Source organism: Phocoena sinus, chromosome 15 (assembly GCF_008692025.1).
Source record: "Phocoena sinus isolate mPhoSin1 chromosome 15, mPhoSin1.pri, whole genome shotgun sequence".
NCBI classification, from domain to species: Eukaryota; Metazoa; Chordata; class Mammalia; order Artiodactyla; family Phocoenidae; genus Phocoena; species Phocoena sinus.
This window is the reverse complement of record NC_045777.1, coordinates 72,624,284-72,759,111: the sequence shown is the minus strand read 5'-3', so window position 1 is coordinate 72,759,111 and position 134,828 is coordinate 72,624,284. Positions and strand designations below refer to the sequence as shown.

At 51.9% G+C, this 134,828-nt stretch overlaps 10 protein-coding genes across 30 annotated transcripts; 5 read left to right on the top strand and 5 right to left on the bottom strand.

The window, feature by feature from the left end:
• Positions 1-4,730: 4,730 nt before the first annotated feature.
• TRIM72 (tripartite motif containing 72) lies at positions 4,731-13,301 on the bottom strand. Its single transcript, XM_032605506.1, has 7 exons — positions 12,399-13,301; positions 11,541-11,937; positions 8,744-8,839; positions 8,425-8,655; positions 7,591-7,613; positions 6,573-6,691; positions 4,731-5,659 (listed from the first exon to the last, which is right to left on the bottom strand). Exons 1-7 carry the CDS (start codon positions 12,620-12,622, stop codon positions 5,082-5,084), a joined length of 1,668 nt encoding a protein of 555 aa, XP_032461397.1. The 5' UTR covers positions 12,623-13,301; the 3' UTR covers positions 4,731-5,081.
• Positions 13,302-19,425: 6,124 nt separating this feature from the next.
• PYCARD (PYD and CARD domain containing) lies at positions 19,426-24,194 on the top strand. 2 transcript variants are annotated; one of them, XM_032605500.1, is made up of 3 exons: positions 19,426-20,198; positions 20,420-20,476; positions 21,046-24,194. In XM_032605500.1, exons 1-3 carry the CDS (start codon positions 19,559-19,561, stop codon positions 21,279-21,281), a joined length of 933 nt encoding a protein of 310 aa, XP_032461391.1. In that variant the 5' UTR covers positions 19,426-19,558; the 3' UTR covers positions 21,282-24,194. The 2 variants fall into 2 exon arrangements, with proteins under 2 accessions (XP_032461391.1, XP_032461390.1); XM_032605499.1 differs by having other exon boundaries at positions 20,840-21,200.
• Positions 24,195-27,434: 3,240 nt separating this feature from the next.
• Positions 27,435-37,629, bottom strand: FUS (FUS RNA binding protein). 2 transcript variants are annotated; one of them, XM_032605491.1, is made up of 15 exons: positions 37,526-37,629; positions 35,945-35,969; positions 35,699-35,853; positions 34,806-34,950; positions 34,455-34,636; positions 34,032-34,239; positions 32,398-32,432; positions 30,864-30,896; positions 29,942-30,045; positions 29,454-29,583; positions 29,064-29,165; positions 28,805-28,928; positions 28,370-28,470; positions 28,107-28,254; positions 27,435-27,797 (listed from the first exon to the last, which is right to left on the bottom strand). In XM_032605491.1, exons 1-15 carry the CDS (start codon positions 37,536-37,538, stop codon positions 27,758-27,760), a joined length of 1,545 nt encoding a protein of 514 aa, XP_032461382.1. In that variant the 5' UTR covers positions 37,539-37,629; the 3' UTR covers positions 27,435-27,757. The 2 variants fall into 2 exon arrangements, with proteins under 2 accessions (XP_032461382.1, XP_032461383.1); XM_032605492.1 differs by having other exon boundaries at positions 34,806-34,947.
• Positions 37,630-66,775: 29,146 nt separating this feature from the next.
• PRSS36 (serine protease 36) lies at positions 66,776-81,996 on the top strand. The gene is made up of 21 exons (XM_032606132.1): positions 66,776-66,812; positions 67,113-67,148; positions 67,336-67,371; positions 67,596-67,758; positions 68,201-68,481; positions 68,776-68,942; positions 70,602-70,851; positions 70,962-71,091; positions 71,437-71,693; positions 71,780-71,946; positions 72,346-72,583; positions 72,696-72,837; positions 73,112-73,377; positions 73,455-73,576; positions 73,841-74,114; positions 77,916-78,083; positions 78,357-78,374; positions 79,951-80,113; positions 80,394-80,665; positions 80,756-80,922; positions 81,054-81,996. Exons 1-21 carry the CDS (start codon positions 66,776-66,778, stop codon positions 81,375-81,377), a joined length of 3,678 nt encoding a protein of 1,225 aa, XP_032462023.1. The 3' UTR covers positions 81,378-81,996.
• Positions 81,997-82,037: 41 nt separating this feature from the next.
• On the bottom strand, positions 82,038-92,511 carry KAT8 (lysine acetyltransferase 8). Of its 2 annotated transcripts, none has more exons than XM_032605493.1 (11): positions 91,802-92,507; positions 90,426-90,500; positions 90,178-90,353; positions 86,247-86,300; positions 85,981-86,145; positions 85,143-85,232; positions 83,313-83,453; positions 83,122-83,215; positions 82,877-83,027; positions 82,572-82,726; positions 82,038-82,247 (listed from the first exon to the last, which is right to left on the bottom strand). In XM_032605493.1, exons 1-11 carry the CDS (start codon positions 92,010-92,012, stop codon positions 82,183-82,185), a joined length of 1,377 nt encoding a protein of 458 aa, XP_032461384.1. In that variant the 5' UTR covers positions 92,013-92,507; the 3' UTR covers positions 82,038-82,182. The 2 variants fall into 2 exon arrangements, with proteins under 2 accessions (XP_032461384.1, XP_032461385.1); XM_032605494.1 differs by lacking the exon at positions 82,038-82,247 and adding an exon at positions 82,392-82,474 and having other exon boundaries at positions 82,514-82,726; positions 91,802-92,511.
• Positions 92,512-94,301: 1,790 nt separating this feature from the next.
• BCKDK (branched chain keto acid dehydrogenase kinase) lies at positions 94,302-99,344 on the bottom strand. 4 transcript variants are annotated; one of them, XM_032605495.1, is made up of 12 exons: positions 98,944-99,344; positions 97,989-98,355; positions 97,795-97,863; positions 97,590-97,700; positions 97,245-97,292; positions 97,045-97,164; positions 96,454-96,552; positions 96,176-96,249; positions 95,707-95,835; positions 95,528-95,617; positions 94,889-95,047; positions 94,302-94,793 (listed from the first exon to the last, which is right to left on the bottom strand). In XM_032605495.1, exons 2-12 carry the CDS (start codon positions 98,181-98,183, stop codon positions 94,649-94,651), a joined length of 1,239 nt encoding a protein of 412 aa, XP_032461386.1. In that variant the 5' UTR covers positions 98,184-98,355; positions 98,944-99,344; the 3' UTR covers positions 94,302-94,648. The 4 variants fall into 4 exon arrangements, with proteins under 4 accessions (XP_032461386.1, XP_032461389.1, XP_032461387.1 ...); XM_032605498.1 differs by having other exon boundaries at positions 97,989-98,357; positions 98,952-99,038; XM_032605496.1 differs by having other exon boundaries at positions 98,695-98,988.
• Positions 99,345-106,151: 6,807 nt separating this feature from the next.
• Positions 106,152-108,409, top strand: VKORC1 (vitamin K epoxide reductase complex subunit 1). Of its 2 annotated transcripts, XM_032605502.1 has the most exons (3): positions 106,172-106,547; positions 107,353-107,462; positions 107,941-108,409. In XM_032605502.1, exons 1-3 carry the CDS (start codon positions 106,375-106,377, stop codon positions 108,147-108,149), a joined length of 492 nt encoding a protein of 163 aa, XP_032461393.1. In that variant the 5' UTR covers positions 106,172-106,374; the 3' UTR covers positions 108,150-108,409. The 2 variants fall into 2 exon arrangements, with proteins under 2 accessions (XP_032461394.1, XP_032461393.1); XM_032605503.1 differs by lacking the exon at positions 107,353-107,462 and having other exon boundaries at positions 106,152-106,547; positions 107,941-108,407.
• A 1,357-nt stretch (positions 108,410-109,766) lies between these two features.
• On the top strand, positions 109,767-115,740 carry PRSS53 (serine protease 53). Of its 4 annotated transcripts, none has more exons than XM_032605490.1 (10): positions 109,767-110,699; positions 111,655-111,675; positions 111,782-111,944; positions 112,272-112,534; positions 112,678-112,832; positions 112,977-113,196; positions 113,990-114,143; positions 114,228-114,472; positions 114,559-114,704; positions 114,935-115,740. In XM_032605490.1, exons 1-10 carry the CDS (start codon positions 110,642-110,644, stop codon positions 115,250-115,252), a joined length of 1,743 nt encoding a protein of 580 aa, XP_032461381.1. In that variant the 5' UTR covers positions 109,767-110,641; the 3' UTR covers positions 115,253-115,740. The 4 variants fall into 4 exon arrangements, with proteins under 4 accessions (XP_032461381.1, XP_032461380.1, XP_032461379.1 ...); XM_032605489.1 differs by having other exon boundaries at positions 112,675-112,832; XM_032605488.1 differs by having other exon boundaries at positions 109,767-111,944.
• A 111-nt stretch (positions 115,741-115,851) lies between these two features.
• On the bottom strand, positions 115,852-124,536 carry ZNF646 (zinc finger protein 646). 2 transcript variants are annotated; one of them, XM_032605470.1, is made up of 3 exons: positions 124,265-124,536; positions 117,690-123,109; positions 115,852-116,372 (listed from the first exon to the last, which is right to left on the bottom strand). In XM_032605470.1, the coding sequence occupies exons 2-3, from the start codon at positions 123,025-123,027 to the stop codon at positions 116,251-116,253; spliced, it is 5,460 nt and encodes a 1,819-aa protein (XP_032461361.1). In that variant the 5' UTR covers positions 123,028-123,109; positions 124,265-124,536; the 3' UTR covers positions 115,852-116,250. The 2 variants fall into 2 exon arrangements, with proteins under 2 accessions (XP_032461361.1, XP_032461362.1); XM_032605471.1 differs by having other exon boundaries at positions 124,354-124,536.
• Positions 124,537-125,203: 667 nt separating this feature from the next.
• On the top strand, positions 125,204-134,625 carry ZNF668 (zinc finger protein 668). Of its 10 annotated transcripts, none has more exons than XM_032605477.1 (6): positions 125,204-125,331; positions 128,768-128,924; positions 129,164-129,229; positions 131,059-131,442; positions 131,557-132,225; positions 132,656-134,625. In XM_032605477.1, exons 4-6 carry the CDS (start codon positions 131,414-131,416, stop codon positions 133,866-133,868), a joined length of 1,911 nt encoding a protein of 636 aa, XP_032461368.1. In that variant the 5' UTR covers positions 125,204-125,331; positions 128,768-128,924; positions 129,164-129,229; positions 131,059-131,413; the 3' UTR covers positions 133,869-134,625. The 10 variants fall into 10 exon arrangements, with proteins under 10 accessions (XP_032461368.1, XP_032461375.1, XP_032461376.1 ...); XM_032605481.1 differs by lacking the exon at positions 128,768-128,924 and having other exon boundaries at positions 125,234-125,331; positions 131,059-131,225; positions 131,336-131,442; XM_032605479.1 differs by lacking the exon at positions 128,768-128,924 and having other exon boundaries at positions 125,234-125,331; positions 131,059-131,266; positions 131,336-131,442.
• The last annotated feature ends 203 nt before the right edge of the window (positions 134,626-134,828 follow it).

Sequence of the window (134,828 nt, the reverse complement as noted above, 5' to 3'; positions counted from 1 at the left end):
GTGAGAAGCCCTAGGCCAAGTGAATGCAGACAAAAGTAACTGGGCTCAAGGTGTGATAGGTCCCTGCCTGGGGCAGCCGCCCACCTGCCTTGGCAAAGGGACCCAGGAGTAGTGTAACCACTGCAGGTGTGTGGCGCGGGGGACGCAGGGCAGGAGCTGAGGGGTTGTCACAGGAGGGCCCGAGATTGTCTGCCTACATCACCTCTGAAGAACCCAACAATGCCTCCCATGAAAGCAGCAGTATTTGGGTGCCCGTCATGACAGGGGTCCCAGATTAGAGCCACTACCAATCATATGTCACTCTGCCTCTTTTTCCTCTAAGTAACCTGAACCTTGAAGGAGCCAGCAGAGCAGGGGTGGGGAGGGTTTGGGGGAAGGAAGGGGATTGAGAGGAGAGTGAAAAACTCGATCCCCACCCCCTTTTCCACTGAAGTGGAAAGTGGAGGCTTTAAATTGACAGCGATGTTGAAATTTTGAATTATGCTGGACTGGACATTCTCATACCCGAAAATGACATCAGAATGACTGTTCTGATAGCTGAGAATGACCCAAAAGCTATACAGTCCTCCAGAGCATGGCTGAACCCAATGATAAAAGATAGTTTCCTGATGTAATCCTTCAAGTCCAACAGCTTTGAAGTTTTAACCACTTCATGTCCGTGTAATCCTTCCACTCCACCACTTTTCCTTCAAGTCCACAATTTTATGGTGACACCATTAAAATTTTTAAGATGCTCATGCTGGGACTCAGAAACTCTACCACTCAGTACCTACCCTAGAGAAGAAACCCTTGCACATGTGCACACAGAGGCACATCCACAGATGTTAACTGCAGCATTGTTTGTAATAACAAAGGTGAGAAGCAAATACCAATCAATCAGGGAATGATAAAGTAAGCTATGACACATTCACACAGTGGAGTACTACACCACAATCAAAAAGGAGAAGGTACGTTCTATATAGTAACATGGACAGATCTCCTGTCTGTATGACTGAATTGAAAAAAGGGTGTTGCAGAATATGTAGAATAGTATGTCATACTCATATAGAGTATGACATCACTTATACAGAAAGAAAAACACTATATTATATATCAATATTATCTGTGGGACACATATATGTACAGAAAATCCTGGAAAACTACTCACCAAACTGACAACGGGAATCATTTCTGATGAGGAAGGAAGAGAAGAAATTAGGATTTGAAAGCATGGGCAGAGAACTTTCCCCTTGTAAAATATTATTAAGTATATTCGTGCATTATTTATATATTTTTTAATTTTTAAAATAATTTTAAGAACTCATATCCTTGAGGGTCTGAAAGTCTAGATCCAAACAACCAGCACCAGGGCAAAACTTTGTGGACATCTCTTGTTTAATCTCAAAAATCTGTGCAAATTCTGTACTCCATAATGTTTCTTTTGATACGAACATGATGTTTTCAGTGTTTACGTATTGGTTGAATAACACAACTTTCCCACCACCGCCGCCGTTATCAAGAAAAAGAAGAAGGATCTTGGCGTAAAGGTGAGGCTCCAGGACATACCATGCACCTGTGGTACATCCTTCAGGGTCAGACCATCATGTTCCCAGGGATGCTCGAACCCCGGGAAAGAGGCAACCGAACCTGGCAGCCTAGTGAGATGCTAGTGGTCGTGAGGCCTAGGGTTATGAGGATAAATGAAATATTGAATACAAAGTTATTGACACAAAACAAGCTCTCAATAAATGCTTCTGCCTGCAGTTTAGCATGACCGTTTGTTCTTGGACACACAGAAGTCAGGAGGCATAGCAAACCTCTCTGCAGCCAGTTGCAATGGGTTCCCAGAGTGTCCACAAAGGGGGAAATATTAATACTAAAAGAGGAGATTCTGATCCTTTGCTGGAGGGATCCACGTCTCTGTTCCCATTTCCCCTTCCTCCAGCCCCAGGGAGATTCTGACTGAAATAGGTGACCTCTATCCAACAAGGATCACACAGAGTTTCCCACACACTCGTCCCATCACGACTGCCTTTGGCTCAGGGACTCCATCTCTCACTCAGTCAGCCATGGGGAAGGTCACCGGGTCATTTCGCTCAATGCACACAGCCAAGCAGGCTAACTTTACACACAAAGAACCTGTGAAGGCTGTGAAAAGGAAGTTTCCCACTGTAATTCCAACAAAAGAAAATTGCCCGCTGTAACTCCAACTCGTGGAGCAAGTGTCTGAGGGCAGCCGCTGAAGAGCCATGAGACCTATCCCCGCAGTCTGCTCCCTCAAGCAAGGCAGGGACACCCATGGCCCCTCACGGGGGCAGCTCTCTGGAGGAGTCCCCACAACAGTCAAGGACACATCCACCCAACCTTCCCTCTCTCCTTCACTAGGGGTCAGACGGGCATCACAATCTGACGGCCCCATTTTCTCTCTCACAGGCGCCTTCCCTCAGAAAAAAATCCTTGCACATTTAATCCTGTCTTGGCATCTGTGTCTCAGAGTACCCATTTCCTAGAAAAGGGCTGGAGGCTCTTGGGCCCAAGAGCCTCCAGCCCTCCCCAGGCACCCATGATGGGGATTCAGTGCAGTGGTTGCACATTGTAAAGAGGTGCTGGGATCAAGAGAAGCTAAGAAATGTGTTTCTGGAGAAACTTGTAGGATGAGTGGGGGAAGGAAAAGCCATTCCTAGTGGAGACTTGCATAATATGGGGTGTACAGGGACCCCAAGAGTTCAGTAGGGCCAGAGTGTAGGCGTATGTGTACACGAGGCACAAGATGAGGCTGGAGGGGGGATTCCCTGTCCAGAGGTTAGGACTCCACTTTCACTGCCAAGGGCTTGGGTTCAATCCCTGGTCAGGGATCTAAGATCGCACAAGCCGAGCGGCGCGCGCGGGCAGCCAAGCCGAAAACTGGGGGCTTCTTCCTGCAGGAAACTAGGAGTCCTTGAAAGTTTTGAGCAACTGAATCACATGACCACAGTTGTGTTTTTAAAAAGATTTGGTGAGTCAAGACTGAAGGCTGGGCTGGCCATGAGAGGATACTGCCTAGCAACAGGTCATTCATCTCTTCACACAGATTCAATGAGGAAGGAGTCGGAATATAATCGCGTTTATTCATGCTGCTGGATTCGACAACCAAAGAATCCCTTTACTTTATGGTTTTACCTTCTAGCATAAAAGAGCTTCTCAAATGAATCCTCTCTTCTGTGTCCCAGAGCCAGGGCCCAAGAGGCCCTCCTCTGTGAGACGCAGCCAGGAGTGCACCCCCAGCCAGGTCTTGAGGCCTTTCTTACCCTGCCCACCTTCCTCTCCCCCCACCCCCAGAAAATCCCCACAGTTGCCAGGGGGCCCCAGGCCTTTTCACACAGCAGCAGCAGGCCCACTGGTGACAATGCATGGCTGCAGGCCTTCACCCTCCCTTAGGATGAGAGAGGCAGCAGCCACCTGTCCCACCTGCCTGAGTCCCCAAAAACCTCTCCCTCCAGGGAAGAGGGACTCCCACTTTTGGCTTCAGTGGTTACTCCAAAACCCAAGAAACAGGGCTTTGAGTTAAAAAAAAAAAAAAAAAAGTTGGCTTTTGAGGAGGCAACTGGGGGGTGGGGGATGTGATGAGGTGGGAGCTTCTATCCTCCACAAGCAGCAGGGCCCAGGGCAGGGCTAGCTTCAGGCTCTCTCTCTTCGTTGGCAACTTGGGGGATTTCCTCCATGTCCTAGACACTCAGTACACATATTCCAGAGACAAAGGGCAAAAAATTGGGGGTCAGTTTATTCACCCAACATAGGCTCTGGCAGTTTTTATTTTTATTTTTTTTAATTTATTTATTTATTTGTTTGTTTTTTACTTTTGGCTGCTTTGGGTCTTCGTTGCTGAGCGCGGGCTTTCTCTAGTTGCAGCGAGCAGGGGCTACTCTACGTTGCGGTGCGTGGGCTTCTCATTGCGGTGGCTTCTCTTGTGGCAGAGCACAGGCTCTAGGCGCGCGGGCTCAGTAGTTCTGGCTCACAGGCTCTAGAGCACAGGCTCAGTAGTTGTGGCGCACAGGCTTAGTTGCTGCACGGCATGTGGGATCTTCCCGGACCAGGGCTCGAACCCGTGTCCCCTGCATTGGCAGGTGGATTCTTAACCACTGTTAAGGGCTTCCACAGGGAAGCCCTCTTGCAGTTTTTAAACAGCTGTTGCATGGAGGAATATGTTTTGGGTCTTCCATGCCTCATAGCTGATAGCTATGTGATAACTGACTCTCTATAACAGAGAGCTGACTGAACAGAAGGAGGGCTACCTAAGTCAGCAACGCTTCTGGTGTGATCCTGCTTGTGACCTGTAGCATCAGCACCCCCTGCAGACTTGTTAGAAAGGCACATTTTTGACCTGCCCTGGTGTACTGAACCAGAACTGTTAGGTGCTTTGAAAAGGTGATATTGATGCATGCTCTAGTTGGGGAATCACTAAGTGGAAGGACAGTGAGTGATTGCTACAGTGAGTCTGGACCCTGGCAGTGGAGGCCCCCAAGGGGGAGCGGAGTGTGAGCCTGCAGGGGCTCCTTACTCTACATCAGGGCTCCCCAACCCCCAGGGCCACAGACCAGTGGCAGTCTGTGGCCCGTTAGGAACCGGGGCCGCACAGCAGGAGGTGGGCTGCACGCAAGCCAGCCGCAGCTTCATCTGCGCTCCCCATCGCTGGCATTACCGCCTGAACCATCCCCCACACCCCCGCCCCCAACCCCCATCCGTGGAAAAATTGTCTTCCACGAAACCGGTCCCTGGTGCCAAAAAGGTTGCGGACCGCTGCTCTACAGAGTTCTCCAGCTCCTCCCCGCAATTCTCCCCAAGCCCCCTGACCCTTCCCCAATCTGTTTCTTCCCGGAACCCTTGGGCTTTCCTGGTTCCCCAAGTGGAGTTCCCCCACTGACCTGACTTCAGATCTCCCTTTCCCACCACCACCCCAACCCCTGGCTGGCAGTCCCCTGTTCATGTCAACCCCAAAGTTCTCAGAACGCTTGGAGTCCCCTGTCCCCAACCCCCTCCGCCCTGCCTTCAAGCCCAGCAACCCGACCCGTCTCTCCTTCCAGGCCGGCAGGGCCCCGCACCCCTCCCCAAACCCGGCGGGTGGCTCAGGCCTCGCCACCGCCGTCGGGCCCCACGAGCAGCAGCGGCTGAGTGTTCTTGCCCTTGTCGTGCCAGCACACGTCAAAGAAGGGGTACACAGGCCCGGGCAGGCGCTCATGGAAGGCGAAGAGCAGCTCGAGTGCGTCGGGGTCACTGGCGTCGTAGAAGGAGAGGACGCCATCGCAGAAGCTCAGGTAGATCCCGATGCGCGTCGGCCGCCTCTCGGGGGTGCGCAGGGCACGGGGCTCCTTAGCCTCCACGTGAGCCTCCAGGATCTTGCCTTCGCGCAGCCCGAGCAGCCAGAGCCCCTGCGAGGGCACCGCTTGCAGCCGGCCGCGGCGACTGGCCTGGGCCGAGATCACGCCCAGCGCCCAGCGCGGCTTGTCGCCCACCTCCACCTCCCAGTAGTGCTCGCCCTCGGAGAGCAGCTGGTGCGCCACGACCGCCACGGCCTTGTCGAACTGGCGCGGGTCCTCTCCGGCCGGCGGCGCCTTCTGCTCCGAGCACTCCACACGGCGGCCCGAGGCACACAGCACCAGGCTTGGGTGGGCCGTGCTCGGGTCAAAGGTCAGCTCCTGCAGCGCTGCCACCGGAGGGAAGAGGGTCAGGCCCTGCGGGTGTGGCTCCCGCGAGCCTTCTGCCCACCCACCTGTGGGCCAGCTTGGTCTCCTCTAATCCTCCCGGCATCTCTGGGAAGTGAGCCCCTCTCTGCTTACTGGTGGGGGCCAAAGACCACACCTCTCAGGGCTTCAGACAGTTCAGCTGTAAAACGAGGCCGTAATTGCCTCCTTCCAGGGTTGTGGGCAGGAGTAAGTTGATACAAGGCATGTCACTTGCCGTCTAAGGCCCCAGAGCAGGAGATGGTCAGGAAGCCCGGTCCTAGGCAAGTCCCTACCTCGCCCCACTGTGTGACCTCAGCCTTGATCCAGTCTCTGGGCCTTAGTCTTCTCTTGGATAAAATGGAGGTCCCTCCATTCCCACAAGTGAGGGCTGCACCAGCCTTGTGTACGTGTCCTGGAGCCTGTAACCTGCAGCACCCCAATGTGCTTTAGCTATTGGGGAGAGGAGGCTGAGCCCTTGGGCCTCCCCAGCCACAGGCCAGAGTCAGTGTCTGACCGCAGGATTCCATTGCTGCAGGTCCTCAGCCCCCAGTTAGCAGGGATCATCATCTCCACTGGCCAACAGGGGCAGGGACGGGCCAAGGATCACGCAGGGCTCAAACCCGGGCCCCAGCCTCCCCTGCTGCCGGCAGCAACATCCTTTCAGTAAGCAGTGTCCTCACCATGTCAGTCACCCACCTGAAAACCCCATGCCCTCTCAGATCCCTCTCTGAGCACAGGTTATGAAGGTGCAGGGAAACCCCAAGGGAAAGGGGCAGTGGGCCCTTCTTGGATGACCTCCCCAGCTGGGATTGGGAGGCCTCTCTGCATGTGGCCGGAGCCTCCCATCAACCACACAGTTACAAACGCAAACCCAGAGCGAGACCCTCCCAGTACCTGGCATCAGAGCTCGGAACATCTTCCTCCACACCTGGAATTTGAAGTCATCTGAGATGACGGGCAGCTGGATATCCAGACGGGCAGGTGGTGGTGACTCTGCCAGGATCTTCTGCAGCCTGGTGGGGGAGGGGGGGGAGGTGTGTGCAAAGGGACTTCCTGGAGGAGGCGCGGGGTTGGGGGAGGGCAAGCGGGAGTACCCAGAAAAGAGGAGGATGCGTGCTGCGGTGGAGTTCCAGGGTCCCCCCCACACCAGCCCCACCACATCACATCCTGGCTTAAAACTCCTCTGTTGGTGTTTCAGTTGGGAAAGATGAAAAAGTTGTGGAGATGGATGGCGGTGATGGTTACACAACAACATGAATGTACTTAATGCCACTGAACTTAAAATGTACACTAAAAAAAGATGGTTAAAATGGGGAATTCCCTGGTGATCCAGTAGTTAGGATTCTGTGCTTTCACTGCCGATCCCTGGTCAGGAAACTAAGATCTCACAAGCCGCGCCAAAAACAAAAAAAAAAAGGTTAAAATGGTAAATTTTATGTTATGAATATTTTACTAGAATTTTTTTAAAGCCTTCTGTTAGGATAAGGTCCAGCTCCTCCGCCCTTCACAGTTGGGCCCCTCCTGCCTCACCAGCTTCATCTTCTCTCCCTCTTAGCGGTTTGCACCGCTGTTCCCCCTGCCTGCAATGCTCTTCCACCAACTCTTTAACCTAGCCAACTCCTGTTCACTCCTTCAGCATCCAACTCTACAATGCACACCTCCGGAAAACCTGCCCTGGCCACCCCCTCCCCTCCACAGCAGCACTGAGTGATTCCTGTGTGCTGTGTCCCTGTCTGTCTCCAGGACCAGTCTGGGGGGTCCCTGAGGAGAAGGACGGGTTGGGTTCTTTTCTACATCCACACAAAGTGCAGGGGAATCGCAGTGGACTGAATGCGAGTAGAGGGTGAGCCAGCCAGTGTCCCTGGCAGGAAAGGGCAAAGTGGGAAAGGGGGCAGGGCCAGGCTGATCTCACCTGCTGGTCACCAGGCAGTATTTCTGGAAAGAGAGAAAAAGAGAATGGAGCTGAGCAGGCAGTGGGGACACTGGGGACTTCTGAGGGTGGGATGGACCACAGAAATGCTAAGTGTGGGACCAGGAAGAGAAGACAAAAGAAACCCAGAATTCAAGGTCGCCCTTAGCCTTTTACCTCTGTGTGAATTAGAAAAAAGTACCCTCCTGGGACTTCCCTGATGTCCCAGTGGTTAAGAATCTGCCTGCCAATGCAGGGGACACGGGTTCAAGCCCTGGTCCGGGAAGATCCCACATGCCGCGGAGCACCTAAGCCCGTGTGCCACAACCACTAAGCCTGAGCTCTAGAGCCTGCGAGCCACAACTACTGAGCCCACATGCCTAGAGCAACAAGAGAAGCCACTGCAATGAGAAGGCCGCCCACCATAACGAGCAGTAGCCCCCGCTCGCCACAAGTAGAGAAAGCTGCGTGCAGCAACGAAGACCCAATCCAGCCAAACATAAAATAAATACAAATAATTTTTTTAATTTAAAAAATGAATAAAGTACCCCCTTCCTCAAGAAACTAATTCCACCTGGTAAAAACATTGTCCTAATAAACACGCAGACCTACAATATCTATGATATGAATGGTGCCCACTTAGATATAGTGTCCTTGTGCAGTGCCCAACGTAAACAACCATAATGGCCATCTTGGGGTGCACCCCTCCTCAGTGTGTGACACTGGCTCTCCCCTGCCCCTCTCTGGACCTCAGGGGTCCCTGCCTGACAATGGAATGAGGTCTCTGAGACCTGAACCCTGGCTGAGGGGCAGAGAGGAAAGCCACCCAGCGCTCACCATGAGGAACTCAGTCTGTGGCTTGTCTGCCACCTCCTCCAGCACCTTCTCCATCTGCCGCAGCTGCTCCAGGTAAGAGTTCAGGCTCCCCAGCTCCCGCCGCAAGGCCACCCCTGCCTCACTCCGTACACGTTCAGCTTCGCGGTCCAAGGAGCCCTCCAGTGCAGCCAGGAACAGCCGCATCTTGCCCAGCTGCTCTCCCACGGCCCCCCGGAACTGACGCACTGTCTCCTGTGGGGACAGACAGACAGAAACGTTTAGCCGGGAACCCCCAGCCTAGACCCCCAGTCCCCGGGCTCTGCTGCGCGGAGCCCCTCACCTCCACCTCCACCAGCTGATGCTCCAGCACAGCTATGCTCTTCTCCTTCCGCATACATGCCTCCTGCAGCTGCAGCTTCTGCTGTGGGAGCTGCGTCTGGGGGGTGAGACATAAAGAAGTGATGCTGCTGCCCACCTCCCCCACTTAACCTGCTCCCTCTGGCTCAGCCTCAGCGCCAGCTTCTCTTCCAGCCAGGCTGGCATCTTACCATACACGCTCGCTGGTCTCAAGCCCTTGCCGGTACTGGTTCTGAGGTCTAGAATGCTTCACCCTCCTGTGGTCTGGCTAGGTAAGTCCTCCCTAGCCTTGCCTTCCTTCCCTGATTCCATCCCCTCAGCAGACAGCCCCCCAGCACAGGTCTCTGTGAGGATGATAATCACAAATGTGGTTTGGTCTCCTCCACTGGAGGGGCAGGGGCTTTGCACACAGCAGGTTTCAGTGGTGAGCAGAGGATGTGAAAAGAAGAAATGCAGCCTCCTCCTATTCCTGGCCTTCACCCTATCCTTAAAAGCAGAACCTTAGCAAAACGCCCTAATCAGCCTCCCCACACACCGGTGGGCTCTTGGGGTAGACATTTTAATAAAAATGTCTTCTGCATGAATGAACCAAACATATCTGTGGGTCAGCTCCTACCCTAGGTCTGTCAGTTTGTGATTCCTGAAATGCAGGTGTAGGGGAGTTCCTATACCTCCAGCCAAAGCCACTGTTTGCTGGGAGGTGCACGGCCCTGGAATCAGACCCATGGCCCTGGAATCAGCCATGCCTCCATGGCTTCCAACCTCAGTTTGGTCTTCTGCAGAATGGGAACAGTCATCCCCACCTCACCTCTGGTTGTGACAAATTGGCAGCCTCCTTCCCACCTCCCCCTAAAGGAAGCTGGGAGACCCTCTAAGCACTGTTTGCTGATGAATCCCCACTGGAATTGTACCATGGGCTCCCGTGGCCAGCCGCCAGGTCCGTCTCCTGCCCCAGACGTCCTGCAGGGCCACAGCCCTGCCTGCTGCAGGACAGGGTGGGCCTGGTGGCTCTCAGCCATCCGAGGTTCATGGGCAGAAGGGCTGAGCCATGGGGACCAAGCACAATGCCACCCTAGAAGCTGGGGGCTGCACAGAGACTTTCGGAACATCCCGCAGTGAGGAGGTGTGGGGAGCAGTGCTCCACGACGTGGCGTGTGGTGGATCTTACCGACAGGCTTGTCTCCTACTCCGAGGCGTGCAGGAGGAGGCAGCACGGCTTCAGGGGGGTGTGAGTGTCCCCCTCACCCGGCAGATCCCATTCAACCATACTTGGGTCTGGCACATGGTCTCTGGACCCAGCCCCTCTTCCTCCCCAAGGACCCAGGTGTTCAGTCCCACCCCAGGCTTCCTGCCCCGCTTCTCCTTCAGGCTCCTTCCAGGGATCCCCATTTCAGACCTCCAGCCAGCCCCTCTCTGCGGCTTAGGGTTGGGCTGGTACAGGCCCTGGCAGACTGTATCCCACCCCACCTGCCCCCTGGAGGCTCCTGGGCTGCCTGCTGCCCTGTCCCATTTCACAGACTCTGTTCTCTCTTCACAGATAAAGATGGATAAGGATGGGAGTTCTGTGGTTATCAGCAGAGGTGAGCCTGGGTAGGGAGGGCTCCTGGGTGGAGGAGGCTCCTGCACTGGGTTAGGGACCACCAGCCAGCACCGAGCTGGACTGTGCTAGGCTGAAGCCGGAGGTTCGGTGAACTTGGGCCCCTGGGAGAGAATGGGGCCCTCGAATACCAGCCTCAGGGCGGGGTCTACCCCCTCTAGGAGTCTGGAGCCAAGGAGAAGTGCATTGCAACGCTGATGTTTGTGGGCAAAGATTACCCACCCCCCCCACCCCCCCAAACAGCAGCGCGAGAAGACGCTAGCAGTTCCTGCACCGCGGAGACGGCGACGGAGCACCGCTCCACGCCTCCAGACCCCGCCTCCTCCCGCCCCTGCACCTGTCGTTTATTCTTCCAACGACCCTATAAATGCTTCATGACAGACCTCCTCGGGCCTGTGTATACCTAAACCCTCCCGTAGCTGCATGCGTGTGATTTGCCATACGTATGACAGCTGAGCCAGCGTGTGCCTGTGTCCCCATTTGCCAATGTCTGGGTGTCTTTGCTGGGCTTCCATGGAGATCGCCAACCTCGGGGCGCACAACTGTGTGTGGGCTCTGGAAGCGTTCGGAACTTCCAGCTCCAATCACAATAACAGCCTGGACTTGGGTCTCGGTGCCAACCTGGGCCTGTGCACAGAGGTGCGTCCCCAGGCGTGCCTTGGCCTCCCGGGTCCCCTTGGATTAGGCCACATCTGATGACGGTCAGGCCCGCACAAGCTCTGCTGCTCCAGGGGCGCAGGGGGGGCCACCGCCCAGCAGCTGTGTGCCCGCCCCGCCCAGCACCACGCCCCCCCCGGCCAGCCCCGCCCCTCTTACCCGGGCCTGTGCCCAGCAGCAGAGCCTGCGCGCCTGGGCCGCGGGCACCGACTCAGTCCTCGCTCAGCCTCCGGCTCCGCAGAGTCCGCCCTATGGCTGAGTCCCCCGCATCTCCGGCGCGCTCCAGCTGGCGCGCCTATCTCGCCGAGGCCAGTCTCCGAGCGCCTCTTCAAGGCTCGGGTCTCCGCCAAGCTCCGCCTTGAGCTCATCAGCAACCCCATTCCCTAGCCGCCCCGCCCTGCCCGCGTACCTGGCAACTCCAGGCGCCCCGGGCCCTGAAGCTCAAGAGGCCCGATCGGCCCGGCCCCGACCCGTCCAACAACCCCATCCGCCCCCGCCCCCCACCGGAGGCCGCCCGGCCCCGCACCTTGAGGCGCGCATGGGCTTCGGCGGCGGGCAGCAGGCGGTGGCCGCGATGCGAACCGAGCGAGGCGCACACGCCGCACACGAGCACGCGGTCCTGCTCGCAGTAGATGCTCAGCGGGTCTAGGTGCTCTTCGCAGTGGCCCTGCGGCACCTGCGCCAGCCCCTCCACCAGGCGCGCCAGCTGCAGGTTGGTGCTGAGCGCCTGCGGCCGCGTGGGTGCCTGGCAGCTCGGGCAGAGCACCGTGCCGTCCGCGGCCGGCTCCCCTGCCACGCGGCCCAGGCAGGCGCGGCAGAAGCTGTGGCCGCACTCGGCTGTCACGGGCGCGTCGAACAGCTGCAGGCACAGCGGGCAGGACAGCTCCTGGTGCAGGAGGCCGGGTGCAGCCGACATTGCGGGCCTGGGTAAGGAGGTGTCGGTCAGGGAGGCTCAGCGGAGCCACAATCCCGGGCCAGCCCCAGCCCCAGGCCGGGTTGGCAGCCCCGCGCCGTGTTGGCAGCCCCGCAGGGAGGAGCCCCAGCCTATAGAAGCCTCTCATCTCAAACAGGAAGGGACTCTGGTTCCGGCCAAGGGAGGGAAGGGGACTCCCTCTCAGTCCCAAAGGCAGCCTCAACTGCGGTTCTCAGCCCCGGCCCCCCAAATAGCCCCTATCAGGGACCCGGTCTCAATCCCAGTTCCTAAACACGAGGCTGGGTTGCAAACACGGTCTTACCCACTGTCCTTCCCCCGACTTAGCCCCAGGCCTCAGCCCCAACCCCAGATTCTCCAGCGCCCCTCCCCCATCCCCTCTTCTCACCTCTCCAGGGCCCGCAGCCCTCCCCTCCTCCATATCCCCAGGCCGGCAGGACCCGCAGGACTCACAGGTCTGGTTGGAGATCTTGGACAGAAAGAGACTTGCGAGAGGCCCAGTCAAGGTCAGGCCTAACTGTAGGTGGGTCAGATCTGTGTCTGAAGACAGGTGAGAAGGAAGCACCGAGCTCAGACCGAGGACAACGGACACCACGGGTGATGGGCCCGCATTGAATAGCAGACAGACCCTCCCAGACAGCTCTGGCCCCAGGACTATATTTAGCTGCCCTGCCCATCCCCTTCCATCACTTCTGGAAACCGTTCTAAAAGTGAGGACTGAGCTGTCAGCGGACAAGCATCACATGTCAAGGCCACCTGTCCTGGCCCATCCCACTGTCCTCTCCCCTGCCGAGCCTGGAGCCAGAGCTCAGAGCCAGCAGAGACAGGGCCTCTCATACCACGGAAAAGACAGAAACATGATGGAAGGGAGTCTCCTCTTTCTCCCTCACCCCAGCCTCCGCACTCTCCAGCCTCCCCCGTTCCCTGCCTGTGGCCCCCTCCCCAGCTTGTCACCCACTTATTCCCCAGGGTTAAGGCTCTCCAAAGTCACACTGGCAGTATTATTTCCACATTCGGGAGAATAGAACCTCCCCCAACCCTGAAAGTTTTTATTCCTGCAGGGCTGAGGGGAGAGCCTTTTCCCTGTTGGTGTCTCCAGTGCTCAGCACAAGCTGTGGGGCAAAGTGGACCTCCCTAAGTGCTTCGAAGATGAGTGATAGAGGGACAGCTGAATAAATGAATGAACTAGATCCAGAGCCTGCAGCCGAGAGCCTCAAGGCTTATCCTTCGAATCTCAATTTAAAAACCAAAGTCCTAGGGGCTTCCCTGGTGGCGCAGTGGTTGAGAGTCCGCCTGCTGATGCAGGGGACACGGGTTCGTGCCCCGGTCCGGGAAGATCCCACATACCACAGAGCGGCTGGGCCTGTAAGCCATGGCCGCTGAGCCTGCGCGTCCGGAGTCTGTGCTCCGCAGCGGGAGAGGCCACAACAGTGAGAGGCCCAGGTACCAAAAAAAAAAAAAAAAAAAAAAACCAAAGTCCTCACACCCTAGTCATCACTCACCTCTCCCTCTGCTCACTCCCGCCTCGACCTTTGCATTTCTCTCCCCTCCGCCTGGAACACTCTTTCAAACCCCAGTTATTTCGTGGCTGCCTCCCCTTCCTCCCTCAGATCTTTACCCCATGTCACTTTTTCAGAGGGGCTTTTCCTACCTCCCTGATTTTAAATCTCACATCTCCCTTCCCCTTTTTATTTTTCTCCATAACATTTATCACGATCTGACACATGATATATTTTACTTGTTGGTTTCTTGTCTGTCTCCTCCTACCAGAATATAAATTTTGTTCACTGCTCATCTCCAACTTTGAACAAAGTCTGTGGCACACAGCAGGTGCTCAGTAAATACTTAGTGAATGAATAAACACAGAGACTCACTCTGTCCTCTTCTGGCCTCTCAGCCTTTTCCTGGATTTGTTCATTTCTCCCTCAACCACTCTCCATCTCTGTTAGTCTGAGCTTCGACAAGAGCCAGGTCAATTGTCCCATGAGAGTAGCCAGACACCCCGTAGGTGAGAATCAAGGAAGAATTATTTTCCCTGCTTATAAAGGAGAAGGAAGCAGCTGTCCCCCTTCCCTCCTTAAAAGTCTTCTTTTTTTTGGCCACGCCTTGCAACATGAGGAATCTTAGCTCCTGACCAGGAATCGAACCCATGGCCCCTGCAATGGAAGTGTGGAGTCTTAACCACTGGACCACCAGGGAAGCCCCCCTTAAAGATCTTCTTACTCCAACTTTTTGGCAAGTAAACAAATCTCCCCAGAAGTCAGATACCTCCTAGCACACCTCTGCTTTTATGACTTGTCTCTGAGTTCTGGGGCTCATTCCTTCTTGAACCGTTGAAGTTCTTGCATGTTTCATGCTGGCCCGCTGAGGGAGCTGCTCCAGGCTCCCTGGCACCTGGGGGTCTTAACCTAGGAACTTTGTTCAGGCTGTAATGATTTGGGCCTCTCGGGAAGAGATAAGTGAGGTTTTATCATTCTTTAGGATTAGAGCAATTAATCCTGGTTATATGAAGGATTCTGGTTATATGAAGAGTCTCAGGAAGATAGGGCTTTTTACCAGAACCCTGAGAAATCCAGAGAAGTTCCACTTCCCCAAACAGGAGGCAGGTGGAGATGAGAACACATCTGGAGCTGGTCTCTGAAACCACTAGCCACTTCATTTCAGTTCAAAAAGTCAACATCCTGAATATAGATCTCACCTGGAGTTTCCACCCCTACCAGTCTAGGGCTGAAGGTTTTGGTCACTAGGAGTGGGTGCCCAGGAAAGGGAGGTGACACTCAACTCAATCCTTTTCTGTAGATGGGCCAGATCTGACCTCTGACCCATGAAAGGGACATAGATCATCTACAGCAGGGTGGGGGACAAGAAGGGGCCCAAAACCATGTCCAGGGGAGGAGGAGGTGAGGACTAGTATTGCTGAGGCCCAGAACTCAGAGGGGGCAGATTTCAGCTTGTCCTAAGGGAGAGCTTCCCAACGGCTGGAGTGATAAGTGCCATGGGAGGTGAGAACTCCTTGTATTAGATAAATGCAAAGAGAAGCCGGAAATCCCCCGATCGGGGCCCCTGCAGATGCAGGATCTGAATGCTGGTGTCACAAACTCATGCTGGGTGTCCCCAGAAAGATCACCTACCCTTTTGGGCTGCAGCATCTTCAGCTACAATATAAGGATAAGTAGGCTAATCATACCGTCCCTGTAGGGTTGTTATGAGGATGAAACTAGATAATATACTAAATAAACAGCAAGGACCGCATGCTGGCACCCAAGGACTTCGGAAGCAGTGACTGCCACCACGAGGCTCAGATCTTGACTGCTCTATCCTCATCGTGTGACCTTGATCAACCTGATTTTCTCATCTGGAAAATGGGGATCATGTCAGGATTATTATCGAGACTATTGGATCGTTAGGAAGATTCAACAAGCTAATTCATAGAAAGCTTTTAGAACAATGCCAGGCCCGTAGAAAATGTTCAATAAATGTTGAGATTGATATTATTACAATTATTACTACTAATTGTTCCAACGAACCTTCCCTACAGCCCCATAAGGTCAATAACATCATCCCCACTTCACAGATTCGGAAACTGAAGAATGTTAAGAAACTTTAACAATGACCAAAGCACCTACTCTGTGCCAGGCCTGTTCCAAGCACTTCACAATTCTCAATCCATTTATAGCCTCATAACCTCATTTATAACCTCATAACAACCCCATCATTTTCCCTATCTTAACAGGAAGTCATGAGGCATAAAGAGATTAAATGACTTGCCCAATGTCCTGGCAGTCTATGGTCTTCTGACCCCAGGAGGTGCAATCTGGCTCCAGCAATCAGTTACTCTCGTTGGGGGGGTAGAGGTGTCGGATCACACCCAGGAAGCATCTTACCACCACCAACTGGTCTGGCCTAGTCCAGGGGGCAAGAAGGTGGGCCTGAGGGGAGACCCGGAGGTTTTTTCCTGCCAGGAGTCAAAGCTCAGAACTCGGAGTACTTCCCCCAGAAAAGGGGGGCCCAGGGAGAAGGGATTACCACAGCTTCCCAGAGAGTTGCCCAGGGCTCCTATTCCCCACCTCTGCAGGGGGAAACCTCCCTGCAGTCTCCAAGAACGAGCTGGCTCTGAGTCTACCTCCCTAGGGTACCCTAGAGAAGCCACTGTCCTTCTCATAGCATTCATTTCCTATGCGCTGGCGAGTGCAGACCCCGGAAGAGGGCTGTGACCACCCTGAGTCACACAGCTAAGAGGTAGAGGGTCAGGGAATCAAACCTGAGTGGGTCTGATACCCCTCATCTCCTGTTTTTCCCACTATTCCAGTCTTCTGAATGTGCTTTGTAAGTTTCTTGAGCATTCTGCAAAGAGGAGGAAGTTAACGTTATCATTCCTAGTATTGCAACATCTGCCCTCCTAAGGGAGTATTCGGACAGTCTGGAGGAGGCATACATTTCCATGTACATTATCTCTCCAAGCAATTTGTCAATTTCTGAAGCCAGAGAGTGGGACTTTGAGGACATAGGTTGGAATTTGGGCCCAGGAGTCAGGTGGCTCCATCTGTATTTCCTCATGTACTACCAGTGCAGTCTTCCAGAGGAATTTTTGAAAACTTCAGTTTCCTCCTCTGTGAGGTAGGATAGACACACTTACCTCATGGGGTTGTTGGGAGAATTAAGTGAGATTATGCATGTTAAGTGCTTAACACAGTGCCTGGAACAGTAAATTTGAAAAAGGGAAGCTGTCGTTACTATTATTAGTCTCCCACATCACTTATCACGAGGTTGGGCATCTAGTAGGTTCTTAGGACATCTTTTTTCTAATTTGTAAATTTTTATTTTTTATTGAAGTGTAGTTGATTTACAATGTTTCAGGTGTACAGCAAGGCGATTCAGTTATACGTGTGTGTGTGTATGTATATTCTTTTTCCAATTCTTTTCCATTATAGGTATTACAAGATATTGAATATAGTTCCCTGTGCTATACAGTAGGTCCTTGTTGTTTATCTATTTTATATATAGTTAGTACATCTTTTTAGAATCAAACAGATTCTCCTTCTGAGTTGAGAGTCTACAGTGGGTTCAATAGAGCATGTCCACCTGACAAGGTGTCACTTGTGCTCTCTGACCTCCAGCCTGAAATCACTGCAGGAGTGAGGCTTCCACTGCAAGTAGAGGATGCTCCTGCACTTCCAGCCCCTTGTCCCTTGGCTCCCTGTGACATCACACCAAAGTGCTAGCGTGTGCTCTGAGGCATGTCAGGCGAAAAATCACAGCCGGATCTTCTGTGTCTCAGTATGAATGTGTGTGAGCAGGAATGAGACTGAGTCAGGTGCCAGGGGCCAAGCTGGGCCCAAGACGAAGGGCCCTGGGTGGTGATAAGCAGGAACAAGGGAAGGGGCCCTGTGGAAGCCAGGTGTGAGGAGGAGACCTCCTAGTCATGACACACACTCCCCAGTGTGCAATTTCCTGCAGCCCCAAAAGTTCCATTGAGATGTGTTACGTTGGTTTTACGTAAAGCCAAGGCCACCCCATCCAAACAAGAATTCAAGAGATGCAGTCAAATGGCCATATGTACGGCCAAGGGGATCCCTGCTCTTTTGGGGAGGTGCGGTTTGAATCAGGCAATCGCTTTTTAAATTCCATGGATCAAACACCCACAGCTTCTAAGATTCCAACAAATGTGAAAAGAGCAGGTTTCTATGATTCTAGATTCTAGGATTCTTTTGTCATTTCATGAAAGCTTATCAAGGCTGGATCTGTGCCAAGCCCTGTGCTGGGTGCTGTGGACCTGAAAGGGTCCTCAGTCTGGTGAGGAAAGCAGAGTGACCAGACACATTGTGTGGTAAACACTGTGAGAAAGGCATCATAGGGGCATCCAGCCGACACGGCCAAGGAATAATTCATTTTGCACAGAGGACAGTAAAGCCAACTGGGAAGAGTAGACAGCGGCCAGACTCAGAAGCTAACCAGACAACCTGCATGATCCCTCAGCTATATGACCCTGGGCAAGTCCTTCAACCTCTCTGAGCCTCAATCTTCTCACTTGTACAACAGGGCTACTATTCCCTATCCCAAAGGGACTGTTGTAAGGGTTAGAAATAAGGCATGTGAAGGATCACAGCCTACACATAGGGGCTCAGTTTTTCTATTTCTTAGAAAAAGTGACTCCTGATGCATGTTGGAGGACAGGCAGGAACTCATCAAGCAGACCAGGAGGGAAGAGAGGCCAAGTAGAGAGCAGGTGCTGCACGTGCCGAGGTCCAGAGGCCCACAGGGTAGAAGGTGCTGCCGAGGAAGCTGGCAAGGGACTTAAAAGGCCAAGCCAAGGAGCTTAGACTTGATTCTGGGGGCACTGAGGGGTCACAGGAGGTTTTCAAGCAGGGGAGGGACAGCATCAATGTGTGGGCTAGGAAGATGTAGCCTTCTGGCCACAGTGCACAAAATGACATGGAGAATCTGCAAGGACGAAGACCAGTGAAGAGGCACAATAATAAACAGCCATGAGCCAGGGAATAGTAGCCGCTGGGCCACAAGTGCCACCCATGGTAAGGATGTTGGCACATAGTACTACCCAGCCTGTGTGGGGCAACACGCACATGGATGGGGAGCAGGGCCCTGCTACTCTGCTGGAAGCTTTTGGAACACATGTTGCAGGTAACACAGCCTCAGTCATTCCTTCGTTCAGCAAACCTTCACTGAGTACCTACTATGTCCCAGGCACTCTTGATGCTGGAGATTCAGCAATGAACCAGACAAGGTCCCTGCCCTCATAGAGCTCATGTTTTAGTGGGGAGGTGGGTGCCTAAACATACTCACAGTTACAATTTAGTCACAATTGCTGTAAGAGCTACAAATCAGTAGCAAGTGTTTTGAACTGGAGGGATTCTAAACCTGGTCTCCCAGAGGAAGGAGCATTTAACTTAAGACCTAAAGTCTTGAGAGTTTGTCAGGCAAAGAGTGAGGGAAGAGAGCTCCAGGCTGAGGGAACAGCATGTGCAAAGGCTTGGAGAAGCAAAGGAGCCTGGCACATTTGAAGAACTGAGAGAGGCCAGTGTGGTTGGAACTCAGAGATGGAGTGTGGTCAGGGTGTGGTGCAAGACAAGGCTGGCGAGGTGCACAGGGGCAGACCAGCAGGGCCTTCCCAGCCATGTTAAGGGCAAATTAAGGATTCTGGGCACAGCTTAGCCTCCAACGCCAACCCACGCCATCCCACTCCAACCTACACCAACCCAAACCACCTTTCATCTGCTCTTCTGGGTCAAGCCCCCTGACCCCAGAATAGCTCTCTTCCCATGACCTTCCCTCCAGTCAAGAATTTTCTCAACCATTCCAAGTGTCTCTTGTCATCACTTCCCAAGAAATTCAGTCCCTGGGGGACCAAATCCTGGCTCTCCCAGTAAGCATTTGGCAAGGTTTCAGGCACCATCAGGTAGCCCATGTTATGCTGGAATATTTACTAAGTGAATGAGTGTTATTATCCCCATTTCATGGATAAGGAAACTGAGGCTTGGAGAGAGAATGCACACACAGTAATCTCTACCCGTGGAATTTGGGGAGTTACGTGGCTGTTAGGATTCTATGATTCTGACCCTATGCCAGGGAGAGAGGATGCTAAGGTTTAAGGAAACATGGAGATTTCAGGGTTCCAAAATTCCACGAATCTAAGCCTTAGCGCTCCGATAAACCAGGTTCCTGATCTGTGCTACCTAGTCCAAGCCTGGAGAGGCAGGCACCACCCACGAGCCCTTTTCCACCGGGTCTCCTGGGTCCCACCTCTTAGACCAGCCAAAGGATGCAATCTGGGCGCCCCCCGGTGGCCAGGAGAGAAAGGGAAGAAACGCGGTAGTCAGGAGCCTAACACCCAAGGGCAAAGCTCTGAGGCAGGGACAGGAGTGAAGGCGGGGAGTTCCAGGCCCCGCCCCAGAGCAGCTTCCTGCTTGGCAGACTGCCTGAGCGAGCTGAAGCGGCGGCTGCGGCAGGGGACCCCAGGAGCCATGGGGTGCATGCGTGATGCCATCCTGGATGCACTAGAAAACCTGACCGCTGACGAGTTCAAGAAGTTCAAGATGAAGCTGCTTTCAGTGCCGCTGCGCGAAGGCTACGGACGCATCCCACGAGGGACGCTGCTGCCCATGGATGCTGTGGACCTCACCGACAAGCTCGTCAGCTACTATCTGGAGGTGTACAGTGCCGAGCTCACGGTACTCGTGCTGTGCAACATCGGCATGCAGGAGGTGGCGGAGCAGCTGCAGGAGACCTTGCGCAAGGGTGAGTGCGCCCCCTCCACACAGGTCCAGACCAGTATCCCCTCTACACCCTCCTCCCAACCCAAAAGTTCGCCTCGGAGCTTCCGCTTCCCGTTTCTCCTACCCTTTAATAAAATCCTCCGGCTGGGGAGGCTTCCCGCGCTTGGTACTGACCTTGGCTTCCGGACCAAGAGACCCCCGAACCCAGAAACACTTGGGAGACACCACAACATTTTCTTACAGGCCCCGGAACCACGCCAGCCGGGATCAAGGCCCCTCCCCAGACAGCAGCCAAGCCAGGTAAAGCCTTCAACGCCCAACCTCACCTACCAGGGCACCTCACCAGCCCCGCCCCACCGTACCCCTGGCACAGCCTATCTCTTGTCCCAAGGCCAGGAGCACCTGAAGAGCACAAAGCTAGGCCAACCCTTCCCACCCACCTACTCACACACCTCCAGGGCCCGAGCCTGGTTGGGAGGAAAAAGGGAGACAAAGTTAAACTCATCCCACTATAGGTAGAGTCCTGGTGGCATGCCCACCTTGAACCCCACCACTCAGGGTTGCATTCAGGGCAATTTCTAAAGAAAGCCTAGTGTTCAAGAGGGACAGGCTCCAGCACCCACCCTGGTCCCAGCTCATCCCCTCCCCTCCCTCCCGCCCCAGCACTGCACTTTGTGGAGCAGCATCGGGCGGCCCTCATTGCGCGGGTCACAGACGTGGATGGGGTGCTGGACGCCCTGTACGGGAAGGTCCTGACAGAGGACCAGTACCAGGCAGTGCGGGCGGAGCGCACCAATCCTAACAAGATGAGGAAGCTCTTCAGCTTTGCTCCAGCCTGGAACCTGACCTGCAAGGATCTGCTCCTCCAGGCCCTGAGGGACACCCAGCCCTACCTGGTGGTCGACCTGGAGCAGAGCTGAGGCATCTTCCCCAGCAGCGGTCCCACAGACAACCCCTGGCAGTTCCAGCCATCTTACCTGGAGTCTCTGATTTTTTTAATATACATGTGAAAATCCAGCTTGTACTTGGTGTGTCTTCCTACTTCCAGCCTGGAAGCTCATGCGGAGCTGAGCTACATATCCAAGTGCCGCAGTGGCTCAGATGAAGCTCTAGCCTCCGCCTGTTCCTGGGGCAGCAGACTCCCCAAACACTTCATCCTTCCTGCCTCAGTCACCAAGGAATGGTCCCTCACTCACCATTTGGTGGCTCCCTTAATGCCACCCCACAGGGTCTGCCCTTGAGACCTGTGAACACAAGTTAGTCTTGTGGCCAAGGTCTAAAAATTAAAATAGAAATATGTACAAAGGGCCTGGAACTGTGGGGGGCCAGACTTGACATGCATTTAGAAACAGACTCGTCTGCCAAGCTTCTCTTTCGCTTTTTCATAGGAAAAAAAATTGCAAAATGAGAGCAATTTTCAGGGGAAGTGACAAGAGTACTGTCTAAGCAGGGAAGAGCACAAGCCACCGAGTGTCCCTAGGGCTCCTTCTGGCACGACACCAGCAGGCGTCACTCCCTCTGCTCCCTCCCACCCGCTCCAAGAGGTTACAGGTTACACCCTGCCCAGAAAACATGCCAACCACAAAAGCAACTTCAGGAAATGAGTTCTACTAGCTGTTCCCTCTCTTGATGAAATTGTGCCCACAAAAGAAAACAGGAGTATTTATTTCCACAAAACAGCACTTAGAGAGCCTTTCCAGGGGCTGTTAGGGAACCAGTTCTAGGACCACATCCTGAGTACACTTTGCACCCAAATTCTTTCTGGCCTGCAGGGGGTAGATGCAAAGCAACAGGCAGGCCCCAAGGAGGCCAGATATCCTATCCTTAGGAGTCAGATCATCAGACTCGGCGATCCAGATACGAGGGTACCAAGTGTGCCGTTCACAATGATAGACCAGCACAGAATGGAAAAGCTGTATGAAGGCTTCACTTGGAACACCCTCCCTAGACAAAAGAATTAACAGATGCAGTGTTTATCCGCCTCCCCCCACCCCACACAGTCTAACACTTCCCTGTTCTGATGACCAGATCACCAGAGCAACAGGAGAAAACAAGTTGTTCACTGCAGGAGGAAGCTACCAAAAAGCTAAGCTAATGACCACTGTCAAGGCTACAGTGACATGGGACTGCTCCTAATGCCATTTAGGACTCCAGGAGGAAAACTGAGCCTCCCCAAAAGTGGGAATCAGCCCAAATACTCAGGATCCCGTGGGCTTATCTTCTTTGGCCAAATACCCCATAAAATAAGTGATGCTCCCCATTCTACCCTCAGCCCTTTTCTACCAAGTCTTCTTAAATCTTATAAACCAAGACTCATTCAATCCCCGAGATGTGTTTACTCACTTATGTTCTGAAAGACCTTGCCATTTCCCAAACTGAAGTTGTCTTCCTTTTACTATCCCTGTATCTCGACATATGGCAACAGCAGCAGCCTAACCAGAAATCAAGAAACACCAGCATGTTCCATAAAGTTTAGTCAGTCTTCCAACTTACATCCAAACACCTTCCTTTTCAACTTCACTGCCCCCATCTGGCATTATGCCTTCATGTCTTACCACAACAGGCCTCCTGATCTCCCTGCTTCTCGTCAACCACCTTAAAGGGCCTGAGTACTGAAAACTGATGATGGAAATGGACTCCCTTCTAACACTAGCACACCTAAGCCCCGCTTCCAACCTGATCCTGAATAACCCCATCCAAACTCTCCTACCTTCCTCTTCACATACCACCAGATCTCAACACTACTTATACACCCAGCCCTACCGCACGCTGATCCCAACTCTGGATACCTTGAAACCCACCTGTCCTAGCATGCCCGGAGAGGGCCTTCCTCTGGGCTCCAGTGGCATTTTCACCTAGGTTCCCTGTGGTAGAGCAAACCATATTGTCACATCTACTTCCACACAGGACTCTCCCATTAGACCCCCACAAAAAGACATCTTTTCAACCTCTGTACAGTGCCTTGCATGTGAAAAATAACAACATCAGTTACTGTGTATGTCTACTGCCTTAACAGAGGATTTTTTTTTTACACTTCATAGGAACCTAATGCTTCAATGATATGGAGCCATAACACTTCCTTGCACAGCAGATGCTCAAACAGAGCAGCTACAAAAACTAGTGCAAGCCTGAGGCAAAAGACACAGTTCTAAGAAACAGCTCCCCGAAGTCGAAAGACTTCTTGGGGGCTTTCTTTTTCCTTTTTATTTGGTGGGGGAGGCGGGGAGAAGGGTGAGGCTCAGAGTTCTACCAGCCACAGCATACTGGTTAAGGACACACTTCTGCAGCCAAAGGACAGATTCAAATCCCTGCTCTACCTCACTCACCAGTTATGAGACTTAAGGCCAGTTTGTACCTCAGCATCCCATCTATAAAGTAGGGATAACAGGACACAGCTCATCACCTAAAATCAACTGGCTCACAGTGAGCACACATTGGTGTCAACAGTGATCTCCAGGATGTTTCTGTTCCTAGCTGCTCAATGGCTTAGGCTCCTCAGTCTGAAACAACATTTTCTGCTCAAACCTCTAAGCGTCACAAGACTGAAAAAAAAAAAAACAAGCTGATCAACAGGTAATGTCCGCTGGGCCTGTGCTAATAAGAACAAAAACCCACATCCAGGACCCAGCCTTCCACGAGTGACCTTTTTCTTAGCTCCTGGCTTAAACTGTCTACATGAACAGTTTTGTACAAAACTGAGTTCCCCTTTCCAGACATGACGGGGGGAATTAGCAGAAAAGGAGTCTCTGCAGAACTTCAGAGCATCGCCAGAGGTGGCAGCACCCCACCAGGACCTATACACACTGAGTTAGAACCGACGTGCTAACCACATTGCCAAGCAATTCAGGTACGTATTCAACTTACACGCTGCTATAGAGAGAATGTGGCTCTGCCACCTCAGTCAGCCTGTGACAGGTTTGCAGAAGCCTTCTCACAGAGGGATCTGCCGTTTCACTCAGGCAAAGAGTATACAGGATGGGCCCGCTTCCCCTCAAATTCTGGTTTAAGAGGGGAGGGAAAAAAAAAAAAAAAACAGCCATCAAGCTAAATCTGACAGGTTCTTACCTCAAGCAGGCTGCAGTGAGGCCCTAAGGATCCTGCACGGAACAGCTACAAGGAATCAGTGCAATTGTGCAACACTGCCACCCTGAGGTGCACATGCAGAATGCTACCTGGAAAGCCTGGTTCCTGCTTCCCTTCAGTTTCTTCTTCCCATACCCACCCCACCCTCCTTGGCATTCTCTACCGGGAATGGCCTAAAGGTCAGTTCCCCACTACACACAAGGAATCCCCTATCTTCGACCACGTAGTCCAAGCTCCCTTCCTGTTTCCAATCCCCACACTGGAGGCTCTCAATTATCCTTCATGTTAAAGGAGCCCTTCATGCTAGCACTACAACCCCAAGACAATCCAAAGAGCTGAGAGAGCACAATCCATCCACAGAGCACTATTTCCAGACCCAAACTCCTCTGACATACTTCTGTTCCTCCCTCAAAAATATTTAGGAATTTTAGGGCTTCCCTGGTGGCGCAGTAGTTGTGAGTCCGCCTGCCGATGCAGGGGACATGGGTTCCTGCCCCGGTCTGGGAGGATCCCACATGCTGCAGAGCGGCTGAGCCCGTGAGCCATGGCCGCTGAGCCTGCGCGTCCAGAGCCTGTGCTCCGCAATGGGACAGGCCACAACACTGAGAGGCCCGCATACCACACAAAAAAAAAAAAAAAAATTTAGGAATTTTAAATTCAATGGTCTCTTAAAGCTCTAACTGCTAACATCATAGGATTGAGGGCCAAACAATTTCTACAAGCCCAAAAGTCAAACCTGCTGGCAAGATCCACTTGACACTACTTCCTCGTTTCTTAATACCCCCAGCACCAGGAAGATTACCGTCTGCATGGGAAGCTGAACAAGATAATTTTTGTGGAAACCTAACTCTGAATTATTTCAAAATAAAAGTTAAAGATGAAAGGAAAGAGACTAAGTATTGAGGGCCCAAAGGCAGAAAAGGGAGTCTGAGTTCTGAAAAGACGAGAGGAATGGCTGCAGATGGGACCTCACACTGAGCTGAGCCTCTCACAGACTAGTAGAGGGAGTGAGACCTGGTTACAAAACCCCTGGCGGAAGACTGACAGGACACTGGAAGTGGGAAGCAACATGCCTAAATAAAGATGTTAATGTGCTGAGTCTCACAGGAGCTGGACCCAGCAACGACTTAACCTCAGCCCTATATCCAAGTTACTGAAATCCAACATGTGATGGGGAAAAGGTGCAAAGCCTGAGAACTAAATCAGTGGAAGCAAACAGACCCGCAGCACACTTCTCCCCACCACAACCTACCCTCCTCACTTCTCCCTAGTCAGCCTGTCCCAATTCAAAAAGCCAGGCGCCTAAGTGCTTCCAGACTGCAGGCCATTTTCCATAATTCAGTAATAATGTATTCTTTAGATCTCTAAGGACTAGCCTAAGATCCTCATCAGAGAAATATGACTGGCTATTACTGGCCTAGTGCTTACAAGGGAATGCAGCCAAGAGCAGAGGGCCCAAAGTCCAACCCCCTTGAGGTCTCACTCCTATTTTCTCGCCAATGGATAAGCTGGCACCAGAACCAACAACATTCCCTCTGTTGCTAGTTCTGTCGTCATCCATTCTTTTCTCCTGGAAAAGGACTCCAAACTGGATCTACCCACTAGACACTTGAGACTCTATTTTCTTTTACTTAAGAGCAAAGCCCATCATTGAAGCCCTTTAAAGGACAAGAACTAAATACTAACAGTCCCAGTCAGTAACTGGGTCTCACCCAGAGCTTCAACCTCCTTCACCGCTAGCAGTAGGGATGAAGGAACCACAACGAAACCCTAACACCAGAACCCTACCCGGTGAAGCACACACAATAAACTTCTCAGAGACATGGGCAGTGCCACTCAAACCAAGCATCAGCTGAACACACCAGGGAGAGAAACGATGCCATATCCTCGGCTCTAATTCTGAGGGTTTCTCAAGCGTACCAAGTTCAGTAAGCCAAAGGAAAGCACTGCCTGGGGCAGCTCAGCCATTCTCCACCTACTCTTGGTAGAGCACCTCCACACAGTAGGGAGGATAAAGCAGCTATTCCTTTTGACAAAGCCACAGCTTCCGTCTCAAGTTACCAGAGATTGGAAGACGAAACAACTCCTAAGAAGAGGACACTTACAGCATACTTGACAATTTTAAACCAAGAGAAAAAGCACTTCCCACAGGGGTCCCAGGCACTCTACGAGCTGTGCTTCTGACAGCAAAGAAGCCTGTTGCTGTTGGCTATAATTTTCAGTTCTGTATAACTAAAATTCAACTGCTTGGCAGGGATGGGCAAGTTTTCTAAACTCAGTTTGAGCTGGAAAAAAGGCAGGGGGGGAGATTTTTGGGGTCAGGAAAGGAATGTTAAGGTTGACAGGCACTAGAGTCTGAGGTTTCAACTCATCGGCCCCAACCTTTGCCTTTCTTAAAATTATCAATGACCTCAGCCCTCTGGGTATAGGCAGGATGTAAACATGACCCAGCTAGACCACTGTCTCCCTAAAGACACCTACCAAAGCCCCACCTTCAGGAAAACTAATGCGGGGGAGCCACCCTGAAAGATAAAGAACTGCCTCTACCTTACTTTCCCAGCTAACCTTCCCCCCTTTACCATCTCCTCTCCTTCCCAAGTCTCTTTCCCTAAAATTTAGCATCCTCTTAAGGCCTAGGCAAACAACGTTTGGGATAGGAGTCTGTCCCCTTCAGAACAATGATTTCAGAACGAAATGCCAAGAAATGAAAATGAAGTGATCAGACAGGGACTCCATCCTGGGGTCGACCATTTCCTGAGAAACGAGAGCCACATCACCCATGCACTGGTCATGAAGTGAGCAAAGCCACGGAACACCTGCCATTAAGTAGGTGCTCAGTTACTCTCCTTCCTTCAAAACACCCAACTGGCTAATAACTATGTGCTCCAATCATGATCAAGCTTGAATACCACCCCCAAAGCAACCTAATTTGTTTGAGCCCCACTCAGAAAAGTGCCAGAAGAGCCAAGAGGCCTTAAAAAAAGAATAGAACTACTATAATAAACTCACTAAAACCAGCATGTGAATAAACATGGTAAAAGAAAAACTTCCAAATGGTTGGACAATTCTGGGCCAACACACCACGTTTCTCATTTACCACTTTCATTCATCTAGTTTTTACCATAACAGAAAAGTTTAATCTCTACTTTCAAGGATACACTTGACCTTTTCTCCCTGAAACAAGTATCAAACACTTTATTCCAGTTCCTGCTAAGCGGGAACAAACAAATTATTCCAGTTCCCATAAGGCAGGTTGATCTGAAAGAGGAAAACTCCCCACATTCTTGACCTGGACATCAATGCTCCAGGACAGTGAAGAGGGGGAAGAGGAAGAAAATTTAACTAAAATGATGGTTTTTAATGGGAACCAGAAATATGGTTACAATTACATAGTCCGACACAAAAAAACCGTGGGTGATCAGGAGTTGGAAGGTTACAAAATAATGAGGGTAACACTGGGTACAGGAAGAAAGCTGCTCCAGAACTTCAGGAGCCAGGCTAATACGGCCTCTCCCTGCGATCCTGTCTGTGCTCACCCCTGCAAGAAAGAGTATCCATTAGGTCTGAGTTACCAACCTCTCTACCCACCCCACCCCAGAAATCCTATCTGCCCCTGCTACCCAACCCCAAGAACTAGCTCATATCTCCCTATAGGTATAGAGAGTACGTGGGAGTCTACAGATTAGCTCCCCCAGATAATCTTCCTTCCCTCCTTCCCTACCCACTATGGTTACAGTCTCAGCTTTCCAACCTAGCCCTCAAAATGAAACCACTGTCCCAAAACCTTGCAATCCCATGACCTCTGTTCAACTGCTCTACTTTCATTTCAATTTAGAGTCTTACTTACCTGGAGTCCATCTTGCCAGGGCCAAAGCCACCTCTGTCCCCACCACCCCGGCCCCCTCGGAAGCCCCCACGGTCCCCGCCTCGGCCTCGGTAGCCGCCCCGATCATAGCCTCCTCTGCCACCACGACGATCGTCTCCATAGTTTCCCCCTAGGAAAAAAGAAATATGATATATCCCCATATCACATCCCCCAAATTCCTCCTACCTTCCCTCTAGCCTCCTTTTGATCCCAACTCCATATCACCAGCTCTGCCTCTTCCTTACCCATATGAGAGCCTCCTGGTCCCCCTCCTGGGCCATCTGGTTTAGGGGCCTTACACTGGTTGCATTCATTCCTCCAAGAGAAGTTCATGTTCTCACACGTACTGAGGAAAATAAGACAATTAGTCAGGGCCGGGGGCCGGTAAGACAAGACCTAGAATTACGAACACTCCAGTTACCTTACAGATACGTGAGGAAAATGAGGCCTCGGAAAAGCAAAAGGGCTTGTTTCTCAGGAGTGAGCCAGACAAAAACTGCAGGTTATTGAACCCAGTCCAATATCTTTCCCACTAGAGCTACCTCACCTAGGTGACTCCTGGCCAAGCCTGTCAAAGTGTACCTTTGACATCTATTAGTCAGAAAACACAAGCTCTACCATAGTACCAAAGGGCACACGTGTAAGAGGGCTGAGAAAAGAATTAAAGAAGTTTCACTCACGGATTAGGACACTTCCAGTCCCCTGCTCGCTGCTGTCCTCCACCGCCACCGCCACCGCTGGGGAATCCTCCTCGGCCACCGCCACCACTGCCACCACCTCCATAGCCTCCACGGCCCATGGGTCCTAGTGCAGACACAAGAATAGGTCTGCTCCGCTTCCAAGTTTGGTTAACCTAACCTTCTCTCCCATGCAAACCCTTACCATCCTCCCTCCCTTCTCTCCCCATCACCTCTTACGCCAGCAGAAGTAGCTCCTCACCTCCTCGCCCTCGGCCTCCACGACCATTGCCACCACCCCGATTGAAGTCTGCTCGCCGAGTAGCAAATGAGACCTTGATAGGATTCCCAGAGAATTCTTTACCTAAAGAAATAAAGGAGGTATAAAGAGACTTTTTATTAAGACCTGTGGGTCCAAAAACACAATTGGTACAATCAAGAGAAGACTCTGCCTTCTTGTAAATGTTTACATGGTACAATCAAGAGAAGACTCTGCCTTCTTGTAAATGTTTACAATCTCATGAAACCTAAGAAAAAATAAGACCACGCCCAAATAGGAGTGTTGGAAGACTCACAGAAATCCTCAAAACACAGGCCGTTTCCCAAAGCTAGTTACCCTGTCCCCCACCCCTGCCAGCCTCCGCATACATACCATCAAACCAGTCAATAGCTGCTTTAGCAGAAGGTGGGTCATCAAATGACACTGTTGCCTCTCCCTTCAGTTTGCCTGTTTCCCTGTCTGTGTACAGATTAATCATAGGCTGTCCTGTTTTCTTATTTGTCTGAAAAAATCAACATGAGGTAACATCAGTCTTAAAGAAGACAGCACTATCACAACCATACCTTTCTATTTCACGTAACTTGAATTAAAGCCATCAACTATAACTGTTTCTCACTTCAATATTAAAAGATGAAAGTAAAGATTATAGACTACAAATTCAAAAGTTTTAGACACTCCCTTTTTTATCAATTGTGCCTCCTTTGTGTTAAAATGTGATTCCCTTTAAAAAATGGCAAAGGCTAATGTTCTTTCTTCAACAAATTAAGCAGGCAACCATTAAGACTTTTTTTTTTCACTAAGGTGTGAAATCCAAAAGCCTGCAGCACTGATAGAAAGCACCCACTCTGCTCCACAAGTACCTTAATGATACCAATCTGCTTGAAGTAATCAGCTACAGACTCAATTGTAACATTCTCGCCCAGGCCTTGCACGAAGATGGTGTTGTTGTCTGAATTATCCTGTTCTGCTTGTCAAACGCAGAAAGAAACATGAATTTGAAGACAGGAAACAAGCAAAGGTAAAACAAGTCAGTGACTCTTAATAACCTAACTTTAATACTTGCTATTTCGCTTTCAAAGAAAAATTCTAAAGCAAGCAATATACTTTGGTTTAGGTCGGACAAAAGAAATCCCCATCCCTTCTATTTTATTATCTGAGTACCAATATGCCAGCCACTTCACAAATTTAAATTTAGTTTTACAACTACCCTTTGAAACATGTTGATACTCACTAAGAAACCAGGGCTCAGGAGTTAACTGCCCAACCACACAGTAAGTACACCCGTTGTTTGTCAACGTTAAGACCCCCAAGTTAAGAAACCTATTTTACACTAAAATCCAGTATATAAACATAATTAAAACAAAAAGTACACTAAGTGCTTCCCTTTCTGTGTCCTTTTTGTTCAATAATTTGGTTACGATCCCCATTTTTTTTTTTTTTTACGATCCCCATTTTTAAAAGCCACTGCTTACTGAACCAGCAGTTCAGGATTATGGTCCACACACAGATGCATCAGCATCTCCTGAAACTTGTTAGAAATGCAAATTCTCGGGCTCCTCCCAGACCTCCTAAATTGCTGGGAGAGGAAATCACCATATCAGGTATTTCTGATAACATGGCTCATTTATAAATCACTGTTAAGTACAGCTACACCTAAACTCCCTTCCCTACATTTTCCTTCTTCTCTACCCCTGTTCTTCACATCCCTTTAAGTTTCAAAGAACATCCAGGAAAAGTCCTGATACCACTTGAGCCATTCCTTCATGCCACCTCTGGACTTACCAGAGTCATGACGTGATCCTTGGTCCCGAGGGCCTTAAGTGACATGAAAAAAAAACAAAAAACAAAAAAACAAGGAAAGAGGAGCCGTTAGTCAACAGGCTGAGAAAGACAAGGAGAAAAATTCACACCAAATCCAAACTTGCAAAATATCAGGTAAGTGCTCACAGCCTCACTCCAAACCCTGTCCTGGGTTGCCTGCCCAGAGAAAAATCCTAGGCAGGTCTGGGGAAGACAGAGGCCCCTTTCTTAAGATCTGTATGTAACCTGAGTCCCCACAGGGACAACGCCACATTTCAGAAAATGCTGCCTCCCCCAGCTCAGGCTGGGAAATGTCCTCAGCACAGACTGGGAGGGCCAGGAGGGAGACCCCTTGAAGTTAACCAACTCATAGCTTGGCCCTGTTCTCTCACCCCAGAGAGAAATGGGCTCACCACCAGTAATGTGATATGCATCCATACAGTTTCTCCAAACTTTAACACCAAAGACACTTATCCCTTGTAGAACAATTTTTAATTTCATCTTTAGAAACCATTCTTAAAACCATGTTTGTTTCCCCCAAAACCACATGAAAATAAAAATCATACATAACAGCTATTGTATTTTTTAAGCATGTCCCAGGGAACAGACCAGAAATCTTATTTCCATAATGCAGCCTCTATTTTTTTTCCAGAGACCATCTTTGACCAAAGTTTATCTGAATTCATCATAAATAAATATTGTACCCACACTCAATGACACCTAAATCATGAACCCAAGCCTTTGGCTTTAAATGTTGAGACAAATCAAGAAACCTTTTGTTAGTTAACCAAACCAGAAAAGTTCCAGCTTACTGGGAGACTTCTCAAATTTGCCATTTTTCCATGAATTCAGTTTTGTGCTGTTTAAGACCTGGTTATTTCCCATGAGCCACACATACTCCCAACCTTTCTTGGAAGTAGTCCACACCTTCCTTCCCAGAGCTAGTTTCTATTTGCCCATCTGACTTGAGTTTAAATGCGTGTATGTAGAATCGCATTGACACCATTCAGTATTTAATATATAAATATATACCAACTTCACCATCCTCAGGGCAGGGCAAAAGTTCACATCCCTCGTCCAGAATTAAAACATTTGGAGATTGTTATACACACACACACACACACACACACACACACACACTAACCTCGGACACACTGATCAAAAGGACCCTAAAGCCAAGTCGGCCCCACGTGTTCCAGCACACTCTCCAGCTTCTCATTACGGTGCTCACTAAGTGCCGGGTGTGGCAACACTCCTGTCAGAGGCCTACTTAAACACCTCTTATTTAACCTGGGTCAAACCCAATTGGTACCAGATGCCTGCTGAGTCTTACCCCTGCCTGCCTCCAGGTTAGCACACATCTGGCAGCAGGTGGCATTCTACCCCACCCCTTTCTGGAGGTGGTTCTGGACACTCCAAAACCTTTGACACTTAAAACACGCTAAGACATCTGCAAATGAACAATCAGACAAAGCATTGCTGGGAGTTGGGAATTTTGGAAACTCTGTTCACTTACCACCAAATTTATTGAAGCCACCACGGTCACTTCCGCTGGAGAAGACAAGTTAGAAGAAAGGACATGAAGCTTCCAACGGCTACAAAAGGGCGGTTTTTGATTTTGTTCAACATTCCCCAAACATGGGTAGGTGTTTTGGGAAAATGATAATACAAATGGCTACTAAAATACATTCCCCTTCCTGACCACCCCTTGTCTGACCTTTGAGCATGTCACACACACGTGTGCAATTTCTCAGACACAATTTTTAAGGATTTTGCTTTAAAAGATTATATATCTATTTCCTCTGGAAAAAAAAAAAGACCCATTTTCCTTGGTCGTTCTTCCGACGTAGCAGATGTTTTTTCCTCTTGTCGCGAGTGGATGACAACCCAGTAGTTGGTTTAAAAACCCTACCCCCGATTTACCCAGAAGACATTTCACACCAGGCTGGGGTAGCCCTGAACACATTTTTGTGGTTTTTTGCTTTGAAAGCAGCAAGCAGACCCAACCCTGTTCCATAAAAAGTCAAAACCAAAGGCAATTTCCCCTTAAAGCGAGACAAACTTGGCTAAGCCCTACCCTAACTACTGAGCTGTTTTTGATCTCTCCCCACCCCCGGGGTCACCCCTTCTAACACTGTGAGAAGAGCGGAGTATTTTGCAATGTCACCTTTCATACCTGTGGCACATAAAATGCAGAGCAAGTTAACAGTCACATTAACAGTTGTTTTTCTTTTTAAAGTTTTGCATTAAACACACGCACACAACAGAGTTTTCCTTATTTTGTACGGTTTTTGAGATTGCCCCCACCCACCTCTGAATACTTACCATACACAAACTCTTTAAAAAACCTACTTTTTCCCAAAAAGGAGTAACACACTGATATTCCTCCCCTCTCAAGGGAGACAGAGTAGGGTCCTTCAAATCATATTTACCAACAGATTTGACAAGTGCTTTAACATTAAATCTAAGGTTTTACTTCAACTTCAGCAGGAAGGGGAGGAAAGAAGGTCCAGTTGGACAAGTAACCAGAGGAAGGGGGACAGTGGAGCAAATAGGTGGGATACCACTGTCAAGCGTACTGTATTTTGTCCAAAAGGTCTGCACACTTCAGATAGCCCCATGAACCAAGTCACACACAAAATCATTACTGTCAGTCAAATGAGTGCTCGTGGATTCAAATGACTACAGAATACAGAAAGAGAGAGTAGCCAATTCCTGGAAGCTCAAGTCAGGTTAACCATTTACAACTTCCTCAGAGGACACATGGGAATACAAGTAACAAGTTTCCCTATTACCAGGAGTGGGATCATCGGTTTCCCTTGCAGAGAAAGAAGCCTTTACTTCCATTTTTCTTGCCTAGGATATCAATGACTCCAATCCATATACACCCATGTTTCTTTTTCTTCAGAAATAAAAATGTCAGTACTCAAATCTCTATACAGAGGTGTGGGTAGAAGTTCAGGTTCCCAAGTTCTCACAAAAATAAAATGGGGATGTATGAAGAAGATACAGTCAATGCTCCTAAATCAAAGCCCCCACAAATCTCTAGAATAAGACTAACCATGCACTAAGGGACTAGGCTTCAAGGGAGATTCATGCAACCCCCCACAATGCTCACTGATGTTACTCCCTGGCTCACAAGACACCTACCCCATGCCGCCTCTGCCTCCACGGCCACCTCCACGACCTCTGGGTTCATAGCCACCACTGCTGCGGCTGTAACCACCGCCACCGCCCCGGCCACGGCCCCCACGGTCCTGCTGGCCTCCCCCGTAGCCGCCGCCACCACTCTGGTCCTGATTGCCATAACCGCCGCCGCCACCACTACTCATGGAGGACTGATCTTGGCCATAGTTACCTGTCAGGAAAGAAAGGATGCCTTTAAGAAACACAAAACAGACTGTGAGGTGGCACAAAGCAGTTCAACTGCACCAGGTGATAAATGACAAAAAAAATTAAAATGAAGCTAGGAAACAAAAGCGCAACATTTTTAAGAACCTTTTAGGGAAAGGGTCGAGCGGGATACAATTCCTTACAAAAAGCAGGTATGAGACAAAGCTGAAGACATCTCACCTCCACCACCCCCTCCACCTCCACCGCTGCTGTTGTACTGGTTCTGCTGCCCATAGCCCTGAGGGGGATTATAGCTTTGCTGCTGTCCATAGCTTTGCTGCTGTCCACCATAGCCAGACTGCTGGCCATAGCCCCCACTCTGGGGCTGCCCATAGCCGCTGCTCTGAGAACTGCTACCGTAACTAGGGAAAAGGAAAAAACAGAATCATAATGCCAGCATGTCCAAAACCTTCTTTCACTTTCAGTACACCCCATTCTCTGTACCCAACAGAGGCCACCCCCGTTAGTCCTCATGCTCACTCATGCACCCCTAATCTTTCAGTCCTCTCCCCTCTCCCCACAACTCCTTACCTTCCCGAGGCGCTGCTAGGAGCTGGCTGCTGGCCATAGCCAGGGTATGAGGACTGCTGCCCGTAAGACGACTGAGAACTTTGGCTACTGCCATAGCCACCAGCTGAGCCATATCCCTGGGGAGTTGACTGTGTGCTATAGCCTGCTAGAAGAAAAAGAAAGAGGAAGTCACAAAAACTATGATGAAAGAGAAAAGGCAGGGAATGTGTTGAAGAAAACATTATATACCACCTAATGCTTCCCATACTTGAAAAGTCAGCCTCTTAGAAGATGCTTGGAAATCTTGCAACTCACAATCAGAGATTACCCTTCTCTTTTACCTTAAAGCTTAATATTCCAACTTCAGAGTTCCAATCTCATCCCACCCACACCAAAGCCAGCCTCCAGGACCACCACTAATCACAGCCCAAGAGATCCCTATAAATTAACAGCATTTTAACCTGCCCATAACGTGTGCAGTACAGTAAGACAACCCCATATTATTTACACTTCAGGACCTCAGGGCAAATTCCACCTCCTGGTGTATCATGTGATATATACAGCAGTCGGACTTCAAACATCTTCAAGGAAGCCGTTTTCTCCCTTTTAAGTATCTAAAAGTTTTCTCCCTTTAGGCAATACTCCCCCCCACACACCCCGCCCTCCCATTTCACTTTCACTCTTAGGGGAAATGGGGAAAAGTGCAACATAAATAGAAAAGTAAAAAGTCAAAGAAAATAATAGGAAACAATTACAAACCAATTAAGTATTTTTGTTTGAAAGGACTCAAACGCTGAAGTGCTTTAAGGGTCATAGACTGGTTAAAGCAAACATTTCAGCACTGCTTAGGTTTAAAAAAAGCAACATTCAGAAACAGCAGGAAGAGGTGGGGTGACCCACTAAAAGAGACTCACTGTTCTGGGCCTGTCCGTAAGAACTACCATAGCTGCTCTGGCCATAGCCTGAAGTGTCCGCTGACTGGCCGTAGCCACTGTAACTCTGCTGTCCATAGGGCTGATTGCTCTGCTGGGAATAGCCCTGCCCAGGCTGGGTTGGGTAGGCCCCATAACTGGAGAAAAAGACAAACCGTGCTCTCAGACAAAAACACCTTAGCCACCCTTGCCCTTTACAAACTCTGGAAGCCCAGAAATGACACTCACCTTTGGGTTGCTTGTTGAGTATAGTCTGAAAAACAGAAACACAATTAATTATATTACCTTCAACCATCCCTAAGAGTAGACTAGAGCGAAAAGTCTTAACTCAAGCTAGCTTTGGGGCCCCCAGAGAGGAAAGTCAACGAGGCATAAATTCCCACATGAAACCCTAGTTGAGAGGAGCAATCTGGCAGACCGTAGTCAAGTTTTCTTACAATAAAGAAAAGTAAAGAAACGGCGAATTTCTACAGAGACCAAGAAGCCTTAAGTACTGGAAAAAGCAAGAGCCTTGGTGAACAGCTCCAATTTTCTGCAACTTCAATCGATGTCAGGAACTGCACAAATTTACACACATTTCCTTCTCACACCCGCTCGAAGACAAAGATATCACCGAAAATCAAACTAAAGTCACACAGCTGCTTCAGCAGAACAGGTTTTAATTCAAGGCAGAGGCAGAATTGTTCGGAACGTAGCCTCCACTTTCTCAATCCGAAAAACCAGAATGTCTCCAAAGAGGCCGCTCTTCACCCTTTGCCTAATCTTGGAGACAGGAAACGGAAGCTTTTAATGCAAAGCTAGCTAACCAAGAGAAGAGCGCTCTTTGATCCCAAACAACAGAGATCACCATCAAAGAGCGGTCGCCTCGGGAGGCAAGTCGACTGGTACTCAAGTCCCCAGCCCTGTGGCTCCCCACGAGTGCGTTTTCTTATCTCCTCCTTGCCTGCCTCGGGACTGTGGGGAGACTCGGCGAACCGAAGAAAGAGAAAGCGCTTTTAAAACGCCACATGTTAGACGCACTGGCCAGATCCACTCGTCTCGCCGATACAGGAAACGAGGCGTTTCCTCCCGCAGAAAAGAGCAAAAGGACCGGGAGAAGGTGTGGCCTCGGGCGGCCGTTCCTTTCAGTAACCACCTCCGAGAGAGGAAATTTAGGCGGGAAAAACCTCGGGCCGGGTCCCCAAGTCCGTTGGACCACCCCCAGCCGTTAAGCTGGCCCAAGCCTCCGCCCCCGCCCGCGTGGCAAGCGAGGCGGGAACGAGGCGGTCCCGCCCCTTCCCGAGGGACCCCGGGGGCAAGGCCCAAACCGGACGCGCGCCGCGGAGCCTCCAGCGAAGGGTCTCGCGACAAAAAGCAGGGCCGACACGAGGCGGGAGGGGGGGTTCGCGCCGCCAGAAAGGGGGGAGGGGCCAGCAGAGCGCGTGCGCGCTCCGAATGCCCGGATGCAGCACTGCGACAAAGCGGGCCCGAGCGCGAGGCTCGGAATGAGAAGGAGAAAAGGCTACAGGGACCGGGCATTTCCATCCATGCCTCACGTTTCCAATCACCAAGAAGTGTCCCTCCCAACCCTCACCTCAAGGAAAGGGGCTGCGAAGGGAAGACCTCCCGCCCCGCGCCAGGCGCCAGAGGAGCGAAACAAGATGGCGACATCGGCCTCCCCCTTCCACCCCTCTCCGCTGCTTCCCGCCAGTGCTGCGAGAAGACCCTACACGCGATCGTCGCCCAGGTCCCACCGAAAAACAAAAGCCCGACTGGAAGGTAACAAGGCCCGGGGCCGGCGCGCCACCGCCGCCTCGCGCCCTTACATACCGTTTGAGGCCATGTCCGCGCACGCGCGCACAGGCCGACAATCAGCAAGATTCCAACACCACAGCACCGACGCCTCGAGGACTGAGCAGCCCCGCCTCCTGGGTCGAGGTTTATGTACGCCTCCCCTCCTACGCATGCCGGGGGAACGCACCAACTGCGTAAAGGAAAGGGGGAATCGTGGCCGACTCCTGCAACTCTTCAGGGAGTATAGAGGACCCTAGCAGGCAGAAAGGAAGCGTATTAACTAAGAACCTTGCAAGTAATACATATAATCCTCTGTTTTTCTGACAAAGAAGTTATATTTGCTTTTCAGGAATAAGCCCACGTTTCACCCTCACCCCTATGGTGGCATAATGGTACAGCCCGATTACCCTCTGGGGGCGGGGCGAGGGGCCCAGGGCGGTTGCGGGCGGAACTGTAGTCAAAGCCGGGAGCCGAGGGGCGGGAACCGAAATTCCTCAGGCTGGCCCCTTTCACTGGGCCTCACTTTCGCTTGGGATGGAGAGCTCCTGCGCTCTATTCCCCTTATACTGCATCAAATGCATCCTCCCTCCGGCGCCAGCCTCCCTCTCCGGCTCTAGTGTTCCTCCACCGACAACACACACCGACCCTCTCCCTGCGTGTAGGTATTCACTCATCGTCTTTCAGGCTTGCGTCTGCTGAAGTCCTTATCAGGGTTTGTAGATTGTGACGCTTGCCATGAAAGAAAGCATGGAGTTTATCCCGGAACCTTGGGTCCCAGTCTGGTCAAGCACTGATCGCCCACCCACACCCTCACGGCTTGGCCCGCGAGTAGCTTGGCTTGACTAGCTCTTGGACTGGAAAGCCCAAACCCTCCGGATCTCAAAGAGCACTGAGATTAGATCAGGGATTTCCCAGCCTTTTTACTGATAAAGGGCTACTCTTTATTCTCCTGAAACCCTACCGAGGAACCAATGTGGAGATCCAATAATAACTGATATTTGTATAGAGCTGAAGTGATTTCAAAATGCACAATTAATTGCTTTCCCATTACAGTCTTATGAAGAAGGTAAAGCTATCTCCATTTTACAGGTAAGAAGAATGAGACTCAGGCTGAGTGCAATCCATGATTATAGAACAGCTAAGGGTCAGGGGTCCTGATTTGAATCCAGGTCTGTGTGGCTGCAAAACACTCCTTATGTTGGTTATGCGAACACTTTGAAGTGTTCTGAAGCCTTTTCACTCCCTATAAGAGCAAGGACAAAAAGTGAAATTCAAATTAACTTGCAACTTGCACTCTAATCAGCCTTGCCTAGAGAAGGAAATTTGAAAGTATTGAATAAAACAAGACAAAGGAGGTTATTCCTGGTACATGTGCCATGCGGATTTTCCTTCCCAGCTTACCTGTGATGTGGGTTCCAGAACTTCCTTTGTAGGTTAGACACGTTTTCCTAGAGAAATAATTGTGGGCTATGCCCACAAACTTCTACTAAATTCCTGACTTAGGCCCCATTGGCCCTTGAACACCCTGTCACCCACCCCACCCCCACTGGGAGGGCATTGTGACAGTTGAGTGAGGGCAAAAAGAGTGAAGTCCATCACTCATTCATTCATTGATTCTACAAATATTTATTAAGTACCTACAGTGTTCCAGGGACTGTCCAGGGTACTGAGGATGCATTAGTGTACAAAATAGATAAAGCAATTTAATAACAAAGCTAACATATAATAATAATAATATTTATATATAACATATTTATAACATAACACTTTGATAAGGCTTACTAAGTTTCAGGCAGTGTTCTGAGTGCTGTGAGTATAGCTTGTTTAATCTTATTCTTCACAATAAAATGTTGACATGAGGATTACATTTTACAGATGAACAAAAAGGCATGGAAAGGTAAAAAGCTGTGCCCAGGGCTACACAGAAAGTGGCAAAGCCAGGTTCCCAACCCAGGCAGCCTGGCTCAGAGTTCCGGCTCTTAACCCCCGTGCTTCAGCAAACGTCGCTTGAGCACTGCATAATATGTACCAAGCCTGGGGCAGACCTAGAGAGAAGAGGATAAAAAAATCCAGTCCCTGAGCCACAAGACCTTATAGCCAGTGGGCAAGATGTGGGTGAGACCCACAAACCCCACAAACCCCAAAGTGTATTTGAATCAAATGTGGTAAGTGCTGTAACATGGAATCAAGGACTGCGGAAACTCTTCTGGGAGAGCAAGTCATCCATCAGGTAGACAACCACAGAAGAGGAAAAAGAGGTGGTGACATTGAAGCCAGGCCTTACAGGATAAGTAGGAGTTCACCAAGCAGCAGAGGATATGGTGTAACAGGCAGATGGAATGGCAAAGTCAAAGGCGTGGGTGGGGAAGGGCACTCATGCAGCAGCGTGGCAGGGAGTAATAGGCTCAGACTGTGACTTGTGAAAGGCTAAGTGACTGTTTACTTTTCAAGTGACTGTTTCTCCAGGCTTATCTCTCTCAGTGAATCTCTCCTGACTCATGAAACACGGGGGCCTCTCACTCCTTAAAAGTCTCCTTACTTGGCATCCCTGCTCCGGGCCCTCCCCCCTTTCCCACTGTCCATTTAGCTCCTTCCCTGCATTCTCCTCCTCTGCTCGCCCTGCAGGTAGCAGAGCTCTCCAGAGTTCTGTCTTCAGCCTCCTTTGCTTCCTCCTCGAGACTCAAAAGCCCCAACCGCAGCCTGGTGTGAAACGCAGCCCGCAGACAGGTTGTCTGTAGCCAACATGTTGGTTTTAATTTTTTCAACCATTTGCCAACACTAAAAATAGAGAAAAATCCAAACTTCTGGCTTTTCTTGAAAACTGGAGGCTCTGGCCATCCAAGGCCCACTTTCCCACAGGGCAAGGGTCAGCTGGGACAAGAAGCTGCTGGGGCATGTGCTTGCAACTGACCAGAGTCTCCATTACTTCCTAGTATTCCTGACATGGAAGCCAGAGTCAATCGCCATTTATATCAGGTGTTTAATGTAGTTGTTCTTAGAGTGGAATTAAAAGCAAGGGAAAATATTTCTTCCCTTCAAACGTAAGAAACCAAAGCAGGTCCTGGTTTTCAGGCCTCTACCTGGCCCTTGGAGGCAGTTGAGTTTGTGATTAGTTCCAGATGAGAGGTTCTTAACCTCTTTTTGTGCCAGAGTCTAGTGAATTCTGTGGATCCCTTCTTAGAATATTTTTTTTTTTTTTTTTTTTTTTTTTTTTTTTTTGCAGTATGCGGGCCTCTCACTGTTGTGGCCTCTCCCGTTGCGGAGCACAGGCTCCGGACGCGCAGGCCCAGCGGCCATGGCTCACGGTCCTAGCCGCTCCGCGGCATGTGGGATCTTCCTGGAACGGGGCACGAACCCATGTCCCTTGCATCGGCAGGCGGACTCTCAACCACTGCGCCACCAGGGAAGCCCTTAGAATATTTTTAAATGCATAAAACAAACATTGTAAGAATACAAAGGAAACCAATTAAATGAAAATAGAGTTATCAAAATATTTCTTAAAAGCATCTTCATGATCAAATATACAGACCTGATAGCATAATATCTGAATTTTGAAGTAGAACGGAATGTAAAAAATGTTTTAAGATACCTGCAACAGCTGCAATGTGATATGAAAATTTCTGAGATTTCTGTTGGTGTTAAAGACCCAGACACTGCTGTGGTTTGTTGCCTATAGACAGCCGATTGAGAAAAATGCTGTGTCAATTGGAGGTTAGTAAAAATTTAAATGTACTCTTTTCTGTCCAAATCTGTGACCCCCCGATGCTATTCTCAGACCCCTAGCAAAGACTCCAAGTTAAAAATTGGCTCTGGAGAATCTCATCCACATCATGCCTTCAACTCCCCGATGTGTAGGTCCAGCCATGATGCTCCTGAGTTCCCCACCTGTCTCTTGATCATCTCCAGCCCAATTTTGTCCAGCAGATGCATCACGCAGGATTGGAGGCAGCAGTCATTTGTGGTACATTCAGCTGTTCTGGCCAACATAGCAGCCCAAGCCTTTGGTCCTTCAGGGGTAGCTCTTGTGCAGGTTATAACATCCTTAGTATCACTAATGTCAATGGCATGAGGCAACAGCACTGGAATTTCCACTAGAAATTTTCTGTGGTGTTGTTGGACCCTCAGCCTGGTATCTATTACTGGCTGGGAAGCATCCAAACTTGACTCTTAACCTTCTCAAAAACTTAGTCACCACTTTATAATCCCTTTCTGCTTAAACTAAAATAGATTATATCATCTGCAACTGAGAACTCCAATTTATACCATTGTCAATGCAGCACTGTCTATATACCAAAATATTAGAAACCACCTAAGTGCCTATCAATAGGGGATCTGGTTAACTGAGTTATTATACAGCAAAATTTCTCGGTCTCGGCACTATTGACATTTTAGGGCAGGTAATTCTTTGCTGTGGGGGACTGTTCTGTGTATTATAGGATATTTAGCAGCATTCCTGGCCTCTACCCATATTGGATGTTTGTAACCACCCCCAGTTGTAATAACCAAAGTTGTCTCCTGGCTGGAGGGGGAGGGGGTACAGAGTCACCCAAGATTGAGAACCACTGTGATACGGCTATACCATGAGATTAAGAAAATTAGATAGATCTAAGTGTACAGACACCATGAGATTTTTTTTTTAATGAGGGGATCTAAATGCACAGATATAAAGACTATCTAATCTCTATTATTAATGGGAGGAAAGAGCAAGGTACTGGACAATATGTGTGTAATATGCTATTATTTAGGTTTTAAAGTGGGGGGGGAGAGTTACTTTATATATATATATATATATATATATATATATGTTTGTTTATGCATACAATATCTCTAGAAGAAGAAAAAAACTAGTAACAGTGGTTATTTCTGGGGAAGGAGTCTGAGAAACTTGGGATTGAGTGTATGAAGGAAACTCACTTTTCCCTGTATCCTCCTTTATATTTGAATTTTTTTACCATGAATGTATATTGACCAAAAAGAAATTGACTCTTACAGAGTGCCATAGCAGTAAGTGGTAAGAGGATGTTGTAGGGTGGGACCAAAGAAGCTTGATTAGTTTTGCAGTGAGCAGTGGAATGGATCAGCCTTCCCTATAATAGATGTGATGACTTTGCAGCTGGGAGTCTACAAGACAAACAAGGCATCTGTCAGCCCAAGAATGGCGTGAACTGAGGGAGGAGGAGGAGCCAGCTTGACCGAGGGCCTGTCCTCCAGACACTGTGGCTGGGTCCCTGCCTACAGGCCTCATGGGGAAGAGCAGGCAACATCACTCTTCTCAGGAACTTTGACAGGGATGGAGTGGGGCTTTGGGCCAGACCTGGGCACTTGGCCTGCAGTGTGTCTTTGTGTGACTTGGGAAGGCATCCCTTCCTCCAGGCCAATACGGCCCAAGCAGGGCCCAAGGCTTAGCGAATAGAGCAGGAGCTGAATTTCACTCAGCCCCAATTTGCCTCTTGGAGACGAGTTTTCTGCGGGACAAAACCCATAGCAACCTAAGCAGAGGCCCTGAGGTGTAAGACAACTCTGCTACTTCCTATAAGTCAAAATAAGAATAAAAGAAAGCGACCTTGTAGGTCTAAGGTGAATATCAAACGATATTTCCATCTGCAAATCACCTGTAACTGGGCCTGGAACATAACTGCATGAATAAATGTCCTTTTCTCTCTCACCCGTCCTTCAAGATGCACAGCTTCAAGTAAGAAATAATTGCTTTATTATTTCCTTGGGCAGCGCCCAGTACAGGAAGTGCCGCTGGCTGTGGGGGCTGGTGGTTAACTCAGTTTCTGTGTCTTTGTGGGAAGTTGTCATGATAAACAGAACTGGGAAAGTAAATACTGGGCAGCTCAGTGGGCTGTGCTAAGAGAAAACCTGCTTGGACCGGCTAGAAAAGGACCACACAGTTCACTGGGTCTGAGCAAAATGGCAGAAAGCCTCCTAGGAAGCAGAGCCAGGAGACAGAAAGGACACGGGGCGAGGAATTTGGTGTTCATGGTGACACCAAAGGGCACAACTGTCCTGTCAAAATGGCACATCCATTTCCAAATGGGTTAGAGGTCCCAGGGGAACAAACTGGCCAGCCCCAAATACTGGTACCCGGTTCATGAAAATGAAACATGAAAGGCTCTGGTGGCATTTCTGCATCATTGCCTGTCAGGGAGGGTCTCTCGCTTTACAGACAAAGGAAAAAAGGAGGAGGGCTGAGAAAAGGTAGCAATACAGGGGCTTCCTGAGAAATAAGCAAAAAATCTGAAAAAACTTTATGCTTGAGTTGTTTATGCAAAGACCTGAACATTCCAAATATATTTTGTTCAAATTCATTTGCATATTTCGACAGGAAGATACAAGTAAAAGTTCTCCTTGCTTTCTTTGTGGGGCGCCTAAAATGAAAACTACACGTATAAAAAATTGTTTCTAATGAATGTCCAAAGGAACTATCTAGAGCCTTAAGATCCACTTACATAGTTTTAATTTTTCTAGGCCACATTTTAAGAAGTAAAGCGAATCAGTGAGATATTTTACACTATTATTTTTTCAAGCTATGTCTTCAGATCTAGTGGGTCAACAAGATGAGCCTAGCCAAACTGCAATGAATTCTGTTTTCAACCGAAACAGGTTTTGACGGCTTTTTTTCTTTTTAAGAATTTTGCCCTAAGGCTCCTGCCTCTTAGCTGATTAGAAACCAGAGAAGTTGCAGCGAGCAGGGGCTACTCTTCTTTGTGGTGCACGGGCTTCTCATTATGGTGGCTTCTCTTGTTGCGGAGCACGGGCTCTAGGCGTGCAGGCTTCAGTGGTTGTGGTGCGTGGGCTCAGTAGTTGTGGCACACGGGCTTAGTTGCTCTGCAGCATGTGAGATCTTCCAGACCAGGGCTCAAGTCCGTGTCACCTGCGTTGGCAGACGGATTCTTAACCACTGCACCACCAGGGAAGTCCCGCAACTCCTTTCTTTAGTGAAAGCTTCATATGAAACAACTTAGGAAAGTGTTGCTTAAAAAAAAAAAAAAGTGTGAAAAATATGGCATAGTAAAACAGAGATTTGCTTCTCATTTCAGGGGTTTTCTTTTTTTATTTATTTATTATTTTAATTTATTTATTTTTGATTGTGTTGGGTCTTCGTTGCTGTGCGTGGGTTTTCTCTAGTTGTGTCGAGTGGGGGCTACTATTTGTTGCGGTGCGCGGGCTTCTAAATGTGGTGGCTTCTCTTGTTGAGGAGCCCAGGCTCTAGGCACACGGGCTTCAGTAGTTGCAGCACGCAGGCTCAGTAGTTGTGGCTCGCAGGCTCTAGAGCACAGGCTCAGTGTTTGTGGTGCACGGGCTTAGTTGCTCCACGGCATGTGGGATCTTCCCAGACCAGGGCTCGAACCCATGTCCCCTGCATTGGCAGGCGGATTCTTAACCACTGCACCAGAAGGGAAGTCCTCAGGGGTTTTCTTACCTGATGGTTCTTACTGAAATAAGAAGACATTATGGGTAAATTTGGCTTTAGTAATTTTTAGGTGGAGATGTATTTCTTCTCTGCAGTAGACGAAACACATCTTCCGTCATCCAGAAACCTAACCACCATTGAGTGTAAAATTGGAGATACAGGCATAGTTTATTATTGCCCACAGGGAAAAATAATGTAGCTGTGCTCAACGTAATTGTTATCTGCTACTTTTTCTATGACAACAGGAAAAACCCTCTGAACCAGTACCAAAATTGTGTGGAAATTTGCTGATAATCATATCAAAATGTATCTAATTATAGTGGAGTTATGAGGTTGTAATTCACCAGGGCTTGTCTATTTCAGAACTTCCTTTTACTGCTGCAAGACAGCAAGTAGTATTTGCAATGATGGTTCAAATAAACTCTCTGGGTGAGAGTTTTCCTGTGTCATCTTGAACTCATTTCTACAACTCGTATTCAGCAGTGTTATCTAAAGAACGTAATAAGCATTTGAATATACTCAAGTACCACAGAGTAATTGGAATTTATCAGGAAAACCTTAGAATGATCTAGGATACCCTTGTTCCAGCTTTAGCCTAAGTTTTTAATTACAGTTGTCCCTTGAACAACACAGGTTTGAACTGCAGGTGCACTTACAAGCAGTTTTTTGGTTTTTGTCTTTTTTCCAATAAATACATACTGTAGTTCTACACGATCTGCGGTTGGTTGAATCGTCAGGCTTTGGAACCATGGATATGGAGAGACCTTGTATACAGAGGAACCACGTGTACAGAGAGCCGACCATAAATTACAAGTGGAAGGTCAGCGCCCCTAACCCTGCCGTGATGTTCAAGGGTCAACTGGATTACAAAAAGCAAATAGTTGTGCAGGACCTACTTTAACTAGTAGTTCTCAATAATTCAGACTTTTACTTTAGCCTCTAAAATTTCTAAGGAATAGACCTTTAATTTTTAATCTCTGTTCCCTGGAAACACTATATCTTTCAAAAAGAGGCCGGAGGGGAACCTCCCTGGCGGTCCGGTGGTTAAGACTTCTTGCTTCCACTGCAGGGGGCGTGGGTTTGATCCCTGGTTGGGGAGCTAAGATCCCGCAAGCCATGCTGTGCGGCCAAAAAGAAAAAAAAAGCCAGTGTGCAAATGAGCACAGACCTAAAGATAAAACATGTTCTGGGCTTCCCTGGTGGCGCAGTGGTTGAGAGTCCGCCTGCCGATGCAGGGGACACGGGTTCGTGCCCCGGTCCGGGAGGATCGCACATGCCGCGGAGCAGCTGGGCCCGTGAGCCATGGCTGCTGAGCCTGCGCGTCCGGAGCCTGTGCTCCGCAATGGGAGAGGCCACAACAGTGAGAGGCCCGCGTACCACAAAAAAAAAAAACATGTTCTGAAACATGTTCTGATGTTGAAAAGTGTGGAAAACTGGAGAATCATTACATAGAAATGGTAAAATAAAACACAATGAGGGGGCTTCCCTGGTGGCACAGTGGTTAAGAATCCGCCTGCCGATGCAGGAGACACGGGTTCGAGCCCTGGTCCAGGAAGATCCCACATGCTGCGGAACAACTAAGCCTGTGCGCCACAACTACTGAGCCTGCACTCTGGAGCCTTTCAGCCACAGCTACTGAAGCCCACGCACCTGGAGCCCCTGCTCCACACACCACAATGAAGAGTAGCCCCCTCTCGCCACAACTAGAGAAAGCCCGCGCGCAGCAATGAAGACCCAACACAGCCAATAATTAATTAATTAAAAAAAATTTTTTAAATACCCACAATGAGGGACTTCCCTGGTGGTTCAGTGGTTAAGAATCTGGCAACTAAGACCCCCCTTGCCATGGGACAACTAAACCCGAGTGCCACAACTAGAGAGAAGCCAGCAATGAAGACCCAGTGCAGCCAAAAAAACCCCAAAAAACAAACAAACAAAAAATGATGTAAGTACCCCCCAGCAACACAGGGAAAGAAATGACAAGGAACTTCCTGTAACAGGAGAGCCTGTGATTTTATAAATGGGATAATATAAAAATAGATTCCAACAGCAGGAACTCCAGTTGGCATACTGAGGGACCTTATGGCCGTAAGTGTCTGATGAGCTGGCTAGGAGCACCGTTGGAACCTGCATAAGGAGCCGAAAGGGAACAGCAGAGGAGAACCAGCACACTGCTTTAACAGCCTGCTGGCCACCTCCTCTGAAAATTATATCAGTACTCTTGAAGATAGATGGGCAAGGATACATCCCTATGAATGAAAGCTAAAGCTCTGCATAGCACTATCATTTAAATGTATACTTTGTGTAATAATACATGTCATAAAACAAATATTTGGGGGAAATGTGTATAGGTATGAAAACAAAGAAAGGGAGAAGAAAGGAACCCCCAAAAGCTTTTCTTTACGTAGGTTATATCTATCTATATTTACTATACTGAAAATTAAAACTGATAAATTTTTAAAACACAAGAACACATTTCGTTAGCCATCGGAGTGATAACATCATCACATGTTACGTAGTCTCTGGAAAACTCCAGAGTGAAAAAGCAAATAACATTTTAGTATTATCATGAAAATAGTTTTGATCTTGCAGACCCTCCGAAAGGGTTTGGGAGCCCACAGAGGTCCCCAGACCTCACTTTGAGAACTGCTGTGCTAAATTATCATGCTGTGGTAATAACCCCAGTATCTCAGGAGCTTAACACACATAGGTTTATGTCTTGCTTCATGTCCACTGAGGGCTGACTGAGGGCTCTGCTCTACATCATTCTTATTCTGGGGCCAGGCTGAAACATTGCTCATTACTGGGGCAAGGGGAAAAAGCCAGTGCTAGAAGGTCCCAGCACTAAAATTCTGGCCTGGTAGTTGCACATGTGTTGGAGGAGGTCATGGAGAGGAAATGACCACCAGCTGACGTCAGAAAGCTGGACCCAGTCTTTTGGAGGCTCCTCACCCACACCCACCCCCGTCCCTGGAATGTACTCTCTGCCCATTGTTCCCACAGTGGGAGCTATTACAAGGAGGTAGCCTTGAGAGAGTATGGTGTTGCTGAGACCATCTGGACAGTATATATGGCTAAACCCAGTTAAGGCCTCTATATAAACTTGTAAGATACTGGCTGGCAGGTGTGGAGATCTACTCATCTGTGGCTGCCCAAGACAAGCCTCGTATGTAAGTTCCCTTGCTTATTACACCTGCCATCTACCAATCTGGAGTCTGGAGTGGTCTGCTTCTTTCTTTGCCCTCTCTTTGCCCTTTGTTTATGGGGCCAGTTGGTGAACCAACACCATGGCATTTCCACTCAGAGCTTATTGGCCAGAACTAGTCACATGACCCTAGGGGGGCAGGAAGTACAATCCTGCCATGGGAAGAGGATCCTTTCTCCTTGAAGAGATTTTTCTTTTTCTTTCTTTTTTTTTTTTGGGTCACACAGTAGGGCATGCAGGATCTTAGTTCGCTGATCAGAGATCAAACCCATGCCCCCTACAGTGGAAGCACAGAGTCTTAACCACTGGGCCTCCAGGGAAGTCCCTGGAACTTTTCTTTTAAATAGTGGAAGAGAGTCTTTTACAGAAGCTCCAGCAGAGTTTCCCTGGGTCAGAACTGAACCAATCACTGGTGAAGAGGAGCAGTGTTGCCCCCAAGTGGCTGACACCCATCCTCATGCACCCGCTGGGCAGGAGGTAGGGGTCCTACATCCGTGGACATATTGCTGCCCACCCAATGGCTGAACAAAATTGGGATCCAGGTAGCAAGAAAGAAGGAGGGGAATGGCTGTGACAGTCTTCCCCTCTCATTTTTGTTTTGGTCTGCTCTCCCACTAGCATCACGAATAGTGTATTGAGACAGGCAGGAAATATACTTAGGGTATATCTCTTAAAAAGGAAGATTTCCATCTACAGTAACACTTGCCTAAGAGAATATTGTAGTTCATCTCAACCAGCTGAAACTAATAAACAGGTGTGGCTTCAGACTGACCTTGTATGCCAGACCCTCTGATTGGACCTAACTGAAGACTCTTTCCCTACCAATGAGCAATGGGACTTGTTTTAACCAATTGGGTCAGGTGCCCTCTGTAGAAAACTATGACAAATACCAATCCGTTCGAGAGCAGGGCCAGTCAGGGTCACCAACAGACCACCATCCCTACTAACACCCTGATGGGCCCAGCTTGAATCAATTCTCCTAGACTAAGAACTGGTCAGGGAGGTGAGGTTGTGTCTTTCAAAATGGCTGATAGGATGAGATTGAAAAAAGCAGTCAGGGACCTGTGTCCGCAGGCATTGTGGGCCATACTGAGGAGTCTGGTTTTATTATAAGAGACTTGAGTAGCCACGGAAGACTTTTAAGCAGGGGAAAGCATTTTTTTAATTTGAGTTAATATCAGCTAAGGCCTCACTCCTGTGGATCAGGGGAGCAGATAGGAGGAAGTGCTACTGGAAGCTGAACAAACGATATAGAACAGCAGGTATACAACAGGATTTTCTGCAATGATGGAAATGTTCTGTATCTGTCCTGTCCAGTGTGGCAGACGCTAACCCCATGTGGCTATGGAGGCTTTGAAATGTGGTTAGTGCAACTAAAGAACTGAATTTTAAATTCTATTTAATTTTAATGCATTTTAATATTAATAGCCACATGTAGTTAATGACCTTTGTATATCTTTCCTTCTGTTCAAAAGTTCACTTTATGCCACTCACTTTTACGAAAGACCTACATTAGTACCTGTCTTTGCTAACTGAAAGGTATACAAAGAGGGTTTCTGCTTTTACAAAAAAGAAGTGAAAATAGTGTTCAGTGTTTGCTGTGAGCAAGCAGCGAGAGTGGCACCACCAAGCTCCTTCCTTGGGAACTACACTCAACATTTCAACATCAAGCTCCCTTAGCTTTGAACTATGTCTGGGAGCATCTGTGCTTTCTCTGGATTTATTTTGTGCAGCCGTTAGCAAGATGTATTCTGAAGTAATTGCTTCTTTGCTTTACGCCATTTTGGCTTACGAAAAGTTTCATAAGAATGCTCTGCTTTCAGAGAGCAGGGTGTTGACCTAAAACAAATAGACTGCCAGATATTTCTCCAGCAAAGGTGAATTTATTCAGGATCAGTAGAGAATTGTAATTCAGAGTCTGCAACCATGGCAAGCCACATGCAAGTCCCCACATAGCAAAAGAAGGAGAACTCTTTTATAGAGGGGAAAAGGAAGGTGGGAAGGCTATAATAAACAAAGAGTATATGGCTTTTCGTTGGCTGAGTTCTTGCCAGGAAAGAAGAGGAATTTTCTTCTTCCTGTTAGACTCCACTATGGTCCCAGGGTATGGTGCTTCCCCTCTGGTCTTCCAACTCTATTTAATTGAGGCTTCTCTTTATTAAGTTTTTTTTTTTTACAGATCCTCCTTTTGATCCAGTTGTTTCTCTGAATGCATCGCTGATCAAGAGTCAGGTTTTCTAGTTTCAGCAGCTTTTTGTCCCACAACACCAGGAAGGACCTTTCCTGGTTATAGTGTCTCTTTTCAGAGGGAATGTACACAGATTGGAAACCTGTTGAGGTCACATCTGGGTAACAAGGAGGGAAAGGAGGGAGAACTCTCAGGCACTTTCAATCTCAAGTCCACCTGTCGTCAAGATCATAGATATTGGAGATCATCTGAAACATTATGTTGTCGTCAACAGTTTGGTGACAAACATCCAACAGGCCTGGTCTGGATATCTTGGGAAAGCTGTCTTATCAGATGTTGTCTCTTTCAGTTCTAGGAACTCTTTACTTTCAGGGCACCAGAAAATGTGCAGGTCCAGTCAGGGTTCAGTGCTTCCTTTAGGTGTGTCACATGAATCCAAGGGTCTATGCCTTGGAGTTTGACAACCCAAGGGCTGGTTAGCAGAACCTGATAGGGGCCTTTCCAGTGAGGTTGAAGAGAGTTCTTCTGAAGGTGTCTTTTCCAAAAGACTAAATCTCCAGGTTGCAAGATGTCATATTTAAGGTCTTCATCTCCCAAGGGCACACTGTGAAAAGATTGCTCTACCAAAGCATGATTATTATTATTTCTTTAAACGCTTTTCTCTTTTTTTTTTCTTTCTCTTTATTTATTTCTCTTTTGGCTGCATTGGGTCTTCGTTGCTGCATGGGCTTTCTCTAGTCGCTGAGAGCAAGGGCTACTCTTCGTATGGTGCGCGGGCTTCTCATTGTGGTGTCTTCTCTTGTTGTGGAGCACGGGCTCTAGGCGTGCGGGCTTCAGTGGTTATGGCACTCGGGTTCAGTAGTTGTGACTCACGGGCTCTAGAGCACAGGCTCAGCAGTTGTGGCACACGGGCTTAGTTGCTCCGCAGCATGTGGGATCTTCCCGGACCAAGGCCCGAACCCGTGTCCCCTGCATTGGCAGGCAGATTCTTAACCAGTGTGCCACCAGGGAAGTCCAGAATGACTATTTTTAATACAAGCAATTATGCCTTTGAAATATTGGAGTATCTCTGCTTTTATCAGTTGTGGGTCAAAAGAATCAAGAGACAAGTGCATTGGATGACCTGTTACTATCTCAAAGGATAAGTTTCATGGGTTCCAAAAATGGGTGGATCTGAGATTTAGAAAGACCAACAGCAGTGCTTTTGACCAAGGTATTTGGAGGGTCTCTATAAACTTTGCCAATTGAGTCTTAATAATGCCATTAATGTGTTCAAGTAAACAAGAGTATCGAGGGAATTCCCTGTCAGTCAGTCCAGTGGTTAGGACTCCATGCTTTCACTGCCAAAGGCCACCCGTGGGTTCAATCCCTGGTCGAGGGTGGCATGTACAGTGAAAGTTTTGTAAAACGGGCCAAACAGCACAGACTTATTGAAGTATGCGGCAAGTAAAATGGGTTCCTTTATCACTATGAAACACAAAAGGAGTTCCCCAAGTAGGGGTAGTTTTTTCTAAAAGGATTTTAGCCACAGAAGAGGCAGTAACCTATCTACAAGGGAAGGCTTTTAGTCCAGTGTGAAAACATGTAGACCATAACTAAAACATTTATACCCATAAGATGGAGGAAGTTGTATGAAATCCATTTACCAGATTTCAAATGGTCCATTAGGTAGTTTAAAATGTCCAGGAGCAGTACAAACAGGCTTCCCTGGGTTATACTTCAGACAAGTGGGACAAGTGAGGTAGGCACTTTTTGTGGTGTTGTTCATGTTTCCTCACCAATATTGATTCATGAATGCTATTATTTTATTAGTGGATCAATGGTTTAATGCATGTACAGTGGTGAAAAGTGGGAATTTTAGAGTCTCCAGTAGGACTGGGTTGTTATTTGACCCAAATCGGAGCCTTCTCTTTTTATCAAACCAAGAGTTGTTGAATTTCCAAACTTGTTTTTCCTTTTCTGAGGCCAATTGTTGGGGTTCTCTAGCCAGTTTTTCTAAGTTATCCTTTGGGGGAAATATTCCTTTGGACCATGACAGAGGTTTGGCTGCTCTTGGTCCCATTAAGGACAGCATTCTTGTGGAAATATCAGCAAAGAGATTTTCCTTAGCTTCTAAAGAGTCATGTTTAGAATGCCCCAGAACCTTAATAATAGTTAAAGTGGCAGGTAAAAGTATTGCATCCACCAATTCCTGAATATAAGGGCCATTTTTAATTTTATTTCCACTGGAAGTGAGGGGAAGCCATGTTGCTTCCACAACATTCCAAAATCATGAACTACTCCCAAAGCATATCTACTATCAATATAAATACTGGCAATTTGGGGGAATTCCTTGGCGGTCCAGTGGTTAGGACTCTGCGCTTCCACCGCAGGGGGCACGGGTTCCATCCCTGGTCAGGGAACTAAGATCCCACATGCCACACAGCACAGCCAATAAATAAATTAATTAAATAAAAATAAATAAACATTGGCAATTTTGTCCTTGGCCAACGAACAAGAACGATATAATTCAGCCTGTTGGGTTGAAGTAGCCGTCGGTAAAGATGCTGCCTCAAGACAACATCAAAAGGAGTAGCACAGCATACCAAGCATGATATTAGCCATTGTTACCTTTTAAATAAGAAACATCATTCAACCATGAGAAGTCAGCGTTATCCAAAGGAATTTCCTGCAGACCATCACAGGGAGTCAGGAGGTGGTCCATCAGTGTTAAGCAGTCATGAGGAATTTCATCAGTGACAGAGTGGAGAAGAGTAGCAGGGTTAAAATCATTACAACAAAAAAGGGTTATGTGAGGAGCAGTTAACACAAGGACTTCATAGGAGGTGAGGTGGCTGACTGAGAACTATTGAGTGTGGTGAAAATTCAGGAAAACTTCTATTGCATGAGGTACAAAAATGGATAAAGGGGATCTCACAAGGATTTTCTCAGTGGTCATAACCAAAAGGGCAGTGGCTATAATGGCTCTAAGGTAAGGGACCTATCCATGTGCCACTGGGTCCAGTTACTGGCTATAACATCCTATGGATCGATGGAGGTCCTTGTATTTTCGGGTGAGTAGCCCAAGTGCTCTCTTTTCCCTTCCTTTTCATATACGAAAAGGAAAAGGTGAATCTGAGCATTGGGATTCCCAAGGTCAGGTATGTTCATCAAACTCTCCTTTTAAGGCCTTGAAGTCTATGTTGTCTGGCTCAAAATTGGGTCAGGGTTGTTATTGTGGACTAAAACATACAGAGGTTTGGCCATAAGAGAAAAATTTGGAATCCAGTTTCAGCAATTACCAGCTAGCCCAAGAAAACCTCCCAGTTAACTCTTAGTTTTGGGTTTGGGGAAACTTAGGACACAATGAGTCCTATCTGGATCCAAGTGTAGCCTTTGTTCTCTTATCAAATGCGCTAATATTGAACCTGGGTTTGGGCAAACCATAATTTTTCTTTGGTGAATTTATGTCCCTTTAAGGCTAAAAGCTTTAGCGAGTGGATGTTGTCTTCCTGTGAGGAGGCTTGAAAAGAAGAGCAAAGAAGCAAATTATCCACATATTACAACAAAATAAAACCTCTAGGGAACTTTATATCATATAGATCAGCCTTTAGGATTTGCAAGAAGTAGGGCCTCTCAGTAAAACCTTGAAGCCTTACTGTCCAGGTGAGTTGTTTTTCTTCCCAAGTGAAGGCTAAAAGGTATTGACCAGCTTCATCAACTGGAATACTAAAGAATACACTACATTTCTTTACTGTAAATCAATTACAGTAAAGAATTAGCTTCCCAGGAATGGGTGTTAGTCACATATGAGGGTTAGGAATGACAGGGTGTCCAGGGATGTTTATTGTCAATGTTGTTTATTGGAGGTCCTGGACCAACCTCCACCCTTGGCCCTCAGGTTTTCTCACTGGTAAAACTGGGAGTGTTACAGGGGCTAATACAAGGGATAACGAGGTCTTGAACCTTGTAATCTTCTGTTATAGAATTTATGCCTTGAAGGGCTTCTTGACTTACAGGGTATTGATTAATTCTGAGAAGAGGTTTTGAAGAATCTATTAGAATTTTTAAAATTTATTTTATTATTATTTATTTTTATTTTTGGCTATGTTGGATCTTCATTGGTGCTCGCAGGCTTTCTCTAGTTTCGGCGAGCAGGGGCTACTCTTCGTTGTGGTGAGCGGGCTTCTCATTGCGGTGTCTTCTCTTGTTGTGGAGCACAGGCTCTAGGCGTGCGGGCTTCAGTGGTTATGGCACTCGGGCTCAGTAGTTGTGGTGCATGGGCTTAGCTGCTCCGCGGCATGTGGGATCTTCCCAGACCAGGGCTCAAACCCATGTCCCCTGCATTAGCAGGCGGATTCTTAACCACTGCGCCACCAGGGAAGCCCTCTATTTGAATTTTGATGGGAGGTGTGCTTTGACTTTTGCCAGCATCATTTGGAGATTTTTTCCCATAAGAAAGGTGGTAGCTGATTCAATAGGGACAAATGATTAGTGTTTCCAGAATCAGCTCTAGTACTGTCAGAGATGGAAGGCATAAAGAATGTCAAAGCGTCATTTGGTTCACCTGGTTGGTTACTTTGATTGAAATTATTTCCTCCTTTTGAGAGAAAGAAATTCCTGAATGATGCTTCTCTAAGAAGTCTCAGCCTAAAATGGGTAACAGCAGAGGAACTAAGTATGAAAGGGTGTGTATCTCTCAAAGGGCCTAAACAAAATAAATAGATTCAGAGACAGAAACACCCCTCTTTTTTTTTTTTTTAGCTGTGTGACATGTGGGATCTTAGTTCCCCTACCAGGGGTTGAACCTACACCCCTGCAGTGGAAGCATGGAGTCTTAATCACTGGACCACCAGGGAAGTCCCTGAGGCAGGAACCTCTTGAGGTTCATTAGAGGTCCTCACTATTTGAACTGTGTTAGCACTCTGAGGCAGGGGCTGTTTTATAATTGTGGGGTCAAGAGTAGCTCTGGTGTCAGCTAGGACTGGAAGAAATTCATCCCCAATCTGGAGAAATGTTTCTCCAAACTGATTAAAAGGGAAGTATGGGAAGAGCCCCTGTAGGTCCTTGGAGCCTCATCATTTTGAGAATTAAGAGGACATTGGAAAGACTGCTTAAAGGGCTGAAGACATCTAAAGCACTTAAATTTGTAACAATCTTTTTTTCCAATGTCCTGTCTCTTTGCAATAATAGCAGAAACTAGGAGGGTTTGGGCTTCATTTAGGAGATTTCATTTGCTGGAGTTGAAAATTAAGAATTTTGGCGGTCTTCCTTAAATCTGAAGTGGACGTAGTTTCCCATTCCATTCTGGTCCTTTTAACTAAAAGGGAAAGTTCCCAGCTCAGCTCATTAACAAATATAGAGCTAAAATCTACCTGGGTGGAATCAACATCTAAAGGAACGGCCATCTTTTTTTCAAATAATTTGAAACCCATTGAAGTAGCCATGAACAGGTTCATCAGATTTTTGTGTGCAAGGTTGAATTTTGTTCCAATCAACAGACTTTCAAATTTCCCTGTTGAGTCACCTAGCGACTGTACGAGCCTGATCATACAATAAATTAGCAGGCTGGTCTCCCAGTTGTAATTCTAGAGATCTGTCAGGATTTTTCTAATTATTTTCAATTTTCATCCAATGCTGGGCCTGGCCTTCACTGACAGGTATAGAAAATGGCTGATAAAGGGAATCTCCTGGCTGTCCAATTGTTAGGACTCAGCACTTTCACTGCCAGGGCCCAGGTTCGATCCCTGGTTGGGGAACTAAGATCCCACAAGCTGTGTGGCACAGCCAAAAAAAAAAAAAAATGCTATAAGTCAGAGAAAGCAGGTTAATAAATCTGAGTGACTTTGTTAAATTTCTCAGCAAATCTGTGAGAAACTTCAGTTACTTTGGGAAAATCTTTGACTATGGCTTGCAGTTCAGCTTTAGTCCAGAGAGTATAAGTTCATAAAGGTTTAGCCTCTGGATCCTCAGAAGGCTTAACTTTAAAGGGACAGATTCTGACAAGTTCAGAGGAAAAGGGAGCAAGGAGATTTTCATAGAAAAGAAGTTCAGAAGAAAAGGGAGCAAGGAGATTTTCATAGAAAAGGAGAGAATAGGTACTGGGGAACTGAGGGTATAGAGGAGGCCTAGGTGGTGTAGGAGGGAAAGAGGAAGATGGCCCCATAGACAGAGACAAGATGACACCAGAGGTGGCGCCTGAGACAAAGAAGCCAAGGAAGAAGAGCCTGAGGCTTCCGGAAACATGTTTTCTTTCTTTAATCATTTGTTGGCCTCAGTTAACCTTAAAATCTTATTTTGCAGAGAAGCAATTTAGACTCCAGATAATGTTGGGAAGCCTCAAAAGATCAATCAAAATAAGCATTCCAGGGCTTCCCTGGTGGCGCAGTGGTTGAGAGTCCGCCTGCCGATGCAGGGGACACGGGTTCGTGCCCCGGTCCGGGAAGATCCCACATGCCACGGAGCGGCTGGGCCCGTGTGCCATGGCCACTGAGCCTGCGCGTTCAGAGCCTGTGATCCGCAACGGGAGAGGCCACAACAGTGAGAGGCCCACGTACCGTAAAAAAAAAAAAAAAAAAAAGCATTCCACTCAGTTCTGAAAACGTTTGAGCTATTGTAGTCCAATTTGGCTTTAAGGAAATTAAGTTTGGGGATTTCCAAAGTTCCCCATCATGGCCATCGATATTCTAAATTGCCTTTCTTCAAGTTGGTCAGTTTAGTTAGAAATGATTATGAGGAAGAACTGCAGTTTTGAAACATAAAATCGGCTAGAGTCCCTAGATGTGGGGCACTCTCAAAATATTTAGATAACCTGGATCCAGACAGCTTGCAAGCTAATATCAGCTAATTCTAAGGAAACAGCTTGGACCCAGAGGAGCCAGGCCAAAGACTTTTTCAGCCAGTTTCCAGAGAATAGCTTATTCCAAAGGAATAGACCAAAGGTAGCAAAACTGGCACAGTTTAAGTGAAGCAGCCCCTCTTCCCAAAGGAATGGGCCAAAGGCATTTTCAGCCAGCTTTGGTTGAAACAGTCTGATCTCAAAATCAGACTGAAGTATCAAATGAGTACTCACATGCAGAACAAGGCCTTAACTCAAAAGACAAAACCTAAAAATAAACCCTAAATAAATCCTGGAAAGCTTCAAATGCAAAGAGGGTGTGAGCTCCAATCCAGGAGAAAGATGCACCTTCAAACTCCAGGGTTGGTGAGAAAGCACTGAGTGAAAATGGGCTCAATTGTGAGTACCACACCTGTCTGCTCACCAGCCCCAGAGCCTTCAGGGATCTTCTCTGGTCTCTGTATGGGCTACCAAAATGTTGACCTAAAATAAAAAGACTTCCAGTTATTTTTCCAGCAAAGATGGGTTTATTCGGAATCAGCAGGGAATTCAAGCCACATGCAAGTCCCTGTACAGCAAGGGAAGCAGAATTCTTTTATAGAGGGGAAAAGGAAGTTGGGAGGGTTATAGTAAACAGAGTCCATGGTTTTTCATTAGCTAAGTCTTTGCCAGAAAAGGAGTCTTTTTTCTTGCTGTTGGGCTCTGTTTCCTGTTGTAGACCCTTCTGGTCTCCCAACTCTATTTAATTGAGTTTTCTGTTTATTAATTTTTTATAAGGGGAAACCTGAAATAAGGTGCCTGTTTGTTTGTTTGTTTGTTTGTTTGTTTTTAGTGGTACGCGGGCCTCTCACTCTTATGGCCTCTCCCATTGTGGAGCACAGGCTCCGGACGCGCAGGCTTAGCGGCCATGGCTCACGGGACCAGCCGCTCCGTGGCATGTGGGATCTTCCCGGACCGGGGCACGAACCCGTGTCCCCTGCATCGGCAGGCGGACTCTCAACCACTGCGCCACCAGGGAAGCCCCTGTTTTTTATTAATATAATCTGAGTGGGTTTCTGTAATCTACAGCTTCCCTCCTCATGCACGCTCTCATTTTAGATGCTTAGAATTCAGAAAACCCAAACAGCCTACAGGAGAAATATCTGCTATGGTATGAGTACCCAAGGCCCACCATGCTTCATCCCCCATCTTTACAGAGGGGTCTAGAAGGCTTCCTGAGCTCAGGCCTCCAAGTCAGGGCCTTGTTGCCACAGTTGCTTCTCAAAAATCTTGCCCTCACCCCAACCCCAATCATCTCCTGGCTCCCTCTCTTACCCCCAGGGGCTAAACCAGGCTCAGCCACACCTGTCCACAGCTGCTCTCCTCAGAGGCAGAGGGTCTCTCCCCCAGACCCCAACACAGATCATTTCCTCTTTCTCTCAAGAACCACCGTCCACATGGCATAGACTGCACCTCACTAAAATGAGTCCTCTTGAAGTAGGGCTGCTCATTTGAGACCAAAGTGCTGAGTCCTGGGGCGATTTCTGTCTCCAGTATGCCTCAGCTGCTTGGGGGATGTATTGGAGGAAAGGAAGGGAGGCCCAGGTGGTGACCTTGTGCCAGCACGGTCCCTGGAGACCAGGTGATAGAGGCAGGGGATGGGCGTGTCTGGTGGAGTGATATGGAAAGAGGAGCAGTTACTCTTTCCTGCCACAAGTGGGAGCTTCAGACGACATCTTGACCGTACCAGTCAACTTGGCTTCTGGTACAGAGTGGAGTCAAATATGTCAACTTTTATCAATGGTCTCTCAAATATTCCCACTCAGAGGGACACTGCACCGAGTTACATGGCGTGCGCATTTGAGACCGCACCTCAAGTTATTTTGGAGCACACTCCAGAAAGTCTTCTTCCAAGCGAGAGACAACAACACAGTAACTTAGCAAGGCAATGTTATAGCCAAGGGAATAGGGTTGCCAAGTTTAGCAAATAAAAATGCAGGATGCCAAATTAACTCTGAATTTCAGATAAACACGAATAATTATTTCCCAAATATTGCGTGGGACATAGTTATACAAAAAACTTGTTCATTGATTATCTGAAATTCAGATTTAACTGAACACCGTCTATTTTACCTGACAACCTTACCAGGGGTTACATCCAATTTTAACATTTTCCAAACTAAAATGTTTGCATCCTTGCTCTGTGATGACACCCTTCTTCTGTGCGTTAGAGCAGACACCCCAGATCCTTTTCCAATTTCTTCACATCTTTTCACAAGAAGATACAGCACTGTCCAGCTTAGTCACAAGGAGTGTATGTGGCCCTGACCTTAACCTGTGCAAACAATCTCCTGCCCCCTCTGCTCAGCACCTTTCAAAAGCTTGGCTGGGAGAAACAATATTTTTTAACGATTATCTCAAGAATGTCTTTTTTTCTAGGTCAGTGATAATCAACCTTTTTAGTGAGAAGCCCAATTCAGAAAAAAAAGTAACTTGTTACCAATTTTTTTTTAAAGAAATTATCTTTTTTATCAGGAATGTAGTATCGACAACTTTGCTTAAGTGTGCTTTTATTGTTTCTCCAATCACTAAAGGGCTTCATTCTTTTGGCTGAACTTTCAGAAACTACATAACATGCCTGGTCTGGTGTATCTGATGGAATGCTCCACCTTTTACCAAAGCTTGTGGTCTAGGAAAGAATTTTTGGAGCTGGCTCAGTTGTTTTTCCTTAATTGACCCTGGAGTCCACTTAATTGCAAAATGTGCTTTGTCTCTTTTTAGTCAGGCGTAACGACCACACAGTAAAAGTTCACAAAGTGTGCTAATCTTAAATCTCAATGAAGTTCTGAATTTGTATACACCTGAGTAGCCACCACCTAGATCAAGATATAGAACTTTCCTGCACTCCAACAAGTATTTTTGTGCTGTTCCCCGTCACTGCTTCCACCAGAGGTCACCACTATTCCGACTTCTATATTGGTTGATTCGCTTTGTTCTTGAATCGTATATAATTGGAATCATACATTTATGATACTTAGGTTTGTTGAACAATTTCTGTGAGATCCATCCGTGTGGGTGTACATGTCAGTAATTCATCCTTTTTTATCGCTGCATAGTATTCCATTGTATGAATATATTACAATTGATTTATCAATTTTCCTGTTACTAGGCATTAATGTCGTTTCTGGGTTTTGGCTCTTATGAATAAAGCTTCAACAGACACTTTGTTATACTCATGTCTTTTGGTGCACTCATTTCTCTTGTGTCTAATCATAGGAGTATTGTTATTGGGTCATCGTATAGGTATATGTTCAGCTTTAGTGAATACTACCAAACAATTTTCTACCCACCCTCCCCACCCCTCAGCAGTGTATGAGAATTTCACTCACTCTACCTCTTCACCAACATTTGACGTCGACAGCTTTTAAAATTTTAACCATTCTGGTGGGTGTTTGGTGGAATCTCTTGATGGTTTACATTTTCATTTCTCTCAAGTCATCTTGCACAGCTTTTCATATGCATATTGGCTGTTGGGTAGCCTCTTTTTCTGAAGTACCTGAGAGTCTAGTCTGTGGTAGGTCAGCTCCAAAGATGACCCCCTCAAGGAAGCATGCCTTCTAGTATTCATACCCTTTGTAATCCCCTTCTCGCTGAAATCTGCACTAGGTTGTGACTCTTTTTAACCAATAGAATGCTGCAGCAGTGGGGCTGTGCCAGTCCAGGCCTAAGCCCCAGGAAGGCATGGCAGCGTCTGCTCTAGAGTTCTTGGGAACTTCTGCGCCACCAGTAAGAAGTCCAGCTGCCTTGCTGGAGAGACCATGTAGAGTGACTACATGGAGAGGAGAGACCTTGACATTACAGGGAGAAGGAGAGAGGCCCAGCCATCCCAGGTGAACATCCAGAAATTTCCAGCCCCAGCTGCATCCGACTGCAACCCCATGACAGACCCCAAGCTGGATCAGCAGCAGAACAACCCAGCGGAGCCCAGACACCCCACACAACAAAGAGAGATAATAAAAGGGGTTCTGTTTTATTTATTTATTTATTCGAAGTTCATTTATTTATTTATTGAAGTATAGTTAATTTGCAATGTTGTGTTAGTTTCAGGTGTATGACAAAGTGATTCCGTTTTTCAAATTCTTTTCCCTTATAGGTTGCTACACAATATTGAGTATAGTTTCCTGTGCTACACAGTGGGTCCTTGCTGTTTATCTACTTTATATATAGTAGTGTGTATATGTTAATCCCAAACTGCTAATTTATCCCTCCCGCCCCCCGCCGCCCTTTCCCCTTTGGTAACCATAAGTTTGTTACCTGTGTCTGTGAGTCTGCTTCTGTTTTGTATACAAGTTCATTCATATCATTGTTTTTATAAATGTATTTATTTTATTTTTGGCTACGTTGGGTCTTCGTTGCTGCGCACGGGCTTTCTCTAGTTGCGGTGAGCAGGGGGCTACTCTTCGTTGTGGTGCGCGGGCTTCTCATCGTGGTGGCTTCTCTTGTTGCAGAGCACGGGCTCTAGGCGCACAGGCTTCAGTAGTTGTGGCTTGTGGGTTCTAGAGCGCAGGCTTAGTAGTTGTGGCACACGGGCTTAGTTGCTCCACAGCATGTGGGATCTTCCCGGACCAGGGCTCGAACCCATGTCTCCTGCATTGGCAGGTGGATTCTTAACCACTGTGCCATGAGGGAAGTCCCTGTTGGTTTGTTTTTGAAGTATAATTGACCTACAACACTATGTTAGTTCCTGGTACACAACATAGTGATTTGGTATTTCTGTACATTTCAAAATGATCACCACTATAAGTCTAGTTCCAATATGTCACCATAGAAGATATTACATAGTTATTAACTATATTCCCCACACCACACATTTCATCCCTGTGACTCATTTATTTTGCAGCTGGAAGTTTGTACCTCTAATCTCCCTCACCTATTTCTTTCCTCCTCCCACCTCTCTTCCCTCTGGCAATCACTTGTTTGTTCTCTGTCTCTATGACTCTTTCTGTTTAGTTATGTTTGCTCATTTATTTTGTTTTTTAGAGTCCATATGTAAGTGAAGTCATATGGTATTTGTCTCTCTCTGTCTGACTTATTTCACTAAGAGTAATGTCCTCTTAGGTGCATCCTAAGACGTTGTCGCAAATGGCAAGATTTCATTCTCTTTTATAGCTGAATAATATTCCATTGTATATATGCACATCTTCTTTATCCATTCATCTATTGATGGGCACTTGTGTTGCTTGCATATCTTGGCTATTGTAAATAATGCTGCAACGAGCATAAGGTGTATATATCTTCTCTAATTAGATAAATACCCAGGAGTAGAATTGCTGGATCATGTGGTAGCTTTATTTTTAATTTTTTGAGGAACCTCCATACTGTTCTCCATAGTGGCTGCACCAATTTACATTCCCACCAACAGTCCTCAAGGTGTCCCTTTTCTCCACATCCTCACAAATCACATGAATCCTTAAACTCAGAGAACTTTTTCTGGTTTTGGCCAGAGAGGAAGATGTGAAGACAGAAAAAGGTCAGAGAGATGCAACATTGCTGGTGCTGAAGATGGAGGAAAGGAGCCATGAGCCATGAGAGCAGCCTCCGAAAGCTGGAAAAGACAAGCAAATGGATTCTCCCTTAGAGCCTCGAGGAAGGAACTCAGCCCTGCTGACATCGTGATTTTAGCCCAGGGAGACCCATGTTAGAATTCTAACCCTCAAAATTGTAAGGTAATAAGTGTGTTGTTTTAAGTGACTAAATGTATGGTATTTTGCTATGTCGGTGATAGAAAACTAATACACTAGTTGATCTATAATTTCCCCTTCCACCAAACAGATCAACAGTGAACTGTGTGTCCATGCACTGCCTCTCTTACCCAAAGGCATCCCCATATAATTATTTTATTGACGATGTTTGATTATGGTGTTATGGACTGACATTCAGCAGCTCTATAAAAGTCAACCTTGTGGGGCTTCCCTGGTGGCGCAGTGGTTGAGAGTCCGCCTGCCGATGCAGGGGACGCAGGTTCGTGCCCCGGTCCACGAAGATCCCACATGCCACGGAGCGGCTGGGCCTGTGAGCCATGGCCACTGAGCCTGTGCGTCCGGAGCCTGTGCTCCCCAACGGGAGAGGCCACAACAGTGAGAGGCCCGCGTATCGCAAAAAAAAAAAAAAAAAAAGTCAACCTTATGAAACTCCTAGCTGTTTTGTTTGTTTGTTTTGCTGCCCCACGGCATGTGGGATCTTAGTTCCCCAGCCAGGGAACGAACCCACACTCCCGGCATTGGAAGCGTGGAGTCTTAACCACTGGAACACCAGGGGAGTCCCTCTTTGCTGTTTTTGCCACAGTGATACTGTTGAGGAAGATTTCATTACACCGAAGTGTCCTCTCCATGAGTACCTTCAGGAGAAATTTATTTTCTGTCCTAGTACCTGGAAGAGAGACTCCTGCTTGGGTTTCCCTCTGTGTTGGCTATTAGAAAACTTAGAGCAGTGATTCTTAAGCAAGAGCATATCGGGGTGGAGCAACTATCAGAATCACCAGGGCAGCTTTTGAAAACTGCACTTGCACTCCCTCAGAAATTCCAATCTGTCTCCCTAGAAGAAAGTGTTCCCTCTTGCTCCCACAAGATGCATTGCTTTGGGGAGCCCCTGTCCTATTTAGAAAGGTCTATTGGGTTGGGGAAAGAGTAAGAATTATTGTCTTGAGCAGCAGTTCTCAAATATGGTCTGGGAACCCCTGGAGGAGCCCCAAGACCCTTTCAAGAGGTGCTCAAGGGCAAAACTATTTTCATGACGTCAAGTGTACAATGTAGGTTTCCAAAGGATTCTTTTTTAATGGCGGTTCTTTTTTTTTCTTTTTCTTTTTTTAAATTTATTTTTGGCTGCGTTGGGTTTTCGTTGCTGCACACGGGCTTTCTTTAGTTGCAGCGAGCGGGGGCTACTCTTCATTGTGGTGTGCGGGCTTATTGCGGTGGCTTCTCTTGTTGCAGAGCACGGGCTTTAGACACGTGGCCTCAGTAGTTGTGGCTCACGGGCTCTAGAGCACAGGCTCAGTAGTTGTGGCGCACGGGCTTAGTTGCTCCGCGGCATGTGGAATCTTCCCGGACCAGGGCTCGAACTCGTGTCCTCTGCCTCGGCAGGCGGATTCTTAACCACTGCGCTACCAGGGAAGCCCTCCAAAGGATTCTTGACACATGATGTCCCAATAGACTGGATGCAGAAGCAGATATGAGAATCCAGCTGTATTCTATTAATCGAGACACTAAAAAAGGTTTGCAAAAGTGTAAAACAATGCCACTCTTCTCACCTTTTCTTTGGTTTTGGAAATGTAGCTGTTTTTCATAAAAATATGTTATTTACATTAACATAATGAATTTCTTTTTAATGAATTAATATGTATTTCAAGTATTTTTCCGTTTTAATTTCAAATGCAGTAAATATTGATAGATATAAGGCACATAAGCGAAACCTCTTCAGATTCCTCAATAATTTTTAAGATTTCTAAGGAGGTCCTGAGACCAAAACACTTAACTGCTGAATTGGAGGAAGCAGTTTATAGGTGAGGGTCTTCGTGGCGTGCGTGCTTTGCATTAGCCACTCTCCACAGCCTCTTCTTCCTACCTTCTTTTTGCCCATACCTCATTCTTCTGAGTGTTTGTTGAATAAATGACTGGTTCTTTATCTTTGGAGGGACAAATGCCTACAAATAAGTGCCGGGGGGAGACTTAGAAACCCAAGGATTGTGTTAACAAGTCTGAAGTTGTTATCCTAAAACAATACAACAACCAGTTATTTTACCAGGAAAATGGGTTTATTCGGGAGCAACAAAGATTTGCCATTCGGGACATGCAACTATGGCAAACCACATGCAAGCCAGGTAACGCAAAGGAGAGTTAACTCTTATAGAGGAGAGGGGGAAGTTGAGAGGGGCTATTATAAACAAAAAGTCCTTTCGAAGAAACTGGGAGTTCAAAGTATAGTGGCTTTTCACTGTCTGAGACAGTCTCTCATTGGCTGAGCTGCTGCCAGGCAGGGAGAAAATCTTTCTTCCTCCTGCTGGGGGTAGAAAAGTAGTGTCACTTCCTGCTGGAGATGCAAAGCGATGTCTCTTCCAGTTGGGAACTCGATTGACATCAAGTAGTATGTGCGTGAGAGCTCCCCCTTCTGGCCGCCCAACTCCATTTCAGCGAGGTTTCCCTTTAGTAATATTCACACCACCACGTTGACCTTCATTTCCTGCCACGGACTAGCTAAAGTTAACAAGATTATCAATCAATAGTTGGGTCTCTGTATTTGCATTTCCTCTCTCCCTGATCACTTCTCATTTTCCTTTACTCTTGCTGCCCTGGGATTGTACTTCCCAAAAAGGAAACAGCATGTAGGTTTTGCCTAGGCCTCTGTTTTCTAGGGAAACTGGACTAATAGAGTATTGTTATTATTAGCTTATGTTATTGATAAGAAAATAGATATATTTGTGTGGATACTTTTTGTTTGACCCTCCATTTCTATTCCCCACACTTCTCCATCCTGATCTGTTCCCCCAGAGGGTGACCTTTATGGACCACATCATGGGCTCCCTTGCCCTCTGACTTCTGGTAGGTTTCAGATGATGGGAGGAGCTGGCAGGTGATCAGAGAGTAGAAGAGTGAGATAGGGACTTTTCTTTCCCAGCTCCCTCCCTGCTGAGCCACAGGTTGATAAAGGTTGCCTTCCTCCATTGAAGGCACTCCTGTTGGCTGGCCCTCTCCTACAGCCCAGCTCTCTCTTTCCCGTTCCAGTATCTGCTCCCTCTCTTTGTCTCTTCAGGCAGGGCTCTCTGTTACTGCTAGCCCCCGGGTGCTTCACCATCCCTGTCGGTTTCCCTGTTCCCTGCCTACACCTCTGTCAATAGTTCCTTCACTAAACTCTCCTCAATTCCTCTTCGAGGCACCATATTTCTTAAGTAGAGTCCTACTGAATATACTGATGGGTTGAGTGACTTTCCTAAGGTCACACAGAGTAAGTGGCAAAACACCTGAGAGTACTTACGCTAACACAAAGAAGGGTGGAGTCTTTCTCGGCCTTACCAGCCTGCCCAGCCCCCTCCCAGAATCCTATGTCTTGCCCAACCTGCCGGAATCTGTGATCCTTTTGTTGGGATGGGATCGAATTCCCTAGGGCTCCCGTCCCAGACCTGGCCAGCGACTCCAGTAACCAGAGCTGTGTGAGAAGAAAAGGCCAAGCCATTGGGGTAGCCACACCCCAAAGAGAGATGAAGTCTCAGGTGAGTCACGCCACTGAGGGGCCACTTTCTCTGTCCCAAGGGCCACTGCTGACCTGCAGCCCTGCCTCACCAAGGACCCAGAACTTTGGCCTCCCAGCCCCTGGCTGTCCTCTCCTTCCGCCTTTGCGGGTTCTCCCACCCAGTAAGTGTCCTGGAGCGAGGACACCTGCCCCCAACACCCACACCGGGCCTCTAGAGACCTGAGACGCGCACAGGGCTCTGGGTGGGGACTTCAGGCTCCCTACTTCCTCCTTCTAGCCCCAGATCCACTCAGATTCCCAGAGATGGGCTCCAGCCAGGGAGGGTGGGGCTGTCCCTGGGACCATCAGGAGTCACGGGCTGCCTAGGCAGACAGAGCTGTGGCAGGGAGCAGATCTTCACCCATCTCTGTGCCTCCAGCTGACTCAAATGTACCATGTCCCAGCACCTGCTTCTCCCACTTGCCATCCTTGGTAACCTCAGGGGACAGGGCATGGTTGTAAGGGGCCTGGCTTCTAACATCTGGGGAGCTGGAAAGCAGGACTCCAGGGGTCTGCCTCGGGAGTGGGGTGTCAGAGGAGGCAGGGGAGGAGGACATCAGCGAAGGTGGGAGTGAGGTGTCGGGAGGGGAAGGAATAGCATATGAGAGGAGGAGGAAAGGAGGCCTGGGTGCCATGGGGGGTTGGAGTACCTGTAAAGTTTGCGGGGAGGGGGTCAGGGAGGGCGTGTTGTGAGAATAGGTCTCCAGCTTCTTCCTGCCTCCATCTTTCCAGCCATAAGCCCCATCCCAGGAGCCTTCCAGGACTCAGGTAAGGCAGCTGGACTAGGTGAATATCACCCACAGAGGCAGAAAAGATGGGAGAGGTAGCATGGGTGCTGGCAGGGCGGCTGAGAGGGCAGGGAATTGGGGAAGAGGAAAGTAGGAAGATGGCAGCTGGGCGCTGTCAAGGGCTGGATGTCACCAATATCTTCCTCTTTTTACCCTGTGACTCCCAGCTCTCAGTCCTACCCAAAAAGAACCTGAAGATCTGGGTAAGGAAGGGTGGGGGGCTGGTCCCCAGATCTTAAAGGAGGTTAAAGCAGGCTAAGCGATGAGGGAGGTGGAAATGATCAGAAACTTAGAAGTGCCCAGGTTCTCTTTGTTCCCTGTTCGGGGGCAAACTGAAGTGGATTGTGGGGTGGGGCTTTGCCCTGAGTCACCTGGGCCTCTGGCGGGGACAGGGGCAGGTGATGACCTCCACGGTATCCCATTGCAGACTGCGGTCGCCCTGAGCCCTCTGCCCGAATCATGGGGGGCTCAGACTCGCAGCCGGGCACCTGGCCGTGGCAGGTGAGCCTGCATCAGGGCGGGGGCCACATCTGCGGGGGCTCCCTCATCGCCCCCTCCTGGGTCCTCTCGGCCGCTCACTGTTTCGTGACGTGAGTATTCGCCCACGTCCAGCCCCTTTCTTTCAAAAGCCAAGCCCGCCCCGCAGCTGGGTCCCGCGGACTCAAGGCTAAATTGAAGCCCAGCTACCCCCGCCTCCCCGCCCTCCTGAAGCTAAGTGCTCTGCGGGGTATCCAGGTTCGGAGTGTGGTGAGGCCGCCAGCAGACTCCGCCCACCACTCCACCAAATATCCGCGTCTGAATTCCAACTTTCCAAAGCCCCCCATCAAGCACCTCCAAATCGCAACCGCTCCTCCCCCTTTCAGGAGTCTGTCTCAACCTCGATCGCCCCAGCCCCGAATCTGGATCGGATTCCGCCCCTCCTGGCTTCCCGCTGACCGCCCCCTTCTCCCTGGTTCCAAGCCCCCAGCCCCAAGAGGCCTGCCCCCTCCATGCGGTCCACCTAACCCCACCCCGGCCTTGGCCTTGGCGCAGGAATGGGACCTTGGAGCCCGCGGCCGAGTGGTCTGTAGTGCTGGGCGTGCACTCCCAGGACGGACCCCTGGACGGCGCGCACGTCCGCGCGGTGGCCGCCATCCTGGTGCCGGACAACTACAGCGGCGTGGAAAGTGGTGCCGACGTGGCCCTGCTGCGCCTGGCCTCTCCCGCCAGGCTGGGCCCCACCGTGCGGCCCGTCTGCCTGCCCCGCGCCTCGCACCGCTTCGCTCACGGCACCGCCTGCTGGGCCACGGGCTGGGGGGACGTCCAGGAGGCCGGTGAGTGGGGCGGGGGTGGGGGGTGGGGGCGTCTCAGGAGGTGGGTTATTGGCGAGGTGGAGGCTACCAGGTGGGTCCCCAGGGCAGCCCGCACTGGACGCTTGATGGGGCCGTTCCTGAGATGAGGCTGTAGGAAGAAGAACGGAGAGGAGTGGGAGGGGACATTGGTTTGGGATGTGGTGGGCGCAGAGACAAAGATGTCCAGGAGGCAGCTGGAGGGGACCGAGCTGAGGCCTGGGGAACAGGGGACTGCATTCCTGACTCACAGCATTTCTTCTCTGGTTCTGCCCACAGACCCCCTGCCTCTCCCCTGGGTGCTACAAGAAGTGGAGCTAAGGGTGCTGGGAGAAGCTGCCTGTCAGTGTCTCTACAGCCGGCCTGGTCCCTTCAATCTCACTTTCCAGCTATTGCCAGGGATGCTGTGTGCTGGCTACCCAGAGGGCCGCAGGGACACCTGCCAGGTGAGGGGAGGCCCCTGCACCTGCCTGAAGGGCCAGGCAGAGCCCTCACCAGTAGGAAGCAGTATGATTAATAGACAAATCCCATCTCGCTCATATTTCTGAACCTCATCTGCAAAAAGAGGGCAAGATTGCCAGTGGATGGGATTGATGTGAAGATTACAAATGGACAGAACTTGGGGCTCAGCAAATGGGCACTGTTATCGATGGCAGTGTAGCGCAGTGGTCACATGCCAGACTCTGGAGTGTTATCCTGGTTAGAAGCTCAGTGCCACCACTTATTAGCTGTATAGCCTTGGCCAAGTTATTTGAGCTCTCTCTGTGCAGATTTTCTCATCTGGAAGATGGGGATGATAGTGTTACTTGTCTGGAGGTTATGATGATTAAATAAATCATCATATGATTTATTAATCATTATGATAACTAAATGAATTGGTACATGTAAAAAACATTTAGAACAGTGCCTGGTCCTTAGTAAGAGCTAAATAAGTATTAGCTACTATTATTACTATTATTATTATCATTATATTATTATCCCATATCCTAGCCTATAGCACAGCACCTATCACTTAGTAGATACTCAACAAATAGTTATTTTTTAAAATGAATTAATCCTTCACAGAAGGGAATTTTCCAGATAACCTGCTGAAGGCCAAAACATGATATATTTTAACCATTTTCCCCAGAAATGTTCCCGCAATGGCACAGAGCTTTGAGGGCACTCAAGCATGCATGGTGGTGATGGGGATTCAGGCTAGATGGTTTTCAGGGTCCTTCCCAGTTACGAAGTTCCAGGATCTAGGGACATAATCCCTGCCTTCTTGAACAGGACTGCCAACAATTCAACTTCCTCTAGACCAGTGCTGTCGAATAAAATTTCCTATGATGATGGAAATCTTTTCTATCTGCACTGTCTGATGTGACAGTCACTAGCCACACTGGCTATTGCACATTTGAAAGGTGGCTAGTGTGATCAAGGAATTGAATTTTAATTTTATTTAATTTTAATTAATTCAAATAGCCACATGGGGCTAGTGTCTACCATATTGGACAGCACAATTCTAGATGATTCTGCACCTTCTTTGTAACCCTCCTGGGGTCACAGAGGTGCCTAACCTGGGATATAGTGATATCTTAGGGACAATGCCCCAGCATTAAATGGCCCCAGAACCCTTGTTTTAGTGTCTGTTCCTTGTAGTTCTTCCTCCTTACTTGCCTTCAAACTGTCCCTTCTTGCTGCTTTTCTAATAGCCTATTTCCAACAGCCTTTTCCTCCTGAATGCTGGCATCTCTGATTTACTTTAACAATTTAACAAGGAATTCTAACAACTTAGAAATCAAAGACAGGGTTTGTTTGAACTATTTATTGAACAAGAATCATTGGCTCTGAGTGAGACCTGCAGGCCTCTCTGGCATGGCCTTTAATGCGTTAGCTTGGTGCTCCTGGCTTTGACTGCTCATCAGCCTTTCTACTTTACAAGGCTTTCTTCTGTTTAGAGTTGTAGGGATTACAGAGGACAAGGCACAGCCAACAAATGTTTCTAGGAGAAGGTGGCTGTATGTAGGGCCAACCAGAAGAGGTGTAGAACCTTTGCGAGGTGGTCCGGTATAAGCTGGTGGGTCTCTGGGCTGATCCCATGACACTAAGTCATCTATCATCAGGGAGACTCTGGGGGGCCCCTGGTCTGCAAGGAAGGTGGCCGATGGTTCCAGGCGGGAATCACCAGCTTTGGCTTTGGCTGTGGACGGAGGAACCGCCCCGGAGTCTTCACTGCTGTGGCTCCCTATGAGGCATGGATAAGGGAACAGGTGTTGGGCTCAGAGCCTGGCCCTGCCTTTCCCACCCAGTCCCCGGAGCTCCAGTCAGGTCTCCCCGAGCCCACGGATGAGAACTGTACCATCGCCCTGCCAGGTGAGGGGGTGCAGGACACCTGGATGTCAGCTAGATCTGGGAGATTTGAGTTCAGGTGGAAATTGCCTGGGGTTCAGGAAGCCCCCTCACTCAGGCCTCTCACCCCTCAGAGTGCGGGAAGGCCCCAAGGCCAGGGGCCTGGCCCTGGGAAGCCCAGGTGTTGGTCCCAGGATCCAGACCCTGCTATGGGGCACTGGTGTCTGAAAGCTGGGTCTTGGCACCTGCCAGCTGCTTTCCAGGGTGAGTGAAAACCCAGTCTCAGGCAGATTCTTGCCCCTTCCCCCATCAGTCTGAGACACTATCTAACTGGCCCAGCCCTTCCCCTGGGTAGGATAGGGGTAGGGGAGTGGGGTGCCATTGGGAGGTGTATGATCCAGCTCAAAAATCCGGGTCCTAGTCTCTCTGGGGCGAATAGAGGGGTAATACGAATTCGACCCAGGATTGGGGTGGGGGGTGTCTGAGTGCACAGGTCTCAGGTCCGGGATGCAGAATCCTGCCTGGAGATCCAGAGTCTAAGCCACGGGTGGAGGTTTAGACGTGAGCATGCGGGATCCAGCCCACGTCCCCAGTCTCCCCATCCCGCAGCCGCATCAGCTCAGACCTCCCACCCCGCGACCTGGACAACTGGCGCGTGATGCTGCCCTCGCGCCCGCGCGCGGAGCGGGTGGCACGCCTCGTGCCGCACGAGAACGCCTCGTGGGACGACGCCTCGAACCTGGCGCTGCTGCAGCTGCGCGCGCCCGTGAACCTGAGCGTGGCCCCGCGGCCAGTGTGCCTACCCCACCCAGAACACTATTTCCTGCCCGGGAGCCGCTGCCGCCTGGCTCGCTGGGGCCACACGGGTGAGCAGGGACCCGGCTCGGGCAGGGCGGGGCGGAGCCGGGGCCGGACACCACCGCAGCGTAGGCCTCCTCCCTTTCTCTTCCAGAACCAGTGCCCGGAGCCGGTTCGCTGCTTGAGGCGGAGCTGTTGGGCGTCTGGTGGTGTCATTGCCTGTACGGCCGCCAGGGGGAGTCAGTGCCGCCGCCGGGAGAGCCGCCTCTAGCTATCTGCCCCGCCTACCAGGAGGAGGAGGAGGTGGCGGGCCGCTGCTGGGTGAGCGGCGGGGGGGAGGGGCCCATGGGTCTAAGTAGGAGAGAGGGGCAGACTGGGGGCGGGGCCTGAGAGAGACAGGAACTGGGCTCCGAGATCTGGGGACGGAGGCGGGGTTAAGGCGGGGCCCAACGCGCTAGGGGCGAAGCTTGGCCCAGAAGGACTTTGGGGAGGGGCCCCGAGACCCGCCGGGACTTTTCTCTACCTCTAGGTTTAAAGAGAAACCTAAAGTGAGGGCCGACTTATTACACAGATTTGTGTTGGAGCCTGGCTTGGAGGAGGTGGGATTTGTTATGTCCGAGTACGCGAGAGTGTGGAGTCTAGGAAAGCCCCAGGACTTTGGCATCCCCTCATCAACTGGCACACACCTAGAGGCTGGTAACACACACACTCTCGCTGCAGAACTACTCTCATTGGAGCCTTCTATGCCGGGAAGAGGGGACCTGGTTCCTGGCTGGAATCAGAGACTTACCCAGCGACTGCCTGCGTCCCAGAGCCTTCTATCCGCTGCAGACCCACGGCCCATGGATCAGCCATGTGACTCGGGGAGCCTACCTGGAGGACCAGTTGGCCTGGGACTGGGGCCCTGAGGGGGAGGAGACTGAGACACAAACTTGTCCCCCTCACACAGAGCATGGCGGTGAGGAGGTGCCTTTGGGGCTTAGGGGCTCCTGGGAGTGCTTAGATCCATGGTAGGGGCTTTGGGGTTCAGCTGTTGGGCCCCCACTGAGGGAGTCGCCTCCTCTCCCTAGCCTGTGGACTGCGGCCAGAGCCGGCTCTGACGGGGGGCCTGTGGCCCTGGCTGGCAGAGGTGCATGTAGCTGGAGAGCGAGTCTGCACTGGGATCCTCGTGGCCCCAGGCTGGGTCCTGGCAGCCACTCACTGTATCCTCAGGTGGGTCTCACCCATCTCCCTGGCAAGAGGGAAAAATTGGAAGATGGGCCAAAGGACTCTTTCAATAGAGGTTTGTTCTCCCTTTAGGGCTTTTATAGCACAGGGTAATTGCTGCGACGTGTTTTGAGACAAAGAGAGATTTGGAAGGAGGAATAATGAATGAAGGAGTTAGTGGAATGACCCTGGAGATTCATTCCACCCTTTCCCCTGGACTGGGAAGGACTTTATCAGCAATGAGGGGAACAGGAAATGACACTGGACCTTGTTCCAACAGGCTGGGCTCTACAACAGTGCCTTATATTGAAGTGTACCTGGGCCGGGCTGGGGCCAGCCCCCTCCCACAGAGTCACCAGGTATCCCGGCTGGTCATCAGCATCCGCCTGCCCCGGCACCTGGGACTTCGGCCCCCCCTGGCCCTCCTGGAGCTGAGCTCCCGGGTGGAGCCCTCCCCATCAGCCTTGCCCATCTGCCTTCACCCAGGGGGTACTCCCCTGGGGGCCAGCTGCTGGGTGCTGGGCTGGAAGGACCCCCAGGACCGAGGTGAGAGCCCTGGGTCCTGGGGGTGAGAAGTGGCTGGACACCAGAATCCCTGGGACAAACTTCCTTCCTCTCTCTAGTCCCTGTGGCTGCTGCTGTCTCCATCTTGACACCACGACTCTGTCACTGCCTCTATCAGGGCATTCTGCCCCCTGGAACTCTCTGTGTCCTGTATGCAGAGGGGCAGGAGGACAGGTGTGAGGTACGGAGCCTGGGTATCCTGGTCCAGGCAGGGGAGAGGCAGTGCTGGGCAGCTGGACACCAGGGAGAGGGCAGGGTTGGAATTCTTGGGTGCTGGGTCTCAGATAGGAAGAAGCAGTGCTTCCTGGCTGAACCTTGAGAGGGACCAGGGGCCAAGATGCCTGAGGACGGAGGCAAGCTGTGCTTTGTGGCTGGGCCCTAGAAGGTGCAGGGGACCAGGAGGAAAGGGTAAGAGACCCTTTTGGTCTTGGCTCTGATGCTGCAGGTGACCTCAGCACCTCCGCTCCTGTGCCAGACTGAGGAAGGCTCTTGGGTCCTCGTGGGCATGGCTATTCGAGGCAGCAGGGACCTATTTGCCGCCATCGGACCCGAAGAGACCTGGATCTCCCAGACAGTGGGGGAGGCGCATTTCCTGCACCCCAGTGGCTTCCCCCACTGGCTCCCAGAAGGCGGCGACCTCTGTCCCCCTGACATGGCCAGGGCCTCAGGTTCCCCTCGAGCTGCTCTCTTCCTGCTGCTACTGACCCTCCTGATCCAGGGCTGAGGGGGCCTGGGTCCCTGGGCCACCTCCCCCACCCCCTCCAGCCCTCTACTTCCTACCTGGTGGGGCTGGAATGTGGCCCAACCGGCTCTGTTCCCTTACCCAGAACCTCCTGAGCGCCCCACCCACCTAGACTGCAGCGGCTTCAGGCTTCAGACAATTGGGCCTCAGTGCCCAGCTTTTTTGGGCCCTGGCATGCTTGAGGGCAGGGGGAGCCAGTGGACCACAAAGGTGTAAACAGAGACATGCGTGGCTTTGTGGCATTGCTGGGGGCAGGCTGAGGGACGGGGGAAGCCCCAGGGAGCGGGCCTCTCCCTCCTGGGCCTCTGTGAGTCAGGCCTTGGGCTCCCAGAAAATGTATCCCTGATAATGTGGCATCTGTCCCTCATTCCTGCCCCAGGGCGGGGGAGGTCGAGTGGCCAGCTGGGTGTGTGTTACCTCCCCAGTGGAATCAGCATCCCCAGCACACACCTGCCGGACACCTCAGCCCTAGCTCTCCTGGACCCTGCTGCCCCTCCCCCCAGAGCAAGAAGGACTGAGGGTGAGGGTCAGAGGAAGGGTCCAGGAGTCTGGGGATCCAGGGTCTGTCTGCCATATCCTGTACCTGCACGGAGCCTCCCCCGTACACATACCCTGATGAATGGTGCCCCAGAGTGTTCACCTCCAGTGTCCCCAGTACACACACATGACACTTGTACGGTTCAAGGGTCCACCACATCCTGCCCAGTGCCCCCAGGGTTTGGGCCCCATCAAGAGTCCCCTGTATGTACATCTCACTACCTCCGCCCACCCCCACTTACCAGTGCACCTCCCTGCATTCATTCAACCACGTTCCCTGCTAATTGCTAAGTCCCGGCACAGCTCGGGCCTTGACAAGCCCATGAAGTGCTCCCAACGTGGTGGGGAACACATGGACTGGGGATCAGGAACAAGTCATAGAGGAGGTTCTAGCAAAGAATAAGGGCAAAGGGAGACCCATCCGGGGCAGGAGGGGTGCTTGGGGTGGAAACCAGCCGCTGAGGGTGGCAGAGGAGTCACCTCTGGGCTGGGGTCACCATCTCTGAGTTGAGTAGGCAGAAGGTTGGGGAGGGGGGACCTTACAGGGAAGCTGGAAGTTCTTGGGAGATTGAGAAGATGGGCAGAGGTTCTTAAAGGCCCTGGCTAATCGTTTTGGTTTTTTTTTCTTTGGCCGCACTGCATGGCATGCAGGATCTTAGTTCCCTGACCATGGATCGAACCCCTGCCCCCTGCAGTGGAACACACAGTCCTAGCCACTGGACAGCCAGGGAGAGAATATTCTGCATCTATATCTCCACAGGGACATACACCCCTACCTGCTCTCCATGAGGCAGGAGATAGACGGGCCCCAGGCTGAGTAGCTGGTGTTTGTCCCCTCTGGGCAGATACTCCAAGATGAAGAGGAGGAGGAGCTAAGCCCCACCCAGATAAGAGACCATGTATTTCTCATTCTCGAGGTCAAGGAGACCTTCCCGACTCTACATGCGCAGAAAGGCTCCTCAGAGGTCAAAAAGGAGGGGGTGCTACCCCACAGTAAGTGATGCCAACCTATCCATAGATCTCTTTGCTAGAATCCATCTTGGCTAAGAGTTGCTCACACACACGTGGGAGGACCCTAAGGTAAACCAAGTACGGACTCAGAGGCAGAGAAAGCAAGATGACTGGCCAAAGGAAACCTGGAAGAAATGCCCCATATAAGTGATTCAAACTACCCACAAGCGCGCGACTCTCTCTCTGAGTCCACCTGTGTGTCTATCCACGCGTACCCTTTTTCCTCCTAATAAACACTTTACTTGTTTCACTACTTTCCATCTCTTTGTGGAAATTCATTTCTACACAGCTGACGGGACAGGGCCTTGTCACTGGCCACTGGTCCTCTGGTGGTCTAGTGGCTAGGGTTCAGCGCTCTCACTGCCACGGCCTGACTTCCGTCTCTGGCCAGAGAACGGAAATCTTGCTTCAAGCCGCTGCAGGCCGAAGCCACCCAAGATCACCCATACCGTCAGTCACTCGTATGTCATCCCCCACAAACATTTAATATACCCTGTCCTCTACCCAAACCCACCCACAGTGTCCAGGGTCTTCCCCCTCCACCCCAGCTTAGACCCCTTCCCGAGTCAGTCTTTTTTTTTTTTAATAAATTTATTTACTTAATTTATTTATGGCTGCGTTGGGTCTTCGTTGCTGCGCGCGGGTTTTCTCTAATTGCATTGAGCGGGGACTACTCTTCATTGCGGTGCGCGGGTTACTCATTGCGGTGCTTCTCTTGTTGTAGAGCACGGGCTCTAGGCGCGGGCTTCAGTAGTTGTGGTTTGCGGACTCTAGAGCACAGGCTCAGTAGTGTGGCTCACGGGCTGTAGAGTGCGGGCACAGTAGTTGTGGCGCACGGGCTTAGTTGCTCTGCGGCACATGGGATCTTCCCGGACCAGGGCTCGAGCCCGTGTCTCCTGCATTGGCAGGTGGATTCTTAACCACTGCACCACCAGGGAAGTCCCCCGAGTCGGTTTTGTCCCCTTTCCCATTACAGGAATTCCCTGCCCTCCAGCCTAGGCCCTGAAGTCCTGGCTCAGAGGTCCAGACACCTAGTCTTATGGAAGGTAGGTGGACAAGTGGGGCTCTGTATTTCTACAGCTTGAAGCCAACACACTTTCCCAATTGCCCAGATTCATACACTCACAGAGGAGGCTCCTGACCCCCAACCCAGGCACATGGGCCTCCTTTCCCTGAACCTAGGTCACCTGCGCCCTCCTTCTGAGGACGATTCACCTGGACCACCCTTCTCCATCTTTGCCTTGTTAACAGCTTTTCATAATCCCTTTAGGTCTCAGTTCTAAAGGCACCTCCTTGAGGAGCCCTTCTTGATTCCAGCCTAGGTCAGGCTCCTGTAAGTGGCTCCCAGAGCCTGCATTCTTCTTTCTCCATCACAGTTCGTAGCTTGAAATTATTCCGTAATTGTTTGTGTCATTATATGATTCAAGTCTGTCACCCCAAGTTCACCATGAGCTCAGGGAAGGCAGGGACAGTGTCCACTTTGTCTCCTGTGCCTGGAACATATTAGGCGCTCAGTAAGTATTTGTGGAATGATTAGCACCACCAGACACGCTCACCACACCTCACCACGAAGATGAGGCTGCAGGCTCCACAGAAGGACCTGAAGAGGCCCCAGCCCCGGGGGCAGACCTGGCTGTCCCGGGCTCAGATGCCAGGCCTCAGGCAGAACGGAGGGAGAAGCAGCTATGGCCCCCACAGTAACACAGGCCGGGCCGGGCCCTGGGGGCATAACTGGTCATGGAGACCTGAAAGACCTGGGACCGAGAGCCGCTGGGTCAGGAATCCAGCCATCCGGGTTTCCAGCCCTGCCTGGGGCTGCTCAGCCCAACCCCCCCCCCCACACACAGCCTAGGGATCTGAGAGGACTCAGGACTCAACCCAACCCCCCCACCCCCCTCGACACACACACACACACACACACACACACACACACACACACACACACACACACACACACACACACACACACGGTGTCTGAGAGGACTCAGGACTTTGGCAACAAGAGAGGCTGGCTGAGCTGATCAGGGAGGGCGGGGCCAGGGGAGGGACCGGCAGGTAGGTGCCCTTTCCCAGGAGCTGCCACTTCAGAAGGAAGATCTACTGTGTACCCAGGCCGGGCTGGAGATTCGTCCTCACTGCCGGCTGCGGAGACCCTGGCGTTTACTCTGTGCCCGCTGCCTGCCTTCGAAGCCACCTTGGACACCTGCTCCCGCTTCCCTCTGGTTCTGACACCTGGATCTTGCCTTTGAACCCCAGCCTGAGGTCCCTTCCTTTGGGTGCCTGGTGTCTTCCCAGGGCCCCTGGTCCTGGGTCATGGCCCAGAGGGCAGGCCTGGGGCCTAGGTGGCTGGAGGCTCTGGCCACTCTGCTTTTGCTTGGATTATTCCGGAATGAGATGGGTGAGTGTGTGGGGGTGGGGAGTGTGGAGCACGGGGGAGGGGGGGGAGGGGGCGGCCGGCAGTGCACCGGGGCCGAGGGTATAACCCTTTTCTGGGGCACATCCTTATTCTGGGCTCAAGAACCCCCAGCTTCAGCCTCCCTGGCTCTTGGCCTCTCCCCTCAGCTTTGGCTTCCTGTGGGGGGGGCAGCCCTCTGGAGAAGCAGGAGGTAAGGGGGCGTCTGGGCACTTGAGACTTCCCCGCTTACCCCTCCCTCTTTCTCTTTCCCTCCAGGAGCCGTTGGGGCTGAAGGTGAGGCTCGCCGGGGAAGTGGGGGGAGGGGGAGGGGCCACGGGTTCAGATTTCCCTGGGGCATTTGAGTGCCTGACCCTCTCTGCAAGGCCGTCTCTTTCACTCCTGTTGTCTTATTTAGGTCCCCCAATAGCTCTGGGAGGCGAGGATTACAGCCCTCGTTCTTCGGATTAAGAAATTGAGGGGCAGAGAAGTAACTTGCCCGACGGCACACAGCCAGTAAGTGGCAGAGCTGGGATTTAAACCCAGGTCTGACTCCAAACGTGGGTTGTTTTGAGGGAAACAAACCAAGGATCCGTCTCCTTGGCAATCCCGGCTTCACCATGTACTGGCTGTGTCTCGAATGCCAGTTCCCTCACCTCTGAAATGAAGTTGAGGGAGTTCCCTTGGGGTCCACTGGTTGGGACTCCGCACTTTCACTGCCGAGGGCCCCCGGGTTGGGGAACTAGGATCCCACAGGCCGTGCGGTGCGGCAAAAATAAAATAAAATGAAGTTGATTCTGGGAATTCCTGGTGGTCCAGTGGTTCAGACTCTGTGCTTGCAATGCAGGGAGCACGGTTCGATCCCTGGTCACGGAACTAAGGTCCCGCATGCCATACAGTGCGGCCAAAAACAAAAATTTTTTTAAAAAAATGAAGTTGATTCTGTCAGTCTCCAGGGGCTGCAATGAAGAGTCTGGAAGATTAAGGAAGTGAAAGCCCCTTTGGGGCCTGAAATTGCTTGAACTGCTGGTCTCTATTGTCCTTTTTACAAGGAGAGGGGGAGGAGCCTCACTGGGTGGTTTTCCCTGCTTCTGAGCAGGTGACTTTGTGAAGGGCACTTGGGTCCTGCTCCAAACAGCGGCCTCCGTTCGTTTGTTCAACACACATCCACGACTCCATCCGTGTGCCCAGCCCTGTGCTGGGTGCTGGGGACATAGGGATCTGCCCTCGTCCCTGCCCCTAGAGAACGCCCAGGTTGGCTGGTTGAAGCAGACACCGTCATAATGCGGAACAGCCACGTCTGGGAAGCACGGACCTCGAGAGCTCCGAAGCGTCGCCTCACTCAGCCAGCAGGCTCAGGGCAGGCTACAGAGGGACCGAGAATTTGAACCATCTCCATAGGCAAATAGCAGTTTGCTGAGCGAAGTAGGGATGAGGAAAGGTATTCTAGGCAGAGGGACCTAAATAAGCCAAGGTCTGGAGGTGAACAAGTGTGTGGCCCGCTGTGACAGGGTGTCCAGAGGGATGGCTGTGCCATGGAAGGTCTGGAGTCTCTCGTAAAGGCAGTGCGGGCCAGGGAAGGATTTAAACGGGGGTATGACCTGGCCAGATTTGTAAGGAGTGGAGCAGATGGAAGGCAGGAAGGCCGGTGAAGACAGAAGCTGGATGAGACCTTAATTAGGCGCGGGGGCGGGCAGAACTGACCGTGACTGGTGAGCCATGGGATGGGGACACAGGGTGGCTGGTTTCTGTGAACTCACTCCCGAAGCTCCAAACCAGACCTCCTGGGCTATGTCGGGAGTGGCAGGGTCGAGGATGTGGTTTGGGGGACCCTGAGGACCTGACCCCCTCCCTTCCTTTCCTCCCTGGGCAGCCTCCTGCGGCGTGGTCCCCCAAGCACGTATCACAGGTGGTAGCGATTCAGCCCACGGCCAGTGGCCCTGGCAGGTCAGCATCAGCTACAACGGCGCCCACGTGTGTGGCGGCTCTCTCCTGTCTGAGCAGTGGGTGCTGTCGGCTGCTCACTGCTTCCCAAGGTACCAGCTGGGTAGGGGGCAGGGCGGGGAAGTCAAAAGTGGGCTGGAGGTCAAAGTTCAAGGATCAGTGTGGGTCAGAGGTTGGAGGTTCTTGGGTTGTATCTAGGGATATCAATAAAGTCTGTAAGGATCCGTCAGGAGTGAAGGCCAGAGGTCACAGGTCACAGGATAAAACTAGGATGCAAGGTGGACTCTGAAAGGTCAGGAACTGAGGTTGGATGCCACAAGGCAACAGGGATCCCGGTCTCTCGGGTCCCAGCCTTCGCCCCTCTGCCTGCAGGGAGCACCGCACAGAGGACTACGACGTAAAGCTGGGGGCCCACAAGCTGAACTACTACAGCTCTGACACCAAGGTCCACACGGTGGCGCAGGTCATTTCCCACCCCAGCTACCTCCAGGAGGGCTCCATGGGTGACATCGCGCTCCTCCAGCTCAACCGCCCTGTCAACTTCTCTCGCTACATCCGGCCCATCTGCCTCCCCGCAGCCAACGCCTCCTTCCCCAATGGTCTCCAGTGCACTGTCACGGGATGGGGCCACGTGGCCCCCTCAGGTGAGGGCGAGGTGGGCGCTGATGTCTAGGGGCACGGAGGGAGCCGACGCAGGGTAGGAGGCCCTGGGTAAGCATCTTTTGCCCCCGCAGTGAGCCTCCAGGCCCCCAAGACGCTGCAGCAACTTGAGGTGCCACTGATCAGTCGCGAGACCTGTAACTGCCTGTACAATATCAACGCCAAGCCCGAGGAGCCCCACTTTATCCAGCAGGACATGGTGTGTGCCGGCTATGTGAAAGGGGGCAAGGACGCCTGCCAGGTACACGCGGGGGGTCCGGGGAAAAGATGAGACAGGCGTGTCTTGGGAGATGAGGGCTCAATGGGGCTGGCACGGATGGTTGGAGGCCTGGGGGCTGGTCCTGACAGCTGCTGTGTGGATTTTCTCCTCAGGGTGACTCTGGAGGCCCACTCTCCTGCCCAGTGGGGGGCCGCTGGTACCTGGCAGGCATCGTAAGCTGGGGTGATGCCTGTGGGGCCCCCAACAGGCCCGGTGTGTATACTCTGACCTCCAGCTATGCCTCCTGGATTCACCACAAAGTGGCAGAGCTCCAGCCTCAGGTGGTGCCCCAGATCCAGGAGTCCCAGCCTGATGGCAACCTCTGCAGCAACTACGGGGCCTTCAACCCTGCCCCAGCCCCAGGCTTGGTGGGACCCCTCCTTCTGCTGCCACTAGGCCTGACCCTGGGCCTCCTCCGCCCACAGCACGACCACTGAGCTACTCACCCTGGGAGCTGACTTGCTTCCGGGACCTCCACATCACACCCAAGGGCACACGCCTGCTCCCAGGATGCCTGACTTTGAGCCACTCCTTCCTCCCAGGACCCTGTGGGAGTTCAAAGCACCATCCTGACCTTTGAGCCCACTCTTCTGGGTTGCTCTTTGGGACTGTAACCTCCACCACAGGAGTTTACTGCCTAGGAGTCTACTGGCTAGAAACTCTGGTCACCTCCGTCTGCTGTCCACAAGCCTATCGGTTGGGCTCCTATGGAGCCCCCAAGGACCCTCGGCTATGAAAGTGGGCCCCGGCTCCCCACCTGTTTCTAGAAGACGCCCAGATGCCTGCTGCTGAAAGGCTGGCTGTAGCACCTCACCTGCTCTGCCTGATGAGCCCCATCATTTCACCCTCTCACTGTTTTCTGGGCTGGGGCTGCCTCTGGGCAGCATGCTTTCAAGGACAGAAAAGGCCCCACTCTTGCCTCACTGGCTGCCACGCCCCCCTGAGCCCCGACTCCTGGACTCCGGAGGACTGAGCCCCCACCGGAACTGGGCCCCGACTTGCACCTGGTGTGTGGGGTTAGACGGAGCGAGATGGAGTAAAATGTTCTGAGCACAACTGGCCGTGTGTGTGTGACGTGAAATGACGCCCATCCGCTCTGGGCCTCTCCCTCCCACCTCCAAAGTCCAGAGCCACTGGCAGAACTTACTTTATTAAAAAAATGACGAAACAGGTCTGTACATATTTACAGGCTGGGGTGCAAGGAGGCACGGGTCCAGCAGCAGGGGCACAGGCACAGGACACTCACTTCTTGGAGAGTTTGACTTGCTTGTGCTTGGGGGGTGCCCACTTGAGGCAGACAGAGTCCACTGTGGGGAGAAGAGGCATGAGAGGCAAGACTGGGCCTCCGGGCCCGGCCGCAGTGGCTGCTCTGCCCTGGGCCCAGACCAGGTTTCACCTCGAGGTGAGAACAGGGGCAGACTGGGTCCTGGGGAGGGGGCTGCCCCAGGCTTCGGTCCTGGGAGCTGGTCAGACTGGTTGGGGATCCGATGACAGCAAAACAGAGGCCTTGGCTCACGGCAGTCCTTACATCTACCCTCCACACACACACACACACACACACACACACACACACACACACACACACACACACACACACACACACACACACACCCTGGGCAGACTCCACCCACCTGTTATGGGTGGTTTCTTATACTGGGCACTTTTGAGGTGTTCTTCCACCAGCTTGGGTGTGACACAGATCACATGCTGGCCCTTCCAGTACTTGACCATGTTGAGGGACTGGAGGGTGCTGATGATGTCATTCTGGGTGATGCTCGTCATCTGGCTGCAGAAAGGGATTAGAGCAGATGCTGGAGAGAGCTCCCTTGTGGGATTTGGCTGGGACAGCAAAAGGGGACAAGGAGACAGTTTGACAGCATCACAGCCAATCTTAGGAGAGTCCTTCCCTCTTGAGGGTTCCAGGTGCCTCCCTTACCTAAGGTCCTTGATGGACAGTGTGCCCCGGAAGTCTCGCAGGATCTCCAGAAGGACCCAGGACCAGTAGCTGCGGTAGCTGAGCTTGCCCAGGTCAGACAGTGGCTTCTCAGGGGAGCCTACTGTGCTCTCCAGCTTGGACAGCTCATAACCTGGCAACAGTGGAAATGAGGAAACTGAGGACCCACCCTGCCCTGGCACCCCTCACCACAGCTGCCTTTCCTGGACAGGCCGGGAACCACTCACTGAAAGCAATGAGGAACTTTCCATAGCCACGGCGCTGGTAGGGGGGCAGGGTCAGGATGCAGGCCACGTTGTTCCCATCTGGTGACTCCTTTTCCTGTAGGGGTGGGTGGTCAGGACCTTTGCGGAGGCTCAGCCCCTGCTTCAGGTTCATTCTCCCCCTCTCCCTCAACCCGGGCTTCCCAACCCAGCACCTTTGAGAAATAGCCGACGATGTGGGCTCCCTGCCTGTCCACCTCGGTCAAAATGTAAAAGACGAATGGCTCCACGTCGAAGTACAATGTCTTGTGGTCCAGGAAAAGCTTGGCCAGCAGACACAGGTTCTGACAGTAAATCTGAGGGGTCGCGAGGTGGAAGCAGGCTCAGGGAGCAGGCGTAACTCCTCCGCCTCGCCCCATGGAGGCCTGGGCAGGAGCTGCCACCCTGCCCTGCAAGTGCCAGACTCCAGACAGCAGCCAGTGCCAGCACGGTGAGAAGTGGGATCCTCACCAGAACAGTCATGTTTAGAATTGGAAGGAGTCTTAGAGTCACGTTCTGATGGATGGGGAAACTGAAAATCAGAGAGCTATGAGCACTCAAGGAGGTAACGGCAGAGCTGGACCAATCACGGCTACCGCTTCTGAGCGCTGAAGAGGAGCTCAATCTTCACAGACACGAACTCTTCTGTTTCAGGTCAGGAAACAAGCTCAGAGGAGACAGTGGCTCGCTCAAGGTCCCATGGCTGGTGAGCACTAGAGCAGGATTCAACCTGCTATATGAGTTCTGACTGTTCACAGCTGTGTCCTCAGCACCTAGCTCAAGGCTAAGCGTGAAGCTGAGAGCTTGGTAAATGTCTGCTGAATGGACGACCCTCGAGCCTGACTGCAGCCTGAGCTGTCTGCCCATTCAGCCACACCGGGACAGAGACCAATGCCAGGAGGGCCAGTGGGACCTGGAGGTTGGCTTCATGGCAGAGATCAAGGACACCTTTTACATCCACCCTCGTTGGATTCAACAATTGTGTGAACCCAGCGCTGCTAGACCCATTTTGCTTAGGAGGCAACGGAGGCTCTGGGGGGCGGCAGAGGGGGGTGCTTGCCTGAGGACCCAAAGCTGGAGAAGGCAGAACTGGGAAGAACACCCAGGTCTCCTGCTGGGGCCCCTCCTGCCGCTCCCAGCCCCATTCATGCTCAGGAGGGCAGAGCAGGGGGCTCTGGTGGGGCTAAGATTTCACAAGCTACTTATCATAAGGCTGACAGAGGCCCATGTTTACTAAACCCTATTCGATGCCAGGGACTGTGCTAAGTACTTGACTTTGCTGTCTCATTTACTCCACTAACAAAGCTGTTAGTTAACTATTAGCATGACTCCTGTCTTAAAGATGAGGAAACAGGAACAAAGGACCTTAAGTAACTTGTCCAAGGTCAGCTAGGAAGTGACGGGGCGATTTGAAGCCAGGAGCCACTCAGACGCCAGGCCTCTGCGTCTTACACTCCACTGGACTTCCCCAGGAGACCTTCCCAGACTGACCAGGCAAGGGTCAAGTTCTCAACACAGCAAAGCAGGCCCCAAAGGCCCCACCCTGCCGCAATGCCTCAATGAAGTCCTTCAGGAACAAGGAACTTAGCGGTCTGGGCCACAGAGCTCTCCCAGCAGGAAACCTCACACACAGCAGTTCACACCCAGGAAAAACAAACACCTTTTCTTCAGGCAGAAAGAGAAAGCAGTTTTTAAGAACAGCCTGAGGCAAGACAGTCTCCACTCTGGGTCCCAAATCGCCTGAACCTAAGCCACCCCAAGCCACCCCATCAGAAGGCAAGGCCTCAGGGAGAGAAGGGAAACCCAGAACTCGAGGCTGGCACCACAGGGCCACGAGTTGACTATGCACCAACCTCAGGCCGAGTGCCAGGCTGAGCACCAGCCCGCAGTCCTCTTCGCACACTGAGGCCGGCCTCTACCCTTTGGCGCCGGTGAGATCGTGAGATCGTCGGGAGGTGCCCAGCGTGTCCCCCCCACCTGTCACAGTGCCTCCCCCCGGGGCTCACCTTGTGGTCTTTGCCGTCCACCTCGTACACAGAGATGTTGCTTTTGCGGTAGATCTCCTTCCCCGGGGGCTGCCGCCACTGGCACTGGCCCTGGGGGTGGGGACGGGCAGGGGGAGGCACAGGCATGAGGCCCCAAGGCTCCCCGCTAGGTGCCCCATCCCGCCCTGTATGGCCTGCAGCAGGCCTCTGCTTCTCTTCACCTGGAGACCCCGGGCCCCACCCTGTACCTACATCGAGTAATACTCCCAACCATCTGAGGAGACGGGTGCTATTCTACCGATGGAGAAACCGAGGCACAGTAACTGGCTCAAGCATCACACAGCGAGACGGTTTTAAGTCCAGCTCAGCCTGGCTCTGGAGGACTCTGGAGGGCCGGCACCCAGGACAAGGGCATTTCCCAAACCACATACATTTGCCTCAGTGTCTCTACCCTGTGGGAAACACGCCACTGCCCTGCCCCAGCAGGTCCTGCATGCGGATTAAAGCTTCCTGTCTGTCCGCACCTCACGGTCCCACGGCTCGGAGCTGTGCTTACTTCCTCTTTTCCACAGGGGAACCTGGCTCTGGACTGGCCTTGATAAACATGTGCTGAGGGCAAGGGACCCCAGAAGGTCCCCATTCCACAGAAGAGGAAACTGGGGTCTGGGGAGGGTCAGCAAGTTGGCCAGGGTCACTCCAGCAAAGGCAGAGTCAGGCCTGGAATCCAGGTCTCTCCAGCCGGGGCAGCTTTTCCTTGGACTCAACTGCTCTGGACCTTGCCTAGTGCCGCTGCCTCAGCCGGCCCTCAGCCTCTATGCCCACCACCACATTCACCAGGCCCGGCCCGGCCCAGCCTCACCAAGTGGAAGCGGTAGCTCTTTTCGTATTTCATGTACTTGAGGCAGTACTCGCAGAGCCAGAGTTTGGGCTGTTTCCCATAGTCTTCAGGGAACGGGGAGAAGTACCAGGCGTCGATTTCGTAGTTCCCGATGTGGATCTTGTCCACGTACTTCACCTTGGTGATCTGTGGGCGAGGTGGGAGTGAAGGGCAGGGGGTGGCTCGGTCGGGGCAAGGGATGCTGTAGGGAAGGGGTACCCCCAGTTAGGACCCACTCCCCTACTTACCGCCTCATGTTCCTTCTCCAAGGCTGCTGTTGTGGGGTCCATCTCTGCATAGGTCTGAGTGAGAAAGAGCAGTGGACACAGGTGAACAGAAGTGGAGGTCAGGCCATGCCTCCCATCCCAGAACCCAGCACTTCCCGCCTGTCTAGCAAACCTGTTTCACCTGGTTTCGGAGCCGACTGGTCCAAGTTCCTCTCCCATCTGCCCACCCACCCATACATCCCAGACACTCCTGATGCCCAAGTTTGGACCTTTTGCCTGATGAACAGGGCTAGGATCAGGAGGCCTGGTTCCAGTTCTTGGGCTGGTAAGAGCTTCAGCTGTACAACGCGGTCAATCCAGCTCTGCCACAGTTGTTGTGAGACAGATGACATAATGGGCCTGGTCTTCCGCTTCCACAGCAGGAACTGGTGCGGACACTCCGGTGTGCCTGGACCTCTTTCCTGCCCATGGGACTGCTCCCGGAGGCCCCTCCCACAGGCACATCAGGCTCTAGGTGTCCAGAAAGGAACTCAACCTTTCCTCCCTGCAAACCTGGTCATCCTCCTGGGTTCCCCATCTCACTAGGATCACCTTCAGTCCAACTACCCCAGACCAATAAGAGGCCAGCTCTCAAGACTCCTCCTCCTCTCTCAGCCTGGCATCCGAATAATGGCCACGTCCTGTTGGCGCTACCTCCTTGTCATCTCTGGAACCGGTTCCTCTGTCCCACACCAAATAGCCACTGCCACCGTCTCAGGTCTGGATAGTTGACGAGGCCTCTGTAAATTCCCAGCCCCCAGTCTCAGTCCCCTCAGATCTGCTCTGCTATCAACACTCCTGTTGCTGGCCTCCATGCTTTTGCACATGCAGTTCCCTCCACCCTGAATGTCCTTCCCTCTCCTACGGCTGCCAGAAAATGCTTACTCAGCCTGGCACCGAGCACGAGCCAGGCAAGTGCATGATGAGGCAGAGCTTGGCGAGTGATCACGTGTAATTGTTTTTGCCGTGCTCTCCCTGTCCTTCAAGGCCCAGCACCCTGGGAAGGTGTGGTCAACAATCCTCCAGGAGGCCTGACTGCATTCTTCCGATGCAGAATACATCCGTTCCCAAGTCAGGAATTCAGTGGTCAACAACAGTACCCTCCGACTCCCCCTTCTTGGTTTCCCCCATTTTCCAAGTCTTTGGAAGGCAGGGACTACAAGTCAGGTGGCACTCACAGCCCATCTTGTTCCTAGGCCAGATGCTGAAGGAGGAACCAAGTCCAGCCTGACAGTGGACGCAGTTAGGCCTATGACCTACACCAGAGTAGATGGCAGCCTTGCCCTGTAGTTCAGAAGGGAGAAGGAGCCAGTCTTTTACCCAGAACCCCTTCCACAAAGCACTTTGCCTGGATGGCCTCATTTAACCCTTTTGGCAACGCTGAGATACAATGTTCTTACTTATGTTTTACAGAGAAGTAAACAGGCAGGGAGAGGCGAAGCCACTGGCCCTTGGGGACTAGCCAGCTGCCATTTATTCCAAGTACTAAGCACTTACGTCGTAGGCATTACTCAGAACAAGCCTGAGATGGGAATCCTCACTCTCTCCACTGCACGGAAGAGGAAACTGAGGCACAGAGAGGTAAGCTCACAGAACTGGCACCCAGGACAGCTGGGCATGGGCCCCTCGCCTGTCCAACTCCACACCTAACCCCTGCAAAGATGAGGGAAGGATGATTTTCCTCCTCACGTGCCTCTTTAAAACACATTTCCCAACTCATACAACACAATTCTCCTCTGTAAATGCATTAAAGAATTACAAAAACACTACTTTCCGTAAATGCTGCAGTTTATTTAGAATTAAACATTAATTAGGCTCTGGAGAACCTTGCTGATCGTTAACTCGCTGTTGCTCGTTCTTTGATTTTAGCCCCACTGGCCCACTGTCAACCACCCTGCTGCCTGCCAGCTTACAGGTGCATCTTTGCGACTTAATGCGCCAGTGCAACCCGGCTGGGGAGCTGAGAAAACCTGAGATCTGAGCTGTCCGGTAAAGTAGTCACTAGCCACAAGTGGCCACCTAAATTTAAGTTCATTACATTCAGATAAAACTTAATTCTTGGGACTTCCCTGGTGGTCCAGTGGTAAAGAATCCGCTTTTCAATGCAGGGGACACGGGTTCGATCCCTGGTTAGGGAACTAAGATCCCACATGCCGTGCAGCACAGCCAAAAAAAAAAATCTTTTAATAAAATTAAAAAATTTAGTTCCGGGCTTCCCTGGTGGCGCAGCGGTTGAGAGTCCGCCTGCCGATGCAGGGGACGCGGGTTCGTTCCCCGGTCCGGGAAGATCCCGCATGCCGCGGAGCGGCTGGGCCCGTGAGCCATGGCTGCTGAGCCTGCGCGTCCGGAGCCTGTGCTCCGCGACGGGAGAGGCCACAGCAGTGAGAGGCCCGCATACCGCAAAAAAAAAAAAAAAAAAAAAAAAAATTTAGTTCCTACTCACACGAAACCCATTTCAAGTGCTCAAGATCCACACGTGGGTAGTGGCTACTGTTTCGGACAGCACAGAGGCAGAACATTTCCATTTATCACAGGACATTCATTTGGACCGTGCTGCCTTAGATGGTGAGAGATCTTTTTCTTTGGCCACGCCACATGGCTTGCAGGATCTTAGTTCCTGACCAGGGACTGAACCCGGGTGATGACAGTGAAAGTGCCGAGTCCTAACCATCGGACCGCCAGGGAATTCCCAGTGAGAGATCTTTCTAATTCAGGTATTTCAATTTTTTTTTATCACAGCACTGTAAACCAACTGGCAAGTTTGTGTATATACATATATATATATTTGTACGTGAGATAGAAGCTTCTTAAAACAATACTTACCTTTAATAAACTGCAATGCACTATGGTACTTTCTACCTTGTCCTAGTTCTTCCTTTTTTTTTTTTTTTGAAATTTACATGGTCACAACCCACTGAACTAATTTGGCAATCTACTAACAGCCCCACAGTTTGCAAACCATTGCTGCTAAGCCCAGGACGAGCACTCAGAAGGATGGACTGGCACTGGTTGAAAATAATGAACGTCTGGGCACCTTGAGAGCTCCATAAATCCTCCTCTTGTGTGCACAGCCCATCTCACAAATCCAGAAACTAAGATTCAGAGTGGGAGGATAGAAACCCCCCAGGGCAGGCTAGCTTCGTGAAAAGAACCCAAGTTTTGGAATAAAGTGGCAGGAATTTCTGGCATGTTTCAAAGAGCTTGTGCCCCAAAGTAGGACAATCTAGTTGGCCAATCTAATTCCTAACTGGATTCCTAAAACTACCTGTGCCTCCCTTGTAAACTGGGGATATAATGCTTACCTCACAGAGTTGCTGTGAAACTTCAGTGAGGTCATATACTAAAATACTTAGCCTAATACTGTGGTTCACAAGCCTATAAATGTTTGCCATTATTACTCTAATCTCAACCCACCCTTTTATTAGCTGTGTGATCTTGGGCATGTTACTTAACCTCTCTCAGCCTGCTTCCTGTTTTCCTCAGTAAAAACTAATTATCCCTGTGGTGTTGAGTTGTTAGGGAGGATCTGATAAGCTTATACAGGCACAACACTCAGCACAATGCTTGGTAATAGCAAGTGCCCCAAATCACTCATTCTCTTCCTCCCCTTTGGACTTCAGGTCCATCTGTCAATGTGGCACAGCCACGAGCGGGCACGAAAGGTGCAAGAGGCCTGAGTTCCAGTCCCAGCTGTGTCATTTCCTTGCCACGAGACTGTAGCCAAGCTCTCACCCTCTCTGAGCCTCAGTTTTCTCATCTGTGAAGAATACCTGGGAAGAAATAGATAAGAGTCCCCTACACACTGTAGGAGCTTAAGAAATGGGAGCTGCTGTGGTTTTGGTACTGGGACCCAAGGGAGTCAGCAGAGGCAGCTGAGCCTCCTGCGGCCCCGGGGAAGGGGAGGGGCCCGGACCTTCTGCACGTGGTTGATCTCATCATGCTTGCGCTTTTGGTTGCGAGTGATCTTTCGCTCAGGCTGCTCGGCCAGCTCGCTGAGGTACTTCTCTGAGTTCTTCTGCACGGCATCCTTCACTGTCTTGGTCAACGCCAGCCGGTTCTTGTCAACCCATTCGTCCAGTCGCCGGTTAACTGTGAGGATGGGCCATGAGGGTGCTGCCCTTCCGCCCCACCCCCCCCAGACCTGGATACCCCGTCACTCACAGCCCACATAGTGTACATAGAATTCCTCTCGGCCCTCCTGATCGTTCACTCGAGACTGGATCACTTCAGCAGAATCTGTGAAGGGAAAAGGCTAGGATCACCAGGAAAGAAAACAGGGCTGGAACAACAGTGATCCTTCACACTGAGGAGCAGTTTCCCAGATCCTGTGGCCAATTGTACGCTAACCTCACCTGTTCACATCTGCCACTCCCTTCAATCACTGTCTGAGGTGGGCCAGATTGGGCTGTTATTCTTATTTTAGAGACGAGGAAACTGAGGCTTACCCAGGGTCACCTATTTGAAAAGTAATAAGAGCAAATACTTAACTGAATTTAAGTCTGGCTCCAAATTCAATGTTTCTTTTACTATACTCAGTCGTTCATTTGTTCAGGGGTCATGAGGGCTAGCTGTGGAATCAGACGGCCCCACTTCCTAGCTATATTTAACTGAACAAGTTATTTTGGCTTTCTGAGCCTCAGCACCTTCATCTGTAAAATAAGGATAACCGTGCCCACCTCAAACGGTGAATTAATGGCTCTAAAACTTTCAATGACAGACACCCGACCATTGGATAAATGAGGAAGGCAACCACTGCGTGTCTGGCCCTGTGCTTGGTTGCTGCTGAATACAATAATGGATCACGAGCAGTCCTGACCTCCGGAAGTTCCCACTTTGATAGAAGACAGACAGATAGTCAATGACAACATAATGGTACATATACTATAGCTCAGGTATGAAGAAAATGTTGCATTTCTTCATACAGAAAGGGAACATACAGAAGGGAACGACTCAATCTGCCTGAAGGGAGTCAAGAATGGCATCACAAGGGATATGATGCTAAAAGGATGACTGGGGCTAGCCAGCTAAACAAGGAGAAAGGGAAAAAAGGGCATTCCAAGCAGAGGGCACAGGCGGTAAAAGGCATATGGCCTTCAGAGCACACAGTGTGGTCTGGTCTGGCAATGGCCTTTACTAAGGGTGCTGGAAAACAGAGAGGTTACAAAAATGAATGCCATTCTCAGGAACTTGGGGTTTATTTTGGAAATGAGGCAAAGCAATAGAAGGGAGGGGAAGCTCGCTTTTGTGTTCTGGTAGGTCCTCTCCGCTGGCGGCTGCAGGGGATGGATGGAAGGGGGGAGTCACAGAGACAAGGGAGACCATTGAGGAAGGATGTTAACAAGAAAAGGGAATGAAGCCTAAGACTGGGCAAGGAAGTGGACTGGGAGCGCTACACACATTAGTAAGAACTTGGCGAACGCCCAACTCGCAGGGGGCTGTAGGCGGCGCCCGGGCAAGTCCGAAAGTCCGCGTTCTCCTCCCTCAGGCCCCGCCCCCGCCCTTAAACCCCGCCCCCTGGCCCTGGGTCCCGCCCTCACGCCAGGTGCTATCCGGCCGCCGGCACAGGTACGTTTCTCCGATCTCCACGGTGACTTCTGGCTCGCCACGCGCCGGGGTCGGCGGAGAGACGCGGCCCGGGGACGGGGAGGTCCCCTCGACCGCCACATTCTCGCCGGGCCCGGGTTCGCCCTCCCCCGCGACCCCTGAAGTCGCTGCCGCAATCGCCACAGCTCCTCCCTGCGCCGCCATCGCTGTAGTGGAAGTGACGCCAGAATACAGCGCCGCGCAGGGCCTTTAGCTCCGGGTCAGCGACTCGTGGCGGAGGCCGCGGCCGGCTGGAGGGGGGAGGGGGGGTCTGTGACGTAGCAGGAGCTCATTGGCTCGTGCGACGGTTTCCGCGGCGCTGGGCCAGATTGACGTGGACTGTGCCTGTTGCCTTGGAGTTGTTTTTCGTTTGGAACTATGGCTGCACCCTAGAGTTGAAGAGAGGAAAAAGGCTTTCCTGATGTGATGCCTCAGCTCGATCTTTTTAAAGGTCCGGGTGCCTGATCGGGGGCGCTGCCCCCACTCGACCGGGGCAGAGCCAAAGCAGCCTCCCTGGATGCCTGGCTTTGGGGCGACGAACTTGGGATTAGCACCCATCCCCGTGCCGCCCACTTCCGCCTGCCAAATACGGGTCTCCCGTCTGTGAAGACTGAAGAAACTGCCTTCCTTGTTGAGAGTGGGAAAAGGACAGTTGGGGTGGGGGAAGCAGGACGGATGTGTGTCCTAGGACAGCCAATAAATCACTCTCACAGAATCAAGCCTTTGTAAAGAAAGGACCAGGTCCCCTAAACAGAAACTAGCCAAAGGCAGTGGACATAATGGAGAGCATCTGGGGCTTATTGAGTGAGGAATCCTGGGTTCTGCCCCTTCACTGGGGAAGTTGTACAAGTATGTCCATTCCCAGAGTGTCGTTAAAGGTTAAACTGTACAAGTCATATAACTGTAAAAAGGTTGAACCATATACTTATCTCTTATGTATACAAAACAAGTGTACTGCACAATACCAGACAGGGTAGGTGCTCAAACATTCCCTTTGGCCTCTCTTAATCATCTTTGATTTATAATTTGGTATTTGGGCTTAGAAACAATTCTAAGAGGGATGTAATGCTCAAGCCCTAAGGATGAGGTTATAGATCGGGAAATGTCTAAGTATTTGTGAGGGATGGTAGTGGGAAGTGCTAGTAACTTGGCTTTTGGGGAATGAAGGAGTTTGGGGGGAGCAGTAAATGCCAGTTCTCTGGCAGCATATGAAACAAAAAATAAAAATCAGGCAAGAGAAAAAAATTAAAAACTGTAGTACCTTTTCCCACTCTCCACCCACCCCTAGAACTATGTAGATGATTCACCCAGATCCCCTAGAATCTTTCTGTTGCTTCTTTGTGCTCATATTTCCTTTGATGGGCTTTCAAAAGCCAGCACCAGAGGCTTGTTTGGCAAACTGCCCCTCAGGCTAATAGAGCTATTTTGCCTCAGAAGAGATGAAAACAGAAGTTCTTAGCCAGCGAGTTTTAAGTACCTCCCCAACCCCATTCAAATAGGGACATTAAACAAATGATTGTCCAGTGGAGGAGTCCATCACTGACTGTGGAGCTTAGCTCTCTTGCCTGGCCTCCTGCCCTTCCCTTGCCCACTTCCCCTACTCCCTTCTGGGAGCACTTTCTCAACAAATCACTCGGACACAAATCCTCCTTTTAAGATGTGCTTCTAGGGAACCCAACCTGAAACATCCCTTCCTAGCTTAAAACCCTTCCATGGGTCCCCGCTGCCTCCAGGATAAAACCCATGCTTCTTCACTGTAAATTCAAGGTCTTTCACCCTGACTGCCACCTACCTCTCCAGTCTCACCCCCCTCTGCCCTGCAGCCAGCAGGATTTTCAGCCTGGCAAGTCCCTATGGTTTCCCACCACCAGAAACTATTCCTGTCTCCCCTCAGTGCCCCACCTCCATCAGCAGTTCCACCAAGCAGGCCTTCAGGCCTTCTCCTTCCCTGGCAAGATAGGCGGTCACCTCACCACCTGCTCCCTGGAGTCCTTTCCTTTTGCCCTCCCTACCAGGACCCCACTGTCCTCTGGGGCCTGTCAGAGCACAATCTGGTGTGTTCCTTTCCTTGGCAACAGCAAGCACAGCTGGCAGACAGTATTTTTAATCTTACTCAGGTTCAGGAATCAGGTGGCTTGGAAAGTTGCCTAGTCTGGTGACCTACACCTCCGCAACCTGTGACTGCTGGGAAGGGAAGAGTCAGAACTGAGGCCTAAAGGTGGGCCAACCCGGGCCTTCAATATTGTCTGGGAGCCAGAAACATTTGGTAAATGAAATAAATGAAAGGTCTTTGCACAAACTGCCCAAGTCATCCCCACTCCCGCCAAATGTAACATGCAAGCGACTCGGGGCCAGTTCCATTCCTGGTCTGCCAGGCTGTGAGGACAGAGACTGGAACATGAACTAGTTAAACCCAAGGGCCCAGGGGACCTGAATGGGGGCAGAAACAAAGGCTCACCTGCCCTGCCCACACACGGGGCCCAAGAGGGCATTCAAAATGTGAACTTTAATAACAAACAGCAGGGCAGAGTGGGGGTTCCCCAGGAACAAGAATGACGGAGCTGGTGCTGGAGACCCCAAGGGTCCCCACTTCATCCCCTCTAAGGCCTGGAGGCAGGGAAGCAGTGGACCCCATCGAGGAGGAGGGGAGGTGCCTGGCTCCACGTAAGTCCATCTGCTTGGGGCCCTAAGACCCGAGATGCAGCAGTGTGTAGAGCAGGGTGGCACCCTGCTGGGCCCGGAAGGTCCTGCCAAGGGGTGTGGCCTAGCCTGGGCAGGCAAGCAGGCCAAGGGCTGCAGGGTCAGATGCGGAAGCTTTCCTCCCGGCCATCGATGTGACGGAGCCGCAGGTAGACGTCCGTGCCAATGCCCTGTAGGGACTGCAGCCGAAGGGAACCACCGAGGTACTCCGCGTAGGCCCGCGATGTGGGCAGCCCGAAGCCAAAGCTGGGGGTGGGCAAGGGGACAGAACACGGGCTTCAGAGGCTTGAGTCTCCTGCCCCGCCCCCCCGCCCCTCCATTCTGGCCAGGTGGGGCCTCACCCGTGCATGGGTCCCGACTGGCCACCACTGTGCAGGTCCAGGTGGCCGAAGAGGGGGCTGATCCGGGGGTCCTGGGTGCTGGCCTCAGCTGTGGTGAAGTGGTAGTCCATAACCCGATCCAGGTCTTTGTGAGCGATTCCCCCGCCCCGGTCTGAAATCCTGGCAGGATGACGACGACGGGTTTGGCTCAGCTTTGGTGGGGCTCACTACCTCCCCAAGTAGACAGTGCTAAGTCGAGCTTCCTTTCGCTTCCATGCAGACATGGAATGTGGTCACCTAGACTCTTGGGCCTTGTTTTTTTAAGCTATGTTTCTCCACCCTTACCTCTGCCACTAACTGCTTATACTTCCTCATAGGACTTGACGTTTATTCTCAGACCAGCACCGCAGACTGTTTATTTCTGACTCTTTTCCCACTCTGGGCCCCTCAGCTGCTGACAAGGACAGGGCCCTGGGGCCCACAGCTGGCCCCAGATCCACTCATGTCCAGCTCATGGCAATCTCAGGACTGGAGAATATCCTGTCCAACCAGAAACTAAATCTCAGACTGGGGCAGGTACTGGCTTGAGATCATCCAGCCAATCAGAAACAGTGCCCGGAACCCCCATGCATCCCACCCCAACTCCCACCCAGGGCAAACCTGATGACGAGATCGATATCATTGTTGGCGATGGTGATGACCACATCTGGGACATTGTAGGGAGTGTCTAGGTGACTCTCCATTGTGGCTCTGTGCAGGGGGCAAAGATCAGTAGGTGGTGGTGCCCCAGCCTCACCCCAGTTCCTGTCTGCCCCCTTCCAATATATCCAGCAGCCCACCTCATGGCATTCTTGAGCAGCTCGGGCAGGATGTAGTCCAGCGGCATCGGGATGAAGGGAAAACGGGCAGCCACATGTCCATTGATGCGGACTCGGGGGGCATTGCCATACTTGTGTTCACACAGGCGTCTGCGGAAAGGAGCAAGGGTTCAGACCTCAACCAGTGGTTATCAACTGGAGGTGATTCTGTCCCCACCCTCCCAGGGAAATTTCACAATCTCAATCTCTAGCCACATTTTTGGCTGTCACAGCTAGAGAATATTACTGGCATCAAGTGAGTAGAAGCCGGGGACTCTTCTGAACATCCTAATAAGCACAGGCCAGCCCCTCACAAAAAAGAATGATCTGGCCCAAAACGTTAACAGTGTCACAGTTGAAAAACCCTGCCCTGGACCATGCCCTGGGCAACGGATCAGACCCAAACCTTCCCTGCCCGAAGACGTCACCCCCTTAGCCATTCTAGCCTCACCTGGCAAAGTCCACCCACTTTTCAATAATCTTCTTTGGTGAGAGGCGAGTGCAGATGATGCCAACAAAGTCGGGCTGGCAGGAGAAAGAAGGTCAGGACCAGGGATCACCTCCACCCACACCGTGGCCACCAAAAGCTTGCAAACTCTAGACTACGGAAGCAGCCCCAAGGCTCTCCCCAGGCCCTCGGCCCGGGTCCCCAGCCCATGGGGGCTCCTGGCTCAGTCCTCTCTGCCCCACTTGACATTCCCAGGTAGGCCTCAGGTCCCCGTGCCCCACCTTGTCCTCATGTAGCGCCAGATGATGTGTAGCCAACATGCGGATCCCAAGCCTTGAAGTCAACGTCTTGTCTAAGAAGTAGCGGACGAGCTTCTCATCCTGTAAAGAGTAGGGGCTCAGAAACCCTGTCCCTGGGACTTCCCTGGTGGCGCAGTGGTTAAGAATCTTTCTGCTAACGCAGGGGACACGGGTTCGATCCCTGGTCTAGGAAGATCCCACATGCCGTGGAGCAACAAAGCCTGTGCGCCACAGCTACCGAACCTGCACTCTAGAGCCCGCGAGCCACAACTACTGAGCCCATGCACCACAACTACTGAGCCTGCGCACCACAACTACTGAAGCCCGCTCACCTAGAGCCCGTGCTCCGCAACAAGAGAAGCCACCGCAATGAGAAGCCCGTGCACCACAACAAAGAGTAGCCCCCGCTCGCCGCAACTAGAGAAAGCCCGCGTGCAGCAACAAAGACCCAACGCAGCCAAAAATAAATAAACAAAAAATAAAAACAAAAACTGTTAAAAAAAAAAAAAAAAGACCCTGTGCCCTTCCCAGGCCCTCCCAACAGGCCTGAGCCCCCATTGCACTGCCCCTGACCTCTATGTGCTTCCGGCTCTCACGCAGGCCCTCAGCTAAGAGGGTCACCACATCCTTGTGGTCGTCCAACAGCTGTCGCACCAGCTGGCAGTATTGGGCATCATCCGTCTGGTCCTTGATCTGCAGGCCACAGAGTCATGAGCTTGGATGGTCCAGCCCTGACTTCTCAGCCCCTCACCCTGCCCTGGCCCAGCCCTCACCGGAGGGAAGTCTGTCAGCTTCTGGAAGGCACGGATGTACAACTCGTGCTGCAAGGAAGAGGTGTGGGAATTCACAGGGATGCTGTGGGCACCAGGTAGAGAACAGCCACCTGTGCCCACCTATGGGGATCGCCATCCACCCCAATTCATTTGGTTCAAACCCCATCATGGCCTTTCAAGCCTCCATGAAGGCTTGGGTCCGAGTCCTCTGTGGCCCTGAAACCTTTTGGCAGGTAAGCCTCTACCACTCTGATTCCGTCTCTCCATTTCCCCCATGGGCGGTGGGCACACTGATCTAAGGTCCTCTCTACTAGGGAAACCGACGCCGCCTTGAGGCCACCTTACCACGTGCAGTATGGTGGGGTTGCAGCCAATGATGAAAGGAAGGCTGCGGAAGCCCTTGATACGATGAGCGATCCTCACTGGCAACTCCTGCTGCAAGTACCGGGCACTTTTCTAGAAGAAAAAGAGGAAGGAAGTTAAGGCCAGGGCCTGAGTGGCTGGGTCAGAGCTCCAGGGACCAAGAGAAAAATAGGGGCAGGAATCTTACCAGAAGGTGACTGCCATCCTGAGAGCGGCCTGAATAGAGCATCATGGTCGGAGTGAGACGGACTGAGGGCTGGAGGGGCAGAGGGCCCTTGAGCACTGAATCTCTGACACCCTGCCCCCATCATATTAGCTCCACCCCTTCCCTGGACACCCACTCCAGCTCTGGACCCAGGCCTCACCGCCCTAGCTGCACACCTTCTCCGCTGCCACATCGATGGCCGACTGGTTGTAAAAGGAAGTGACTGTCTTGGAGCGCTCCCGTGCCATCTCCACGTGGTGGGTATCGGTGGCTGATGTGGAGCGGGCCCGGAGAGACAGTGAGGGCCCCAAGAGAGGCCAGAGTGCTGGCCCGCCCCGGGGTCCGCTCCCCAGCACGGAAGCCAGTATCATCGTTTTGCTCTTTTGTCGAACTGGGCGGCCACTAGGGCTGAGGACCGGATAGATGGAGGCGACCCCAAAATGGGGCAAGAAGGGTGTGGGTGGGCAGGGGCACTTCTCTGACTTCAGGGGCGAGAGCCGGTCGAAGATGCTGACAAGCTCAGCCTCCAGGAGCAGCTCCCATCTATAAAGGCGGAAGAAGGGGGAGTTGTAAGGCTCTGAATCCAGGCGCACTATCTTTCCACGTGAGCACTGGTTAGTCAGATTTGGACAATCTCTGCCCACCCCTTCAACCACTTCCCCAAGCACACACAGGCCGACCCTGGATAACCTTGCTTTCCGGGGCTACTATTTTTCAATCTGATGTTCTATCTGGTAGTCTGGAGGGAAGAGGATCCTTAGACCCATCCAGCCCGAAAACCTCAACCCCCGCTCCCTCTGATCCCGGGCACCCTCGTTCAGGGGGCGGGGCTGACCCCTAATCCGGCGCCTTCGGACCCCGGCCGGTGTCTGGCCTGCGTACCTGCGGCACACAGTGTTGTGCACCCCAGGGTCGGCTCCGTTGAAGTAGCGGCTCGGGAGTCCCGGTCTGGTTCCCTCCCTCCGCAGGGTCACTTGGTTCGGCCCGGATCTTCCCCATATGGTAGATGCCAGTCCCCCAGCCCCCCAACCCCAGTCCACGCGCGCTCCAGCAATCCAGAGCAAGGGCGGAGGCGGCGGGCGCGCGCTGCGAAGCCTTCGCGGCACGGTCTGAGCGGGTAGCTCCACTTACCTCGGGGCCGGGGCCAGAGCCAGGGCCGGGTCCGAGAGGAACGGCCCAATAGTCCACCGGCCGGGCTGGCCGAGCCGCTTGCGCCCTCTGCCGCCGTGACGTCACGTGGGCTATGGGCGCCCGGTGCCTCCTGGGAGTTGTAGTTTGGAGCGGAGGACTCGCAACTCGCGCCAGCCCATCGTGGCTGTGTCTCTGCTCCCAGGTCCCCAAATAAATAGCACAGCTCTCTCCACAGGGCTCCCGGAGTTATCTGGTCTCTCTGGGCCTCTGTCTTCTGCTCTATAAAACAGGATCTCTGGGAAAGAAATGCGAGAGGGCGAGAAGACCCTTAGATGCAAAGTGCACAGACCAAACCCTTCCTGGATTCCTCCCCTGAGGTCCCGTCCTTCTCCCTTCTAGCTCTTGACTCATCTGTGGGAAACCAGACTGCCTGGTTCAACCCCCAGCTCAGCCACTTACCATCTGGGGCAAGTTACTTAAACTACTCAATACTTCAATTCCCGTATTGGTAAAATGAGGTTGTACCAACCTTGGGGTTGTATGGTCACATGAATTTATATATGTAAAGTGCCCAGAATAGTGCCAGGCGTGGAATTAACACTCTACTAGGTATTATTATTATTAATATTATTACTATTATTGTTACTGAGTCTAAGCTCGCTCTGCTCGCCGCACGACAGGCCATAGGAGACGAGGTGTTGGGCAAGCAATTCAGCAGACCGAGAAGATGGCAGACTAAAGTCTCAAAATAACCAACTTATTGGGGTTTGGATGCCAGTTTCTTTTATAGCACAGAGAGGGGGAGGAGATGAGGAAGTAAAGTAAAAAGGCCATAAGTTTTGCAAATATCACCTGGAATGGCCAGCCTCGGGGAGGGGATGTGTTAATTTCTTCTTTCTTATAGCCACCCAAAGGCAGACAGGGTCCGGATGTTTCCCTGAACAAAGGCACTTTGGTTTAACATTCAGGCAGAAGGGCAGGGTTCCCCGAGGCAGGCCCTTGTGTGTAGACAGTATCCTTTTAGTGAACAAAAGCAGCAGAAAGCAAAGGTTAAAGTAAAAGAAACAGATGGAACATGTAGTCAGATATGGCTCTTCCCTGTTACATTATCATTATTACTAATTAATGCCAGCAACAAACAGTTTAGGTGACTTTTCTGTGCAAGGAGAGGAGATTGGTGTTGAATTAAATAAATAGACCCTTCCCTGCCCTGAAGAGGAAGGCAGACAATTTCCGTGTCATCAGTTGTGCTAAGAGCCACACAGGAAGGTCTGGGAAATTGGTATAGGTGCAGTGTGAGTAGGACTGGGCAGACCTAGGAGCTGGAGTGAGAAGGACATGTCAGGACAGGGAAGAGCCTGGAGCATGTGGAGTCTGGGAGGAGAGGAGCTGAATGAGGTGACCAGAGCCAAATTTTGAAGGATGAGTGTGCATTTGTCCTGAAGTAGTAAGAAGCCACTGAAGAGGGCTTCCCTGGTGGCGCGGTGGTTGAGAATCCACCTGCCAAATGCAGGGGACACAGGTTCCAGCCCTGGTCCGGGAAGATCCCTCGTGCCGTGGAGCAACTAAGCCCGTGCGCCACAACTACTGAGCCTGAGCTCTAGAGCCTGTGAGCCACAACTACTGAGCCCGAGTGCCACAACTACTGAAGCCCGCGATCTACAGCCTGTGCTCCACAACAAGAGAAGCCACCACAATGAGAAGCCCGCGCACCACAACGAAGAGTAACCCCCGCTCGCCGCAACTAGAGAAAGCCCGGCACAGCAACGAAGACTCAACACAGCCAAAAATAAAATCAATTAATTAATTAATTAAAAAAAAAAAGCCACTGAAGGGTTTTAACTAGATAGATCTGCTTCTTTTTTTTTTTTTTTTAATTAATTTATTAATTTATTTATTTTTGGCTGTGTTGGGTCTTCGTTTCTGTGAGAGGGCTTTCTCTAGTTGTGGCGAGCAGGGGCCACTCTTCATCGCGGTGCGCGGGCCTCTCACTATCGCGGCCTCTCTTGTTGTGGAGCACAAGCTCCAGACGCGCAGGCTCAGTAGTTGTGGCTCACGGGCCTAGTTGCTCTGCGGCATGTGGGATCTTCCCAGACCAGGGCTCAAACCTGTGTCCCCTGCATTGGCAGGCAGATTCTCAACCACTGTGCCACCAGGGAAGCCCTAGATCTGCTTCTTAGACAGAATGCTCTGGCGGTAGTGATTGGGACCAGTGAGACCAAACGAAGAGAGACCAGTGAAAAGACAGTTTTTCCAAGCAGGCGATGATGGGAGAGAGACTTTTCAGTGTGTGTTTGTGTGTACTTATACTGACAAGATTTTTCTTCACCATGGTCATGTATTTTCTAAATAGTTTAAAATTTTAAAGCAAAGGGGTAAGTGAAGCAGGCGATATTTTGGAGTTTTTGGGGGGGGTTGTTTTGTTTTGTTTTTGAAAATTTTTTTTCTCTTTTGGCTGAGCCATGCGGCTTGAGGGATCTTAGTTCCCAGACCAGGGACTGAACCCCGGCCCTCGGCAGTGAAAGCATGGAGTCCTAACCACTGGACCACCGAGGAATTCCCTGGAGCTGTCTTTAAACTTCAGCAGAGGTGGGACCCTTCACCACCGGCTGGCCTGCCTGAGGGACTGGGGGAAAGTCTGCACAGATCATGAGGAAGGGGCTCCCTGAGTCTCTGGATTTTCTCTTCGCCCCTCATCCCCACACCATTCCCACCCTTTCTTTTCCCGCATCCCGGCAATACCCTGGAGTGAAACTGGGAGCACGCTCAGCTCTGGAGGTGGCTGGAGGCAGGCAGGGCTTGAGCCAGCGTTAAAAGGGAGAGGGGAGGGTGCTCCCGCTGGGAAGGCCGAAGTGCGCAGAGAAGCAAAAGATGGCTTGAAGCGTGCCGGATCCCGGCGCTCACGTGGCCGTGGCGTGGCCGGCAGTGCATTTGACCCTGCGCGCTGGACCAGCCCGGCCGGGACTCGCTGCTACCTCCCGGCGGTGGAGGTTGGACTTGCACCCCAAGAGTCCACCTTCCCGTTGGTCAGGCGCTCTTCTAAGAGATTCACATGTGTTCGTTTCATCTTCATAACGAACCTCTGAGGTAATGTGATTATCCTCATTTTACAGATGGGGCAACAGAGACCCAGAAAGATTGAACGACTCCTCCGTCCCCTCTTTCCGTTCCGTCTTCACCCCCCATAATCATGGCAACAGCCACACTGGCCCACCTGTTTTTCCCTCAACATACCAGGCACGTTCCACCTCTCACTAGCTGTGCCCTCTGCCTGGAACACCCTTTCCCTAGATTTCCACATAGCTTAATCCCTCACCTCCTGTAAGCTTTTGCCCAAATGTCAGCTGAATGAAGCCCAACCTGATCACCCTATTTAAAATTGCAACCACCCCCATTCCCCTCACACTGCTTTACTCTTATTTATTTATTTGTTTATTTGGCCGCGCTGTGTGGCTTTTGGGCTCTTAGTTCCCTGGGATTGAACCCTGGCCCCAGGCAGTGAAAGCACCAAGTCCTAATCACTGGACAGCCAGGGAATTCCTTCTGCTTTACTCTTTATTTTATCCGTAGCATGTATCACTGACAGCATACTATATACTTATGTATTTATCATAGTAATTGCTCAGTTTTTTTCCTAAAATGTAAGCCCACAGTATGAATATTTGTCTGCTATACTGATTTATCCTGTGCCCCTAACACAGTCCCTGGCACATAACAGGTGATCAATAAACATTTATTAAATAAATGGAAGAAATATTGGGCTTTCTTCTTGAGCTATTGAAAGGCAGAGTGACAAAACTACATCTTTTAATTTTTGATAAAGAGGTACTTTGACTGCTGTATGGAGAATGTATCTTAGGGTAAGAGACAAATATATCTGAGAGACCAAAGATGAGGCTACTGCATTTATCTAGGTGGGAGGTGATGATGGTTTGGGTCAAGGTAGTGGTCTGCATAGATTATAGGGAATGAGAGAGTGGTCCACGAGGAGTGGCTTGGGTGGACTGGGGGGGGGGCATGGTTAAAATGGGAACCCCAGAGAAGGGCCAGGTTTGGGGAAGGTAAGAAGCTCAGTTTGGGGTGCATTGCACTGCATCTGATTGGCCTGTGAGACATACATATGGTGATGTCCAAGAAGTGTTTCTGCTCTGGGGTGTGGAGCCCAGGAAAGAGATCTGGGCTCAGGTCAGCTTTCAGAAGCTGTGACCTGTAAGGAGTAAGGGAAGACATCGGTGGAAACAATGTTGCCTCATGTGGCAGTCTGTGTTTCCCAAAGATGCCCCGCCCCACATGCCCACATGAATTTCTTAGAATATGACTTTGACACTTCTCACATCAAGAGGTGGAGTTCTGTGTTCCTTCCCATTAGAGCTAAGCGAATTTGTGATTACAGTGGAAGGGCTACTATATGATGACTTATGAAGCTAGATCATAAAAGATGATGCAGCTTCCACTTAGCTCCCTGGAGAGCTTTTACTGGAGTCCTGAGTTACCACGTAAGCAGTCTGATCGCCCTGTATTAATTGTCCATTGTTGTGTGACAAATTACCCTCAAAATATAGCAGCTCAAAACAATAAACGTTTATTATCTCACACAGTTTCTTTGGGTCAGGAATTTGGGAGCAGCTGAGCTGGTGGTTCTGGTTCAGGGTTGCTTATGAGGTTGCAGTCAAGATGTTGCCCGATGGTCCAGTGGTTCGGACTCTTCGCTTTCACTGCAAGGGCCTGGGTTCGATCCCTAGTCAAGGAACTAAAATCCCATAAGCTGCACGGGTGCCGCCAAAAACAAACAAACAAACAAAAACATGTTGCCTAAAACTACAGTCACATGAAGTCTTGACTGATGCTAGAGAATCCACTTCCAGGGTGGCTCTCTCACATGCCTAGCAAGTTAGTGCTGGTTGTTGACAGGAAGCCTCAGTTTCTCACTAAGTGGACCTCTCCTTAGGGCTGCTTGAGTGTCCTCATAACATGGCAACTGGCTTCACCCAGAGTTAGTGATCTAAGAGAGAGCAAAATGGAAGCCACAATATCCTAATGACTTAACTGCCAAAGTCACAAACCATCATTTCTGTATTATCCTACTGGGTCAGATCAGCCCTATTTCATGTGGGAAGAAACTACACAATGTTATGAATCCCAGGAGGTGGAAATCATTGAAGACAACTTTGGAAACTGGCTATTGTAGCCTGGAGTCTGCCATGCTGTGAGGAAGCCCAAACTAGTGCCTACGGAGAGGCTACAGGAATTCACGAATAGCCCCTGAGATGCAAGAAGAGAGAGAGAGGCCAGGTTATCAGCCTCCCATCATTCCAGCATTCCAGTTAGCCAGCATCTGACCACAGTTATGTGAGCCAGAACTACCCAGCCAAAATTCTCGTACTGAATGCCTAACCCCTAAAAACTGAGAGAAAATAAAATGATTGTTTTTCTCTTAAGTCATTATTTTTGTGGTGATTTATGTGAATCCTCGATGATTCCCACCTCCCGATAATTATATCCCACTGTAGTCTCTTCCCACATTGAACAGGGCTGACCTGATAGAATAGGATAAATGACAATATGAGACTTTCAAGGCTAAGTCATAAAGATACTGTGGTTTCCACCTTGCTCCCTCTTAGATGACTCATTCAGGGGGAAGTCAGTCATGGATATAGGAACACTCCAGAAAACTGTGGAAAGAAGTGAGAAACTGGTCTAAGTCTTAGTCCTCTGTATTAGTTTCCTATTGTTTCTATAACAAACTACCACAAACTTAGTGACTCAAAACAACAGGAATTTTGACTTCCCTGGTGGTCCAGTGGTTAAGACTCCACCCTTCAAATGCAGGGGTCGCAGGTTCGATCCCTAGTCAGGGAACTAAGATCCTGCAAGCCACATGGCTGGGCCAAAAAAAAAAAAAAAATTTCCTCTCTGGAGGCTCTAGGGGAGAATCCATTTCTTCAACTTTTCTTGCTACTACAGGCCACCCACATTCCCTAGCTCATGACACCCTTTCTCCATCTTCAAAGCCAGCAACACTGCATCTCTTTGTGATTTTCTTCTATAGTCACACCTTCCTCTGAATCTCTTCTTCTGCTGCCCCTTTTCACTTTTAAGGACCCTTGTGATTACATTGGATCCATAGGATAATCTGTTTTAAAATCAGCAGATGAGTAGCCTTAATTCCATCTGCAACCTTTAATTCCCATTTGCTACGTAAACTAACATGTTCACAGGTCCCAGGAATTAGGACACCGACATCTTTAGGAGCCATTATTCCACTGGCCACATTGTCTGGAAGAAAAGGAATGGGCCTGAGAAGGAGCAGCCAGAGAAGGAAGGGGGCCATCAGGAGAGTGAAATACCACAGAAGCCAGAGGAAGACAAGAGTTCCCAGGAAGGAGTGCCCAACAGTGATTAATACTGTTGGGAGGCCAAGCATGGTAAGAACTGAAAGATATGCATTGAATTTAGCATCCTGGTGACACTAGCCGTAAGTTGTCAGGGGAGTATTGGGGGCAGGAGCTAGTTTATGGTGTGCTGGGCAGCAAGGAAGAGGTGAGGAAGTAAAAGCTGCGAGTGTAAAACCTTCCAAAAAACTTGATTGTAAAGGGATATTTGTTGCAACTTCTAAAATGGGGAAAAGTTTCAATGCAAATGGGAAGGAAGGGGAAGTATAGGTGAGAGGGGTCATCAATAGATGCTATGTCTGTGAAGTGGGGAGCTCAGCTAGCCCACCAAAGGCTTGGAAAGGAGGGACTGTTGGGTTGATCTGGGCTCAGGTTTCGCCAGGTGGCGCCACAATAGAACAAAGGTTAGGGTACTGTCAAGGGTATGGCGGAGGTGATGGAGCTGGGCGTGTGGGGGAGAGACGGAGAGAGAGAGATCGGCCAGCAGGAGGCGCTGGTGCAGCAGGAGGGAATGGCTGGGCAAACTAGGTGGATTGGAGGTTATAGTCCTAATAATGTCTGAGATAGTAATTTCAGGGAAAACGCGTGGCTCTTGATCGGATCGCAGTATTCGCTGGATTCCCCGATTCGCTGGTCTCTAGTTCATGGATGTTGCAAAGTTAGAGCAGGGCTTGGGCTAGAGTAAACTCTATATACTGTTAGCCCGGTTAATAAAATTTTTAAAACTCCGGAGACTCCATTACCCTTGAGGCATTGCGGCCACCCCGACTACAATTCCCATCATGCCTGGCAGGCCGTCAAATCAGTAAGTACCCACGTCCCTTAATCCGGTTTTCCAGTCCCAGCATTCCTCAGCAGTTTTAGTACCCAGGCAGCACTCCTGCCAAATCCTAGGAACAGCCAATTGGATCAGGGAGTGTGAGACCAACAGACCAGTCACCCAGCCAGACGGGCGGGAGAGAGCGTGGCCAAATCCGGCCCCGCCCCTGCTCCGTGGCTGGCTCCCTTCCGGCTGGCGCCTCCGGCGATACCAGAAGACATGGGCAATACCTGGCGGAGTCCTGGGTGGGTGCGGCTCGCGCTCTGCCTCGCGGGCTTAGGACTCTCTCTCTACGCGCTGCACGTGAAGGCGGCGCGCGCCCGGGACCGGGATTACCGCGCGCTCTGCGACGTGGGCACCGCCATCAGCTGTTCGCGCGTCTTCTCTTCCAGGTGCGTGCGCGAGTGAAGCCTTGGGGGACCCGCTGCTCGTAGGAGCGGTGCATGGGGACCAGGTGTGCATGGCGACCAGGTTGCCAGATGAATCTGGGATTGGGGTGCCCGGGGACCGGGCGCACGAAGCCGGACTGCTCAAGGGGACGTTGCCTGGCGAGACGGGTGTGTCCGAGACAGGAGTGTGGAGTAGAGGGGTCAGATAGTGCTGGGGACTGGGGTTATTCGAGTGAGAGTGCCCGTGAGTCCTGATGACAAGGAATAAGTGACCGGGCAGGACGGGGAGGTGGGGTCGAGTGTAGGGACTGATTATGGTCTTAAGGATGGCTTTGCCTGGGGACAAGGTGGCCAGGTCTGGCTATGCTTGAGGGTCTAGGTTAGTGGGATGACCTAAAACAGAATAGGGGAGAGGGTGGCCAGGGCGCTGGAGATTTAGGGATCCAGGGCAGAAAGATTCTGCCCTGGTTTCCCAGTCTCTGGTAACTCTGTAAAGCAAGGTGAAGGGTTGTACTCACCTTACTATGTTAAGACTTATTGAAGGTCTAGGATGAAAAGGGGAGCCTATGGGGGAGCCATGGCCTGGTGTGACCTGGGGATGGGGGAGGATAGGGGCAGTGACATGGAATCCTGTCCTGGCCAAAGAAAGGCTGTTCCTGGAGGCCATTGACCCTTGGACTCATGTGGGGGTTGGGGGAAGGGCTAGAAGGGGAAGGACAGCCCAGATGGCTTCTTGGAAATAACCCTCCCAGGATAAGGCCCATGGCACTCAGTTGACACTCCTAACCTGGGCCCTCCCCTCCACCAGGTGGGGCCGGGGCTTCGGACTGGTGGAACATGTGCTGGGCAAGGACAGCGTCCTCAATCAATCCAACAGCATATTCGGTTGCATCTTCTACACACTACAGTTGTTGTTAGGTGAGCGGCCCTACGCTCTCATGATAGGCCCCTTCCTGTCTTGGCCACCCCAGCCCCATCCCTTGCAATCTTGGTGACCCAGACATCTGATGGCCAACTGCTCATCACTGAGCACCTGGGAGGTGGGAACCTAAAGGAGTCTTTACTGTCAGAGCCAGAAGGGCCCTTAGAGACTTCATAGGAGCCCAGTTTTCTGGAAAAGACTCAGAAGTTCCTTTCTGGGGGAAAACCAAGGGTTGCTTATCTTTCATCTCATGTAGAGCTCAGCAGGAAAATTCACTATTTGGGTGCCAGGGATCATTGAACAGATAGGAGAACCAAGGCCTTGGCGGAGCCTGTCACAGCCTCTCATTTTAGAGACTCTTCCCCAGTAGCCCCTGCCATCTGGGTGGCACCATGGAGTCATGGCGTGTTCTAGAGGTAGCTAGTCCTGAAGCCCATGCCTGAAGCCCATGCCTGACCCTTTTCTGCCTTGCAGGTTGCCTACAGGGCCGCTGGGCATCTGTCCTGCTGGTGTTGAGTTCCCTGGTGTCTCTAGCTGGTTCTGTCTACCTGGCCTGGATCCTGTTCTTCGTGCTCTATGATTTCTGCATTGTTTGCATCACCACCTATGCCATCAATGTGGGCCTGATGGTGCTGAGCTTCCGGGAGGTCCAGGAACCCCAGGGCAAGGTCAAGAGGCACTGAGCCCTCACCCCAAGCCAGGCTGACCTCATCTGCTCTGCTTTGGCTTGTGATCTTTGCCCAAGGAGGCTACGTCTGGATCCTTAGAAGAGTCTGCAACCTGCCCCTGCCATACTCCCACACAGGACAATGGACCAAACATGCCACACTGTTTCCTTCACCTTAGTGCCTCTGCCTCTGTCCCCAAAGACTGGTTTCCAAAGTTCCTGCTATTGCCCAAGGAGGGATGGTTCAGAGCAATAAAATTCCTTAAATAAATTAGCCAAATCTGAGCCATCTGTCTGCCAGGGACCTTAGTGTTGGGGCTTTCCCAGTCTTTCCTCCTCTGGGACAGGAAGATATGAGTCAGAATGAGAGTGGAGGGCCTGCTGGGAAGGGTAGTTAGTCTCTTCTCCAGTATGTGGAGTCAGCAAGACCTGGGGTGCCATCAGCCGCCACTCCCAGGAAATGGGCTGGCAGCTTGTCCCTCCTACCCACAGAAGCCAGGCCTTGTCTTCTGGGACAGCCAAGCATGTGAGATCTGCCTTTCTGGTTCTATGCAGGCTTGCTGGGAAGTTCTTCCTGTAGTCTAACCTAACCCCTCCAGCTGCCTTATCTACCACCCCAAGCCAGTCTTGGCAGCCCTGGAGAGCCAGGTACAGGTTGTGTTTTTGTTTTGTTTTTCCCAGTATGTACTAAGCACTTATCCACATGTGACTCACTGTTTAAGACCCTGACATGTCAACTCTTTTAATCCTTATATCAATTGTATGAGGTAGGTATTATTCTTACAGTCAGCCCTTGGTATCCACAGGAGATTGGTTCCGAGACTCATCGACCCACCCTCAAAACAAAATCCGAGGATGCTCAAGTCCCTTATATAAAAGGGCATAGGGAATTCCCTGGCCGTTCAGTGGTTAGGACTTGGAACTTTCACTGCCGTGGGCCCGGGTTCAATTCTTGGTAGGGGAACTAAGATCCCACTGCAAGCTGCGCGGTGCAGCCAAAAATAAATAAATAAATAATTAATTAAAATGGCGTAGTATTTGCGTATAACCTACACATACCCTCCCATGTACTTTAAGATATACTTTTAAGTCATCTCTAGATTACTTATAATATTTAATACAATGTAAATAGTTGTAAATACAATGTGAATGCTAGGTAGCTAGTTGTTGGTAAGCAGTAAACTCAAGTTTTGTTTTTTGGAACTTTCTGGATTTTTTTCTTTTTTTTTTGGATCTGCAGTTGGTTGAATCTGCAGATGTGGAACCTGTGGATACAGAGGGCTGACTGTATATCTTGATGAGGGGATTGAGGTTCAGAGAGGCTAAGTAATTTGCCCAAGATCACACAGCTAGTTTGGCGAGGGGGTTAGGGAGCCCTCAGGACTTGAATTCACCAGGGCCATATGGCTCTGGTGTCTGTTCTTTTTTTTTTTTTTTTTTAGATGTTGGGGGTAGGAGTTTATTAATTAATTTATTTATTTTTGCTGTGTTGCGTCTTCGTTTCTGTGCAAGGGCTTTCTCTAGTTGTGGCAAGCGGGGGCCACTCTTCATTGCGGTGCGCGGGCCTCTCACTATCGCGGCCTCTCTTGTTGCGGAGCACAGGCTCCAGATGCGCAGGCTCAGTAGTTGTGGCTCACGGGCCTAGTTGCTCCATGGCATGTGGGATCCTCCCAGACCAGGGCTCAAACCCGTGTCCCCTGCATTAGCAGGCAGATTCTCAACCACTGCGCCACCAGGGAAGCCCCTGGTGTCTGTGTTCTTAACCGGAGCCACAGCTGCCTCTGGGTTGGGGTCAGGGTCCCTGAACAGTCTGGTCTGTTCTGAGTTAGAAGTCAGGAAGAGGAAAAGGATGCATCCTGAGTGTTCCTCCCTCCTAATTGAGTCTTCCAACACCTGTTAGGAAGGTGGGCACCATGTAACCCTGTTTCCCGGGAAGGTAGCAGAGAGGCATTGAGACTTGCTAGTCTCGTAGCCAGCAAGAAGCAGACAGCCTGGCCCCTTGACACCTAGCTCTGTACACCCTGCCTCTGAATCAAAATAGGAGAAGATAAATGAAACCCATTTGGACCCAGGCCTGGGAGGGAAGCTGAAATGAAGAATGAGAACTGGGGAAGGCCTGCCCACCATGCCCTTCACCTGTTCCAGTAGGACAGCTCCCACGCTTGGGAGCAAGTTTACTCTGCTAGGCTTCGGTCTAAGCACTTTTACACTCAACAGTTTGGAGTTTTTCAGTCAAGGCACAAATGGGCTAACTGTCCAAGGTCACTCAAGTGTTAGGGGGAACTGGGATTCGAACCCAGGCAGTGTGGCCAAGGCTGAGGCCCAGGGAGTGGTGGTGAACAGCCCAGGGTCACACAGCCACAGCCCCAGAGCTGGAAACTGCTGGCTCCCTTCCAGCCCAGGAAAAGCAATGACTCCTGACTCCTAGCAAGTTGGGGGTGGAGCTAGGGAGACCCAGGTGGCTTCTAGGAGAACCAGAGCACAGGCGGCAGAGTGGCTTGGAGCAGCATGAAGGGGAGCTGGGGACTGAGGCTGCTCATCCTGGGAGCCGTGGTCCTCATAGAGGGTGAGTCACCCGTGTTTGCAGGGGAGGCAGTATGGTGGGGTTCGGGGGCTGTCCTCTACCCTAGTAGCCCCCTGCAGCTTGGTGTGTGAGAGAGTGCCTGCCCGGGAAGCCACAGTCAGCCTGTGGCAACGTAACCGTGTCCAGCTGTGTGTGTTGGGGAGGGGTATGTGGCCACCTGTGTCCAAATGGGTATGATTTCCTTGGGCTGGATTATAGTCTGTGTCTGCAGGAACTGTCATTACGCCTGTGTGTGCGCTCTGTGGCCCCGTCTGCCTCTCTACTTCCAGAATGACCTTAGGCAAGTTCTGGGGTTCTGTGGCCTCAGTCTCCCTGCCTTTACATACGTCCCGTCTCTCCTGGAGCAGATGTTCAATGGGTGTGTTTGTGTGTGCCTGTGATGGGGAAGAGGCAGGGCAGGGGACCCTTTGGTAGAGTCTCTGGTGGTTTCCGGAAAGATGGCGGAGCCCGAGTTGTCAGAACAGGGGCGGGGTGAGTCTCAATCTCTTGATGCCCTCCCCAACTTGGGCATGACGCAGGCCTCTAATTATTCCTCTTAGGCCTCTGCAGCACAGGGCACAATTAAGCTAATGCTCTCCACATGCACAGGCCGCCTCTCTGACTCAGCGGTGGGGGCAGGAGTTGGGGGTTCTGCAGCCTGGAGGAGGCTTGGCCTGGTCCCAAGCTGAACCCCAGGCCCTGCCGCTCAGGCCCAGGAGTGCTGAGCACAGCTGAGGCAGAAGAATTAATGACTGAGTGTACACTCCGTATAGCTTCCAATACAAGCTGTTTCTTGACCTCATATAAATATTTTAATTCTGGGAGGGGCCGGTGAGGTAGCCACAGAGTCATAGCAGCAACCCACACCAATCCCCCCAAACCTGTCCCCTCCACCAAGGCTGGGCCGGGCAGGTAAGGCTCCCTGCCCCAAGGCTCACCTGTGTCTCTCTCTTCCCAGGTCTTCAAGCAGCTCAGCATGGTAAGCTCTGGGGCCATGGGGCCTGGGCCTTACTTGGGTCTGGGTCGGGCCGGGGGTGAGGGCAGGACAGGGGCCTGCTGTCACCCTGACCCCCGCCTCTCCACAGCATGCGGGCAGCGTGGCCCTGGCCCCTCCACACCTCAGGAGGGCAACACGGTGCCTGGCGAGTGGCCATGGCAGGCCAGTGTGAGGAGGCAGGGGGCCCACATCTGCAGCGGGTCCCTGGTGGCGGACAGCTGGGTCCTCACTGCGGCCCACTGCTTAGAAAAGTGAGTCACGGCTGTGGTCAAACAGGGTTTCTGGCTTTGGGGGTGAATGATTTGTCCCCAACCCCCTCAAGACTGAGCCCTGCCCCTAGAGTAACAAAGTACCATTTATTAAAAATATGCCATGTGCCGGGTACATACTATCAAGTTAATCTTCACAGCCCTTCATGGTAGAAGCCTTACAAATGAGACAGCTGAGTTGGGAGAAGGATGGACCTTGCTTAAAGCCACAGGTTTTCTGTCCGTCTTTCACCCACTTTGTGCTGTCTCCCATGGTGTCACCGTCCCCCGTTGCACTCAACGCCTGGGTCTTGTCCCCCCCACTTCCAGGGCGACAGTCACGGAACTGCACTCCTGGTCGGTTGTCCTGGGTTCTCTGAACCATGAGGGGCTGAGCCCAGGGGCTGAGGAGGTGGGGGTGACGGCTCTGCAGCTGCCCAGGGGCTATAAGCACTACAGCCAGGGCTCGGACCTGGCCCTGCTACAGCTCGCCCACCCCGTGGCCCACACACCCCTCTGCTTGCCTCAACCTGCCCATCGCTTTCCCTTTGGGACCTACTGCTGGGCCACTGGCTGGGATCAGGACAATGACGGTAAGTGGTGACCCAGGCTGGAGCCCAGAGGGGCATTCTGCTTGCCCAAGGTCACACAGCCTCAGCTGCCAACTGTCCACGTTCCCGGTCTCCCTTGCTCCTCTGAGCCCAGACTCCTGCCCCAACCCCCTCTCTTTCAGCAGTTCCCAGGGCCCTACGGAATATACACCTGCGTCTGATCAGCCGCCCCACGTGTAACTGTCTCTACAACCGCTTGCACCAGCGGCTGCTGGCCAGCCCGGCCCGGCCTGAGATGCTGTGTGGAGGTCCCCAGCCCGGGATGCAGGGCCCCTGTCAGGTCTGAGGGGGAGGACAAGGGAAGGGAACAGGAGGGGGCTGGGCACTCATTCCACAGGGACTGGTGGGAAGGAACACAGGTAGAGGGTGTCCGCCCAGGGCTGGGGCTCAGGTGTCTGTCCTTGACAACACTGCTCGGCTCCAGGGAGATTCCGGGGGCCCCGTGCTGTGCCGCGAACCTGACGGACACTGGGTTCAAGCTGGGATCATCAGTTTTGCAACAGACTGTGCCCAGGAAGACACTCCTGTGCTGCTGACTGACGTGACTGCTCACAGCTCCTGGCTCCAGGCTCAAGCTCAGGGGGCAGCCTTTGTAGCCCAGGATGCTGAGACCCCAGAGATCAGTGATGAGGACAGCTGTGTAGGTATGAGCAGCGAGTGTCAGGAGCGGGACATGGGGGGACCTCCCCTCAGGGCTGCAATGACTTCTGGGCAGCAGGTGGAAGCCACAGTGGAACAAATTTCAGCTCAGAATAGAAAACTGATACAGGGTATCCACACGCTGCCAGGGGCTAATGAGGGGGCTTATAAGACCCCTTTCAGCCCCCAGGATGGGAACAGCTCCATTTACGGCTAAGAGGCATAGATGCTTTGGAACTTTATGAATTTGGGGTTTAGGTAAGATGAGGAATTTCTGGGATCTGGCTGAAGGTTTTGGGGTAGGCTGCAAGTTTCCGAGCAGGAACTCCATGAGATTGGAGAGGGCAGGGCTCCCACTCAGTGGGGCATTAATTCTGGCAGTAAGTGACTAACATGCAAACTGCATGCAAAATAATTCCTGAGGCGGAAGCTCTATCTTAATGTTAAGAGAAGCACCGGTGAGCCAGGAGTTCTGGGGCCACTCCAAGCCCAGAAGGGTGCAGACAGGCGGGGTAGGGAATGATGAGCAGGCCACTCCCATGATCCTGGACCATCAGAGTTAAAAGCTTAGGCCCTGGATTTTGAATCTCAGGTTGGCTATTTGCCTGTGGTTACTGGGCTAGAAAGTCACTTAACCCCTCTGGAACTTTGGTTACCTTCGGTAATTAGGGTAAGCGAGATTCAACTTAAAAGGATATTGTGAAGATGGTTGATAGCACATGGGAAGCGGTTAGCACGGGGCCTGGCATGCAGTGAGCACTTAGCAGGAAGGCAGATGATGTAATCCATCTGTTTCAGCCTGTGGATCCTTGAGGAGAGAAGGGCCCCAGGCAGAAGAAGCTCCCTCCCCATGGCCCTGGGACGCCAGGCTGAAGCACCAAGGGAAGCTGGCCTGTGGCGGAGCCCTGGTATCCGAGGAGGTGGTGCTGACTGCTGCCCACTGCTTCACTGGGTGAGTCCCGTCTCCCTTGCCTTTGTGCCCCCACCCTTGCTGGCAGCCGTGCCACCCAGTGCTGTCAATGCTGTCCCTGCACAGGCGCCAGACCCCAGAGGAATGGACTGTAAGCCTGGGGGCCGGACCAGAGGAGCGGGGCCTGAAGAAAGTCATCCTGCATGGGATGTACAGCCACCCAGAGGGGGGCTATGACGTGGCCCTCCTGCTGCTGGCCCAGCCCGTAACACTGGGCTCCAGCCTGCGGCCCCTCTGCCTGCCCTACGCGGACCACCACCTGCCTGATGGGGAACACGGCTGGGTCCTGGGGCTAGCCCGCCAAGGAGCAGGTATGTAGGTAGGACAGGGCCACCAGCAGCTGTGCATCTAGCCTAGAGGCCGAGGCAGCAGCTGGGTCTTCTCTGTCACCCTGCAGGCACCAGCTCCCCTCAGACAGTGCCTGTGACCCTCCTGGGGTCCAGGGCCTGTAGCCACCTGCACACAGCCCTTGGGAGTGACAGAACCCCCATTCTGCCACGGACGATGTGCACCAGTGCTGTGGGTGAGCCGCCCAGCTGTGAGGTGAGCCCCACTCCCCCTGTCCTCACCCCACGGACCCCTCGCACCCCTCGCACTGCCACTCACGAACAGACCTTCTGCCAGGCTTGGCCTCAGACCTCTCACCGAAACTCAGCCTTTCTGCCAACTAGCTCCCAAACAGCCAGGCCCCCAGCCCCGGCCTCAGCCCCTTCTGCCCCATGAAGCTGCCTAGGGAGAGGAGGAAGTCACCAGTGTCCCCTAACTCCTGACAGGGCCTGTCGGGGGCACCGCTGGTGCAGGAAGTGAGGGGCACATGGTTCCTGGCTGGGCTGCACAGCTTCGGAGATGCCTGCGAAGGTCCGGCAAGGCCTGCCATCTTTACAATGCTCCCCACCTATGAGAACTGGGTCAGCAGTTTGGAATGGCGGGTCTACTTCGCTGAGGAGCCAGGGCCTGAGGCCGAGCCTGAAAGCTGCCCGGCTAACAAAGAGTACATGGCCCCGGGCCCTTGTGCCAACACTGCCTCCACAGACACCTTCTCTCTCGACCTGGGGCAGGGCAGGGCAGGGTCTGGCCTGACCCACCTCTAGCTGCCCTGGGTGGAGTGGAGCAGTGGACGGACCCATCTGGATTCAAATTCTGGCTCTTGTCATTGTTTGACTGGGAGAGCACGCCTCTCAGCCTCTTCGGACCTCACTTTTCTCATCTGTCATGGGGGCTGAAGAGCGCCTCCTTCCTCTTCCTCTAAGGGAGGAAGGGAGGGAAGCTGTGAGGACGAGGCCAGCCCCATCCTCCTTCCTCTCCCTGACAGGCCAGCCAGCCGGCTGTTGACAGGTGGCTCTGGGATGCTGCGGTCACAGTGAGGCAATTCCTGCGTCACTGCCCCTGCCCCTCTGCCATCCCCCCCGACCCTGTCCCCCACTGGGGCAGGCTCGACAGCGCAATGGGCTCTGGGAAGGAGCCTGCCCCAACCGACAGCTGCCCCCGCTCCCCTCTGCAGCACAGGGAGACCTCCCCTGTGGATGCCCCCTCCACGTCCAGCTCTGTGGTCCAACGCAGGCGTCCCCAGCTTTCCCTATTCATCATCCCCTCAGATACAACCACACCAGCCATGTACTTTGAAAATTTCTTTTTTTGGGGGGAGCAATTTTCCTGTTTTTTTAAACTTAAATAAATTGTTACAAAATAGACTTTAGAAAATAAATTACAAATTGTAGTAAAGGGCTCCCCCCTTCCACAGGCAACATTCCCACCCATGGCTCTCTCTCTGAATCTGCCTCTCCCGAGTGTTGGAATCTGGCTGGTGAGGGTGGCCTGGCTGCAGAGCCTGGCACTGGGTTTCTTGCAGGGCTGGTCACAGGGAAGAGCATGGTGACAAAGGCAGGGGAAAGGAGGTCCTTGAAGGACAGGACAGGAGGAACATCTCACCCCCTCCGTGGGAAAGAAGCCAGATCTGGGTCCTCTTTGCAGGAGGAGAGAAGAGAGCTGGGGATGCCCAAACTACTCCTGAGCAAAACAAGGAGATCAAGCCTTTCCCTACAACCTGCCCTCCCACTACCCCGTATTCTGATCTTTGGAAACTTGAATTTCAGAGGGAGAAGCTGAGGTCTGCAGGCCACTGGGGTGAAGGGTCCAGGAGTGGGGTCGTGGGGGTGGGTGGAGGGGGCAATGACAAGTCCCCTCTGCCCGCCGCTGGTGCCTTTGGGGTTCCTGGGGAGAGAAAGACGAGGCGACTGAGGGCACAAACCCCACACAGCTTGTACCCCTCCCTCTCCCTAGCCCTGCAGGCCATTCCCCACAGCCCCTGCCCCCAAGGCCTGTGTGAGAACTCCCAATTATTTCCCCAGACCTGGTTAACTAACTCCTCACTCATTCCCTTGGGGTCACAAGAACGCTTTTATCCTGAAAGCCATCTTATCAGCACTCTCAGGGGAATCTCACCACCCACCCCTCCTGCCCTGAAAATCTCTGGTCAAGGGGCCCACCATCTCAGGGACACCCACTTTGGGGGCCAATAAATGGAAGTGGCCCTGGGAGAAGGGCTACAGATCCCTAGGGGAGGTGGAGAGCAAGCCCGGGACTTGCTGAGGGAACAGGCTCTCCCATTCCTCTGCAGCCTCGTCTTCCAGCAAGGCTGGGCGGAGGTGTCTTTCCCTGGAGATTCCCCCTGACGGAAGGGAAATAGGGGCTGATAACTGTTGTTGCTATAGCTGGGCCTGGTTTCAAAGAATCAATTATCTGTGACTCAGTCCTCCAGTTAAAGGTGTGCCGGCGGGGAGGCAGGTGTGCAGGTGGAAAGGGTGGTTTGGTTGGATCCCAAAAAGGAAATGCACAGCAGAGAGAGAAGGTTGAATAAAGGGAAGGAGAAGAAACGTGGGCCAATAGAGGTGGGAAAGGGCCAAGGGTCTAGTTTCCAAGAAAAGAGGAGGGGGAGCAGAGACAAGATTCGGGGAAACAGGGACAGGGAGCTGGGTGCCAACTAATGACCCTGTTCCCTGACCAGGTCAGCATGGAAGCCATGGTCCGGGGGCGCCTCCCATGCCCCCTTCCTTTTTCCCTGGCTCCTTGCCTACTCTAGGGAAGAGCAGAACCTAGACCATCTTGTTCTCTGGAAATCATTACTTAATTGGCTGGATCAGGGGAGTGTCCGGATGCAGCAGCCAGGTGGTACACAGCTACCTCCCCTCCCAAAACAAAAAGACCGTTCCTCTCTAGCTCCAGCACAGCAGAGGAGCCCCGGCAGCTGCCTCTGCCCCTGACCACTCCCTACCACCCCTGACTACCCCAACCCACCAGGCTACCTATTCACCTTGGGGTAAGGTAGCCCCCAGGGGTTCAGATCTCAGCCACTCAAAAGGCAGCATGCACAAACTAGCTTTCTCTACATCCCAGCCCTGGCCGCCTCCTGAAATCCACGTGATCCTCTCACTCCTTGCTCCCCTTGGGGCCAGTTTTCACCCTCTACTGTGTGCCCGCCTCCTCTGGGACCCTCCAATCCTCTGCCCAAGCCCATTCATGTCCCCGTACCAGAGCTGGCCACTGTCCACTCCTCCTGGTGCTGCTGCTGGTGCTGCAGGAAGCTGATGCGGCGGCGGAAGTGGCGGGGACAGTGGGGGCAGGTGAAGGGCCCCTCCCGGGGTGCGTGGACCCGCCCGTGGCCCTCCAGCCGGGCAGCTGTCCGGAAGGCCTTGCCACAGACGCTGCAGCGGTGGCGCTTGGGGTCCGTGTGGGTCCTGCCGTGGTTCTTAAGGGACAGCAGGTTGGGTAGAAGTTTGGGGCAGAGGGAGCAGGGATACAGTCCAGTGGTGTGGGCCTTCTGGTGGTTCAGCAGGCTACCGGCATGGCGGTAGGAACGCCCACACTGGGCACAGCGGAAGGGCCGCTCCTCGTCCACAGCCGCTGCGGACCTGACGCCTTGGCCTCCATTAGCTCTCCCGGCATTCTCTCCTGGGGCCCTGGGGGGTTCTGATGGGGCCTTCCGGACTTGACCAGGGAGATCCACCTCATCCTCCACAGCCCCAGCTTTGGGACCTCTAGCCTCCATCAGGGGCGACACCTGACTGAGGCCCCTGGCATGAGTCAGCAGGTGGCTGGCGAGTTCCTGGTGGGACCGAAAGGCCTTGCCACAGTCAGGGCAGGCAAAGGTCTGGGCAGCTACGTGGTTGTGGCTCTGGCTCTTGGTGGCCACAGGATTCAAGAACTCCTTGGAGCAGAGCAGGCAATAGTGACGGTCCGTCTTGTGGGTGTTGTGGTGTTTCCAGGGCCCTTCCGACTGGCAGGAGGTCTTGCCACAAGGGCTGCAGGAAAAGGCGTGGCTCTCCGGCTGAGGCTGAGGGCTGCTGTCTCCATTGTCCCAGCTATCCATGGGAATCAGACTAGGTCCATTGGGCTGGCTATCGCCAAGGTGGCAAGGACTCCTGGGGACACTGTCCCCTGACTCGTCTTCCGGCTTGGTCGGTACGTGACCCCCGGGAACCCAATCTCCATCATGATTCACCAGTCCTCTGTCTCCTCGCCACCCATCTGCTTTCCCCGTGCCCCAGGACATTGGCTCCGTGCCTTCTAAACCTGCTGCCTTGAGGGGGCTCTGACTCTGCTCCACTGGCCTCATGACTCCAGCCTCCAGCAGGGGTACCGACTCAGTACCGCACCACCGGTCCTCTAGTCCCTGGTCATCGACCAGGTTCCCCTCACCGCCCTCGGTGCCGTTTGGGCCTCCCTGACCCCCTCTGGTCTCCTCATGCTCTCGCAGGTGCCGCTCCAGAGATCCCCGGCCAGGGAAGCCCCGGCCGCAGAGGGCGCAGCGCACAGCTGCCCGCCGGGACCGCCCAGCTCGGCGCCGCCGGCTCTCCGAGTGCAGCCTCTGGTGGTCCTTCAGGGCCATGCGGTTGGAGTAGGTCTTGGGGCAGGCGGGACAGCTATACTGGCCCGTCTCGTGGCTACGCCTGTGGTTCAGGAGGCTGCCGGCATGGCGGTAGGTCCGCCCACACTGCCCACAGCGGAAGGGCCGATCTTCCCGGGGCAGCTTGCGGGAGCCCCCAGCCCCACCGCGCTCCATGTGGACCCGCTGGTGGCTGGCCAGCTGCTTGCGCAGGCGGAAGGCCTTCCCACATTCGGCACAGCGGAAACGTCGGGGATCCGCGTGGATGCGCCGGTGGTTCTTGAGGGACATGAGGTTTGAGAAGCCTTTGGAGCAGGCCTGGCAGCCAAAGTGGCCGGTCTGGTGGCTCTGCCGGTGATTGATGAGGCTGCCGGCGTGCTTGTAGGACCGGCCGCACACCTCGCAGCTGAAGGGCCGCTCAGAGCTGGCTTCAGTCTGGCAGCCCTTCTCCGCGGTCTCCAACCTCGGCTCCACTTCTTCCCCCTTCACAGTGGTCTCCTCCCAGGCCTCTTCCTTCACCCTCGCCACCTCCTCCAGGGGCTCCACTTTAAGTTCCTTCTGGAACTTCTCCACCTCTGCCTGCCCGAGGCCCTCCTCTGCCATGTCTTGGGGCTCACCGCTGCCTCCTGCCTCTGGAACGGGCCCCAGCTGGGGCTCAGAGCCTTTGCAGCGCGGGTGGTTTCTCAGATGGTTGCGATAGGCAGCCAGGTTGGGGTAGCAGCGCGAGCAGACGGGGCAGATGAAGTCTCCGGTCTGGTGGATCTTGCGGTGGTTCACCAGGCTGCCCCCATGGCGATAGGTCTTGCCACACTGGTTGCAGCGGAAGGGGCGGGGCTGGGTCTCCAGAGAACTTTCCCCCCCCGGCGTACAAAGGTTGTCTGCAAGCGTGGCACCTACTCCCTCTCCAGACTTTGTGTCTCCACCCTCCCCAGAAAAAGAGGTCACCGTGCCCTCAAAGGTGCCATCTGCAGCCATCCCCGTGGCATCACCTGACTCTCCCGGGTGATGAATGAGGCTGGGAACCTCGCCATTGGTGTTCCCAGAACTCTGGCTTTGGTGGTGACGCTCCAGGCTGCCCAGGTCATCGTAGGTCTGACCGCAGCAGCCACAGATGTGCCCATACCCGGCGCCATCCAGCGCCTCGACCTCCCGCTGCAGCTGATTCAGCAGTTCTGCTTCCGAGAGCTGTAGTGGGGGGCTGTGGGCGGAGGCTGCCCCTGCTGCTCCTTCCTCTTCCCCCTCCTCCTCTGAGCCCTCAGTCGTACCATAGGAGTCATGAGCCTGGCGCCGGTGACGCCTGTAGCCAGCCCGCCCAGGGAAGATCATGCCGCAGAGGCAGCAGAGGAAGGGCTGTGCGGAGGCTGCCTCCCCGGGCCCATGGCTCTGGAAGTGGCTACGCAAGGCAGGCAGGGACTCAAACTCCTTCGGGCAGAGGGAGCACTGATAGATGCCCGGTGGGTGGCAGGGCCTGTGGCTCAGCAGGCCAGCAGCATGGGGGAAAGAATGCCCACAGTCAGGACACGTGTGGGAGACCTCAGCCTGCCAGCCAGCAGCGGCTCTGGCAGAGTGGGAAGGGGAGCTGGGCTGGCCAGGGGCTGGTTTCTGGTCTTCCTCCACCCCAGGGGGGCCACCACAGAAGCGAGTCCCATTGCTCTCATCGCCTGGGATGTCCAAGTTGTCAAGGAAACAGGCCTCCTTCCTTTCCAGTCCTTCCTCAGTGCAGCTGCTCTCTTTATCACCCTGGAAACAGGCCTCATCCCTCTCAAGCCCACATTTGTCCCTTTCAGCTGCAGCCTGCAAACAGCTCCCATCACTTTCCACGTTGCCTTCGGCTCCACTCAGATTTTGCCTTGAAGGGTCTTGGGGATGGCTCAGGCCCTCACCGTTTTCCACCAGCTCTGGGGCCCAGCTCCCGCCTGACGGGAGTTCAGCTTCTCCCCCACCGCCAGCACTGCCAGCCCGCCTCCGGTGCCGCCTGCTCCGCCGCCGACTGTGGCGGCGCATGTGGTTCTTCATGGCGGCCACGGTGTGGAAGTGCTTGGCACAGGCCCCGCAACTGAAGTCTCCCGTCTGGTGGGTCTGCCGGTGGTTGATGAGGCTGCCTGAGTGGCGATAGCTCTTTCCACAGTCTCGGCAGGCAAACGCCCGAGGAGGTGACACCCTGGTCTCGGTCCTGCCGTTCTCCCCTTCCCCATGGCTCCAGCCGTGACGTTCAAGACTCTCAGGGTCTTCAAAGAGCGTGCCACCCAGGCTACATATCTGTGGCGCGGTCCTATCTGTTGCTGGCGGGACATCGGTGGCCCCCTCTTCATGTCTGCACCCAGGTCCCTGATCTGAACAGGGGGCTGCCTCTGCTCCCACTGGGTCAGCTGGGAGCTCCACCTTGCGGCGGCCGAGGGTACCCTCGGCCCCTGGGCCTGTGCTGCGGCGAGCAGCCTTGCAGTGTACCCGCACGTGGTTGCGCAGGGCCATGAGGTTGGGGTACTTGCGGGGACAGAGTGAGCACTGGTACTCTCCTGTCCGATGGCTATGGCGGTGGTTCACCAGGCTCCCCCGGTGCCGGTAAGCCCGACCACACTCATTGCACTTATAGGGGCGGTGGTCCAGGGTGGCGGTGGGGACCTCCTTCTCTTTGTGGGTGGTCTCAGCCAGCGGCAGGGAAGCTGGCAGTACTGATGGCTGCCCATCCTCTCCGGCTCCTTGCCGGGGTCTGTGATGAGCCCGCACGTGGTTTTTGAGGGCAGCTGCGTTGAACAGCTGCTTGGAACAGATGGAGCAGGGGTAGACACCTGTCTGGTGGCTCTTGCGATGGTTGATGAGGCTCCCAGCATGGCGGTAGGTACGGCCACAGTCCTCACAGTGGAATGGCCGATACTCCTCCATGCTGCTATCTTCCAGCTCCCCAGAGGTGCTCAGCTCCCCAGAGCCATTTAGCATCTGTGTACCAGGGAGCTGGTCCCGGCTGCTCTCGTCTGTGTGCCCATTGGTGGTGGGCATCCCTTTCTCTTCCCACAGCCGCTCCTGACTTTCACCCTCATGGGATTGCTGGTGTTCCAGCAGCTCTCGGGGGAGCCGGAAGGCGCGGGGGCAGTGGGGACACTGGTAAGGCCGATACTGGGCATGGAGTCGGGAGTGATTCTTCAGAGCCATGAGGTTAGAGAACTCCTTGAAGCAGATGGCACAAGGGTAGACGCCCAGGGTGTGGCTCTGGCGGTGGTTGGTGAGGCTCCCGGCATGCTTGTAGGTCTTGCCACACTGACTGCACTTGTACCGCCGCTCCTCCTCAGGAGGAGGGGACTGGGTGGGCTCCTGGCTTGCTGTGAAATTCACTACTGATTCAGCCAAATACTGTTCCAAATTGCTAAGGAGACTGCTGGCCGGGGTGGGGAGCGGTGGGTCTCTGGCAGAGTTGGTGGTGGGCCCCCAGCCCTCTGTGCCCTCCTCAGGATCTGGCTGGCTTTCCCAGCCTTCTCTTTGTCTGGTGGGTGGATCTTCCCAAGTGTCCAGAGCTGCCCTAGGGTCTGGCCCAGATTCACAGCCAGATGTCTCTTCAGTATGTTTCTTCTGGTTTTCCCAGCCTTCCCCAGGGCCAAGCCTCTGGCCCCAGGAGTCAGTGGACACTGTCTCCCCCTGGAGGCATGGAGTGGCTTCCTTGGGGCGCGGAGGCCTGCGCCGCCGGCGGCCTTCAGGAGCATGAGTCCTCATGTGGCTCTTGAGGGCCATGGGATTGGTGAAGTCCTTGCCACAGGTGGTACAGGGGAAAAGGCCAGTATCGTGGGTCCGGCGGTGGTTGACCAGGCTCCCTGGGTGACGATAGCCCCGCCCACACTGCTGACAGCGGTAGGGCCGAGGGATGCCGTCAGCCTCCTCACTGTCCTGGTTGGAAGATGGATGGAGCAGTTCTCGGTGCCGTGACAGTTCTGGGAGGCTAGGAAAGTGGCGCTGACAGTCAGAGCAGCTGAGTGAGGTGGGCGTGTCCTCCATGGGGCAGTGTGGCAGAAACCTGAAGGTTCAGGAAGAGCAGGCAGGTGGCAACAGCATCTTCCTCTGGTGGAGGGTCCAAGGCCTAGGAACAGGGGGCAGTGGTCAGAAGGAGAGCCTGAATTAACTTTGCCTCTTAGTTCTATGAGCAACAAGTTCACCAGAGGGCACAGATGGGTTCCCCAAGCAGCAATGCCCAGAGACCTGCTCTCTACTGGATCTATTCTGGAAGCAACATCATTTAATACTTCCCTGCATACAAGCTCCCCAGACATGGCAGCTCCTCTAGGCCTGACTCATCTCTGGAGATATAGATAAGGAAACTGACGTCTAAAGGAATGCAACCTACCTCTGATCACAAATCTATTATTCTGTCTTCAGACCAAATCCCCAAAGCTTTACTGTCCCTAACCCTCTGCTCTCTATAAATCTGAAACAACCTATCTTCTGCGACATCTTAAAAGGATACCTGTACCTCTCCTAGGACCTTCTATAAGGTAACTCCAATCCTCCCTCCTTCACCCCTCAGCTAAACAGAGTAGCCTAGAGGCATGGAAAAAGCAGCTTCTTTCTTCAGTTGACAGCCTCGGACCTGAGAGGTGAGGTTAGAGGTCCCCTTCAGAGAAAGGGCTGGCTTGCTCCCCCACCTGCCCTATTCCTTTCAGGGTCACAAAGTCACGTTTCTGAAAGACTCTCTTGGGTTCCCTGGATTCCAAACGATCTTCCATCTTGGAAATTTCATCTCCTTTCTGGCTCTTCACCCCCAACCTTTAGCTGTCCTACGCCTCTCCATCCCTTCTCATTTTTTCTTCTATCTTCTCTCATAATACTAATGACAACAGCAACACGTGCTACCTAAGCATTACCATGTGTCAGGCACTGTGCTAAGAATATTCGTTATGTCACTTAGTCCTCACAACACACTGCAGTGCCTCTGTTATCCCAGTTTACACACGAGCCAGCCCGTTTGACTCAATCTTCTTTCCAAAGCCCTTGCTCTCTCCATGGCAGGCCCCCATGCCTCCTACATCACCTTGGCCTTCTCTGACTCTGACTGTTCACTCCCTTGGGACCCCAATACAACTCCTATCTCCGACTCTAAACCCCCTTACTGAACCTGCTCCCAGAATTCTCACTTCACAAAGCCCCTTCGCTCAAGAGTCGCCTCTCCTAATCAACCACCAATAAGGTCCTCTTGCCTCACTCATCTCCTCGACCAGTTTTCTCTTAGGACCCCTACCTCACACCGGTGGCCCCTTCTCGTTCCCGCCGCGGGTGCGTCCGTTGGGGACCGCGAACGGGAATGCGCCTGCGCACTGGGACCCTCACCCTAACTGCAGCCGCGCACCCCAAGGGGTGGTTGTGGAGGGGCTCTCGAGCTCCCACACACGCACACTCTGCCAGGGCTCCTGGGCGGTGGGAGGGGAGGGAAAGAGGGAAAGGAGAGGGGGAGAAGGAAGGACGCAGAGGAAAGAAGGCGCAGCTGGCACAAGCCAGCAGTCTACCCCCCACCTCCGCGGACACTTCCTATTGTTACTAGGAAACAGGAAGTGTCCTAGCCGCAAAAGCTTCCCCGCGAAACTTCCGCCTTAAAAATGCTTCTGTCCCGCCTCCAAGCAGCGGTTCTACACAGACACATTTCCGGTGCTAGATGAGAAGCGGCTAACGCGCGACTCTGGCCCCGCCCACGTAGGTCAAAGAGCTGTGTCGTTCTGGACTAACCTTAGCCACACTTCCGGGAAGAGCCGCTAAAATCGTTACGGTGCATATTGGGTGAGCGCAGAAGAGGATAGAAAGGGTTCTGCAGCCCTAGCCTCAGTATTTTGGCGACACTTTTCCTGGGGCTTCTTGTAAAACTTCTAAAGACAGATGAAGGGAGCGTCATTTACTCCTTGCTATTAAGGGAAATGTTGTGGAATATAAGCGGATTTAGGTACTACAAATCTTGGGCATGGCCTTTCTGTCCTCCCACCTTCTAGTTCACGGTGATCTATCCCCAGGCTAGCAATAGCCGGTGCATCCCGTAAACCTATTCCGGTGTCCTCTGTCATTAGCACCCACAGAGACCCCCTGCAAGGTGTTTCTCCGCCACCTTCGGCTGGGGGGTGCTCGGATAAACTTTGCCTTCCTCCCTAGCGGGAAAAGCTCCCTTCCACTTCCGCTCGCCGGCCCCGCCTTCCGTCCCTCCCCCTCCACCCCCCCCCCCCAAGCTGGGTCCTAGCGCCTGCCGCTCCCTGGCTGTGTCCCGGGTTCCGTCGGTGAGAGGAGCTGCCGTTGACGCCACAGAGCCAGCCCCAGTCTGTTCAGGTAGGAAATGCCGGCAGGAAGCCGCAGGGACCCCCGGGCAGTCCCACTGCGGACGCAATCCGAGCGGGCCTCAGTTTCCCTGTGGGTGCAGAGGGCAGATGGGGTTGGACTGGAGCGAGCGGCGCGGGCGGGGCGGGAGGAGTGCGGCCCCGGGAGGGCGCGGGCGGGCGGCCTCTGGGCCCAGCGGGTCCTAGAACCCGCCGGCTGTCCCGGCGGACCGGCTGCAGCAGACGCCTGGGCTAGGGCGGCATGGCTGCCCGCCTTGCGCCGCGCGCACACGAGGGTCCTAGAGCCCGCCATGTTGCGGGCTTTTGTCCCAGGCGTGCGGCCCGTCAAGCACGGTCCCCGGCGCCGGCGGCCCCCCTCCCCGTTCGAGGTCCTGGCCGCCCCTCCCGCGGTCCTAGAGAACGCCATCTTGCCGGCCTTTGTCCAAAGTATGGCCTTCGGTCCATTCATTTGTTCATTCTGTCATCCTTCGTTCACTCCTTCTTGCCGCGTTCTCCGATTCCTCGTTTTCCCAGGGCTTTTCCTGAGAAGAGGCAGCCCAGGGCCCTGCCCTGCGGGGCTGTCTGTCTGCCGGGGGCCCGACACGTAGACAGTTGTAGGGAGCGAGAACGCGCAAGGTTTCCGCAGCTCTCGGCTCTAACGACCTTAAAACTCCCACATGCCTCAGAAACCTCATTTTACTGATGAGAAAACTGAGGCCCAGAGAGCCATGGCGCTCTTACCTCTATAGTCTTATTAAGTATTCCTGAGGGCACTGGGGAAGCAGGTATTTGAAAGATGCAAAAGAGTTTTCCCACGGGAGAAGGCAGAGGGAACTGCATATGGAGATGTATTTAGGTGGTGAAGTTTGAGAATTGTGGCTGGAGCTAAGGTCGCTGTCGGGAGGGGCACACTGCCCCTGGAGGTGAGGCTGGAAAAGTGGGTTGGGATTAGGTTGTGGACTGACCAGATTGGATGCCTAGGAGATGATTAGTTCTTATCTCTGCATGGTTCACAGTTCCCCATCTGCCGTCTCACCGGATCTCTCATGGCCTGTGAGGCCTATTGGTAACTACTTGTTTAGAGGTGGGGAGACTGAGGTGCAGAGAGGATAAAAAGTGGCTTTTCACCTCATCACTGCCCGCAGGGTTCTAAACTCTGGGAATTAAATCTCTGCATCCCTGGCATTTAGAGCCTGTTCATGCAGCAGGACGTGTCCCGCCCCCTAAATTCAGTAGTAAACAAAGACAAAGACAAGCCTCCCTCACCAGAGCAATGAATCCACTGTGGGGTACTGGGGGCGATATTTGGACCCTGTGAACTTGGAAAAGCAGAGAAATTCAGTTACTAAATAGTTGTTGAGCGACATTCTTACAAACTCCTACTATGGAGGAGGCAGAGGCTATAGACCTGGGTTCAAATACCGCCTCGGAGGTTGATTTGTTCAGTTTGTTTTGGGCACCAAGCATGGTTCTATGTGTAGAGGATACAGAATAATAAAGGTTCCTGCCTCTTTGCCAGCCTAGACTCTCAAGCTGGAGACAGAATTAACTGAACCATACGATGTATAAGTGCTAGCAAAGCAATAAGCAGGGGACAGAGGGCAGAAGTTTGGGAGGCAGAGACCACCTGGCTTTGAGTATTGGCTGTGACTATGACTAGTTTCTTCACTTCTGTGTGCCTCAGTCTCCTTGTCTGAAAAATGGGGGGAAAATAATACTATTTAACTTAGTCTGTTTGGGCTACCATAACAACAACAACATAAATAACAGACTGGGGGGCACAACAGAAATTTATTTCTCACCGTTCTGGAGGTTGAGGTGTCCAAGATCAAGGTGCTGGCCAATTCAGTTCCTGGTGAAGGCTCCTTTCTTGGATCGTATGTGGCCACCTTCTGTCTTAAGTTCTCACATGGCCTTGCTTCCATGCGTGCGCACATTCATCCGTAACAAACTCCTAGGCCATTGTGAGGCTTAGCTTGAGTAGCACACATAAAATGCTTAGAATGATACCTGGTCCATGGTAAATTTGCAAGGCATGTCATCCAGATGAGCAACATGAAGGAAATTAAACAGGAGGGGGATAGAGAGTGATTAGCAGGGGTGCAGATAGCATTAAGAAAGGTGGTCAGGAAAGCCCTCTTTAAGGAGGTGACAGGGAGCTGAGACCCAAATGGAATCAAAGAGATAGTTACACAAAGACCCTTGGAAATAATGTTTCTAGCAGAGGAAACTACTAGTGTAGAGTCCCTGAGATGGGAAGGAATTTAAGTCTTTGAGGGGAAAAAGGGGGAGCCTGTGTGGGTAGAGCCTAGTGAGCCAAGGGGAGAGGAGTGGGAGATGGGATAGGCAGGAGTTGGATAGTTCAGGGCCTTGCTTGCCATGGAAAAGATATTGGTCTTTGTCCTGGGAGCAGTGGAAAGTCTCATGATTTGGCTAATAAACCTTAAGTAAATGAAGACTGGTAGAGAAAGAGCCCAGCCCAGGGACCTGAAGACTCATGTTTGAGTCTGGGCTCCTTGACTAGCTGTGTGTCCTTATGTACGTTTTTCCCCTTACGGGGGCCTTAATCTCCACATCTGAAAAAGAGGTGTATTAAAAATGCCTCTCTCCTAGAAGCTTCTGAAAACCTAAGGTTCTTAAATGAGTGTTAGTTGGAATGACCCAGAAAGCATGTTTAGAATAGATTTCTGAGTCCTACCCCATGCTCCCTGCATGATTATTTTCATGCAGGGAGTTCAGAGAATCACTCTAGGGAGTGGTGGGTGGAAGAGTCCTCCGTGAACAGGGAAGTGAAGAGCTGATGATGGTTGTTTTTTTTTTTTGTGGTACGTGGGCCTCTTACTGTTGTGTCCTCTCCCGTTGCGGAGCACAGGCTCCGGACGCGACGCGCAGGCTCAGCGGCCATGGCTCACGGGCCCAGCCTCTCCGCGGCATGTGGGATCTTCCCGGACGGGGGCACGAACCCGCATCCCCTGCATCGGCAGGCAGACTCTCAACCACTGCGCCACCAGGGAAGCCCCTGATGATGGGTTTTTGTTTTTTTTAATATTTACTTTTTTGGTTGCACTGGGTCTTTGTTGCGGCGTGCAGGCTTCTCTAGTTGTGATACGCGGGCTTAGTTGCCCCGTGGCATGTGGGATCTTACTTCCCCGACTAGGAGTCAAACCCACGTCCCTTGCTTTGGAAGGCAGATTCTTAACCACTGGACCACCAGGGAATTCCCAATGGAGGGGTTTTAGACAGGGGCCTAGCCTACCTGATCCTTCGTTCTTTATGGAGCTTGTGCCTGGCATGCCCCTACTATTTCCCCTGGGAAGTGCCTTAGGAGGAGGGATTTACCCCTCCAGCTACCTGGTTTCTGGCTCACAGATGGGCCCAGAGCTTGGAACCCACGGTTCCAGCCCTCTGAGAGGGAAACAAACATAAAGGGTGCTGGCTCTGGTCTCCAGGGACTTCTACAGGAATGAGAGGAGACCAACGTGTAACCTGAGCTCAGGGTTCTGGTCATCGTGGGGCTGGCCCAGGTAGCAGATAAGCCTGAGAGGGCCCAACTACTCAAGGCGAATTAAACACCTGGATTCAAGTCTCAGCTGCATGAGTTACTAGGTATGTGACCATGGGTTAATCACTAACCTTCTCAGAACCTCAGTTTATTAGTCTGTAAAATGAGGACAATAATCCCTATCTCAGGAAGCTATGAGAGAATTAAATAAGGTTGCACACTCAGCAAGGTGTCTGGCTCTGAGAAGATTCAGTAATTGAGGGCAGTAATTATTCTTATCCCATTCAGCCCTCACCCAACCCTGTGAGGTAAGTAGTGTTATTACCTACCTCCCTTTTTTCAGATGAGAAAACTGAGGTCCTGTGGCATGAAGTAAATCGCACCAGGTCACAGCTAGGAAGTGAGGAAGGTAAGATTCGAAGCCATGCAGTTTGGCTTCGGAGACTGCACTTAATGACAATGCTAAATTGTTTCTCTGGGCCACAGTTCCCTTATCTGTGAAATGGGGTAATAACAGAACGTTTTTCATGGTGCTGACATGAAGTGCAAGTAAGTTAATACATGTAAAAAGGTTAGGATGTTGTCTGCTGTTTAGCAAGTGCCCGGTAAATGTAAGCTATCATTTTCTTTTTTTTTTTTAATATTTACTTATTTATTTGGTTGCACCAGGTCTTAGTTGTGGCAGGCAGGCTCCTTAGTTATAGCTCCCGGGGTCCTTAGTTGTGGCATGCAAACTCTAAATTGTGGCATGCATGTGGGATCTAGTTCCCTGACCAGGGATGGAACCCGGGCCCCCTCCATTGGGAGCACGGAGTCTTATCCACTGAGCCACCAGGGAAGTCCCAGGCTATCATTTTTATTAAGGAGAAACTTTATCAGACTGTCCAGAGATGATCTAGAAAGGAGGTAGTGAGGGCCTCATCCAAGGATAGGCAGATTCCCTAGAAACTAGGCGGAATTCAAGCCCTGGGGAAGGCTGGGCCTCAAGCCCTTTAACTCACCTTCCAGACCTAGGATTTAGTGGGAAGAGTGAAAAACCAAGCTGAGGGTGGAACAGAGCTGTGTGGGATGTAGGGCAGAAACCAAAGGGGAGATGCAGGAAGACCTTCCTTTGGGAAGTAAGGCTCTTTTTTTTTTTTTTTTTTTGCTGTACGCGGGCCTCTCACTGTTGTGGCCTCTCCTGTTGCGGAGCACAGGCTCAGCAGCCATGGCTCACGGGCCTAGCCACTCCACAGCATGTGGGATCTTCCCGGACCGGGGCACGAACCCGTGTCCCTTGCATCGGCAGGCGGACTCTCAACCACTGCACCACCAGGGAAGCCCGGGAAGTAAGGCTCAAAGGAAGGATTGGTAGGATTCATAACAGCCAGGAAGGACCTGGGAACTTGCGTGGTGTGATGGAAGCCATGAAAAATTCTTGAGCAGGGGACAGAGCATCACATGGTACCTTAGGGAGAAGACTCCGGCTGCCTGTGCACACTAGATTGTGTGTGTAGGGGTGGGAGACTGAGGCAGGGCCACCAGGCAGAAGGGTGCTGATTCTAAAGATGCAGCCCTTGCCAACCACCCGGGGACTCCTGCGTCCTCCCTGGGTCATAACTTAGAAGACACCAACCCCTGAGGTATACAGATGAGGAAACAGGCCTAGAAAGGAGTGCTAGGATCCAAACCTCCTACCTCCCAGCCCATCTTTTGGACACACCTGGCTCCCCTCCCCTCTCTATAACATTGTCCTTCCCCCCACCCTGGCTGCCCCAGCAGCTGCTGCACCTTAAGTGGATCTGCTGTAATCCTCTTCCCTTCATCGCCCAGGGAGGATGAGCTGGTGTTAAGACTAATGCAGCTGTTAATCCTATTTCCTCCCAGCCATGATCTGCGGGAGCAGCTGGGTGGAGGCTGTCTGGGCTCTGAGCAGAGAAAGAAGGGGCCATAGCTAGAGTGGGTGTTCCAGGAGGCCAGGCCAGAGCAGATACATTGAGTATGAGACAGAGACTTCTAACTTCTGCTAGCAATGGCTCAAGCTGCTTTGAGAGTAATTGAACTTCCCATTACCAGAGTTATGGGAGCAAGAACCAAAGACCCATTCCAGAGCAGAGGGTGGACCAGGATTCCTATCTGGGGTGGAGTACCTTACAGCTGTGCAAGGCCAGAATTCTGTGTGAACAGTTGCTGCCTCTGAAAGCTAACCAACCAGAGGGGAAAGACAAAATACATACGCTGGGGACCTGTCCCTTCCAGACAGATGGTGCCAATCACCACATTTAGCCCACTGGCTCTGCCTTCTTCTGGACCTACCTCTGTCTTTCCTGAGCACTTGGAGACCTTCAGGCCAGACCCACATCTAGGTAGCCTCCGTGTCTGCAGCCTTGCACAAGGCTTGGATTCTCAGCTGTAGAAGGAAGATGGTGAGATGGACAGAGCCTGGGCCTTCTGGGAATGCCACAAGGTTTGGAGAAGCCCAGAGGCTGGGGAGGGAAGTGCAGGTGGGCATTTCGATGATCCCGGCCTCTCTTAGTTCCTCTGAGGTCACCTGGTCCAGCTCCTTTCATCAGTGAACAGACCAGAGAGGAAACTTGAGCGCAGAGAGACAGGAATGTTTGCGAGGAAGGATGTGCATCCCAGGTGGGAAATGCAGATAAGATAGAGTTCCTTCTGAGGCCTCAGAGGGCTTTGGTGAGGAGACCGGCCTTGGAGAATTGGAAAGGGGTGTGGCTTCTAACTTTGCCTCTCTTGCAGAGAAGCCCCGCCCATCCAGGCCATGGAGGTAGAGTCTTCGGAGGAGAGGTCCCCAGCCCCTGGCTACAAGCGCTCTGGCCGTCGCTATAAGTGCCTGTCCTGTACCAAGACGTTTCCAAATGCACCCCGGGCAGCACGCCATGCTGCCACACATGGGCCTGCAGACTGCACAGAGGAGGTGGCCGAGGCAAAGCTGAAGCCAGAGCCAGACCCCAAAGCGGAGGATGCCAGCGGGGACAAGGTGTCAGGTGCAGCGGCGAAGCCTCGGCCGTATGCGTGCCCGCTGTGCCCCAAGGCCTACAAAACGGCACCAGAGCTGCGCAGTCACGGGCGCAGCCACACGGGCGAGAAGCCCTTCCCTTGCCCCGAGTGCGGTCGCCGCTTCATGCAGCCCGTGTGCCTGCGCGTGCACCTGGCCTCGCACGCCGGCGAGTTGCCCTTCCGCTGCGCGCACTGCCCCAAGGCCTATGGCGCGCTCTCCAAGCTCAAGATCCACCAGCGCGGTCACACCGGCGAGAGGCCCTACGTCTGCGCCGACTGTGGCAAGAGCTTCGCTGACCCCTCGGTGTTCCGCAAGCACCGGCGCACGCATGCAGGCCTGCGGCCCTACAGCTGCGAGCGCTGCGGCAAGGCCTACGCGGAACTCAAGGACCTCCGTAACCACGAGCGGTGAGGGCGCTGGGCTGGGTGGGAGGCAGCTGAAGGGGTTGGGAAGAGCGCACCAATAGCGTGAAGGCGTTGAGTCCCAAAGATCGGAAGGAACCAATGGGAAAGTGAGTGAGGCAGAGCTATGGGGGCAGAGGATGAAACTGGGGTCTGATTGGCCTGGGTTCCTGGACTAGGAAGGGGGTGGGGCTTGAAGTTGGGCTGCTGCCCAGGAGGTACGAGTGGGGGCCGGGTCTGTTGAGTGCAGAGATGGATCTAGAACACCTAGACACCCAGCCTGAAAGTTTCTTACTCTGAGGTACAGACCTGTGGCCCTTAGGGGATTGGGCCAAGGCCCCAGCGATGTTAGGGGGCCCTAACGTACAGTACAGACAGGCGGCGGGGGTCGGGCGATGGGCTGCCACCTTCACTCCGGGCCTCTCCACTCCCACAGGTCCCACACTGGCGAGCGCCCCTTCCTCTGCTCAGAGTGCGGGAAGAGCTTCTCCCGCTCGTCCTCGCTCACGTGCCACCAGCGCATCCATGCGGCGCAAAAGCCCTACCGCTGCCCGGCCTGTGGCAAGGGCTTCACGCAGCTCAGCTCCTACCAGAGCCACGAGCGCACGCACTCTGGCGAGAAGCCCTTCCTCTGCCCCCGCTGCGGCCGCATGTTCTCCGACCCCTCGAGCTTCCGGCGCCACCAGCGGGCGCACGAGGGTGTGAAGCCCTACCGCTGCGAGAAGTGTGGCAAGGACTTCCGGCAGCCGGCCGACCTGGCCATGCATCGGCGGGTGCACACAGGCGACCGGCCGTTCAAGTGCCTGCAGTGTGACAAGACCTTCGTCGCGTCCTGGGACCTCAAGCGGCACGCGCTTGTGCACTCCGGCCAGCGACCCTTCCGCTGCGAGGAGTGCGGCCGAGCCTTCGCCGAGCGGGCCAGCCTCACTAAGCACAGCCGGGTGCACTCGGGTGAGCGCCCCTTCCACTGCAACGCGTGCGGAAAGTCCTTCGTGGTCTCGTCAAGCCTGAGGAAGCACGAGCGGACCCATCGCAGTAGCGAGGCCGCAGGGCCTCCCCCGCAGCAGGAGCTGGTGGTGGGGCTGGCGCTGCCGGTCAGCATGGCAGGCGAGGGCTCAGCAGCCCCGGCAGCAGGGGCTGGGCTCGGGGACCCTGCAGCAGGGCTGCTGGGGCTGCCTCCGGAATCGGGTGGTGTGATGGCCACCCAGTGGCAAGTGGTGGGCATGACGGTGGAGCACGTGGAGTGCCAAGATGCTGGGGTTGGGGAGGCTCCTGGTCCCTTGGGGGGGTCAGGCGAAGTGGGGGGTGAGGAGGTGGACGAGAAACCACCACAGTTTGTATGCCGGGAGTGCAAGGAGACGTTCTCTACGCTGACGTTGCTGCGACGGCACGAGCGCTCGCACCCAGAGCTCCGGCCCTTCCCCTGCACCCAGTGCGGCAAGAGCTTCTCAGACCGGGCTGGGCTGCGCAAGCACAGCCGCACCCACAGCTCTGTGCGCCCCTACACCTGCCCCCACTGCCCCAAGGCCTTCTTGAGTGCCAGCGACCTGCGCAAGCACGAACGTACCCACCCTGTGCCCATCGGGACCCCCACGCCCCTCGAGCCCCTCGTGGCTTTGCTAGGAATGCCTGAAGAGGGGCCAGCCTGAGTCCCAGGCCCCCTCTGCCACACTCCTGGGAGCTCCGCCCCTACAGGGTGCTTCCTGAACCTCCCTTTGCCTCAGCTCACTCTTAGACTCCAGATCCATCCCTTCACCCCAGGCAGCTAGCTAACCTTCCTGACAAAGAGCTGGGGACAGTGGAGGCTGGCAGCAGCCTCTGAGAGACATGGCTCCCTCTGAGCACCACTCATTAAAGCATTTTCTTTGACACTGGGTTGTCTTCTGTGTTCTGGTCGGGGGTAAGTAATGGGAATTTGGGCATCAGATAAGGTTCAGTGGAGATCCCTGGATTGACAAATTAGAAACTAGAAGGGTTTTTGGGTGCACTGTTTTCTCTACGTTTCAGAATGTCTTGTGACAAAGGGTTCCACGGTCAAGTAAGTACAGGAAATTCCTGTACCCTTATTGGGGATTCTTGGTGATCAAAGTATATTAAAGTCATCGATAAATCCTGCAATGAACAAATCTATTTCGCTTTGTTTAGCCCACACTTACTTGACCTGTTACTGAGTAGCTCTACTTCTGTCTTTTTGCAGATAATAAACTGAGGCCCAAAGTTAGTTACTATTTCCCACAAATTGCAATAACAAATTAGAAAATACACTTGGGGTCCCATTCACAATAACAACAAAACCCATAAACTACAAAGGAGTAAATCTCACAAAAAACATGCAAACCCTGTATGAAGAAAATAGTATCTTTGTCCTGAAGGATATAAGGCCTAATTAAATGGAGATATACCATGTACCTGAGTGGAAAGTTATTATTAAAAGATGTTGATTCTCCAGTTTAATCCTTAAGTTCATTGCCATCCAAAAAAAAATTTTAACAAAACTTGAAAATCCTAAATTCCTGTGCAATATATATATTTAAAAACAGTGGTGGGGACTTCCCTGGTGGTCCAATGGTTAAGACTCCGTGCTCTCAATGCAGGGGGCCCGGGTTTGA

What these genes read in the sequence shown, in the direction of transcription:
- KAT8 (XM_032605493.1), bottom strand. Translation starts at nt 92,012, where the DNA reads ATGGCGGCGCAGGGAGGAGCTGTGGCGATTGCGGCAGCGACTTCAGGG. An exon ending in CTATGTACACTATGTGGGCT is followed by an intron (nt 90,354 to 90,425) that starts GTGAGTGACGGG and finishes CCATCCTCACAG; the next exon opens with TTAACCGGCGACTGGACGAA. An exon ending in AGATCAACCACGTGCAGAAG is followed by an intron (nt 86,301 to 90,177) that starts GTCCGGGCCCCT and finishes TTTCTCACTCAG; the next exon opens with ACCTATGCAGAGATGGACCC.
- BCKDK (XM_032605495.1), bottom strand. Translation starts at nt 98,183, where the DNA reads ATGATACTGGCTTCCGTGCTGGGGAGCGGACCCCGGGGCGGGCCAGCA. An exon ending in AGAGCCGGAAGCACATAGAG is followed by an intron (nt 96,553 to 97,044) that starts GTCAGGGGCAGT and finishes TACTCTTTACAG; the next exon opens with GATGAGAAGCTCGTCCGCTA. An exon ending in CTGCTCAAGAATGCCATGAG is followed by an intron (nt 95,618 to 95,706) that starts GTGGGCTGCTGG and finishes CCCCCTGCACAG; the next exon opens with AGCCACAATGGAGAGTCACC.
- PYCARD (XM_032605499.1), top strand. Translation starts at nt 19,559, where the DNA reads ATGGAGATTTCAGGGTTCCAAAATTCCACGAATCTAAGCCTTAGCGCT. An exon ending in GCAGGAGACCTTGCGCAAGG is followed by an intron (nt 20,199 to 20,419) that starts GTGAGTGCGCCC and finishes ATTTTCTTACAG; the next exon opens with GCCCCGGAACCACGCCAGCC. An exon ending in CCAGACAGCAGCCAAGCCAG is followed by an intron (nt 20,477 to 20,839) that starts GTAAAGCCTTCA and finishes CTCCCGCCCCAG; the next exon opens with CACTGCACTTTGTGGAGCAG.
- ZNF646 (XM_032605470.1), bottom strand. Translation starts at nt 123,027, where the DNA reads ATGGAGGACACGCCCACCTCACTCAGCTGCTCTGACTGTCAGCGCCAC. An exon ending in GTGGACAGTGGCCAGCTCTG is followed by an intron (nt 116,373 to 117,689) that starts GTACGGGGACAT and finishes TTCTCTCCCCAG; the next exon opens with GAACCCCAAAGGCACCAGCG.
- ZNF668 (XM_032605477.1), top strand. Translation starts at nt 131,414, where the DNA reads ATGTTTGCGAGGAAGGATGTGCATCCCAG. An exon ending in AGGAAGGATGTGCATCCCAG is followed by an intron (nt 131,443 to 131,556) that starts GTGGGAAATGCA and finishes CCTCTCTTGCAG; the next exon opens with AGAAGCCCCGCCCATCCAGG. An exon ending in GACCTCCGTAACCACGAGCG is followed by an intron (nt 132,226 to 132,655) that starts GTGAGGGCGCTG and finishes CCACTCCCACAG; the next exon opens with GTCCCACACTGGCGAGCGCC.
- PRSS36 (XM_032606132.1), top strand. Translation starts at nt 66,776, where the DNA reads ATGTCCCAGCACCTGCTTCTCCCACTTGCCATCCTTG. An exon ending in CCTGCCAGCTGCTTTCCAGG is followed by an intron (nt 71,092 to 71,436) that starts GTGAGTGAAAAC and finishes CCCATCCCGCAG; the next exon opens with CCGCATCAGCTCAGACCTCC. An exon ending in GGGGCAAGGACGCCTGCCAG is followed by an intron (nt 80,923 to 81,053) that starts GTACACGCGGGG and finishes TTTTCTCCTCAG; the next exon opens with GGTGACTCTGGAGGCCCACT.
- TRIM72 (XM_032605506.1), bottom strand. Translation starts at nt 12,622, where the DNA reads ATGGGCAGGGCAGCTAAATATAGTCCTGGGGCCAGAGCTGTCTGGGAG. An exon ending in CAAGATCTCCAACCAGACCT is followed by an intron (nt 11,938 to 12,398) that starts GTGAGTCCTGCG and finishes CTCCTTACCCAG; the next exon opens with GCCCGCAATGTCGGCTGCAC. An exon ending in GTTCCGAGCTCTGATGCCAG is followed by an intron (nt 5,660 to 6,572) that starts GTACTGGGAGGG and finishes CTCCGGTGGCAG; the next exon opens with CGCTGCAGGAGCTGACCTTT.
- FUS (XM_032605491.1), bottom strand. An exon ending in AGCTATTGACTGGTTTGATG is followed by an intron (nt 29,166 to 29,453) that starts GTATGTATGCGG and finishes TTATTTCTTTAG; the next exon opens with GTAAAGAATTCTCTGGGAAT. An exon ending in TGGAGGCCGAGGGCGAGGAG is followed by an intron (nt 28,929 to 29,063) that starts GTGAGGAGCTAC and finishes TGTCTGCACTAG; the next exon opens with GACCCATGGGCCGTGGAGGC.
- PRSS53 (XM_032605486.1), top strand. Translation starts at nt 111,673, where the DNA reads ATGGTAAGCTCTGGGGCCATGGGGCCTGGGCCTTACTTGGGTCTGGGT. An exon ending in GGATGCAGGGCCCCTGTCAG is followed by an intron (nt 112,833 to 112,976) that starts GTCTGAGGGGGA and finishes GCTCGGCTCCAG; the next exon opens with GGAGATTCCGGGGGCCCCGT. An exon ending in GCTGCCCACTGCTTCACTGG is followed by an intron (nt 114,144 to 114,227) that starts GTGAGTCCCGTC and finishes GTCCCTGCACAG; the next exon opens with GCGCCAGACCCCAGAGGAAT.
- VKORC1 (XM_032605502.1), top strand. Translation starts at nt 106,375, where the DNA reads ATGGGCAATACCTGGCGGAGTCCTGGGTGGGTGCGGCTCGCGCTCTGC. An exon ending in TCGCGCGTCTTCTCTTCCAG is followed by an intron (nt 106,548 to 107,352) that starts GTGCGTGCGCGA and finishes CCCCTCCACCAG; the next exon opens with GTGGGGCCGGGGCTTCGGAC. An exon ending in CACACTACAGTTGTTGTTAG is followed by an intron (nt 107,463 to 107,940) that starts GTGAGCGGCCCT and finishes TCTGCCTTGCAG; the next exon opens with GTTGCCTACAGGGCCGCTGG.